Below are 144,179 nucleotides of genomic sequence, written 5' to 3' on the forward strand. Positions count from 1 at the left end.
TGGGTTAGGTTGCTGCTGCGGCACTGTTGGCCCTGAATCTGCTTCACCCGCACCCCAGACCCAGAGATCAGTTTTGGCCCGATCCCCGCAGGCCAGGCCGAGGGACCGCCAGTTAAAGATATTTAAGAAGGTACAAAACAAAACAAAATAAAAATATAAAATAAAAGGTTACCGGTTCAATTCCCAGTCAGGACACATGCTGGGGTTGGTTCAGGTCCCTGGTCAGGGTGCATACAGGAGGCAAATGAACGACGTGTCTCTCTCTCTCTCTCTCTCTCTCTCTCTCTCTCTCTGCATACAGGAGGCAAATGAATGATGTTTCTCTCCCCCTCTCTCTCTCCCTCTCCCTTTATCTCTCTCTAAAATAAATAAAAACATATTTTTTAAAAAAGGCAATGATGATGAAGGTAACTGAATATGAACTGATGTGGGTGCAACCTAAGAGGCAGAGAGATTAAAAGGCTGTTGCTGCTGTTTAGAGAAAATAAGAGATTTCAAACGAACACTAGTAGTGGTATTAAGAGAGAAGTATGTTTAAGGTTTGAGCTACCAGAGAAAGAAGTAAGTAAAAACATTCCCTGTGGAAATGATGTGAATAAATATTTGGAAAAGTGGAGGATAAGCATACCTGTTTACCTGAAGTATACAGTATTTGACAGTAGAATGAGTAGCTTTGGCCGTAGGGAATGAATGGCCAGAGCTATGGAACAGTGAAGTGATGAGGTTGAAACATTGGTGGAGTCCGCCAACGACAAGGCTATCACACAAATAGGATATTACTTTTTCCCTAATAACATTAAATGTATAAATTATTTTTATTGCAGTAAAATATTCATATAAAATGTGTCATTTTAACTATTTCTGAGTGTGCAGTTCAACGGCATTAAGTACATTCACATTGTTGTGAACCGTCAACACAGCCTATCTCCAGATCTTTCTCACTAACCCAAACGAAACTTTTTACCAATTAAAAAACAACTCCCCGATTCTTCCCCCCACCCCCCACCCCTAGCAACTACTCTTCTTGTTGTCTCTAGGAGTCTGGCTACTCTCGGTGGCGCCTCGCAGAAGTGGAGTCCTACACTGTCCTTCGGTGCTTGGCTTACTTCACCGAGCTAAACTGCTTTACTCAACACCCTGGTTATTCCGTAGCTGGGTTTTAATGTGTATCCCACACTATATGCTGTATTTGAAAACAAATATCCAGCTTTTCTTACTTGATAATTTTTCCCACTTACTGCTTTGGGGCACTTCACTGCAGGAAATTACAAACTTAGCATTCTTAACGCCAACTTAGGGTCTGTCATAAATAACTTTTTACTGGTCTACTTACTCCAAGTGTCTATATTGTGGATTGTTTTCATTGTTTACGGGCACCTGACCTTTTGTAGAATCCCACCCAGCACATTAATGGTAATATGCAATAGCACAGAACAACTCGGGCAGAAATGAAACTTATTTAAACTCAGGAGAAGGGGCGTTTATTCGGGATGCTGACATGAAGGCTCTGTCTCCTGAAGCTATGTAATTTCCCTATCTGGGACTGAATCGCGCTCCAAGAAAAGAATTAAAGACGCACACACTTTTCTTATCGTCAGCTAGGGATAAGCCCCGACGTTTCGGATGGCGGGAAACTACTTGCGAACTGTCAGGGTTGTCTCACCTTTCCTTTGAAGCATCCCTAGGTTATCAGTGCTCTGCCAACGAGTCGAGTAATTTTGGTCAAGACACTAATCCTCTGGAGGTCTCAGTGGGTGAGATCAGACCAGCCTGTGCTTCCCAAACCACAGCACAGCACACAGAGAACGTGGTCGTGCAGGGAACAGGTGCCCCGAGGAGCCACCCGCGCAGCACAGGGGGAACCCCGCACACACCGGCGGGGAGGCTCCCGCGGAGCGCTCCAGGCCCCGCGTTAGTTCCAGCGGACGCGCCACGGCCGTTTCAGAAGACGAGCTGTCCCGCTCCTGCTGTTTCTGAAATCATCGATCTTTCCCTCCCAGTAAAAAAATAAGATAAAATCTTTATTCCTTAAGAGGGCCGAAGTGTAAAAAGGCACAAAAGCCGCAAACACGCAAAAGCTCGAACTATGGCACTCCCTACAGTTCGCTCTCCGCGAATCCTACGTGTCTTCCCAGCAGGCTCCGGGTCATCGCGAGACTTTCTTAGTTCTCGCGAGAGTTGCCGGCAGCCATCTTCTTGGGGGTGCTGGGAGCCGGGAAGACCCCCCGAATCGTTCCCATTGAGCTGCTCTTCGTCTTCGCTTTCTTCATTTTGCCTCTCCTGCGTTACCGACAAGCAACTGGTCCCGCGGCCGAGAGAAAGCCCGGGTCTAGGCGCGTGTCGCGTTCCCGGTTCCGAACGATTGGCTGGGGTGGAGGGAAGGGGGAGGGCTCAGGCAAGCCGTTGCTGCCTCAGCCCGGGCCGGGGTCCGCGGAGGGGGAAGCTCCTGGCACCCCGTGGACTCGCGGCCTGCGGCGGTCCCCGCGGAGCTGTTCACCGAGCCGGCTCGCGGGAACCTGCCACCGGCGCCTCCCACCGCGGCCCACGCGGGCGGCGCGCGGAGGAGGGGGCGGGGGCAGCGGCGGCTGTAGCGGCCGCGACCTGGGCGGGCGGAGGAGAGTGACGGGCCTGGGGGCCGCGGTGGATGGTTTCTAAAATGATCATTGAAAACTTCGAGGCACTGAAGTCCTGGCTCAGCAAGACTCTCGAGCCCATGTGAGTACCCGGGGCTGTCTCCTTTCAGGGAGGGAGGTGGGCGATTGGCGGGCGCCGATCAGTGCAGTTGCCCCAGATGCATGCGGTGGAGGCCGAAGCGGTGGACGGAGGTCTCGGGGCTCTTGTGTTTTCTCCTCCGCTTCTGCCCTCGTCCCCAGGTTCTGCATATCCCGGAGGGCCTTCATCTTACCGCTGAGTTGGTCCTTGAACCGCTGTCTCCTGTTCTTGTCTTCACGTTATAGGTAGACTGATCCCCAACCTACACACATACACACACTTTGTGTGTTTCCTGAAGGTCCCCAAATCGGCTTCTTTCTCTTTTCTTTTTCTTTCTTTCTTTTCTTTTTTCTTTCTTTCTTTCTTTTTCTTTTTTTTTTAGCGAATCTGAGCATAATCTTCTGCCTACAGACTATCATGCTTATTTAAACGAACTGAATGGTCCTTATTAAAGATTTGGATAGTTCTAAGCCACTCAGGTTTTACCTAAATGCTATCCCTGCAGGAAAAGCCACGTCTCCCATGTGCCGGCTAGCTCAGCGGCCCCTCTCTTAGCTGGTTGAAGATGTAACAGGTGCTGAGATGCTCAGTAAAATTCCCCTTTTGCCACCTACACGGTCGTTGGCTTGTAGAGGAGGAAGAAATGCAGTCCATCCATATGGAATTTTTAGCAGTTTTAAGTGGGGTGTTGTAGATGGGCTGTGTGTTTTGGGGGAGGGGATTCAGAGTGCTGAAACGCTTTGGATTGGAAAAAATGAGTGTTTTAAGGATTTATCTCTGACTACATAAAAATATATAACGCGCCAAGTGCTTTATAAAGTTGGTTGATTTACAATAAACTTAAAGTGCATTGGGGAAAATTCACTCATTCAATAAGTTTATTAAGCACCTACTTGGTACTGTGGGAAGTGTTGGGGATGGAGCTTTCAAATTCCAAAATTGACAAGGCATAGTAAGCAAATATGATACCTTCAGGCAATAATAAGAATAGTGACGGTTGTAATAATAGATGTAAAAGACTGATTAGAAGGCCTCTCAGAGGAGGTGGCATTTGAGCAACATCATGGGGGAAGAAGGAACCATCTGTGTGAAAGTCTGAAAAAGAATGTTTCTTGTGGCAGGAACAGCAAGTGCAATGGCTCTTAGCAGAAGTGATCATAGTGTGTTCTAGGGAGAGAAAGAAGATAGTTACGGCTCCAAGGAACGCAAGGAACCTTGTGGTGGGGGAGAGAATGGAAGGACATGAAGTTGTAGAAATAGGGGCCAAGTCGTGGAGCATCTTTGAGGACATGTTCAAGAGCTAGGATTTTATTTAAATTATAATGGAATATGTTAGATGATTTAAAGCAAGCAAAGACTGATTTGATTTTGTTTTTAACTTAGGCTGCTTTGTAGAGATTAAGGGGGCAAAAATGGAAGCAAGGAGACCATTGTGAAGGGCATTGTAGGCAGAGATGTAGGTAATTTGCATTAGAGTGATAATGGAGACAGAACTAAATATATTTTATAAGTTAGATTTGATAGGACTTGCTGATGGATTTTATGTGGGAGATGTGGGAAAGTCAAGTCAAGGATGATGACTAAGAAGTTAGCCTAAGCAACTGGATGGGTGATGGTAGAGAAGGATGGAAGAAAAAAGGTTGAGGGAAAGAGGGTAAGATGGTTGGTTACATCTAAGTGAGATGTCAAATAGGTAGTTGGGTCTGTGACTAGAGCTTAGGCCAGGACTAGAGAAATTTGGAGTCACGTAGATGATATTTAAAGCCATGGAACTGTGAGAGATTTCCTAGAAAAATGGGTAGATATGCAAGAGAAGAGAGCCCCGGTCTGTGGTAGGAAGAAAATGGGATATATGTCACTAAGGGGATATATGACAAGAGGCAAGTTGTGAACTTAATGGGATGCTGCAGAATGGGTGAAAAAGATGGCAGTAGATATGTGACCCTTTGATTTGGCAAGGTAGATGTCATTGGTGACCTTAGCAAAAATAGTTTTACTGGAGAGGGATGGTACAGATTGAAGCCCTATTTCAGGGATTTGGGAAGACAGTGAGCATCAGTGTTGTATCGTGGTTGAGAGGGAGAACTCGGGAGCTAGAATGGCTGGATTTGAGTTCTGCCTCTGGCACTTACCAGCTGTATAATATTGAGCAAGTTGCTTAATTCAGTGCCTCTTTCTTCATCTCTAAATTGGAGAAAATAATGAATATGTGTTAAGCAAATCATTGAATGCTGCCTGGTTTATAATGAACACTGTTTTAGATGAACAGAAAACTTTAAAAAATGTTATGAGTCAAAATAGTATTCTTTTTTTTAAGCCTCCAATTTTTGAATTACTTATCAACTTTACTGCCATTTCTCTTTTTTCCCACTAAGCTAAAATTATATATAGTTACTTAGTGTTTATGCTTATAATTTTTCTTTTTAAAAAATATTTTTTATTGATTTCAGAGAGTAAGGGAGAGGGAGAGAGAGAAATAACAATGATGAAAGAATTGATCGGCTGCCTCCTGCACGCCCCCCTACTGGGCATGTGCCCTTGCCCGGAATTGAACCTGGGACCCTTCAGTCCACAGGCCGACGCTCTGTCCATTGAGCCAAACCAGCCAAGGCTATACTTTTTCTTTAGTTTTAACAAAGCATATTCCAGGTATCATGTAGCCTACTCAGATAACTAGCCCTGCAGTCATTACTTTTGGGATAAATAAGGCACTACATTAGTAGTAGGAATTGGGATTGGTCCTTCTATAATGTACATTGGTGTGGTAAAATTAATGGGATGCTGCAGAATGGGTGAGACTTATCCAAGTTTCTGCTCCTTTAATTGCATTTCAGGTGAATTCTTTTATTTAGATGATGAGTTTTAAAGCTCCAATTATTTAAGACCTGTGGTTTCTAACCTTGGTTTTGTGAAACTTTAGAATGGGCTCATTATCTGGAGGGATTTTTTTTGCTTTACTTTAAAGTTGTATAATTGCCAAATAGCACCTGTTTGAGAGAGGAACATCTGAAGAAGAGCTAAGAGTAAGATATAACTCAAATTTGTATAGAACTTTTTAGGTACTTGTACTAGTAAGGCATCTCATGGTTTTGGACTTTGCCCCACATTTTGAATGTCTTCATCCAGGAAACATTTATTGATTATTTAATCTCCTCTGTGCTAAACAGTGTGTTAGATATTGGGAAAATAGTAGGAAACAAGACATGAAATGACCATCTTCATATTGTTTACCAGTTAGCAGAGAAGACAAGTGTTAAACAAGTAATTACAAGTGTTGTGAAGTCCAGATTGTTGTCAAAATATATGTCTGGGAGGTCAGGAAAGGCTTTCCTGGCATAACATTTGATCTCAGTCTGCAAGAATGAAAGGCAGTTTGCTGGGGCAAAAGGATGGGAATGGAGATGTATGAGAGCATTCTAGGTTTTGGAGAGCAGATTGGATGAGGCCCTAAAGCAGTGGTTGTCCACCTTCCTAATGCCGCGACCCTTTAATACAGTTTCTCATGTTGTGGTGACCCCCAATTTCATTGTTACAAATTGAACATAATTAAAGCATAGTGATTAATCACAAAAGCAATATGTGATTATATATGTGTTTCCTGATGGTCTTAGGCGACCCCTGTGACAGGGTCATTCGACACCACCCACGCCCAAAGGGGTCGAGACCCACAGGTTGAGAACCGCTTCCCTAAAGTGAAAGAAAATGTGTCTTGCAGGAAATTGAAAAAAGAGCAAGGAGAAGAATAGCATTGGATAGCATCAGAGAGAGGAGCCAGATCACATGACTTTGTTGAGTCATGTTAAGGATTTTGGATATCACTAAAGGATAATAGGAAACCAGTGGCGGGTTTTAGGGCAGGAGAGTTTTCAGATTGATATTTAAAACAAAAATAGCCTAGTTGCAGTTTCAGCATGAAATAAAATTCAGTAAAGCTGTATTTTATTTGATTATAGTTCTGTAGGTATATCAGAAATCTGAGTTAATTTTTCATTATTGAAAGTGTAGGTGTTAAAATTGACCTTGAAATACTTAAAATTGATGTTTTGTTCTCTCAAACATTTGCTTAATTATACTTGCTAATAACATAAAATTAGATATTGGTCTTTCCTTTGATAATGTGAAGAAAAATCTGTGTTCTTTTTTTCAAGTTTTCTCTTTTAGTTTTTAAACAGAAAAGGTTTTCTGCTGTTTTAAAACTTTTGTGAGTTTACATATCACTAAATGTGGCACTTTTATAAAATCATGAACTTTTTTAGCTGAAGGGAAACCTCAAGATCTAATCAAACTCAGTTTTTCAGAAAATAAAATTGAAAGGCATTTAATGATGTACCCAGATTTTGCGAGTTTAGTAGTAAAGAACAGAATGCCTAAATTTGTGCTCCTGCTGCTAATGCTAAGTACTCCTCTGAAGATAGTGTGTTGTGTGGTGAAAAGAAAATAAGTTTTGAGTCCACATACACCAGTGTTCAAATCTTAGTTCTGCCACTTACTAACTGATTTCCTTATTAGTATAATAGGGAGAATTGTACTTGTTTCCTTCTGTAGTTGAAAGGATTGAAGGAGGCACATTTTTTTAGAGCCTACTCCTTTCTTCCTTCCTTAAAGTACTGGTTGATTAAACACAAATAGGTTACATTTCTCTTGTTACTGTTACTATTATCACTATCATTGCTACTGCCACTACCACCTAACATTTGTATTCATTGGTATGTTTTCTATTACTACCCAGTTCTATGAGGTAAGCATTGTTACCTCCATTTTGCAAGTGATGGCACTCAGGCCCTGAAGCACAAAGTCAAGATAACTTGCCTAGAGTCACAGAGTTAGCTATAGCTTGTAACTAAACAATGATTTAAACAAAAGCTTTTAGACTTGGGAGTCGTGTGTGTGTGTGTGTGTGTGTGTGTGTGTGTGTGTGTGTGTGTGTTTGAGTCATGTTTTTAAATTACTACTATACTGTACTTTCCTATTACTGTTTTCTCTTTTTTATTATAACATTTTCATAGTGATAGCTGCTATTGTAAGGAAACAAGTTCTGAGGCATCATGGTTATCAGTGCTTTACAGTTTTAAGAAATAAACCTTTTAGGAATTTTTGTAATCTTTCCACCTTCACCCACACTTGTTACGGTACCTTTCTCACCACATTAAAATACATTTTTGTTCCTGTTTTACAGGAAGAACTGAAAGGTGATAATTTTACTCCTGAACTTTACCTCTGTTTCCTTCCTTTGATCTTTTCCTTTCTACAGACTCTTCTGGGCATAGAAAATCTAATCTTTCATGGAAGAAAAACTCAGCAACAATAGCAGCAAAAACAAAACAAAATATAAATCATATTTTTCCTCTAGTCACTTGCATCCTCGCTTTCTTTTCTTTTTAGAGGTGAATCTTGAGAAATAGTAGTCTTTAATTTTTCACTCATTTGCCTCCAACCATTTATTTCTTAATGCTTTACAAAATAGCTTCTTTCTGCTTATGTTCAACCAGAATTGCTTACTTCAGTGTTACCAATGATTTATGTTTACTAAATATAGAGATCTTATATAAACTTTATGTTCTTTGACCTGTATTTATAACATTAGACAATGTTGATGCTGCCCTTTTTTTTTTTTTTTTTTTAACTTTTGAGGTATTGATTCCCTAATACTTTGGTTCTCTTTTTTCTCAAATCCATTCTAGTCCCTTTAGTTCTTTTCTTGCCTTTTAATTGTATTTTGTAAGTTCTGTTTTCATGACTTTTTTTCCCTCAACCATTTCTCCTGCTACCTCATTCACATTCATTTCCATGGATGGTTTCTGTTATAATTTGTGCCGGTGGTTCTTAAAGTTTTTTTGTGTGTATTGTACATTCTTTGAAAGTTAAAGAGTTCCTTCTTAGGATGTTGCATATCTTTCATACACATTTACTTTGAATTTCAGAGCTTTTCAAAGAGAGCCTCTATGCAATTATTTCTCATATTTATGTTTTACTTAACCACTGACCACTCTTCAAAGCCTTAAGCTCTTATTTCCAATTTTAGCTGCTTATCTACCTAGTTCTCTTATCTGAACTTCAGACTATATTTCTTAAAATAAATGTTATCTGAATTCAATTATTTTCATTTCATTTTTCCAAATTATTCAAGTGTTAACATAAGGAACATCCAAACCTCTGGATAATTTTTATTTTTAAAAGAGTTTGAGTCAAACCAATGACATTGCCAGGAAGCAAGATCTGAAATGCTCTGAGGATAACAGTTTTGCAGTTTCTTTTATACATTAGTAATAAGAGAGAGAATGGAAGGACCATCACATAAAAGTGGGTAAAAGCAAGGTGTGAGGTAGTCAAGATTCTGTGCTCCCTTGAGGGTGGTTTTTCAGGAGCCTGGAAAAGAGGACTAAGGTGTGTTAACCTAGATCAGTGGTTCTCAACCTTCCTAATGCCTTGATCCTTTAATACAGTTCCTCATGTTGTGGTGACCCCAATTTCATTGTTACAAATTGAACATAATTAAAGCATAGTGATTAATCACAAAAACAATATGTAATTATATATGTGTTTTCCGATGGTCTTAGGCAACCCCTGTGAAAGGGTCGTTCAACCCCCAAAGGGGTTGTGACCCATAGGTTGAGAACCGCTGACCTAAATGAACAGGGCTTGCTTAAAAACTTCTTACTAATGAAGTTCTATGGACAGATGTGACTACCCACCATGACCTGCCCAGTTAGGAATTTATGATTAGATAAATCTGTGAATTTACTTTTCATCACTGAACTTGCCCGTTTTATTTTAGAACCCCCCTTTTGTCCATAGTTTCCCAATTTGGTTATCAATCCAAAGGATGCATTGATGACCAGCCTTTTGGTCAGATTGTGTACTAGGAAGGCTCATTCCTAAGGAAGTCTCAGTACCTATGTCATCTTGTTGAAATGGTGAATTGTTGGGGATGGGACAATATTCTAAGCATGGGATGTGAGCTGAGGCTGTGTTTTCTCAAAAGAGAAGAGTAGGTAAATGGAAGGCAGTCAGGTCTTATGGCCTTTGTTGTGAAAAACACCCTGCAATATTTTTGTCCTGTGTAATAACATGATCTGAATTTTTGCCATCTGTCTCATTTTTCTGTATTTTGCATCTAGTATAACATTTACGTAAGCCATAAAAAGACTATTAAAAATTATCTTCTACATCTTTGGTAATCATGAACAGTTGGAGTATATAGAAAAACCCAAAGGACAACTATAACTATTATTATGATTAATGTTATTAGCAGACAGGTAAAGGCAGTCAAACAAAATGGTTTCAGAGTTCAATATCAGTCTGTAGGTATAAATGCCTGTTGATATCTTGGGATAGCTGTCTACCTCTAATGTCAGTGACTTGCATCTTAGAGGAGTTTTTGATATTCATTGTAGGCAGAGATGAGTGTTAGAGACAGGGATAGATGTACATTCATGATTAGGTACCTGATAAGGTCCCATTCAAAGGTCAGAGAGTCTTTGATGTCCTTTCCAATAAATAAAATCTCCAGGTGGTAGAAAATGACTTTTTGTGTGTATATGTGTGTGTTAATTCTATCTATTGATTTTTAGAAGGAGTGGGGGAGAGACAGAGAGAGAAACATTAATGTGAGAGAGACACATCAATTGGTTGCTTCTCACATATGCCCTTGACCAAGGCCGGGGATCGAACCTGCAACTGAGGTATGTGCCGTTTACTAAAATCAAACCTGCGATCCTTTGGTTCGTGGGCTGACACTCTAACCACTGAGCGAAATTGGCCAGAGCTCCAATAAGTTTTTGATTTCTTCCTCTCTTCTCCTTCGAGCACTCCCATGATGCCAATGTTGGTACCCTTGAAATTGGTACCCAGAAGCTCCTTACACTACCTTCATTTTTTAAAAAAATATATTTTATTGATTTTTTTACAGAGAGGGATAGAAAGTTAGAAACATCAATGAGAGAGAAACAGATCAGCTGCCTCCTGCACACCCCTAGTTGGGATGTGCCAGCAACCAAGGTACATGCCCTTGACCAGAATCGAACCTGGGACCCTTCACTCCCCAGGCCAACACTCTTTCCACTGAGCCAAACCGGTTAGGGCTACCTTCATATTTTTATATTCTTTTTTTTTGCTGCTGTTATGATTGGATGTTTTTTGCTTCCTTATATTCCAAATTCTTGATTTGGTTCTTCACATCCTCTATTCTACTGTTAATCCCCTGTAATTATTTATTTCAGTTAGTATATGTTTCATTTCTGACCGGTCCTTTTTTATGTTAATGTTATCACTATAGGAAGTTCTCATTAAGTTCCTTGAGCATCCTTATAACCATTGCTTTGAACTCCTGTATCTGGTAGTTTTCTTGCGTCTATTTCATTTAGTTCTTTTTTCTGGAGATTTCTCCTCTTCTTTGATTTGTGACATGTGTCTTTGTCTCTGCATTTTGGCTACTTCCCTGTATTTGTTTCTATGTATTAGGTAGATTTGCTATGTCTCCTGGACTTGGTAGAGTTGCCTTGTGTATGTAGTAGGTGTCCTGTAGGGCCCACTGGCTCAGCCTCCCCAGCCACCTGAGCTGGGCATTCCCGTTGTGTCCTTGTGTGAGCTGTGTGTGCTGTCCTATTGTAGTTGAGCTTTGATTTATGCTGGCGTCTTTGGGAGGGCTTAACCCCCAAGTCAATTGGTTGCTAGGATCAGCTGCAGCTATAACTGAAGAGCAGGAGCCCACCCTATAGAGCTCCTTGGTACCCTTGAAATTGGTACCCAGAGGCTCCTTACACTTACTTCAGTGGCGCTTTGGGGCTCAACGAATCCTCCTCGTGAGTGTGTCACTCATGGAGGTGGTAGTATTGTAATCCAACGTGATTGAAGTTGACCACTTGGTACACTGGCTCTGAGGCCTCCAGGGTGGTGCAAAGTCAGCTTTTACCTGTGCCCTTGCCTGGGACTACCCAGCATGAGCTACAAGCAATCTGCACATGGCTGCTACTTGTGTTGAGCTTGAAGGTACTGAGGAGAGGCCAACCTGTGAACCAAGGCTGCCTGCTGCTAGTGCTGGGCCTGGGGCCACCTATTGAGAGGTATGGGGTATGTAGATACTAGCTGTTGCTTGAGAGATTGCAGTGTTTTTATCTGCTATTGGAATCAGGATAATGCTGGCTTCATAAAGTGAACTTGGGAGTGTTTTCTGCTCTTGGGTTTTTTGGAATAGTTTAGAATAGGTGTTCTTCTTTGAATGTTTGGTAAAATTCACCTCTGAAGCCATCCAGGCCAGGACTTCTGGTTTTGGGGAAGTTTTTTGTGTTTTTTTTTTAAATACAGCTTTAATTTTATTAGTTGTAATCTGTCTATTCAGATTTTCTGATCCTTCCTGATTCATTTCTGGAAGATTGTATGGTTTCTGGGAATTTGTTTAATCCATATTGTCTAATTTGTTGGCATTAGTTGTTTGTAATATTTTTAATCCTCACCTGAGGATATTTTTCCATTGATTTTATTTTTAGAGAGAGTGGAAGAGAGGGAGAGACAGAGAGAAATGTCAATGTGAAAGAAACACATAGATTGGTTGCCTCCTGCACGTGCCCTGACCAGGGTCCAGGCTGGGAGGAGCCTACAACCGAGGTAAGTGCCCTTAAGTGAATGGGACCCAGAGCCCTTTGGTCTGCAGGCCAATGCTCTATCCACTGAGCCAGACCAAATAGGGCTATACTCTGTTTCAATTATTTCTGCTCTGATCTTTATTTCCTTTCTTCTATTCACTTTGAGCTTGGTTTTTAGTTCTTTTTCTTGTTTTAAGTGTAAAGTTAGATTGTTTTAGTTTTTTCTAGTTTTTTAGAAATGCTATGAATTTCCCTCTTAGGACTGCTTTTGCCATGTCCCATAGATTTTGGGTGGTTGTGTTCTTATTTTTATTAGTTTCATGGTACCTTTTTATTTCTTCCTTAATCTCATTGTTAACTCTTTCAGCGTTTACTAACATTTATTTACTTCCATGCCTTGTGTGTTTTTCAGTTTTTTTCTCATGATTGATTTTTAGTTTCATACAATTATGGTCAGAGAAGATGTATGCTTGATGTGATTTCATTCTTGTTTTTGTTGAGAAATCAGCTGTTGGGATTGTGGTAGTTACCCTTGTAGGTAACTGTCTCTCTCTTGTTGCTTTTACGATTCTCTGTCTTTAACTTGTGCCATTTTAATTATGGTGTGGCCCTCTTTGCGTTCTTCTTCTTTGGGGCTCTCTATGGTTCCTGAACTTGTGTGACTTTTTCCTTCACTAGGTTAGGGAAGTTTTCAGTCATTATTTCTTCAAATGGGTGGTTGATCCCTTGTTTTTGCTCTTCCCCTATGTTGAGGATGTTGTTATGCTGTATGTTGTCCCAAAGGTCCCTTAAACTATCCTCATTTATTTAAATACTTTTTAATTTTTGTTGCTCTGAATAGGTGTTTTCTGCTTCCATTTCTTCTAAAGAGCTGGTATGATTTTCTTCTTCATCCAACCTACTGTTTAGTTCTTCTAGTCTATTGTTCATTTCAGATATTGTATTCTTGATTTCTCACTGGTTCTTTTTTATTATTTCCATGTGTGTTTTTTTTTTTTTTTCATTCTGTTGTTCTCACTAAGTTCCTTGAGCATCCTTAGAACCATATTTTTGAACTCTATATCTCATAAATTGCTTGCCTTCATTTCATTTCTTTTTCTAGAGATTTCTCCTGTTTTTCACTAGGCATGTTACTTTGTCTTCCCATTTTGGCTGCCTCTTTGTGTTTTATTCTGTGTATTAGGTGGATCTGCTGTGACTCCCAGTTTTGATAGGGTGTCCTTATGTAGTAGGGATGCAGTGGCACAGTCTCTTTGATCACCTGAATTAAGTGCTCTTCCCCTTTCATATTTTTGATGTGACAAAATACTGTGATTTTGTTACTAAGTTGTAGTAGCTGTAGCTATGTTTTTGTGTGTGTGTGTGTGTTGTTGATCCTCACCTGAGGATATTTTTCCATTGATTTTTAGAGAGTGGGAGAGGGAGAGACAGAAACTTTGATGTGAGAGAGACAACACGGATTGGTTGCCTCCCGCATGCACCCTGACCAGGGCCAGGGATAGTGCCTATACCGAGGTATGTGCCCTTGACTGGAGTCAAACCTGGGACCCTTCAGTCCACAGGCCAATGTTTTTTATCCACTGAGCCAAACTGGCTAGGGCAACTGTAACTGTTTTTACTACTCTTTAACATTTATGCTATAGTTAATAGATTAATATGCTATTTTAAAACAATTACCATATTCTTATTCGGTTAATCAGAGTTATGTGTACTTTTGTCTTTTTATTTCAGCTTGAAGATCTCCTTTTTATCATTTTTTTTTGTAAGGCAGTTCTAGTGGTGGTGAACTCCTTCAGCTCTTGTTTGTCTAGGAAAGCCTTTATTTCTCCTTCAAATCTAAAGGATAACTTTGCGAGATAGCATATTGGAGGCTGGAAGTTTTACCTTTCAATAATTTCTGTACAGTCATGTGTTGCTTAATAATGGAGATATGTTCTAGAAATGCATCATTAAGAGATTTTGTCATCAAGTGAACATCATGAGAGTACATTTATACAAACCTAGATGGTATAGCCTTCTATACAACTTGACTCATGGTAGCCTATCACTCTGGCTACAGCTTGTTATTGTACTGAATACTTAGGCAATTATAACAGTGATATTTGTGTATCTACACATATCCAAATAAATATTAAAAAGGTACAATAAAAATACACAGTAAAAGGTAAAAAATGGTAAACTTTATAGGGCCCGTATGAATAGAGCTTGCAGGACTGGAAGTTGCCTTGCATGAGTCAGTGAATGAGTGGTGAAGTGAATGCGAAGGCCTAGGATAATACTATACATTACTGTAGACTTTATAAACATTGTACACTTAAGTTACATTAAACTTCTAAAAAATACATTTTTTTCTATGATAAATCTTACCTTACTGTATCTTTTTCACTATATAAACTTCAATTTTTTTTAACTTATTGGCTTCTATCTAATAATACTTAGCATAATACACTAATACAATTTATAGAATTCTTTCTTTATATCTATGTTTTATTATTATTATTGCATTTTAAGCTTTTTTGTTAAAAACTAAGACACGGATACACATATTAGTCTAGGCCAGGGGTGGGTAACCCCTGGCATGCATGCCAAACATGGCACACCAGTAACTTTTGCTGGCATGCAAAACCTTCTCTTATAATCTTCCATTTACAATTTTTTTCTTAATACTGACTTTTTTATTTTTCAAATAAATTCAGTGTAGGTGCATCTTAGGTAAATAAATAATTTTACATAACAAGTTATCTTAAAGACCATAGACAGGGATTGACGAGAGAGGGGAAGAGCAATTTCTATGCCTCTGCCTTAACTCTCCCTGCCTTCCTAGATCCAACCAGTGTTTTGGTTTCGTCCACATACACTTGGGAATCTTTGTTCTCAGTGATGAATTTTGTTAAGTGTCGCAATAGGAGTAGCCTGACGGATGAAAGTAGTAGCTAGTGCATATCTCTGAAGGTCACGAAATATAAACCTGATGTAAAATCTCTGTCATCAGTGATGCAGCAGCAAAAGTCCCACTGATAATATCAAACAGAGTCATAAAGTTTTCTGTTGGAGTATCAGTGTACATGTATACATTAAAAAATAAATGTATTTTTCATCATCATATACTGTGTTTTTGTCGCTCGAATGAATTTTCTTATTTCTTCAAGGTTCTTCACATACGTACACCTTTAGAGATATCAAGTAGGCATAACATGGTCTCAAAAAATTAGGGTTGGCACGCAGAAGAATTTTGAGTCAGAGATTTTGCTGGTTTTGGCATGCACTCACAAAAAGGTTGCCCACCCCTGGCCTAGGCCTACACATGGTTTGGATCATCAGTACCACTGTCTTCCACCTCTACTTATTATCCTACTAAAAGGTCTTCAGGGGAAGTAATCATGGAGCTGTCATCTCTATTATAGCAATGCCTTCTTTTGGAATACCTCCTGAAGATCCTGCCTGAATCTTGTTGAGGAGGTCTTACTGTTTTCAGAAATGTTTGTGATGGTTTGCTTGCTTTTTGTTGTTTTCCATCATAGATTTGCTTGTAAGCAAATAATGTGCCATGAACATTCCTTTCTATTAATGATAACCTTTCACTGTTGGGGCTCCATAAGGAGCTTGCAGGGGTCTGGAAAAACTTATGCTAAACCCTTCACTGAATTTTCTTGAGGGTTCATCTTTTTGTTTTTGAAGTTTTTCTATTCTCTTGCCTCTTTATGCATTCCTGTTCAATTTCCAATAATTCCTCTTTAGTCAGTTCTTCAGGAACCACTTCTAGGAGCGCCTTAATGCCATCCTCTTTCACATCCAAGTTAAAGTTGTTTGCCATCTCAAAAACAGCCTTGTTGAATTTTGCAAACTTTTTTTTTTTTTTAAACTAGAGGGCTGATGCACGAAATTCGTGCAAGGGGCTTGGCCCTCATAGCCCCTTGCAGCCCCAGCCGGCCCTTGTAGCCCCTTGCAGGCCCAACTTCGTCCGGAAGGTCATCCGGCTGTTTGGGCTAATTAGCATATTAGCTTTTTATTATATAGGAAGGATTATATAGGATAATAGGAAGCTTATTTAGAAAGTTACAGAAGTAGAAATGAGCTGTTGAAGAAATGGGCTCCAGAAACAAGTGACAGAGGCAAAAGGAGGAGCCCTTGGAATTTAACAGAAAGATGGGGATGGGGGGTGTGGAGAAGGAGATGGCATGCTTCCAAGAGGGAGAGCTGAATTTTGCAACCTTTGTCCTTTGATGTTATAGCTACAATGTCACTAGGCAATAGACATTTTTCAGCTCTGTTACAATCTTATGGGGCTACCATTGTATATGTAGTTCATCACTGACCAAACATTATTGTGGTGGCTGACTGTGTGTCATTCTACCCTCTCCTGGCCTGTAGAGTTTCTGCTGAGAAATCTGCTAATAGCCTAGTTGCAGTGCCTTTGTAGGTTATTATCTTTTTTTCCCCTGACTGCTTTTAAAATTCATCTGTATCATTGGCTTTTGACAGTTTTAATATGATGTGTCTTGCAGAAGTTCTTTTTGTGTTGAGATAATAAGGTGTTCTTTTACCTTCCTCAGGTTTGGAAGTTCTCAATTATTATTTCTTTATTTTCTTTTCATTATTATTTCTTTAAGTATACTATCTGCTCCCTTCTCCTTCTGGGGTACCTATTAGTCTTATGTTGGCTTTTCTAATGGAGTGATATTTCTCAAAGTTTCTTCACTTAAAAAATGTTCTCTCTCCTCTTTCACATGAATCATTCCTATATTTCTATCCTCCAGCTTACCAATTCTCTTTTCCATATGATATGTCCTATTTCTAATGCATTCTAATGTATTTTTAAATCTCATTCATTTTAGTTCTTCAGCTCCAGAAACAAATTTCTGTTTGTTTCTCAGAATTTCAATCTCTTTGTTAAAGTACTTCTTCTGTGCATTACTTTTATTCCTGAGATCATTGTATTGCCTTTTGGAGTTTTCTTTTAGCTAGTTGAATTTCTTCAAACAGCTCATGTCTTTCTTTTTATTTTTTTGTAACAGCTTTCTTTTATCAGTTAGATTGCAGTATTTCATGTCTTTGGGTTTGCTTGCTGGAAAAATATTTTCTTTATGTGAATACTGTATTACCGTGACTTAAGGTGTTTGATGGGAAGCGCCTTTGTTGCTGCATTTGAACTAGTGAACACTTTTCTTGTTTAGGCATGACGTGTGTAGTTGGATTCTAACAGTTCAAACAGGTTGGTGCTTAGGAGCCTTCCTTTTGTTTTCTAGAGAGTGGCGCTATAAGAAGTTAATATTTTTTTTTCTCACTGGAGCTGACTTGCTTCTAAGTTTGGGAGTGGGTACATTTAAAAAAAAAAAAGGGTGGTGGCAAACCCCAGGGGAGGAGTGTCTTTAGCACTTGGGGCTTCTAATGTGCCTACACCTCAGTAGGGGGATCATCAAGTGGAGGGGCCCCAGAGGTCCGTGAATAGTCTTCTTGCTTCTTGGGGCAGATAATGGGGAGACAGTTTCCTTCAGTTCTCTTTGTCTGCCTACTTTCCTTTCCCTTCCCCTGACACTGCAGTCTTCCTTCAGGGAGAGCAACTGGTCCCTCCAGCCGTAGTGCTCATGGCCATGCAGACCCCTACTCACAGCTTTTACCCTCCACTTCTCTGCCAGAAAGGTTATTGTGGCTCACAGCTGTACTGGCCAGCACCTTCCCTGCTATCAGTGACGGGTTGGGCCTGAGCTGGCAGTCAGACATCTGTCTTGCAGTCTGGGGCTCTCGCAGTCCCGCACCACTTGATCCTTATCGCTGTCCTGCAGTGGAGGAGGGAGAGGCTCCCACCACTGCCACTGCGCTTGCCAGCTGTGAGCCTGGCTTCTGGCTGAGCAGTGCTCCCTCTCTGGGAGTGCACTGACCACAGGGGGCAGCTCCTGCATTGAGTGTCTGCCCATAGTGGTCAGCACGCGTCATAGCTAGCGGTTGTTCTGCCATTTGGTCAATTTGCATGTTAGGGTTTTATTATATAGGATAGGATTATGGTTAGGAAGAGGTTTTTAAATCCAGCTAGCTTTTGTTGGATTATGACGTTAAAAGAGGTTTTATTGTCATGCCGAAGTATTTGGACATTTTGTGGAGTAAGTTATGGACAGCGGGAAAGATCATTAAAGCAAGGAAGCAACTTGATCAGATCTCTAAGAATGATACTATGGTATGCAGAGGTTTGGTTAGATAGCATTTTGGAGACAAGGAAGATTAGTGGTGTTTATTTGTTTGTTTTAACCCTCAATTTGTTTCCTAGATCATATGGGGTTCTGTGTTCCTTATCCATTCTGATCCTTTTCAAAGCTAGACAGGCAGGCAGGCCTCTATGGTCACCATTTTTGCTTCTGTTTGCATGTCTCAGAGTAGAAGCACCTTTCTCTGCACCATCTTGACTTATATTGCATATGTGCTTACCTCCCCTTTCTTGTTCTCTCTCTTCTCCCAGTAATTTGTGGCAAAGGACTGGTGATTCCCTGGGGAGTTTGTGAAGCTGTAGCTTTCTAGTGAAGTAAGCAGGCTTATTAGATTCAGCTCCCTGGTTTATTAGGCTTAACAATATCAGATTCCCTTTGCTCCCTTCCTTTATTAATATCTTACTACCTATGCTAATGTGTTTCTCCCCTACAGAACTTTGGGCTTTATAATCTTACAAGGGTAAATGAATGAAGGTCTCATCTTCTGTAGCTTCTTGCTATCAAGTGGCATAGTCCTTCCTATGCCCAGGCCAAGAAATTCTTCCTATCTGCCAAAGGAATAAAGGAGTTAAAGGGAAGGGGGAATCTTCTCTCAGGGAAAAGGGATTTTGCAAAGTCCAGGTCAAGTGAGGCTGTCCTAGGGAGGTGGCATGTGCGATGACAAATTCATGGTGATGCTGGACAAACTGGCATTCTTGTATAGGTGACAAATTTGACAATAAAGTTAAAAAGACATGGTCCAAAAATGAGAATTATAGCAACTAAAGGTCTGGTGAGAGGCAAAAATAAAGTGATAGAGCGAGGACTAACTTTACAGTGTCCCAGATTAGATTGAGGGGGGCTTCTGTGGGGTAAGGTATGTCACACCTATCTGAAGCCCTCTTGTTTACTGTACTTAATTCAAATTAAACTGAGGGGAACATGCTAAGATTTCTCTCCTGAATATCCTTGGGCATTTTATGTCTGAATTACTTGGGCAGAAAAGGGAAAGCAGTTTTAGGTGAAGCCTATAGATCGCTCCATACTTCACCAACTCAACCATTTAGTTCTGACAACAATTCAATCCAGCCAGACTGCTGAATCTCATTTTCGGAGGGGGTGATGCAGATGGGCTTCTAATGTAAGGTCTATACTGTATAAACAAACAATCTATACTAATAAAAGGGCCATATGCTAATTAGACTGGGTCGACTGGACATCTTCCGGATGTCCGACTTCCTTTTGGAAAGTTAGGGGGTGACCAGGCCGGTAGGGGGGCAGTTAGGCAACCAGGCTGGCAGGGATCAGTTAGGGGGCTATCAGGCTGGCAAGCAGAGGCAGTTAGGGGTTATCAGGCAGGCAGGCAAGTGGTTAGGGGCAATCAAAGCAGGCAGGCGAGCAGTTAGGAGCCAGCGGTCCCAGTTGGAGAGGGTGCAGGCCAGGCTGAGGGATCAGCTCCCCCCCCCCCCCCCCCCCCACACACACACACACGAATTTCATGCACTGGGCCTCTAGTCAGGTAAATATATACCCTATGAAAACCAAAGGAAAAATCCCCACAAAGGTTAATGAACACAGCAGATCATAAACCAGTTTCTGAGTCCATAAGACTGTCAGTTGGGAAGACTTCCAAATGCATGGCGTTTGCTGGAATGAAAGTAAAGCAGTTACAGTCTGATAGATCCTCTTTGTCTGCAGTTTCAACGTTTCTGGTGATGCCATCAGGTGTTCAGGTAAATTCTATGTGGCATAATCATACACAGCCTTAGGAAAAAAGTTTAGTTCTCAATAATTCTTAGAGGATATATGGTTGGGGAAAAAAGATGAACATAGCCTTAGAGGGTTGAAGAAAACTATAATAGTTCCGGAACCAGTTCAGTTTATAGGTAAACAAAATTTTGAAGACAGTTAATTGCACTAGAGTCAAAGTATCCACAACTGGGCATTGTAATTTCTACTGAAACAAATTTTTTTAAAAAATTATTTTTATTGATTCCAGAGAGGAAGGGAGAGGGAGAGAGAGATAGAAACATCGATGATGAGAGAGAATCATCGATCGGCTGCCTCCTGCATGCTCCACACTGGGGATCTAGCTCATAACTGGGCATGTGCCCTGACCGAGAATTGAACCCCGACCTCCTGGTTCATAGGTTGCTGCTCAACCACTGGGCTATGCTTGCCGCTGTTGAAGGCCACTATTGAAACACATTTTTTCTCCTAAAGTTTTCCTCACTTTTATTAAAGAGACTGCATTAAGTCTAGTCTTAATTTGGCTTGATTATTTGCATAAATACAAGAATAGCAATTGGTCACACAGGCTTTTTAAATCTGCTTTATTGAAATTTGGTAAGGAATGTTTAGACTGAGCTTTAATCAGCCCCTCAGGGCAAAGTAGTCAATCCACACAGTTTCCATCAAGCTTTGCCTGCCATACCTATAGGTTTGGGTAAATTCCTCAAAAATATCTTGAGGTTCCTTTCCTGCCATCTTCTCAGGAAAGCAACCTTCCTTCCTTACCTGGAAGGACTGCCATGAACCATGTGAATAAGCAAGGTACTGGGCTATTTCTCTAATGCAGTGGTTCTCAACCTTCCTAATGCCGCGACCCTTTAATACAGTTCCTCATGTTGTGGTGACCCCCAACCATAAAATTATTTTCGTTACTACTTCATAACTGTAGTTTTGCTACTGTTATGAATCGTAATATAAATATCTGCTATGCAGGATGTATTTTCATTATTACAAATTGAACATAATTAAAGCATAGTGATTAATCACAAAAACAATATGTAATTATATGTTTTTTCCAATGGTATTAGGCAACCCCAAAGGGGTCGCGACCCACAGGTTGAGAACTACTGCTCTAATGGGTTTGTATTAGCTTCAAAAGTCAAATCTTGATTCCTTAAGGCTTTCTGGTGACATCCAGAGTCCAGGCATGTCTCTCAGACGTGACATTCCAGTCAAAGTCTTGGTTAATAAAACCACAACTAGAAACTGGTCTTATTGGATCCATGCAAAAAAGTGTATTGCCTTAACTCATTCATTTAGAATTGCCAAATTCTGGAGGGATTAGGTTGAGAAAAATATAAAGCAAAAGAAAAAGTTCTTGTCCTCTTAATGTATTGAAAAGGACCCAACTTTAACTGTATTAGACATTTTAAAAGTAAGCAATTAGCATTCTTAGATTGGAAAATACATTTTATAGCTTCTAGAAATATAGGCTCCTTTATTGGCAAACACACACTTTTTAAAAAATATATATTTTATTGATTTTTTACAGAGAGGAAGGGAGAGGGATAGAGAGTCAGAAACATTGATGAGAGAGAAACATCGACCAGCTGCCTCCTGCACACCCCCTACTGGGGATGTGCCCGCAACCAAGGTACATGTCCTTGACCGGAATCGAACCTGGGACCTTTCAGTCCGCAGGCCGATGCTCTATCCACTGAGCCAAACCAGTTAGGGAGGCAAACACACACTTTTAAGATACATACTTTTCTGAGACAGATATTATAAAGCAAAACTCACTGATCTAGAAAGGAACAGTTGAAATTAAATTGATTTGCTGAAATGTCTAAGGTTTTTCTCTCCTTAAGATTTACCTCCCAGGAATTTGCATTTTAAAAAATGGTGCAGATAAGAGTTCTTAGAGATCAGATATTTGCATCTCAAAGGTACAGACTTCAGTTTTATAATGCCAACTATACTCCCTTTCCTTGAGGGACCCAGATTTAAATTTCTGCTAGTTGGCGAGTATGCATCCTGAAAGTGGTCTTTTGGGGGCACTGTGGATGGAAGTGATACATCCTATTTTCTTTGTGGAGAGACAATTTTCTTCCTTGTAAGAGGGAGAAATTGGTTATCCAAGTGAGGCATGAGTGACCTCCATGCTTCCTAGCCCCATGTCTCATGACCAAGGCCCTTGCCTCACTTCTCACCTGAAGAGGAGGAGATCTCGAAGATTTCAGGTGTAGAGCATTAACAACACTCAGAGTGGTGACCTGGCACTGTTGGTTTTATTTAACTCCACAAGGTGTTTTTGATGGCCTCTGGCCTTAACTAGCCTTACTGGAGATCCTCACCCTCAAGGAATCTCTATATATAAAAGGCTAATATGCAAAGTGTCCCCTTGGGAGTTTGATTGCTTGCTGTGATGTGCGCTGACCACCAGGGTACCACCAGGGTGGTGGTGTGCTGGTGGCGAAGGAAGGGGGAGGCGGGGAACCTGATCATCCCTGAGTGCTGGCCAGGCCTAGGGACCCTACCGTGCACAAATTTTGCGCACCGGGCCTCTAGTGTTTAATTAACTTACACTGCCTTGGGCTTACCACTCTGAGAATAGTGGGGCCAGCTAGGCAGAGATAGCAGTTGTCCTTCTTTAAGGAAGATCATAAATTGCTGGGCCCCCCGGGGTATGAGAAGGCCAAAAGTTTTGGGAGAGATTAACAAACATTCAGTCAATCTTCAGATTATTTTAATATAAAATTTCCCATTTTTATATTTGCATCTGAGGCTTTTTACTTGTATACCTGTGGGAGATTTAATGAGGACTGAGATTTGGGAATTTTCAGCTTTGGAGTCATGATTTCCCATGTTTACCCGGGGCTGTGGACATGAACACAGCATCCTGTGCCCACAATCGAATAGAAAGCTCTGGCTGGCAGCTTCTGCACCCAGGCTGTGATTGCTTGGCTGGCCTGGGCCTCCCTGTATGGGGTGATCGCTGGCCGGTTCTGCACACCCACCACAGCGTTACTGGCTGTTGGCCTGGCCCTCGCTCTGTGGGGCAGTTGACCTCAGAGTGGCCCCCAGATAGATCTCCCTGCAGAGGGAAGCCCCACCCACCTGCCGCAGCGCTGCCAGCCAGGTGGCCTGGGCCTCCCTTTGTGGCCGCTGGCTGGCTGGCTGGCTGGGTGGCTGGCTGGGTGGCTTGGGCCTCCCTCTGTGGGGTGATCGATTGCTGCGCAGAAGGAGTCCCCGCCCACCTGCTGCAGTGCTGCTGGCCAGGTAGCCTGAGTCTCCCTCTTTGGGGTGATTGTGACAACCCACCCCCACTCTGATTGATCGCCCTGCCAGCCGGTGGCCTGGGCCTTCCTCTGTGGGATGATCATGGGGCGATGCGGGGCCCCCTGACCAATCTCATCGTATTGCACTTGCCTTGTCTGGCTTGACGCCAGTGTGTGTCATAGCATGGTCATCCGGAAGGTCATTCAGATGGTTGTTCTGTGTTGTTTGGTTGTTCAATCGAGTTGCCTACTACGCTTTTATTATTATAGATGTATTGTGATAATTTTTTCAGTGATAAGAACTGGTTTGTGTGATTCTCATGGGTTGATATGCTTATTTTGTGGTGGTGATTTTATTTTGTGAAATTAAGTGGGTGTGATTATTCTCAATGAGTAACCTCTGCTGTAACTAACTGCTACATACAAATAATATATTTTTGCCTTAATTTGAATTGAATGAAGTTATAATAAACTATGGCAAGCATTTTTTAATGTATATGTTATATTTGTCGCAAAGGAATTCGAATTTTTGAAAGAGTAGTCTAAGTACAGAATAATAGAACCATGGCTGATGCAAATGAGATATTTTTCCTGAATATAAAGTGGAAATTTTGTTGGAACAGACGTGGGTGTATACATGTTCTGAAGTTACTGAGTTAACATATTTGAATTTAATTTTAAATTCCCACTGCCACCTCTAGCTCCTTCTCTCAAGATTACTGAAAATAGAACCTTGGGTTAAATTTTAACAGTTATCTTCCTCTGAATTTCTAAAGCCTCTAAGAAACTTGAGCAAAACAAAATAGTTTTTTAAAACATTGTACTGGAATGTTAGCTTTTTAATTTTTAATTTTTTACTTTACTGTTGTGTTACTATTTTGAAAGTTCTAAATTAAAAAGTAAAAATTAATATGATGAGTGTATTAAGAATAATTTTAACATTTATATTAGGGCTTATTTGATTTGTGTTATTTAGAGTATTAAGAAAATTTATTTTGGGGGAGAGACTTAACACTTGATTTTTGCATTGCTTTGGCTTCTCCAACTTATTTAGTGTGTGTACTAACAGTTGGAAGAGAATGACCCTCTTAGATTGTCACCCCTATGCATTTCAAGGCCATTATTATTAGTTGTATCCTTAACACAGTATATTCAGAGATTGATAAAATTTTATATTTATGCCTTCAAAATCATTGATTTGAATGACTTCATAGCAATCTGGACATTACATTTGTCAAAGCTCATTGAAGCCATTAATTTTTAATCCTAACAGAGAAGAGAAATTAGAAATTCAAATGTTTTTGAATGCCCACTTTGCCCAATCCCACTGAACTGTTGTTCCTCATGTATCAAGTAGGCACCCACGTCAAGCCTTTTCTGTAGGGTGCCTTGGCCTAAGTTACCCTTGCATTCCATTTTGATCCCTGTTTAAATGTCATTTCATCAGGGACCTTTATTGATGATCTTACCTAAGATATATTCATTCATTTATTCTCTTTTCTTTTCTTCCTCCTTCCTTCCCTTCATTCTTTTTCTTCTATACTCTGTCCCTTTACATTGTATTATTTTTCTTTAGAGCACTTGTCTACATGACATTACATTATTTATATGTATGTATACATTGTCTGTCTCCTCCTTATACTTACCCCCTAAATTCCTTGAGGACAGGAACTTTATTTTTTTTAAAGTTGTATCCTTAAGATGTAGAACAGAGTCTGACATAGTAGGTGCTTATTAAATACTTTTGAAAGATAAATGTGGTATTTAGATGATAATAAATGTATTTACTTATTCTGTCTCAGGTACTGTGTTAGGCCCAGAGGCTACACTCATGAGTAAAAAGTTCTATTTTTAGATTTTGATATTTTTGATAAAACTGCCTTACATAAGGTAAACTTTATAGTGTTGTATAACTTTAAACATTTTACTAATATTTATAGATTAGTAATTAAAAAGAATACTGCATTATCTTATATTTTATATAGCTGCACAATATCCCGGGAACAAAATTAACCTAGGGATTATGCTCTCTCAGATTTGTGAGGGATTTACTATCCAATCTAGTACTTATCTGCCAGGGGCTATTCAGCCTATGTTTGAAACCATTCTAATGCTGGAGAACTCACTTTCTCTCAGACAGTTTATTCTGCCTGTGGGAGGCCTCTGATTATTGTTTTTTAAAGTCTGTCTCTATTTTAAGCCAAAAATGGTTGCTTTCATTTACTAGTTCTAATTATATCCCATGGAGGATATAGTGAATAAATGTAATCCTTTCTTGTGATAGCCCCTCAATTATTTGAAAGCCTACAAAACTCTCTCTGACATTTCAATTTTCCTGAGAATCCCTAAGTAAGCTATCTGACCATTTACCATTCTGGTCTTTTTCTATGAATCTGTTTGAATTTGTTATATATTTATAAAAGTTGGCACCGGTAAGTGAAAGCACTCCCTACTGCAAAAGAGAACTGCACTGCACTGTTTCCTTGGAAGTTCTCAGTGTTCTGTTTTATTGCATATTGATTTAAGTTTTCTCCCAACCATTTCACACCTTGTCTCACTTGACTTACTATTAACTAAAATACTTAGTTGCTCCCCCCTGCACCTCACCTGCCACAAATGCTATTGGTATGTCATGTCTCATGCCTGCCTTATTTTGCAGTTTCTGGTTTTCTTTATGTTTTCCCCACCTCCCCTCACCTCCAATTCCCCTCCCCCCCCCCCCAAATACACACACACACACACACTACTCTGAGTTAGACTCATGCTTTATTGGCATATTATGTTTTTGCTGGGCTAAGTGCTTATGAAATACTAGGGGCCCGGTGCACGAAATTCGTGCACTGGGGAGGCGGGGAGTGTCGTTCAGCCCAGCCTGCCCCCTCTCACATACTGGGAGCCCACAGGCGATGATCCCCATCACCCTCCAATCGCCTGATCGGCCCCTTGCCCAGGCCTGACGCCTCCGCCAGAGGTGTCAGGCTTGGACAGGGGACCCCCATCTCCCCCCGATCACTGGCTCCCGCCCAGGCCTGAGGCCTCTGGCCCAGGAATCATGCCTGGGCAAGGGACCCCCATCTCCCTCTGATCGCTTGCTCCACCCCCCGCTCAAGCCTGACGCCTCTGACCCAGGCTTCAGGCCTGGGCAAGGGGACCATCATATCCCCCCAATCCCCGGCTCCGTCCCCCACCCAGGCCTGATGCCTCAGCCAGAGGAGTTGACCCTCATCACCCTCCGGTCACCAATCACCGGATCGGCCCCTTGACCAGGCCTGAGGCCTCCAGCAGAGGTGTCAGGCCTGGGCAGGGGACCCCCAGCTCCCCGCGGTTGCAGGCTCCGCCCCTGCCCAGGCCTAACGCCTCTGGCCTAGGCGTCCGGCCCAGGCAGCGGGGACCTGCAGTGGCAGCAGGGGGCGCCGCGTTCGTGGGCTTCGCTTTAGGCCCAGGCAAGGGACCCCTAGCTCCTGGGACTGCCAGCTTCGACCATGTGCAGCTCCCATCGCTGGCTCCACCCCTACTTCCTGCTATCACTGGCCAGGGCGGCAAAGGCACCTGATCATGGCTGGGGGGCAGGGCAAAGGCGGCCCCAGGGCTGCCTTTGCCCTGCCCCCCAGCTTTTAGCTGCCCCCTGGGTTTCTGATCACTGTCAGTGGCAGGGGGCTTCTTCCTGCTTTCCCTTTCGCCTCCCTGCATTGTGCCTACATATGCAAATTAGCCGCCATCTTGTTGGCAGTTAACTGCCAATCTTAGTTGGCAGTTAATTTGCATATAGCCCTGATTAGCCAATGAAAAAGGTATCGCCGTATGCCAATTACCATTTTTCTCTTTTATTAGTGTAGATAGAATCAGTGGGAATTTGGCATGCTTTCTGAGGTGGGAATGCAGTTTGCCACTCTTTCAGTATTCCTTTGTCCTTAAGCATTTTCAAATCTGATTTTTTTTGGTCTCTTTCTCTGATCTGAAAGAAGATTTCAGCCCCCCCCCTCCCCTTTTTTCTTTCACATGTTTCCAGAATGCTAGCAGTGTAGAAGAGGGTAAAGTGTAGCTCTGACAAGATATGTATCATTCACACCACAAACCTATTATCAGTAGCAGCTAGTTTAGTAAAGTACTTAATGAACAATCAATCTTGCCATGGAGACAATTTTAAAAAGTAACTAACCCCTTATTATGTGAATGTGATTCTTTTGATTAGGTTATTTAGACTTTCGTTTTACATCATTTATTTTGCATTGTAGGTTATCATTGCTAGATGTTGATTTGATGCAGCATTGGCACTTTTAATTAAGACAAATAGAAAAGAGAACACATTTTGCATGTTCCTGATACATACCATTTTGGTGTATTATTAAATGTTCATAGTTCAGATTATTTTTTACTAAGCTATAATTTGCAAGCACATACCTTTTTTTGTCAACAATAAAGATAGAAAACACACAAAAAAACCCAAAATAATTGAAATACAAATAAAATGCTTTCTTAAAAGACTTAAGAAAAATTGCCTATCAAATACAGATTTACCTGTTTTGCTGTTAAGTGTGAAATTACAAATCTTCTAGTTTATAATTTGCAATCTAACAAATTTTAAAAGGTAGTCTGCCTTTCAGGCTATCTCAGGTACTTAAATTTTTTTGTGTATAATAGTTGATTTGGTGTGGTTGTGACTTTTATTCTAAATTTTATTCAAAGTTGTTGAGCAAAGATTGTTTGGGAATTTTGTCTTACTATTTTATAAAACTGTAGTCTATAGACCATAACAATTATAAAAATCACAAAGGTCTTTCTCCAGATTTTTAGATGCTGACATATTAATCCTTTGAAAACAGGGTGGGAATAGAATAGATTTGGTGTTCAGTTTAGAGAAATGTAAACTGACAGTTACATTATTAGAAAGGCATTATTAAATTGAAAATTCACAACAAACCAGTTTTGAATCAAATTATAGCATTTAGATTCAATGTAGAAACTGAATTTTTTATTAACAGTAACTGCAATAAAACAATATAACACTGTGATATAGTATTAGTGATTTCTAGTAAACTGAAGCATGTTTAGCTTGATGTCTAGTTAGGTTAATGCTTAGTTGATTGTGTTTATTCAAGTTACCTAACATGCATAAGTATTGTTTCATGGTTTCTCATGCAGTAATACCAGATTGCCAGATATAAGTATATCTATAAATACTTAATGAGGTGGTTGTCACATTTCTTCATGCTTATTGTATCACAGATCTAAATATTTCTGTGCTCATTATAATTAAATGGGAAAATATTAATTTATCATAAATTATTTTGTCTGCATTTAAAAAACGTTGGTATAAGTAACTATATTGAAGTAAATTATGAAGAAAAAGTTTTTTAAAATCTCTCATGTAACATTGAAATAATATTTTTCCCCCTTGTTTTTTGTTTAGGTTATAACTTACTTCAAGTCTTTGCAAATAAATAGTAGTAGATCTATGAGAAGGTGACTTATGATAAGTAACAAATTACCCTGAAAATGAACTTAGTAGCACAGCAGACATTTATCATCTCACTAGAGGCATGGTGCACGAAATTTGTGCACAGAGGGGGAGGGGGTCCCCTCAACCCAGCCTGCACCCTCTGCAATCTCAGACTCCTCGGGGGCTGTCCGAATACTGGGATCAAGTCTAAAACGGCAGTCAGACATCCTTCTCGCAATCCAGGACCACTGGCTCCTAACCACTCACCTGCCTGCCTGTCTAATGCCCCCAGCTGCCCTCCCCTGCTGGCCTGGTCACCCCAGCTGCCCTCCTTTGCCAGCCTGATCTCACCCCTAACCCCCTGCCAGCCTGATCTTGCCCCTAACTGCCTTTGCCTTGGCCCCCACCACCATGGTTTTGTCCGGAAGGAAGTCGGACATCCGGAAGATGGCTGGTTGACCTAGTCTAATTAGCGTATTACTCTTTCATTATCATAGATAACATTTATCATTCCTTTAGGTCAGGCATTTAGGTACAGGTAGCTTAGTTCATCTCATCTTTATTGATTTTAATGCCACCATTATAAAATCTAAAATACTGTATATGTTTGGGTCTGTTTCCAGACTTTCTTGTCTGTTGTTAAAACAATATATCGAGTAACATATATTTAAGTTTCTCTTTATTGTGCTCTTCCAGTATTCTCTTAGCTATTATTTATCTACTTCTGAGAGGAAAAAGCCTTTTGATATTTTTATCATACCATACTAATTCTGGTAGTTTTTAATGTTTTGCAATTGTTTTTACGTTGTTTTAATTTATCTTTTTTGATAATAATAAAGACTACTGAGTTTTCAATACATAAATTAGTATATATTTGGAAGGATACTAAATAATGACTATACAAATTATGTAAAGTATAATAATGTAAAGCAGAACTTATATGTCTTTATTGCCTTCCATGAGCCAGGTTCTTTTTATGTTAATTCATGTCACTATTGATTATGCCGACTAAGTCCACTTGTAACTGGAATTTGTAGAATATGCAATTATTTATGGCTAAATTTCCTTCAACACTGTTTTTTTTCTTCAGCTGTGATGCAGATCCATCAGCCCTAGCAAAATATGTTCTTGCTTTGGTAAAAAAAGACAAAAGTGAAAAAGAATTAAAGGCATTATGTATTGATCAACTGGATGTATTTCTTCAAAAAGGTAAGACCTTTGGTTTAAGAATACTATTTTATTTTAATGTTATTTAAATAAGATTATCTAGCTGTTCTTGAAAGAAGTCTGAGGTGACCTCTGAAAATGGTTCGCTATTCACTTGACCAGAAGACCTCACAAAATCATGCAAATCAAGAGGTTCAGATCTTCATGTTCACTTTAAGAAGACTTGTGAAACTGTCCAGGCCATCAAGGGTATGCATATCTGAAAAGCCACCAGGTATCTGAAGGGAGTCACTTTACAGAAGCAGTGTGTGCCATTCCGTTGTTATAGTATTATAATTGGTAGGTGTGCCCAGGCCAAACAGTGTGCTGGACACAGGGTCGGTTGCCCGAAGAGTGCTGAATTTTGCTGCATATGCTTACAAATGCAGAGTAATGCTGAACTTAAGGGTTTAGATGTAGATTCTCTGGTCATTGAGCACATCCAAGTGAACAAAGCTCTCAAGATGTGGTGCAGAATTTACAGAGCTTATGGGTAGATTAACCAATACATTAGCTTTCCCTGCCACATTGAGATGATCCTTACTGAAAAAGAGCAGATTATTCCATCCCAGTCAGTGTGATTGAGCATCGATCCATGAACCAAGAGGTCACCAGTTTGATTCCATATTAGAGCACATGTCTGGTTGCTGGCTAGCTCCCCAGAAGGGTGTGTGCATGAGGCAGCTGATTGATGTCTCTCTGTCATTGATGTTTCTCTCTCTCTATCCCTCTCCCTTCCTTTCTCTCTAAGAAATCAATAAAAACATATTTAAAAAATTTTAAAAAAAAGCAGATTATTCCTAAACCAGAAGAACCAGAAGAGGAGGTTGCACAAAAGAAAACTATCCCAGAAGAAACTGAAGAAACAAAAACTTATGGTGTAGGAGTAAAATCAACATAAAGTAAACACTAATAAAAGTTTAAAAAAGAAAGTATCTGTAGTAGTAAGGGAACTCAGTAAGAGACAGGCTCTAATTGTAACGAAGATGAACAATCAATATTATTGCTGATTTATATCCACAGCTTATTACTGATTATATCCATAGCTTATTTATAAAGACTTTTTTTCTTATTACCATTCTTAAGCTTTTTCTTAAATCATGCTGACATTTTTTCTTTGAAGATTAAGAAAATGACTGTATGCTTGTTTATTTAAAGATAGTACTCCTTAGGGATCTACTTTGAATGTTGTCTAGCATAGTGCTGTTTAGCTTTTTCACTTGCCAACATCTAGATCAGTGGTTCTCAATCTTCCTAATGCAGTGACCCTTTAATACAGTTCCTCATGTTGTGGTGACCCCCAACCATAAAATTATTTTCGTTGCTACTTCATAACTGTATTTTGCTACTGTTATGAATCGTAATATAAATATCTGATATGCAGGATGTATTTTCATTGTTACAAATTGAACATAATTAAAGCATAGTGATTAATCACAAAACAATATGTAATTATATGTGTTTTCCGATGGATTAGGCGAACCCTGTGAAAGGGTCATTCGACCCCCAAAGTGGTCGCGACCCATAGGTTGAGAACCGGTGATCTAGATGATGGTAGTATTTGTGTTTGCGCACTGGTAGGGTACATGGAGACTGGTCATGGCTGGAAGTGACTGGCCCAGAAACTGGCTGTTCCAGCCCTCATCACCCTGAAAACTGAATATATTGGTGTTACCATGGGACTGTGCCATGGCACACTGGTTAGGAAGGTTTTAAGTGGAGAATAATATCTTAGCAAATGGCTTTTAATATGTGGGATTTTTTGGTTTGTTTTATTTTTAGAGACACAGATATTTGTGGAAAAACTTTTTGATGCTGTGAATACAAAGAGTTACCTACCTCCCCCAGAGCAGCCATCATCAGGAAACTTAAAGGTGGAATTTTTTCAGCACCAAGAAAAAGATATAAAAAAAGACGAGGTAAGAATTTGTGTTAAACCTTACATTTTCTTTGAAAACATATAAGGGATAATTAAATTGAGTTGTATTTTCTGTATCTGTGTCAGGAGCCTGCAAGACCACCCCCCGAGTTCAATGATTTCACTAGGAGCACTCACAGGACTTCGCATAAAATCATTCTCACAGTTATGATTTCTTACAGTGAAAGGATACAAAGCAAAATCAGCGAAGGGAAAACAGTGTATGGTACAAAGTCTAGGGGGATGCAGGCGCAAGCTTTCAGAGTTCTCTCCCAGTGGAGTCACCTAAGATGTGCTTAAGGAGTAGTGACAGTATGTGTGAACCAGGGAAGCTTGTTAAAGACTCAGTGTCCAGGACTCTTACTTAGGTTTGGCCACCTGGGTACCTTCTGCCTAGTATGTTCTAGATTCCTAGGAGGAAAGCAGGTGTTCGCCATGAACCATATTGCATACCCAGACAATTTAGGCATAACTGAGCTGTTATTATCAGGCAATGATGGGAACCCTCCAGAAATCAAAGTTCACAGATGCCAGCCAAGGATCTACCTTACATGCAGGCCTTTAACTTTTCTGCATAGCATCTTATAGCTATGGACTCTTATTACCTATGTTCTGTGAAAATAATTAGATTGACAGTAAATCTGTTTGTTTCTGTCCCACAAGCATTTTGTAAGGAACTATTTTTAAGGTAGTTAAATAAAATGACCTTCACAGGGCAATAGAAATGACCTCATAATTTAAGAGTTTTTATGGGGAAACTCCAGAGCAGCCATATTTTATACAAGATTACCATTTTTGTTTAATAATCATATAATAATTAAGATCTCTGCCGAAACCGGTTTGGCTCAGTGGATAGAGCGTCGGCCTGCGGACTGGGGGGTCCTGGGTTCGATTCCGGTCAAGGGCATGTACCTGGGTTGCCGACACATCCCCAGTAGGAGATGTGCAGGAGGCAGCTGATCGATGTTTCTCTCTCATCGATGTTTCCAGCTCTCTATCTCTCTCCCTTGCTCTCTGTAAAAAATCAATAAAATATATTTAAAAAAAAAAAAGATCTTCTCAATTTGATATATAAGGATTGTAATTCCAGCAAAAATAATTGACAATTAAAAGTTGGCTTTAACAGTCACTGCTTTGTGACCTTGAAAACATGACTTTTTCCAGCCATAGTTTACACAGCTGTGAAATGGAAATATTATGGGGTTATTGTGAGGTAGTTAAATAATATCTAGAAAGCACTCAGTATATATGTGGTACATAGTAGGTTTTTTAATAAATGGTAATTACTATTAGTATTGAGAGATTGTTGTGTGAAAGATGTGGTTGTGACTTTTGGGTTTTTTACCCCTCATAAACCTTTTTTCTTCTTCTTCAGATTATATAACTAAGACATGTTTATTATGCAATTACAAATATATATATATATATATATATATATATATATATACACACACACACATATATATACACACACACACATAATGTTACATAATAATTCTTAAATATATGTTTATGCCTCTATACCTAAACATATTTATACACATGTATTTGTACATAATTACGCAGACAGACACACATAAAACACCCTTGTTAAAGATATTTATCCCTTTAAGAACTGTCAGAATGTCAGATGGCAATCTAGATAAAAAATGCTATGGGTGTAGTAAAAGTTCACTGTTGATTATGTACTATGGGGTATGATGATCTGTCAATACAAATTACTCCCAAGTGTGCATTGAGGCAAATAGAAAGGAAAAAGTGTCTTAGAGTTTTATTTGTACCCAGTATTTTTGGTGGGGGAGGGTTGATATGGGTGGCAAGAGAATAAAAGTATTAATAAGGGGGGGGGGGAAGGGCAGACTGTTATAAAATTTTTAAGCAGTGTCAGAGTTTGGTCTGTTGATAGAATATCCATATTTAACTTATCATACAACTTGAGGCCTGGTGCACGAAATTGTGCACTCGTGACGGGGAAGGGGTCCCTCAGCCCAGCCTGCACCCTCTCACAGTCCGGGAGCCCCCAGGTGATGCCCAACTGACGCTTCCTGCAGGGAGCGGGCCTAAGCCAGCAGTCGAACATCCTTAGTGCTGCTGCAGAGGAGGGAGGCTCCCGCCACTTCCGCTGCATTCACCAGCCATGAGCCCGACTTCTCGCTCAGTGGCGCTCCCCCTGTGGGAGTGCACTGACCACCAGGGAGCAGCTCCTGCATTGAGCGTCTGCCCCATGGTGGTCAGTGCGTGTCATACTGACAGGTCATTCTGCTGTTGGGTCAATTTGCACATTATCCTTTTATTATATAGGATGGGGACACACTTGACAGTGAGAGGCTTTCACCCAAAGGGATGCTGGAGCAACTGGCATAAACTAGAACATGTTTATATTATCTGTAGACTACCTACATCAGAATATCTTAGGGTTCTTATAAAAATGCAAATCTTAATGCCTATCATATTTCTAGAAGCCACATGTTCAATATTTTCTGAATTTATCTTCTAAATCCTTTTCTTTCTAGTAACATCTATTAATGTGCTATGGAAACAGTGTTCTGGGCAGTACAGCATGGAAAATTCTGGCCTAAACAAAGTAGCATTGAACAAGGGAATGTTTTTCAGGGCTGCTTTCTATTAATTATATAATGTGAATGGAGGCCTTTTGTAGGAAAGAGGAATATATAGCTGCCATACTACCATGAGAAACTGAAGAACTATTTTATCTTGTATGTTATTTTCTCAAATGTTCTATTTTTTTATGACTTGGTTAGTTCTAATGTATGCTCATATATTCCCTAATGTGTTCAGTACCAGACCAATTCCACGAACCAAAACATGAGTGTATGTTGGACTTTTGAAAGAGGAATAAAGTTGGGTTTTTCAACTAATAATTTTTAAATGAGGACACTTGCTTAAAATTTTTTTTTGCTCCACTAATTATTATCTAAGATAAGCATTTATGAGTTTCTCTGGGTTCACTGTAACTTTCAGCATGCCGGTCTTTTGTGATTAAACTAAATGTATTTTGTTTAAATGGCAATTTTGCTTTTATATTTTATTATCAGTTAAGTCATTGAAATAGTAACATGGTAAGGAATGACTGTTGCTAAATCTTCTACACCTTTTATTTTTGGTATGTCAGATCATAAAAGAGGAAGAACGAGAGAAGAAGTTTTCCAGAAGGCTAAATCACAGTCCTCCCCAGTCAAGCTCCCGATACAGAGAAAATAGGTGATTAATTAATTGAACCATGTTTGGTGATTAGACATTGGTTATCTTTTACATAAAAGATACACAAAGCTGTAAAATCTTTTACACGGGGGCAAGTAATATCTATTTTGTTACTGGTTTAAGAAAGTGTAACTCAGTCCTTTTTTACCATTTATTAGTTATTCTTATTTTTATTCTTCAAATTCCAGTGAAATCTTGAGACCTTTTCTTGCCTGAAGTTTTGCTTTAATAAGAATTTGATTTTTTTAAATTAAATCTTTATTGTTCAGATTATTATATTGTTCCTCTTTTTTCCCTTCATAGCTACCCTCCACCCAGTTCCCACCCCACCTTCTGCACTGTCCTCATCCATAGGTGTATGATTTTTGTCCAGTCTCTTCCCGCACTCCCCACACCCCTTACCTCCTGAGAATTGTCAGTCCACTCCCTTTCTATGTCCCTGATTCTATTATATTCACCAGTTTATTCTGTTTATCTAATTATTTATCTTCTTAAAGGATACCTTTCAACATTTCATATAATACTGGTTTGGTGGTGATGAACTCCTTTAGCTTTTTCTTATCTGTGAAGCTCTTTATCTGACCTTCAATTCTGAATGATAGCTTTGCTGGATAAAGTAATCTTGGTTGTAGGTTCTTGCTATTCATCATTTTGAATATTTCTTGCCACTCCCTTCTGGCTTGCATAGTTTCTGTTGAGAAATCAGCTGACAGTCGTATGGGTACTCCCGTGTAGGTAACTAACTGTTTTTCTCTTGCTGCTTTTAAGATTCTCTCTTTGTCTTTTGCTCTTGGCATTTTAATTATGATGTGTCTTGGTGTGGTCCTCTTTGGATTCCTTTTGTTTGTGGTTCTCTGCGCATTCTGGACTTGTAAGTCTACTTCTTTCACCAGGTAGGGGAAGTTTTCTGTCATTATTTCTTCAAATAGGTTTTCAATATCTTGCTCTCTCTTCTTCTGGCACCCCCATAATTCAGATGTTGGTATGTTTGAAGTTGTCCCATAGGCTCCTTACACTATCTTCATATTTTTGGATTCTTTTTTCTTTTTGTTTTTCTGGTTGGGCGTTTTTTGTTTCTTCGTATTTCAAATCTTTGACTTGATTCTTGGGATCCTCTAGTCTGCTCTTGGGTCTCTGTATAATATTTTTTATTTCAGTCAGTGTATGCTTAATTTCTAGTTGGTCCTTTTTCATATTCTTGAGGGTCTTACTAAATTTATTAGCGGTTTCTAGAAAATTCTTGAAAAACCTTATAACCGTGGTTTTGAACTCTATATCCAGTAGTTTGCTTTCCTCCATTTCTGTTATTTGTGACCTGTTTCTTTGTCTCCACATTTTGGCTGCTTCCCTGTGTTGGTAGAGTGGCTTTCTGTGCTGTGTGTCCTATAGGGCCCAGTGGCTCAGCCTTCCCAATTACCTGAGGTGGACACTCTGGGTACACCCCTTTGTGGGCTTTGTGCACAGTCTTGTTGTAGTTAAGCCTTGATTGTTGTAGGTATCACTGGGAGGAATTGACCTCCAGGCCAATTGGCTGTGAGAATCAGCTGTGTCTCCAGTGGGAGAACTTCTGTGCTGGAGACACCCTTCTGGGGCAAGACTTGCTTCAGTGGGGCTTTGGTGCTCACTGAGTCTGCCCCCTGAGTGTGTCCCTTATGGACCTGAGGAGTTGTAATCTGGATGGTCCACTCTGACCACTGGGTACACTGGCTCTTGGATGTCTAAGGAGGTGCTAATTTAGCCTCTGCCTGAGGCTACCCAGCAGGAGCTATGGAGAGATCTGCAGATTCCTTTTCTTTGCAGTTTGGAGGTGCCCAGATGAGGCCCAGCTGTGAAGCAATGCAAGCTGCTGTGGGGCCTTGGGCCTTCTTTTTGGATGATCTGGGTCTCTGACCCAGCTGCAGTTTGTTAGGTAATTTTAGATTGCAAAGGGCCAGGTCATTCATATGCAAAAGCCTCTGCGCACAGCTTGGGTGGTGCGGGGTCTCAGGGAATCAACAGGGCAGAGCAAACAGCTATGGCTGATCCTCAGCCCTGCCCTAAGAAGCCCTAGGTCTCAGTGTTCCGCGGTAATCGCTGCAAGCACCTCTGAGAGAAAGCCGCCCTCGAGTTCTGCCCGATGCCAGACAGTCCAGTTTCTCCCCGTATGAGTCTGGGTCCCCAGAGACTCGCCCGGAACAGGAGTTCAGAGCCATGGGAGCTTGAGACTCCCTCCTGATTGAAAAAGACAGCCGTGTCCTCAGTTGCGAGCCCTTTCTGCGTGCGCCTCCGTACCTCTGCACTTTACTTCTGCACCTCCTCTGAGTCTCAGTGTGCTTTTCTCTTTCCTTCTAGTTGTAGAATTTCCACTCAGCCAGCCTTCCTGTGGTTCTGGGTGATGTCCATTTTGTCTTTTAGTTGTTTTTTTGAAGTAGTTGTGTGAGGCAGCAATTTCTGGTGTTTACCTATGCTGCCATCTTGGTTTTCCCTCAAGAATTTATGATTTTTTTTTCATTAAGGTTTCAAAGGCATTTAGAATGCAGTGCATGTGATACATGCCTATGAGATATGTGTTCATATGCATAAGTACATTTATGTATAGATATTATTTACTATAAGACATATGTATAGATAACCTAAATGTATATATGCCTTTTTGTGTAAGACTAAGAATTAAGACTTTTAGAGATTTTTCCTTAAAGGAACTTTAGAGTACTTGTTCTGCAGAACATGTTCAGTTTTGTATTGTTCGATTTATTTATTGTTTCATTTTCCTATGTTTGTATTCTGATGGTACAAAAATTATCATGATATTATTAGAATTAAATATAACTTTTGCATTTAGAGTTTTCCCTGTATCTACTTAAAAGTTATTTACATGAAAGTAAAGTGACCATATATTTCTTTAGAAGTCGTGATGAGAGGAAAAAAGATGATCGTTCTCGCAAAAGAGATTATGATCGAAACCCTCCTAGAAGAGATTCATACAGAGACCGGTACAATAGAAGACGAGGGCGGAGTCGCAGTTACAGCAGGAGTCGGAGTCGAAGTTGGAGTAAAGAGAGGCTTCGTGACAGGGATAGGGATAGAAGCAGGACCAGAAGCAGGAGCAGAACACGAAGCAGGGGTAAATCATATATGTGTATATTTTTGTTGGCATTCTCTTATTGGGAAAATACTTCTTAACTTAAGGACCATAAAGCTTGTTTTAATTATATATCAGTTATACTTCAGAACTATGAAAACATTTAAAAGTTTTCATTTCAGATGTGTGTAATTGCAAGACCATGTCATTTCCAACATGTATAATATTTCTTGCAATGTGCATTATTAAAAGGGAGATATTATGACCAATAAAACAAACATCTTTGAGTAAAACACCTTTACTTAAGCTTTGATATTAGCTACCCTTACAAACTTTATTGTACAGCCATCTTTATTTAGTGTAGGAAGTTATTTTGTAGCCTTTGTATAAGCCCTGCACTTCTCTGTTATTCTTCTTTTAGAGTTTTTCCCCTTTGATCTACGTATACTAGGCCTCTCTGCACATTGCTTCACTTAACGAATCTCCTTAATACCTATTCTTTTCCTTGGGACCGTATACAGCCCAGTTAATTTCTTTGTTTATGTTTAATATGAACTCCTTTTCCTCTGTTCATCCATTCTCATCGTCAAATGGTGTTCACTGTAAAAAGGCATGCTAAGATTTTTAGAAGGATGACAAATATTCATCGCAGAAAAAATAACCATAGTTTTATTATAATACATATTATGCTTTTTGGGGGGTAAGATTACAGTGAAGAAAAATTAAAAATCTCTTTTCTGTAAATAGAACTTCAAGAAATTTTAAACTCCTAAGTACAGCAAATTTATGTGTGGTTTTATAGTTTAGGTCAGCCGTGGGCAAACTATGGCCGCGGGCTGGATCTGGCCCGTTTGAAATGAATAAAACTAAAAAAAAAAAAAGAAAAAGACTGTACCCTTTTATATAATGATGTTTACTTTGAATTTATATTAGTTCACACAAACACTCCATCCATGCTTTTGTTCCGGCCCTCCGGTCCAGTTTAAGAACCCATTGTGGCCCTCGAGTCAAAAAGTTTGCCCACCCCTGGTTTAGGTCATATTGAAAAGAAATAGCTTTTCTTGGGCCATTGTGTATTCATTGTTTTCAAAAGAAAAAGAGGGTGTCTAAAATGTGGACAGTTTCTGTTTAGTGAAAATAGTACTATTTCTGCATCTGGGGCATAGTTTTTAAAACAAATAGTTTTATAAGTCATTTATATTTTGTTGCAGAAAGAGATCTGGTAAAACCCAAATATGACCTGGATAGAACAGATCCACTAGAAAACAATTATACTCCAGTTTCTTCGGTACCTAACATTTCATCTGGTCACTACCCTGTACCTACTTTGAGCAGCACCATAACAGTAATTGCTCCTACACATCATGGTAATAACACTACCGAAAGTTGGTCTGAGTTTCATGAAGACCAAGTGGACCATAACTCATATGTCAGACCACCAATGCCAAAAAAACGGTGTAGAGACTATGATGGTAAGTAGGCCTTTCAACTGTTTCATTACTTATTGAATTAATATATCCAACTGACTAAATTCTGTAAGTTTAGGTTACACACAGTTATTCAAAGACTTAACCTATTGGAAATAGTGGGAAATTAATATTAACCCTTTGTGGTCGTTTGTCTACTCTCAGCCACCACAGAAAGGAACCGTACGAATCTTAACTCTATTCATTCATGTATCAGTTTATAATTTCTCTGAAAGCTCTTAAGTGTCTAAGCGACCTTGTCACAAACCAAAACATTGCCCTGACAAATCGGAGATATCGAAACTCAATATAAACAAACGCGGTCGTTCACACTCGCCATGCAAAACACCGTGGCGAGTCAGTCGCCTTTTGAGAGTGAAGAAATCGACAAGCTTCGGAGATATTTTGCAGAATTTCAAATAAAGCTTTACAAATTGCGTTTAACTGTAATTAGGCATTCTCGCTTGTTAAGATATTTCAGAATAATACTCCAAAATGGCAAAAAGAAAGTTACCGAAAGAAGTGTACTGCGAATCTGAAAGTAACGATGAAGAGTTTTATTTTGGCACCTTGAATACTGACTCTGACGTAGAAAGTGATAACGTTTGTAGTGATTCTACTAGTAGTGACGTAGTTCCAAAAAAGAATTAATAAATCTTGTTTATCCTTCATAATCTTGCATGTTATGTATCACTGCTCTTTCAATGGAAATTAATTCCAACCAGTACGACACCCATGTCCAAATTTAATACGACCACAAAAGGTTAAGCACTCATGAATTTCTCAATATTATTGAAAACTTCATTAATCACTACTAACGATTGAATATCAATTTAAATATATTATTTGCATGTAAGTCTTAAGATACATTTGGAATTTATCCAACAAGACTAATATTTATAGAGTTACTTGTGAGGGAATCTGCTACTGAAACATTTTCTTCAAAGTTTATGTTTTTAAAAATGAACGGTTTATTGTCATGTTAAGTGGAACCAGAAATGTGAATATCACCTATTTAAGAATTTATAAATGAAGACTCTTAAGCTTTTATTGTAAAAGTTTTACAAACTTATGAAAGCTATAGTTGCAGTGTTTATAAAATTATATGTGAGATTTAAATATAGGAAGTGTTTCTAATAACAAATATATATATATGTGTGTGTGTATATATACACATACACACACACTAATAAAAGAGAAAAATGCTAATTGGCGTACGGCGATACCGTTTTCATTGGCTAATCAGGGCTATATGCAAATTAACTGCCAACTAAGATTGGCAGGCAGTTAACTGCCAACTAAGATTGGCAGTTAACTGCCAACAAGATGGCGGCTAATTTGCATATGTAGGCACAATGCAGGGAGGCAAAAGGGAAAGCAGGAAGAAGCCCCCTGCCACGGACAGTGATCGGAAACCCAGGGGGGAGCTAAGAGCTGGGGGCCATAATCGGAGAATCAGGCGCCTTTGCCGCCCTGGCCAGTGATAGCAGGAAGTAGGGGTGGAGCCAGCGATGGGAGCTGCACATGGTCGAAGCTGGCAGTCCCAGGAGCTAGGGGTCCCTTGCCTGGGCCTAAAGCGAAGCCCACGATCGCCGCGCCCCCCGCTGCCACTGCAGGTCCCCGCTGCCTGGGCCGGACGCCTAGGCCAGAGGCGTTAGGCCTGGGCAGGGGCAGAGCCTGCAACCGCGGGGAGCTGGGGGTCCCCTGCCCAGGCCTGACACCTCTGCCGGAGGCCTCAGGCCTGGTCAAGGGGCCGATCTGGTGATTGGTGATCGGAGGGTGATGAGGGTCAACTCCTCTGGCCGAGGCATCAGGCCTGGGTGGGGGGCGGAGCCGGGGATTGGGGGGATATGATGGTCCCCTTGCCCAGGCCTGAAGCCTGGGTCAGAGGCGTCAGGCTTGGGCGGGGGGTGGAGCAAGCGATCAGAGGGAGATGGGGGTCCCCTGCCCAGGCATGATTCCTGGGCCAGAGGCCTCAGGCCTGGGCGGGGGCCAGAGCCAGTGATCGGGGGGAGATGGGGTCCCCTGTCCAAGCCTGACACCTCTGGCAGAGGCGTCAGGCCTGGGCAAGGGGCCGATCAGGCAATCGGAGGGTGATGGGGGTCAACGCCTGAGGGCTCCCAGTATGTGAGAGGGGGCAGGCTGGGCTGAGGGACACCCCCCCCCCCCACACACACACACCCAGTGCACGAATTTCGTGCACTGGGCCCCTAGTGTATATATATATGTTTTATACCATCTTACTAGTTAGGTATACTCTAATTTGGTGATGTATTTTCTAGTGTATGGGTTATCTTTATTATGACTTATATTTAAATTACTGGAATTAGTAAGGTAGCTCTTGTGATATGGTTAATTACAATTGCCCTATATTAAAAAATATTTCTGTTTTTAAATATCTTACTTTTGTTAACTCAGAGAAAATTTTAATGTCCAGCACTTTTCATATTTCTCTTTTTCCTCACAGAAAAGGGTTTCTGCATGAGAGGAGACATGTGCCCTTTTGATCATGGAAGTGACCCCGTAGTTGTAGAAGATGTGAATCTTCCTGGTATGCTGCCTTTCCCAGCACAGCCTCCTGTTGTTGAAGGACCACCTCCTCCTGGACTCCCCCCACCCCCACCAATTCTTACACCCCCACCTGTGAATCTGAGACCCCCAGTGCCACCACCAGGCCCATTACCACCCAGTCTACCACCTGTCACAGGTAAGTAAATATGTTTGTTTGCCTCTACTTATTATCTGTCCATTTGGAGTCTTTTTAAAAAGTTAATAGTTTGATGCTTGCTTTTATTAAAAGTATCTAAAGTAATTTTGTAGATGCTGGAAACTAAGAGCAAGATATCCCCATTTAGACTATACCCCTACTTTACTTGACTATGCCAAACCTATGATTTACTATGGTTTGGAGTAGCTCTGAATTATGCACAATCTCTGATAATTTCCAGCTGCCTGTAATATTTTATAGCTTAAGAGAAACCTGTTTTAGAAACATTGAAAGGCTATTTACCCTAGAAAACTAAAATAGTTATAAAAGCTTGATGTTTGTTGATATTATAGTTTGATGAATGAGAATATCATGTTTGGATATACAAATAACTTATTTTATTTGTTTGCTTTCAGATGATATTTCTTATTCTTTGGTTTTGACAGGACCACCACCACCACTTCCTCCTCTGCAGCCATCTGGCATGGATGCTCCCCCAAACTCTGCAACCAGTTCTGTTCCTACTGTAGTAACAACAGGCATTCATCACCAGCCTCCTCCTGCTCCACCTTCTCTTTTTACTGCAGGTGCAGTTTTGGCCCTCTCTATATTTATGAATATAGCTTTAGATGAGGAATTTTAAAATGTTTATAAAGTGAATTACTCTAGCAGGTCTATTTTTCTCACTACAATTATATAGAATAAAAATGTAGACATGGTGAATGTACATTAAATGTAAGTCTTCAGTTATGTTTTTTAAAACGGTTACATTTTCTTTTAAATAACTTATTTTTATAAAACTAAATTTTCTTTTTAATGCATATAAAATATGTTAGCTTTGTATTAGTAACATATTATAGTTTACTTTTTCTATTACCAATATAGAAAATTATAAAATGGAGTTTTACAATTGTTTTTTAATTACAGTTTTTGTATTACCAGATACATATGACACAGATGGCTATAATCCTGAGGCCCCAAGCATAACAAACACTTCCAGACCTATGTATAGACACAGAGTGCATGCACAAAGGCCTAACTTGATAGGATTGACATCAGGGGATATGGATTTGCCACCCAGAGGTACTATGATTAATCTTTTCTTATAGTTTTTATAATATCAAGCGTGACAAACATTTATAAAGAACAGTTGGTCCTGTATTTATAGGTTGAGTAAAGGATAGTGTTTATGTTTGTTTCTTCAATCCTTTGGTCTCTCATGAGAGAAAAGGTAATAATGTATTTCTCTATTTATGGTGTTTCCAAGAGGAAAGAAATTTTAGAAAAGTACATGTTTTCTTATGTAGCTTTTGTTGGGTATTTTCTATCATTTGCAGTCTTAATAGATTTATTTACACTCTTTAGAGTAATGCTTTAATTCCTAAAGATAGATTCTGTCATAGTTAATGAAATTAGCTGTACAAATTATGCTTGATGTGTATTTTACTTTTGATGTTAGAATTTGAAATTCGTTTGCTTATAGTATTTTAAAAATATATTTTATTGATTTTTTACAGAGAGGAAGGGAGAGAGATAGAGAGTTAGAAACATCGATGAGAGAGAAACATCGGTCAGCTGCCTCCTGCACATGTCCCACCGGGGATGTGCTCGCAAACCAGGTACATGCCCTTGACCGGAATCGAACCTGGGACCTTTCAGTCCGCAGGCCGACGCTCTATCCACTGAGCCAAACCGGTTTCGGCAGCTTATAATATTTTAAGCAAAAGGAATTATGTTTCAGGAAGCGACTAATTAGCTTTTACATTTTTCTTAGAGGTGACAGATTTTTTGATAAAAGTTCGAAATGGGAGAAGATAGAGTTTAGACTGATACAGTCACAAACTGAGGCAGCAAGACTCCTATTCTAGAGGTACAACTGGATATGGAGAGTCAGAGGAGGTGTAGAGCTTACATTAATTTGAAAGATTTGCTACAGATAATTGATATAGGGAAGTGAGGGATTGTTAGACATAATAAAAAATATTGTGTACGCCAAGAAGTGTCTTTTTCCCTATTTCAACTAGTTTTTAGATGCCATTTTCTTTCCAGTTTTTCCCCAATGTCTTTTTTTCTAGTATGTCATGTCTCATCAAGCGTGAATAAAACTCGAACTTAATTAACAGTCAGTAACTATTGTGGTTTAGTAAAGTTGTGATTACTTATACTTTGATTTATTTTGTTGTTGTTATTTATTGAAAACTCTCAGATCCTGAGCATCTAGATACCTTGAGTATTCAAAGACCTTTTTGTGATGAAGATGTGAAGATCATTTTAATTTATACCCAATTTAATTTGCGATCACAGGACATTTCATGTGGATGCCCACCTTTTAAATTCTTCTTGCAGCATTCTAATAACTCTCATTAACAACAACAGCAGTAAAAAAGATTATTTTCTTATGAAAAAAAATTTTTTTTAACAGTTTCTTATAACTGAAAAGTAGCCACTTGTGGCTGTTTATCCTCCAAGTCTCTTCTACCTAGCCAGTTCAGAGAAAACTTCTTTAGGTCACTATTTAGTACTTATTTTCTTTTTATCATGTACATATTCCTTGCTCTTGCTAGACCTCCAACATCAGGTCATCTCTTATCTTGCTCTTTTGGAGTGGCATAACTATACGCTGCTACAGATCAGTATTTATTAGACCCATTCCAGTGCCAGGTCAATTTTTTGTTGGTGATGAGAGAAGGAAGAGGAATCAAACCTCTTACATATAAATCTTAATCATATAGAAGTAGGAGTGGTGGTAATTTCAGCTCCACATGCATGTAAGTTACATGAATGGACCTATTGCGAGACAAGTGTCTGGTGTGCCTAGGAATTTGAACGCCTTTTCTCATGGAATCATACGTAGTAACTGCTTTAATACTGTTCTTTAGAAACATTATGTGCTATTTCTGTGAGCTGGTTTAGGAATATACTCTTTATTAATAACACTTTTTTTATGCGTCAAAACTGATTTACCAACCCATTTATATTGAGTGTTACCTATACTTCTGTTTCCTTTTTTGGTCCCCGTCCCCCAAAATGTTTTCATCTGTTGCCTGTTTGGTTTGAAACTTAATGTCCTGGATTGTGATAGATACTTAAAAGCCTATGATACTGTTAATTATATAATTATTATATATTTCTAATAGCCTATAGATGGCCTTAATTTAAATTTGTCTTAGACTATTATGTGATAATCATATTTTAATGCTTCATACTTTAAATTTACAAATGAAAATAATGTAGGTCCTTTGATGCCTTGGAATTCCGAATATTAATGTAACTTGGAGGCTTTGATAATTGTCCTTCCCATATTTCTAAGGAGGTGGGAAATTTGATAGATGCTACTTGATTGAATATATGTAGGACTTGATTGAATATAGGTAGGAAGAAGGACTAAGTTTCCATTTGCTGTCAACAAAACCAGTGCTGAAAATTTTAAGCAAAAAAATAATTTATTAAAATGGATATTGGGGGGAAACCACAATACATTTAGGTAATACGCACATTTGGTAATTGTATACCCAGAGGAACTTGCTTCTTTTTTTAACTCTCTTTTTAAAATAAATAACAAAAATATGAGTGAGAGAATACAGATGAATTAGAGCAAACACATCACAAATACTGAGGAAAAACACATTACTGCCTCTTAGTGAACCTTTAGGTAAATAACATATTAAAGAAAAAAGGATATTGGATAGCTCAAAGACCTCTCCAAAAGAGCCAGTGAACCAGGCTTGTGAGGCAGGAATAAGGCCAAAAATCCCATTGCAGAACTGATCCTGCAAAGATAAACTGGGCAAAGAAATTGCGGCTTGCACTGTGAACATCACCCATGCTAAATACTGGATATTTCTACCTAATCTGCTGTAGACATGTAGGCTAAGTCAAAGGTAGCCAGTGAAAGGATCTAGATAAAGTGTATACACTCTAAAATACTTTTTAGAACCTGGAAAAATTTTGCGACTGGGAGAGAAGGGAGTAAGGGATGTGGAGGGATATAAGAGGCCAATTAAAGGGATTTGAAGAATTCTAGAGAAGAGATGATAGTTGCTGGACTATGGTAGTAACAGTGGGAAGTGAAAGATTTAAGGTTAGTGGAAAGGGTTGACGACACATGTAACTTATTGGACTTAGAATGGGATTAATGGAGAAGGTGAAAAAGACACCAGGTTTCTGCTCTGGAAATTGGGCAGATGAAAAAAGCATGTAGAACAATCTTCTGTGTCTTTAGTAATAGAAGCAAAGAAAGATGGAAGGAGGCATGCCCAAGTCTGCGAGCCTGACTGACATACTAGTAGGTTCCAAATACACTCCCCTTCCTTCTTGAGAATCACTACATTGATGAATGAAGCCATGGCCGTAGATAAGATGTTTTAGGGAGGTTGTGTAGAGTGAGATTTGAAAGTCCTAGTAAATAACCTGGAGGATGCCTACACTGAAACAGTGGACAAAGAAAGAGGAGCTTACATAAGGCACTGAGAAAATGAATCCAAAAAGGCAGAGAAGAAAGCAGAAAGTGTGGAGACATGAAAATCAAGGGAGAAGAATAAGAAGGAGGGGAAGATGATGAGAAGAATTAAATGCTCTCAAGAGGTCAAGTAAGAGAAAGATTGGAATGAATTCATAAGCTTAAGCAACAAGTGAGGACAGCGATTTTAGCAAGAGCAAGTTAAGTGCAATAATGGAAGCAGCTGCCAGTTTTCAGAGAATTAGTGAATGCCTGGGTTGTAAGGAAGCAAACTTAGCTAGTGTAGACAGCTCCTCGGAAATAGCTGTTAGGATAAGGAGTGAGAGAATGCTGGAGCTGGAGGGGAAAGTGGTCTCAAGAGGTTTCTTTTTAAAATGGAATAATGTTGATGGGAGACATCAATATGGAGTTTCCTCAAAAGATTAAATATGGACCTGCCTTCTGACACAGTGATTGTACTTCTGGGGATTTATTTGAAGAAATCCCAAAACACTGATTCTCTAGGGATTTATCTGGAGAAATCCCAACACACTAATTCAAAAGAATATATGCACCCTTATGTTCATTGCAGTATTTATAATGGCCAAACTATGGAAGAAACCCAAGTGCCCATCAGTAGACAACTGGATAAAAAAAGCTGTGGTTCATATATACAATGAAATATTAAAAAAGAATGAAATCTGCCGAAACCGGTTTGGCTCAGTGGATAGAGCGTCGGCCTGCGGACTGAGGGGTCCCAGGTTCGATTCCGGTCAAAGGGCATGTACCTGGGCTGCGGGCACATCCCCAGTGGGAGATGTGCAGGAGGCGGCTGATCGATGTTTCTCTCCCATCGATGTTTCTAACTCTCTATCTCTCTCCCTTCCTCTCTGTAAAAAATCAATAAAATATATTTAAAAAAAAAAAAAAAGAATGAAATCTTAAACAATTTGCGACAGCATGGATGGACCTAGCTGTTCTGCTGCTCAGTAAAATAAGTCAGTCAGAGAAAGGCAAATACCATATTATTTCACTTATACGTGAAATTGGGAAGAACAAAATAAATGAACAAACAAAACTGAAACAGACTCAGATAGAACTGGTGGTTTCAGAGGGGAGGGCAGGTTGTGGCACTGGTCGAAAGAGGTGAAGGGACTAAAGCACGAATTAGTGGCTACAAAATAGTCACAGGAAGTAAGTAAATCATAGGAAATATAGTCAATAATATTGTGATAACAATGTATGGTGCCAGTTGGGGTACTGGAAATATCGAGGGAACACTATGTAAAGAATATGGTTGTCTAACTAAGCTAAACACCCAAAATCACTATGTATATAAAAAAATGTCGATGGGAAGTGTCAGTTTAGAGGGAGAGGTTGGAGATGGAAGAAAGCAGCAGAGTTCTGGGCACTTATATTGGTAGTTCTCTATATAGGATAAATCAGTGGTAGGAGAATCTAGAAGCATAAGCTCAGGACAGTAGACTAGGTGAAAAGTAATGCAAGTTTGTATCAAGGTTTTCTCAGTGGGAATTGAGAGGAAATACATGCAAGGTGAATTGATGTGGGCAGAGTTAGAAATCAAATATGATTTGGGATATGGTAGTTTCATTAATTTAAATGTTTAATATTTAAAAAGTACATTGATATGAAGGTAATTTATGTTTTGTACATAGTTTTAGGATACCCATGGGATTTCCAGAAGAAGATGGCCAGAGAAAACCCAGAAGTTAGAAATTTAGGACTGGTCCTCAGAGCAGAGTTCACAAGTGATAAATTGATATGATCTACTGCATAGAGATTAGAGAGAGTTGTAGCCCTGAGAGAGATTGTGCTGAAACAGATCCCAAGTTCTTTTGGTTAGTTATGTGTTTAGAAATACTAAGAATAGGATTTATACAACAATTTTTAAATCTCTCTTTAAAAAAGGGAATTTTAAAATTATATATTTTATATGGTTTAAGGTTTGCATGTCATTTGGGAATAATAGGTTAAAAAAACTGTATCAAACCCTAAGTAAATGTAAAGTGTTGATAGTAGATATTCAATAGATCTTTGGCACTGCATTTCAATCTTGAATATTTATTTACCTTTTAAAATCATGTATGTTCTAATTATATTAATATGTTGGTGTTTAAATAAGCAACTCACTTCAATCACAACTCTTTAAGTTATCAATTCTTAAAGGTCATATTTGTGGTGAGGGTGATGGTAAAGGGGAACAGTGACATAGATTTCCACCCCCCACCTATAGAAGTTGTCCACAGAGTAATATTTATTTATTTACTTTATTTCAATAAAGCCCCCCCCCCCCTTTTTTTAAATTGTCATCTAAGGATATATTTATTGATTTTTAGAGAGGAAGAGAGATAGACAAAGACAGAGACAGAGAAACACTGATTGGTTGCCTCTCGTATGCACCCTGACTGGGGATTGAATCTGCAACTTATGTATGTGCCCTGACCAGGAATCAACCTGAAACCTTTTGGTCTACTGGATGATGCTCCAACCAACTGAACCACTTGGCCAGGGCCAGAGTCATATTTTAATTTGACATGTGAGAATTACTAATTCTTTAGTTAGGTTGAAGTGAATTAGAAATAAATTAAAATCTCTTAGATTACTACTATAATTGAAAGTACATTTATTTCTATTTCCTCTAAAATATATACTTGGACAAAGTGCCAGAACTTTGTTTTCAATATGAATTAAAGGAAGTGTAGCAATGATAAACAAAATATTAATCTATTTTCTTTTATTTTCTTTTCAAACAGAAAAGCCTCCTAATAAAAGCAGTATGAGGATAGTAGTGGATTCAGAGTCAAGGAAAAGAACGATTGGTTCTGGGGAGCCTGGAGTTACTACAAAGAAGACTTGGTTTGATAAGTAAGCTGTCAGGGGAAATTGAGGAATTTTTGTACACAGTAATTTTTAGGGTAGTTGGAGTATTATTATGACAGTATGGTACTATTTTTCAAAATAAAATTTATATAATTTTGTTCTGTAGGCATTACCCCACTAAAATGTAAATTTTCTAAAAATTTGTTATTCAGTTGTCTGGTACATGGAAGGCATTTTTATATAGAAATGGTATAGTGGTTGAGAACACAATTTTTCCACCTCCCCCACCTACAACATACTCCTTATGTTGGAGATATCATTGAATACTACCCATATAAAGGATAGTCATGAGCTTATTATTAGGGAAGAAAGTGTGGGTCAGATCTGAGAAGAGGCATTAGCCTGGAAGCAGTTCCTGTTAAGAGCTAGAAAGGGATTTTTGGGGAGTTGGGGGAGGGACTGAAGTTGTCAAGGAAGGGCTTCAGTGAAAGAGGTAAGGAATCAGAATGTTAGGGTGTTTATGATGATTCAGTTATAAACTTTCATGTTTGAGGCGAGATTAGGAACACACATTTTTAGAGCTTTATAACATCATTTAAAGGTGAATAATTTCTAGTTATGGCTCTGCCTTTAATTCTGTGATTTAAGGCAAGCATTGTAACCTCTCAGGGCCATAGTTTTATCCTTTTTTCCCAAGTGTCAAATGTGCGGTCTACAGTTCTGAGTGTTGTTTTTTTTTAGGTTGAGAAGCAGTTGAGATAGTCATCCCTACCTTTTGATCAAGGTTTTAAAATAGGATACATTTCATTAAGCTAGCTTTTGCAGAAATGGAACAAAGGTTATAGATGCAAATTGACTGAAATAGGGTGCTAGGACCTTTCAAGAATTTTAAGTAGGAGTAGATTGAAAGTGCCAAGTACAAGTGATATTGAAGAGCCCTTCTCAGTTGGCTTCCTTGAAACATGCGAACATTTACTAATTTGGAGACTTTATTTTTTTTAAAAGAAAATTTAAATTTCCATAATCAACCAGTAATTTCAATTTTAAAAAATAGAACTTAAATAATAAAATTTTATTTCTTTGTACTTAATAAGGGGATTTATATATTAATTAATATATAAATGAATGTATTAATTAACTTGATTTTTGTTACAGACCAAATTTTAATAGAACAAACAGCCCAGGCTTCCAGAAAAAGGTTCAGTTTGGAAATGAAAACACCAAACTTGAACTTAGAAAAGTTCCACCAGAATTAAATAATATCAGCAAACTTAATGAGCATTTTAGTCGATTTGGAACTTTGGTTAACTTACAGGTAAGAGCTGTGAAGTGATTCTGTTGTCTTTGCTTAATTATTTAGGGAGATAACAATATAATAAGAAAAATATTTTATAAGGAATTATGAAAAATTTGGTAACCTAAATTTGAAAAATTGGATATGAAATGAAATTTTTTATATATTAGATATATGATTTTTAATAACTTTTGTGCTCTGAAAAGGCAGGAGTTTTGATCATATTACATACATTCTACCTAGAAGAGGTTATCATAAAATTATAGCAAAGTTAAATAATCACACTGGTAAACTCTAATCTTGTAGTTTTCATTTCCCCAGTTTCTTAAAGTCATTACAATAAGATGCTTTAGTCAGATTATTTTTGCTGCCTCTGTGATGGGATACATTTAACAGATGGGGCCCAGAGACCATGTAATCCATAATTAGCTGAAACATTTGCTTTTTCCTGTACCATTTTTTGAATATTTTTCAAGATAAATATCAGTGTAGTTTGTATTTGACTTCACCCTAAGTTAGACCTTGGCTTTGGATATAACTTGTAAGGTTATTTAGTATTGAACTTACATTGTGTAATATGTAAAAGTGTTGAAATAATATTGGGCTTTCTTTTTTTCAGTTTTTTTCAATCAGAATTATTTGTCATCACCTGATAAAAATAATAAATTTTAGAGAGTACAGTTTAAGTTGATTAATTTGGAAAATTTTGTTTTATTCCCATTTAAAAATAATGTAAAGGAAATAGATGAAAATCGCATGCTTGGTTGTGGCAGGACAATAGAAATTGATATAGAATTAAAACAAATGTTTCTATGTTAACTCTTTGTGTCCCTTACATTTCTCTTCCCATATATCCCCATGATACAGTTACATCGTTGTTAACAATTTACCATGTATTATTCTAGATTTTTTTGTTTTGTATTTCTTTATCTATATCTGCTTATCAGTCAGTCAACACACACACTTAAAAATGTATATATTTGAAAATTATGGACCCATCTTATACACATTACCCTGTAGTTATTTGTGAATATCTTTTTATGGCTATTTAATTGATCTGTCACATTTAGATTTAGACAAAAAAGCTTCTGGAATATTTTTTCTCACACAATTAACTACACTGGTAATATTAAATTTAAAAGAATTTTCAAAACCAAAAGATCAAAAAATTTGAAGTGAAAAGCCTTGTATCTGCTACTTACTAATATGAGTCTGCAGAATCATATACTCTTTGAATTCAGTTTACTTATGTGTAAAATTTATTTATTTCTTAAATTTTCTTGCACTCTTTTGTTTGTTTTGTCAATCCTCACCTGAGGATATTTTTCCATTGATTTCTAGAGAGAGTGGAAGAGAAGGGGAAAGACAGAGAGAGAGAGAAACATCATTTTAAGAGAGACACATCGATTGGTTGCCTCCTGCATTCTTCTGGAGTGAAAGTAGGTTATGGTAATAGTCTATATTTAAGGAAGTATAAAGATAGAATCTTACATAGGAGGACCAATATTTTATTTGTTGAGGAATTTTACTATATTCATTTGGAAATTCACTGTTCTTAATATTTGACACCTTAGGTTGCCTATAATGGTGATCCTGAAGGTGCCCTTATCCAATTTGCAACATATGAAGAAGCAAAGAAAGCAATATCAAGTACAGAAGCAGTGCTAAACAATCGCTTTATTAAGGTTTATTGGCACAGAGAAGGAGGCACCCAGCAATTACAAACTACTTCTCCAAAGGTAAGAGAAATTTATGTGAAATTAAATGCTCACAGAACACGCTTAGAAAGCATAGTATTTAAGAGCAGAGGCATTGCAGTCAGGTAGACTTTTGAGTTTAGATCCTGCCTCAACCACTTTTGAATATATAGACTTGAGGAAGTTACTTAATCTCTCTCCTTTTATTTTATTGTGAAGTTAAGCCCTAGTTTATTAGATAATTATAGGTATGTGTAAAGCATATAGAAAAAATTCCCAGGTAGATCAGAGACACTCAGTACATGATAGCTTTACATATTCCACAAAGTCAGACTATGGGTTCATTTTGGAAATCCTCTCCCTTCCTCACTTCTTTCCCTCCCTCCCTCCCTCCCTCCCTCCCTCCCTCCCTCCCTCCCTCCCTCTCTCCTTTTCTCCCTCTCATTTTCAATCTGTGAATCAGTCAATATGTAATGTTAGATTAATTGCTCGTAGAGGTGTCTTACAGCAGTTTGTTTCTTTAACTTTCTACCGTTCATTAAAATAAAGAAAGAAGGTAGTGAAGTGTAGATTTTAATTTTTTTCTCTACTTTATAAATAAGTTCTTATATGCAGAGGAAAACGTGAAGAAATTTGGAAGGTGGCTAGGTTTTGATTATAAGCTGCACTTTTAAGACTTTCTCTGCATGAGCAATTTAGTAACAAAATAACAAAGGTTATTTTCGATGCTTGTGAATGTTTAACATTTTTTTCTTATTCTGAGGTAATGCAGCCTTTAGTCCAGCAGCCCATTTTGCCTGTTGTGAAGCAGTCTGTCAAAGAGCGGTTGGGTCCAGTACCTACAAGTACTATTGAACCAGCAGAAGCCCAGAGTGCCAGTTCAGACCTTCCTCAGGTGAATGAAAAGTCTTATTATTGTGTCTGTCACATAGTAGGTTCTGAGTAAATTAGTTTCCCTTGGTGATTTGAATTATAGTTAATTGTATGTATTTTATACAGAAATAGGATAGTTTATACATATTTTTGTTACTATTATAACATTTTCACATTCTATTTTTTCTATACTATTTGAATATTAAATTCTTCTCTCTAGTTAATACCTATTTAAAAGAAAGAACTCTCTTTCACTTTGTGGAGGAGGTATTTTTCAGCAAATCTGCCTGAAAAGTGAAGTTCAGTATACTAAATCTTATTTTTTCCCATCATCTTTGACTTAACTAGAATTATATTTCAGAAATAATTATGCAGTAGCCCGAACTGAAAGCTGTTGGGACAGGAAGGCTTAAACCATCCAGTTGTAACATGCTTAATATACTGATTCAAGTTACTTATTACACTCTCAGAACTTTGCATCACTTATTCCTGACTCTTGGATTTTCTTTTCCATATGTCATTCCCTTCCCACTCCCTTCCATACTTGAGTGGCAATTTCTTATTTCTATACCTTCAGTCTCTAAAACTTAGCTTTTCTTTGTCTCCAGATGTTTCAGCATTTGTATAAAATAATGATATACTATCCTACTTAGCTAATGGATGACACCTTATTCCAGTAGTCTTCCTGAAAAATAATATATTGAGATTCTATTTAAAAAGTAATAGATTGAGATTCTGTTAAAATAAACATGCAGAAGGTAAATTGGTAAATTATTATTTACTTAAAAAACCCCCACCTCATCCTATTATTCCAAATCATCAGCAAATGCAATGTATTTGGCTATAAAATAAAACATACTTTAGGAAAGAATGACTTTTATTTTTAAGCTCAAGAAGCAGGCACATCCTTTATTTACTCAAACCTAATATTTACAGTGTTCAAACTTTCTATAGGATTCTAAGAATTTATGGTTCTAGGTGGCTCCGTGGCGCAATGGATAGCGCATTGGACTTCTAAGAATTTATGGTTCTGTATCAATGGAGGGGACTTTAGCAACCACCTGGCTTAGACATCTTATTTTACATCATAGTTTTTCATGATTAATATTACATACTGTTTGTTTTTCCATACACATTTTCTTTCTGTCTCTCTTTGAAAAAAAGATCCAGGTTTTGTGATTAACATCAGTATACCTAAAAGTCAGTATATGTTAGTAGAATCAGAATGTTCATAATCCCTTCAGACATATATGTTTAGGGAAACACTGAATATGTCCATTTTAATTTTTTTAGAATGTAACTAAATTATCTGTGAAGGACAGGTTGGGTTTTGTATCAAAGCCATCTGTTTCAGCAACTGAAAAGGTAAGAAGAAGCATGATGTGTTTGTCTTGGCTTCATGTTTTCAGATGGCATCTTAATTTTTTAATTTTTTCATAGTTTCAAACTTTTGCTTCTTAATAGTATCTATATCTCTAATTCCTACCATTTTGCTTTCCATTTGCTGAAAAGAAAAATATTTGCTTCCCTTTTTTTACTTTTTGCATCAGCATTTTAATACTTGCTGCTCACTATAATTTCCATGTGCTTCATTTATTCTTTTTCTTTGTATTTACTATGTTTTCTTTAGAGATATTTTTTACATTTTATTTTGAAAACTCTGGCAGCCTAAAAGAAAGGGCCATGAACTAGGAATTGTACTTGAGTTTGAGCTTTGACTATTTACTAACTGCATGATATTGGGCAGTGCTGTTAATCTTTATGAAACTTTCTTCATCATAATATGGTGATGGTAATATTTATATTGCTCATAAAGTTTTTGAGGGATTAAGTAAAAGTTATTTAAAAATATTTTGTAAACTGGAAAAGATGATGTAAATGTAGTATTTTTATTTATAATTAATAACTTTTATATAGCCTGACAATACAGCTAGTCTTTTTTTTTTTTTTTTTTAAATAAAGAGACAAATACTGATTAAATTAAAATAATTTATGGACCTATCTTCTAGTTTTGTGTAGATGGGGCTTTTTTTTTTCTTCCTGGTTAGGTATGAGTGAATGTCCTGATCTTTAGTCTTATTTGAGGTATATGGAAACACAGTATATTAGGATTAGATAATCTTTCCCATTTTTATACCCTCACCATAAAGGAAGATAAGGCCCAGATAGTGTTTTGGTTGATCAATACACTTGAGTTACTTGAATCTGGATCTCCTATTTTAGTCCATTATGAAGGTTACATGGGTAATTAATTTCATGAACACCCCATGAGATAGCTGATCTGCTTTTCTGTACTGCTTCTTCAGTATATTGTTTTCCTTACTTCCTCTGTAAAACTTTGGCAGTTCTAGATATTTGAATATGAATTTCATTCGCTAAATCAGATTTCCCTCTTGGACACCTCAGCATTACTTCAGGCATAACATGCCTAACATGATTCATTATTTCCCACAGAAATTAATTTCTCCTAGCCTTACCTTTGGAAGTTATACCACCAGTTTCCAGTTTGTATAGTCTAAAAGCCTTTAGAGTCATTGCTTGTGTTTGCATTCCAAGTCTCTTTCTCTATCATCTTCAGGCTCCTGGCCTATGGACGCAGTTCAGAGCTGCCATACCTTCATCTAGTGTACTCTGCCACCATCCTACTTTCAGACTTATTTTAATGTTAGTTGCTTAAAGAAACCTTCATTTCCTCAGCTAAATGACTTAGCTTGGTTCACAGGTTATCATACCTCAGTTATTCTGGTTCTGTTAGTACGTCTGCGTTACACCTTTCTTTTCTAAGGAGTCTTTTTCTGCTATTGCCTGCCTCTTTATTTTTTTGATGGTGATTTTTCTGAAGTACATTTCCCTCTGCCTAACTGAATTCTAGTCATTCTTTTAAAGATTGAAAAAATCACTAACTTCTTCTATGAAACCTCTATATTTTTTCATATGATATCCCCCCATTCTCTAAATTTATGTCCCTTAGTCTGTGCTACTAAATTTAGCAATATGTAAATATTTACTTTGATTAGATTTATTTTTCTTGATAAGTAGCTGAGGAATAAATGAACAATATAAGTCTTTTATTCTTAGCAGTTCTGGGGATGAACACAAAGCTGATGGATGATGTTTAGGATCTGTTTATGTCGACATTTGGATTTGTACAAATTTGAAGTGTACTAATTATAGCTTTTACAAAATCTTTATTATTTTTTTGCTACTGTTTTCATTTTTTTTTAGCATGTTTTATATAGCTTTAGGCTAAAAGGGGGACATTCTTGGAAATGATAGTATAATTTATTAATATAGTTACCACTAATTTAATTTATGAAAAATCACTAATGGCAGTGAGCTATTTACTTGTAAAGAATGTTTTCTGGAAAGCAATTATTTCTAAAATATAACTTTCAGTCAACTTCAGTGAACCTGTTTAAAGAATAGCATTTTAGTTTTGTTCTCTCTCCCTAGTCCATAGTGATTTTTGCTGCAGAATCCTTAGAGGTCAGTGATTCAGAGAAGTCTTAGGAAAAATAGAAGATTGTTCATCATCAAATATTACTAAAAAAAAATATTTTTTTTATTGAAGGCAGGGAAAATCTCAATACTAATATCCATCCAGTATCTTCTGTCATTTTTAAAGCAAATAAATACACAAATGTAAAATTTTTATCCCTTTCTTGTAAATAACATTGAGTAAACCCTTTAGTGATTCTTCTTCTAAGTTTCCATTTTTGTGAGAGGACTAATAGAGAGGAAACTTAAAACCTGATTCATATAGCTAAATATTAAGATATTGCAATAGCTATTAAATAGGTATTATTTGAGTAGAGTGATCAGTCAGATGATGTTTGAGTGCTTCTGCTTACCTTAGGGAGATTTGTGAAGAATAAAGGCATCTGTGTACACCATCCTGGTTAGTTTTTTAAAAAGATTTAGGCTGTTCACATTATCTCCTTAAAACTCTTGTAAATTCTTTGTATGTATTATATAAGTTATAGCATTCTGGGGTTTTATTTTATTTAGAAGCTAGCATTCTTGAATAATAGGCATAGTGATGAGTTACCTAAACTTTGTGATGTTCCCTAATCTATTCCATGATAAAAGATTATAATGCAGTGTCCAGATTGCTACTTCTCTGGTATCCAGATATTTACATTTTAGTAGCTAGAGAGCAAGGTTTTTTTTTCTCATTGATACTCTCCTATTAATGTCTTTTTAGATCATGAACTCCTTTAAGACTTGGGAAGCTATGTTTTTTCCTCTGGAAAGTTACATTCTTCATATATATGGTTTAATGTTTTGTTTTTATATAGTAGTCACAGATTTCTCTGAAGGAATTCCTAGACTCCTTTCCAAGACGCAGTAACGAATCACCCCATGGAACTTGAAACTTTTTGCTTTTGAAGGATAAAGTAGCCCATACAGTTCTCTTAACTTGACCTTTGTGTAGAAAAGGTTGTCCACTTGGATTTATCATCATTTCAGTTTAATTTAGTGCAAAGTGTTTATTGAGTATTTAGAATGTGTGCTGGAACTGTTCTTGGCACTGAAGATAGAGCAATGAAGCAAGCCAAAAAATCTCTACTCTCCTGGGTTGGTTAAGGACATTAGATATCATCAAGATGAACTTCCTCATTTTATAGAAAAACAAACTGAAGCCTGAAAAGTACTTGAACTTACCCAGGGTCTTATAATTAACTAGAGGCCCGATGCACGAATTTGTGCATGGGTGGGGTTCAGCCAGCCCGCCCCAGTTGGGCCAGCCAGAGGGAGGGGCCATGGGCGTTTCACCAGCCGGCCCTGCCCCCTGGTTGAACTCCCGGTTGAACCCCTGGTTGAGGGGACAATTTGCATATTTGCCTTTTATTATAAGGATCAGTAGCAAGGATTGGGTATTTGGAGAAAGAGCAAAGAGGAGAAAGGCACGCTTTTTGTTTCAAGGACCTTACAGTGTAGACAGGGAGAGAAACAATAAATCATCAGACCATTTTTACTAAATAATTTAATAGCTGTAGGAATAAAATTTCATAGAAGGACCTGGGTAAAAAAAAAAAAAAAAAAAATGATTAGGACTTTGTGGAAGTCTTGGCTGCTTGTGTTGAACTTGAGCTGGGTTTAAAGGTAAAGGTCACTTGTAGCAGAAGGAGCAATGCTAGCAAAAGGATGGAGAAAGAAAGCAACAAAGTTAATTTCCAAACTATAAATTGCAAATGATCTTAAGAGACAAACAATTGCAAATTGCTTGAGGAACAACATCCAGTGTTTTTCCTGTGCCATGCTCTTAAGTACAGATTTTGTTTTAGTTAGTAGGAATACTAGCGCAGGTATTCAGCAACTAATATTTTCTCAGTGATATAGTAATGACTGCTTTTTCTTGAAGTTTTTATGTTTGTTTTTACTTTTTTTCCTATAAATATATTAATTAAATTTTTTTATTTCATAGTTTATTCATTTTTCATAGTCTTCTTTTTAAATCAATACATTTAGTTCACTGTACTAAATTTTAACAGAAGTGCTTTAATGTTATTTCATAAGAAAACAGGACTCAGAAAATCATGAATGCCTGGTACATTTTTTTTTACAAAATTGAATTTTTATTGGTAGGTGTTATCTACATCTACTGGCCTAACAAAAACAGTGTATAATCCAGCTGCTTTGAAGGCTGCACAAAAAACCTTACTTGTTTCCCCCTCTGCAGTTGATAATAATGAAGCACAGAAAAAAAAACAGGTAAGTCCAACTATTATTATACAAAATTTGCATGTAGAAAAGCTCCTCTGCATGTATCTGTTTTTTCAGTGCTCATAACAAAATGAAATTTAAAAGGAGTATGTTGGCTGCCTCTGAACTTTTATTTTCCATAGTGTAGCAGTAACTATTAATATTTTTCTTGGAATGAAAGATTCTCCTGATCTTTTAAAACTTGCATATATATTTCAGTGTCACATAGGAAACGTTTGCATTTAATTTTTATTGCCAAGCTTCTGCAGTTATAGCCATTTCTGTCCTCTTAAATCACTTCGTTTATTGGAATAATAAACGGTCAATATTCTAATGATATTTTTGGTCCTTTCCCCTAGGAGGCACTGAAACTTCAGCAGGATGTAAGGAAAAGAAAACAAGAAATTCTAGAAAAGCACATTGAAACACAGAAGGTAAAATATTAATTAGATTTGGCAAAATATATTTATAAATGTTACAGCTTTGAGTGAACTTAATCTTACATTATATAGATATTACTGAGAAACATTTACTGTAACTGATATGGTAAAACTAAGATATTACCAATGATAAAGTATATTATCAGTTGATAAATATTGGACATCAAGAGCATACATTGAATGGTGGACTGGGAATTGGAGTAGTTTAAATGGAACTATGGTTTTCAAATTTGAAATGAAAATAAGAAGTATTTATCCAAGTATATTGCTGTGTAGTCCTTTATTCAACAGATAGTGAAATGGAACCTTTTTCTTAATATTGAGATGGACCTTTATTTAATTGCCATATCTGACTATTATTTACTTAAAATGTGTCTAGTCCAAGTTGAGATGTGCTGTCAGTGTAAAAAATATTTCTCCAGATTTCAAAGATGTAGTATAAATAAAAAAAGCAAAAACCTCTCAATTTTTGTTGAAATGTAACATTTTGAATACTTTTTGTTAAATAGAATATATTATTAAATTAGTTTTACTGTATCTCTTATCTTTTTAAAGTGACTGCTAGAAAATTAAAAATTACCTATGTAGCTTACAGTATTTCTTTATGTCTCTTGTTTATGACATTAATTAGTGTAAGTTCTTGAATCATATCTACACTAATTAAAGAGAAAAATGGTAATTGGCGTACGGCGATACCGTTTTCATTGGCTAATCAGGGCTATATGCAAATTAACTGCCAACTAAGATTGGCAGTTAACTGCCAACAAGATGGCGGCTAATTTGCATATGTAGGCACAATGCAGGGAGGCGAAAGGGAAAGCAGGAAGAAGCCCCCTGCCACTGACAGTGCTCAGAAACCCAGGGGGGAGCTAAGAGCTGGGGGGCAGGGCAAAGGCGGCCCTGGGGCCGCCTTTGCCCTGCCCCCCAGCCATGATCGGAGAATCAGGCGCCTTTGCCGCCCTGGCCAGTGATAGCAGGAAGTAGGGGTGGAGCCAGCGATGGGAGCTGCACATGGTCGAAGCTGGCAGTCCCAGGAGCTAGGGGTCCCTTGCCTGGGCCTAAAGCGAAGCCCACGATCGCGGCGCCCCCCGCTGCCACTGCAGGTCCCCGCTGCCTGGGCCGGACGCCTAGGCCAGAGGCGTTAGGCCTGGGCAGGGGCGGAGCCTGCAACCGCGGGGAGCTGGGGTTCCCCTGCCCAGGCCTGACACCTCTGCCGGAGGCCTCAGGCCTGGTCAAGGGGCCGATCTGGTGATTGGTGACCGGAGGGTGATGAGGGTCAACTCCTCTGGCCGAGGCATCAGGCCTGGGCGGGGGGCGGAGCCGGGGATTGGGGGGATATGATGGTCCCCTTGCCCAGGCCTGAAGCCTGGGTCAGAGGCATCAGGCTTGGGCGGGGGGTGGAGCAAGCGATCAGAGGGAGATGGGGGTCCCCTGCCCAGGCATGATTTCTGGGCCAGAGGCCTCAGGCCTGGGCGGGGCCAGAGCCAGTTTTCGGGGGGAGATGGGGGTCCCATGTCCAAGCCTGACACCTCTGGCGGAGGCGTCAGGCCTGGGCAAGGGGCCGATCAGGTGATCGGAGGGTGATGGGGGTCAACGCCTGAGGGCTCCCAGTATGTGAGAGGGGGCAGGCTGGGCTGAGGGACACCACCCCTCTCCCCCCCCCCCCCACACCCAGTGCACGAATTTCGTGCACCAGGCCCCTAGTCTGGTAATAAAGGTTATGACATTTCCAAATACTGAAAATACAAAAAGTATAGAAAAAGTATACAAAATGTATGTCATTTATAATTTAAAGTTGGATATGCTTGATAAAGAGAAATCATAGTGCTTTATACCAAAAACTGAAACCATCATGACTCAGAGAACCTATAATGTGTGGTATCTTATATCCCATAATACCCTGTTTCTCTTCTTGTTCCCTGTCCATGGTGGGAATATCATTCCTAGGCTAGCCAGGTAGTTTCCTTATGACAAAGAAAGTAATTAAACTTTTCATTTCCTAAACCTCATTATATGAAGGGAAAGCAGAATTTCTCCTGTGATTCATTCTCGGTTATAGATTCCATTTGGATCAGGAGTACTTAGAGGCAGTAATATCAACAAATGATTAGAAAGTAAAATTGTTAATACTACTTCAAATTGACAGCTTTTCAGGGATTGAATTGAATTTCTTGTGTTCTAAGAGACAGACCCAAAGAGTAATACTATAGTTCTTTATAAAGTAAACCAAGATTAAGGCTTGAATTGAGATAGTTAGCATCACCAATCTGGTATTTTAGTGGTTATAAGCCTTGTTATGAATATACAAACTAAAAGTAGTACTTATTTTTATACTTAGTTTGTTATGTTTGTTTTATTAATAATAGTAGGAATAAGTATCTTCTATTTTTCTCTTTTAAAAAATCTGGCAGATGTTAATTTCGAAACTGGAGAAAAACAAAGCAATGAAGTCTGAAGATAAAGCAGAAATAATGAAAACTTTAGAGGTTTTGACAAAAAATATTGCCAAGTTGAAAGATGAGGTCAAAGCTACTTCTCCTGGACGCTGTCTTCCAAAAAGTATAAAAACCAAGACTCAGGTATTTTTATTTGTGTTGTTTTTCATATTACTTCTTTAAAAAAAACACATTAAAAACACTACATTGTTTAAAGTTCTTTTCCTTTTAGATTATATCCTTTGCTTAAAATCTGACCATTGTATGCTACGATTTCATCTCTTCCTTCATTAATTAATAAGTAAATAAACACAAACAAGTAAACTCTATTAATATTTTGAATTCTGTGGATTACAGTGGGAAAGTTAGTAATTAGGAAAATAGTTATGGATAATCCTGAAAAGGTAACTTGAAGACAGAATGATAATAGTTACTTAAATGCTTGACTGAGGATTTTGAGCTTTATTTTATAAGGTGTTTGTGGTATAAAACATTAACAAACAGAGAGAAGTAACATTCTGACCACACTTTACAGAATGTATTTATTGAACCAGGGGAAAATTTATTAGATAACAAATAAGTGAGCAAGTTAATTTCAGTTGATAATAAGTGCTTAAGAAACAAACAAACCAGTGTTATATACAATATTTATACTTGGTGTGTGTGTACATGTATAAAATCATTAGTTTCTATTGAAATTTCTGATTCTAATCCAACATAATGGGGTTCTTCCTTTCTTCATTTCCTTATTTTATCTCCCTGTTCCCATATGATAACTTGGTTTCCACTATCGTCAACACAGCATTCATTTATTTGCTCAGTCCTGTAATACATTCCAAATAGTCTCATAATTGTTACAACAATACCACTTCCAACAACTAACTATACAATTTAGAATTTATTTTCATTCTTTATAACCTCACAATATATTCCCTAAAGGTATTGAATCAGAACTGTGGCGTAGGATTACTTTTTGCGTGGTTATATTATTAATTTGAAAAAGTTGGGTGTATTTCTGTATGTATTATTCAGTTTTGGATCCCCCTCATTCTTGTTGATTTAATTTTATTTTTTGAATATGTGAAACATTAACATGACTCAAAGTTAAACTATGAAAAGGTATATATAGAAGACCTTTCCCCTTTGATTCCTGACACTATTCCCAACTCTTCCCTCCTTGGTGTGTGTGTGCATGGATTCTTTTCTACATAAAAGCATACTATATATTGCTTGTTAATACTGTGGTATTTTGCTTTTCTTTCAGTTATTTCCTGAAAATTACTTAATATCAGTCCATTAAAATCCCAGGGTTTTTTAAATAGAAAGTGAATTATAGGGAAATCAGTAGGAATAAGAACAAGTTAGGCAGCTAGCAATATTGTAGACTATAGGTGATTGCTGGCTTGGACTAGGATGGTAGGACTAATGATAGAAAAGAAATGTACAGATTAAATGGGAATGTGTAAAAGTTTTTTGTAAAATGTTTTGTTTAAATGCAGGATATTAATTGTCACCAAAAATATTAATTACTATTTTCTAGATGCAGAAAGAATTACTTGACACAGAGCTGGATTTATATAAGAAGATGCAAGCTGGAGAAGAAGTCACTGAACTTAGGAGAAAATATACAGAATTACAGCTGGAAGTATGTTTCATCATAGCTACACAGTGTGCTAAAGAGGAGTGAATGTAGTTATGGTGGTTAATTTGAAAACACAATCCCCTCATTCTAGTCAACAATTGTGGGCAGTCTCTGGCATACATATTGGGAGTTGATATAGGAAAGAGGGAAGAAGTTAACAAAGTTTTCAGAGCTAGTAGAGAAATCTGTTATATAATAAGTGAGGGGTGGCAACAGTTCTACCTATGTACCTGAGTCCTTCCACTTCTATTGAATTTTATTACTTTTCTAGTTTTGGTTTTCAGGCATTCTTTCAGAGATACCCTATGCACAAATAGGTTTATAATATTAAGTTCTACAGATTAGACTTCTAGTGGTAGAACTATATCAAAGAACATGCTTAAGTTTTGCCTATAGGTGGTGCTGTGGATGTTTATAAAAGAGAAAATAAACTATTTTCTTAATAGTCATATGATTATATAAGAAAAATAAAGTGAAATTGATTTCTGTGTATGAGAATTTTTAACATTTAGCAAAATGATGTTTAAAAATCAGAATTACATTTTAAGTATGGAGATGTTAATGTCATTAATTGGTACTTGTCTATATTTATTGTTTAATGTCACAATTTAATTTTATGTTTTTGATCATTACTTTTGCTTAATCTGATAATAATACTTTTTTCCAAATTTGTTAGCAACTTGATCATCTTTTTCTGACACAGTACAAATCTGTGTTGGGTACTGGCATCCAGGTATCAAAGAATTAATATTTAGCAGTCACTGTGTTTGTCTTAAGGTGCTGTCTTATCTAGCAGTCATAGGAAGCCATAAGATGATGTCCTAAACTTGCACACTTTTCATTCTCTGGAAACTTGATATGGTCACCTGTGTGTCCTGCCCAAAATAACAGGTTTTAGAGAAGATAGATTTCTTTATGTTAATATAGAAATTGTGTTTTCTCCATTCTAGAGATGTGATGCCTGTGTTGGTGGGATTTTAAAAACCAAATTATCATTTCAAAAGTTTTGCTCATAATTTTAGTAAATAAACAGTAGTAGTATCAGTATTTTTCTAGGTATGTTTTTATTGATTTCAGAGAGAGGAAGGGAGAGGGAGAGCTAGAAACATCAATGATGAGAGATGTGCCTCTTGCACACCCCCTACTGGGGATTGAGCCCAAAACCCAGGCATGTGCCCTGACTGGGCATTGAACCTTGACCTCATTGAACCTCCACCTCCTGGTTCATGGGTTGATGCTCAACCACTGAGCCATACCAGCCAGTATATTATCAGTATTTTTATTTATTTATTCATTCATTCATTCATTCATTCATTCATTCATTCATTCATTCATTTATTTATTTTTATGGGCAACTCTTAAGTCTTTTATTTATTTATTTATTTATTTATTTATTTATTTTAATTAAATCTTTATTGTTCAGATTATTACATTTGTTCCTCTTTTTTCCCCCCCATAACTCCCCTCCTCCCAGTTCCCGCCCCACCCTCCGCCCTCACTCCCCACCCACTGTCCTCATCCATAGGTGCACGATTTTTGTCCAGTCTCTTCCCGCATCTCCCACACCCCTTCCCCCCCCAAGAATAGTCAGTCCATTCCCTTTCTATGTCCCTGATTCTATTATAATCACCAGTTCATTCTGTTCATCAGATTATTTATTCACTTGATTCTTAGATTCACTTGTTGATAGATGCATATTTGTTGTTCATAGTTTGTATCTTTACCTTTTTCTTCCTCTTCCTCTTCTTAAAGGATACCTTTCAGCATTTCATATAATACTGGTTTGGTGGTGATGAACTCCTTTAGCTTTTATGTTGAAAGTATTACATATGTTCCCTTTCTTCCACTGCTGGTCCCTTCTAGGCCCCTCCACCCCCCCTGCCCAGGCCTTCACCACTATTGTTTGTGTCCGTGGGTTATGCATGTATATGCATACAAATTCTTTGGTTAATCTCTTCCTACCCACCCCTGCCTTTCCTCTGAGATTTTACAGTCTGTTCGATGCTTCCGTGTCTCTGTATCTATTTTTTTTATTAGTTTATTTTCTTCATTAGATTTCAAATATGAGTGAGATCATGTGATACTTGTATCAGTATTTTTATTAGTGTGTGTCAGGGGTCCTCAAACTTTTTAAACAGGTGGCCAGTTCACTGTCCCTCAGACCGTTGGAGGGCTGGACTATAGTTAAAAAAAAAACAACTATGAACAAATTCCTATGCACACTGCACATATCTTATTTTGAAGTAAAAAAACAAAACAGGAACAAATACAATATTTGTATTTGCATGTCGCCCGCGGACCATAGTTTGAGGACCCCTGGTCTATGTTTTAGTTCATATGCTGACATAGCTAAACACTGAATAGTATTTTCTGTGTTTTTAAAAAAATATATTTTATTGATTTTTTTACAGAGAGGAAGAGAGGGTAGAGAGAAACATCGATCAGCTGCCTCCTGCACACCCCGTACTGGGGATGTGCCCGCAATCAAGGTACATGCCCTTGACTGGAATTGAACCTGGGACCCTTCAGTCCACAGGCCAACGCTCTATCCTCTGAGCCAAACCAGTTAGGGCTGTTTTGTTTCATATAATGGCTAAACTAGTTTGCAGTTAGTATATGCGGTAATTCAGTGTTTCCGAGAGTGTGGTCATTCACTGCATCAATTCCATTTTTTGTTAAAAGATATTAGTGAAAAAAACTCCAAGGCCAAATAAATTTGGAAAAGGTTATATTAAACATGATTTTTAGCTGTTGGGTTTTTTAGAGGCTATTTTAATTTGTAAATCTCCAAAAAGACATTAAATATTCAGTATTGCTTAAACTTATTTGTCCAAGGACTCACTTTTTCATGGAGCACTTTGTTCTTCAGAATACACTTTTGTATATGCTGCTCTATTATTAACATTAATCCTTGATCTTTGAAGATTATTTGGATTTTGGATTATTTTAGCTAATGTTAAGATTTACTGTCTTAAGGTGAAAAACTGAAATATTTATACGTGCAGAGATTTGGCAATGGTCCGTTCTTGACATTTCCATTTGAATCCTCAGACTCAACAAGTTCAAAATTGTGCTTACTTTGCCCCTAAACTCCATCTGTACAATTACCCAAACCAAAAATCTGAGCATCTTCATTGACTCCTTCCTTTCCTTCAGTATTCATATCCAATTAATTACCATGTTTTCTATGTTACTTCCAAATATGTTTTAAATCTGTTTGCTTCTTTATCTCCATTGCCACCACTGTACACCAGCTGTCTTCAGTAGCTGGGATTACTATAGTAGACTACTGCCTGGTATCCAGGCTTGTTCTCTTCTTCTTTCTCCTCTGTTCTTAAGACTCTAGCCAGAATAACATTTTACACCCTGATTTGATTATATCACTCTACCACTCTGCTTTAAATACATATTTTTAAAGATAATTCTTGTGTTGTAAAAACATGTTTTCATTGATATTTAGACAGAGGGGAGGGTGAAGAGGGGGAGGGAGGGAGGGAGGGAGGGAGGGAGGGAGAGAGAGAGAGAGAGAGAGAGAGAGAGAGAGAGAGAGAGAGAAAAGCATAGAGAAAGAGAGAGAGAAAGAAAAGCATAGACAGAGAAAGAGAGAGAGAGAAAGAAAAGCATAGACAGAGAGAGAGAGAGAGAGAGAGAGAGAGAGAGAGAGAGAAAAGCATAGAGAAAGAGAAAGAAAAGCATAGACAAAGAGAGAGAGAGAAAGAAAAGCATAGACAGAGAGAGAGAGAGAGAGAGAGAGAGAGAGAGAGAGAGAGAGAGAAAGAAACATTGATCGGCTGCCTTCTGCCTTCTGCGTGCTCCCTACTGGGGATCAAGCCCCCCAGCCTGGGCATTTGCCCCAAGTGGGAATTGAACCAGCAACCTCTTGGTTCATAGGATGATGCTCATCCAACTAAGCCACACCTACCAGGACTCTGCTTTAAATATTTTATTTTATTTTCATGGCTCTTGGGATAAAATTAAAATCCCTAATGTGGTCCTTTAAAGTTATTCGAGTTGGCTCTGCCTAGTTCCCCAGCTTCATCTCCATCTCATGTGGTCCAGCTGCACTAGATTTTATTTGTTCTTTGAAGTACTATGTTCCTTTCAGCGTTGGTTTCTTTGTTCAAGCTATAACTCCCACCCCTTACTTGTGTCTTGCTTGTTCTTTGTTCTTTCTTTGATTCATTGAACAAATATTAAGTATCTACAATCTGCCAGCTACTAATATACATGCAGGGGATAAAGTAGAGAATGAAACTTGGGGAGGGGAGATACTCATGAAACTTTGTTTTTTTTTTTTTTTTTAGTCACTTCATTAATATATAATATAAACTTAGTTGCTTAATATCTTTTTACCCCTCTATGATTTGAGTTTCATGAGAGTAAGGACTTGTACATAGGAAGTATTCATTAAATATTTGTGGAATGAAAGAATGGTGTGCTCTTCATATAGACTGATGTGGTGAAATATAAGTTACTATGCAACATTGGTTGTATAATGTTACTGTAAGTGATTAAAGTGATGAATTTGAGATAACTACCTACTGAAGTGAACAGGGAAACAAATAGAAACACTGTATTTGAAAGTCACAAATGAGAAAATACATTTATTGTATATGTAGGTATTTTATATCTATTTATTAAACTGACTTCTAAATTAACACTTTACACTGTATTATTTGGAAATCAAGAATTACTAGCCTTTTTCTGATGTCTTGGAGAGTAAGAACTTAGAAAAAAGCACATTTGATAATTTCAAAACATTGCTTAAATTAATGTTATTTTGTTTTTTAAATTTATTAGCTACATAAATTTGCTTACACTTTAAAAACTAAAATTTCAACTTAAAATTTTGAGATTTTTTTCTTAGGGCATTATTTGAATATGATGTCAAATTATATAAAAGTTTGACTCACCTGACCAAGTATAACACTTGGCTTGTGTTAGTTATTGTGGTCTTTAACTTGTGTCTAATTTCCTCTAGGCTGCCAAACGAGGGATTCTTTCATCTGGTCGGGGCAGAGGAATTCATTCAAGAGGTCGAGGTGCAGCTCATGGCAGAGGCAGGGGTCGTGGCCGAGGTCGAGGTCGAGGTCGAGGTGTACCTGGTCATGCTGTGGTAGATCACCGTCCAAGGGCATTGGAGATTTCTGCATTTACAGAGAGTGATAGAGAAGATCTTCTTCCTCATTTTGCGGTACTTTCTTACTGAGCAACAAAGCAAATATAATCATTGTTGGGGATAATAGATATATTAAAGGGGAAATTATGAAAATGACATGAGTAATTTAAACCCATTAATTTGACCAAAGAGTTTGATTACTTTATAAATCTTATTAATTATTTAAAAAATAAGCTGTAGAGGTTTTTTTGTTTGTTTAATTATCTGGAAGATATGTTGCAATTCTTACACCTAGTGAGCCTTGAGGTATTGTGAAATGAGTGATTTAAACTATTGCTGTAGAGAGGGAAATCCTGTAGTTTACTTTCATTTGATACTTTTAAGGAAAAATTTAACATGTTGCTCGAGCCATCCAGATTTTTAAAATTAAGATGGAATTTTATGTGTTAATATTGTATTTTAGGTCTAGCCAACCTAGAAAGGAAACTGCTACTGGTCCCAGTAGATAAAAATTATAGCTTAAAACTTATAAGCACTTCTTTTTTTGGGAAGTGTTATTCTGAGTGCCTTATATAACTCACTATGTTTTGAATTATCTTGACAGCTCTAAGAGATAGGTACCTTTATTGTGCTTCGTTTTAGAGATGAGGAAAATGAAGCATGAAGAGATTAAGTAACTTACTCATATTTACACAGCTTTTAACTGACAGAACTTGGATGTGACTGATTCTAAAGTTCATTCTCTTTACAGAATTTTTCTGTATAGGTGCATGTGCATTTAATGAAATTGTGTTTATAATTTTATTTTTGTGTAAGAAAGAAGGAAGGTATTAGTAATGATATATAAAGGACTAGAATTTTTTTTAAAAACCTTACCTAAGGATATTTTTTCCATTGATTTTTAAAGAGAGTAGAAGGGAGATAGAGTAAGGAGGGAGAGAGAAAGAGAGAGAGTGAGGGAGACAGAAATATCAATGTGTAAGTGGGAAACATACCAATCGGTTGCCTCCTGCACATGCCCCAGTTGGGGCTGGGGATCGAACCTGCAACCCAGGTATGTGCCCTTGACCATGAGGTAAACCCCCAACCTTCAGTGCGTGGGCCAACACTTTAATCATGAGCAACACCGGCTGGGCCGTGGACTAGAATTTTATATGATAAAAGTTGCTGTTTGTAAGAAAGTCTTCCTTCACTTGTAAAAAATCCAACATACGAAACAAGCATAATTTCATATGTTTAGCTTTCAAATGTCTGAAAAGGTAGTGTGTGTGGTCTACAGGAGTCTGTAGTAAGAGTGAAATCAGGATCAAAAGATATGGACTCTTATCCTTGTAATTTACTTAATTACTTGGGGGGGGGGGATTACTTAAATTCTCTTAATCTTTTTCACCCCCATCTTTAAATTGGGCATGATACTAAAAAAAAAAAAAACAAAAAAAAAAACCCCAAACACTAAGAATATTCTGAGGATTAAATATTCTGCTTTAGAAAGAATTTAACATATTCTGGAATGAAAATAATGAGTATAAAAGGAAAGACAATAAGGAAGCTCAATTTTGGTCATTGTTTCCTTTATTTAAAGAATAGTTCAATGAAGTATAAGTTTCCTTAATTTTAGAAAGTGTAAAATTATAAATTGTTATTTGGAAGATAGGACCACCCTCTATCTTACAATATTAAGTACTAAAATGAATTATTCACCATTTTTTTTCTGTTAATAACCATGAATTGTTATGTATTTTGGGTTATATGATATTTTAACATTTTACAAAACCACTAGGATTTTGGATATTTCAAAATATTTATTTGGAGGAAATACTTGTTTTTAATTTAAAGCAATATGGTGAAATTGAAGATTGTCAGATTGATGACTCTTCACTTCATGCAGTAATTACATTCAAGACAAGAGCAGAAGCTGAAGCAGTAAGTATTATAAATAATCTGATTTACTGAAAATTCAGATTTAAATATTTTATAAATCTTGCTTTTAAGTTTTAATATAAATGAATTTTTTAAACTTACTACATAACTACACTTTGAGAATAGATAGAACATATCAGTAGAATTCATGGCCACAAAAAAATGTCATCGATATATATAAAAGGCACATATGAAAAGTGTCTCCTCGGGTGTTCAATCGGGAGACCCGGAGTTTGATCACTTGCTATAATGTGTGCTGACCACAATGGGGCGGAGCAGAACGAAGGAAGGGCCCCAGCTGGTAGCCAGAAGGCGCTCATCACCCCTGATTGCCGGCCAGGCCTAGGGACCCTACTGGTGCATGAATTTTGTGCACCAGTCCTCTAGTATGTAACGATATAATTAGAATACATAGTCACCAAGTTGAATGTCAAGTTATATTGTTTCAAGACGTCAGGAATTGTTTCTTTTCTTTCACTCCACTTTCCATTATCCTTTTTCTGAGATGGCCTAGAATGAAGTCTTCTTTGGCAGACTGCCCTTCTTAATCATCCTTCATCTGCTGCGTCTTAATACCTTTTGACTGAACCCTAAAGAAGTTTCCATAATCAGTATATGCCCAACTAAACCTCTACAACTTTTTGCCCAAGACATGATACCAAGTTCTAGCTTTTAGGGTCCTTTAGTACAGTTGTCTTAAACTATTTTGAATTGTCTTTCCAATGAAAGACCAGAAGTATATGCAACCTTGTCTTTCTTGTCTTTAAAAGATTAAAAGAGAAAAATGGGTATGAGATGTGGGGGATTTATAGGAACCTTATGTGTTTTTTGTTCAGACTTGTAGAGAAATAGATGCACCATTTTGTCCTTAAAAAAAATGCATTAAATGTTCTAAACAGTTAATTTAATGTGAATGAATTATTGGATGGTTTTCAGAAGTTTTAAGTTGATTGTGGTCTAAATAAGTTTTAAAATACCTTCTAAATATTGATTCATCCTTTTTGTAGTAAATATTCCCTGCCAGCAAAATGATACATTGTTGGGGCTTACTAGATGGGGGTTGCTCTTGGGGCATTGTACTCAATAAAAGATTGTGGGTCTCATAAGTAGCAGAAAAGTGTTCAGCTGAGCCTGTAATAACCTAGTTTCTAGGTACTGGGGTGGGGATTCCTTATCATAGAGTTCTATTTTTATAAATCTAGTTCTTTTTTTTTTTTTAATTAAATCTTTATTGTTTAGATTATTACAATTGTCCCTCTTTTTTCCCCATAGCTTTCCTCCACCCGGTTCTCACCCCACCCTCTGCCCTTAACCCTCTCCCCCCACTGTCCTCATCCATAGGTGTACGATTTTTGTCCACTCTCTTCCTGCACCCCCCCACACCTCTTTCCCCCCGAGAATTGTCCACTCCCTTTCTATGCCCCTTATTCTGTTATATTCACAGGTTTATTCTGTTCATCAGATTTTTTATTCACTTGATTTTTAGGTTCATTTGTTGATAGATATGTGCTTGTTGTTCATAATTTTTATCTTTACCTTTTTCTTCTTCCTCTTCTTAAAGAATATCTTTCAGCATTTCATATATTACTGGTTTGGTGGTGATGAACTCCTTTAGCTTTTTCTTATCTGTGAAGCTCTTTAACTGACCTTTAATTCTACATGATAGCTTTTCTGGGTAGAGTAATCTTGGTTGTAGGTTCTTGCTATTCATCTCTTTGAATATTTCTTGCCACTCCCTTCTGGCCTGCATAGTTTCTGTTGAGAAATCAGCTGACAATCTCATGTGTACTCCCTTGTAGGTAACTAACTGTTTTTCTCTTGCTGCTTTTAAGATTCTCTCTTTGTCTTTAGCCCTTGGTATTTTAATTATGATGTGTCTTGTGTGTTCCTCTTTGGATTCCTTTTGTTTGGGGTTCTCTGCGCTTCCTGGACTTGTAAGTCTATTTCTTTCACCACGTAGGGGAAGTTTTCTGTCATTATTTCTTCAAATAAGTTTTCAATATCTTGCTCTCTCTCTTCTTCTGGCACCCCTATAATTTGGATGTTGGTTTGCTTGAAGTTGTCCCAGAGGCTTCTTACACTATCTTCGTATTTTTGTATGCTTTTTTCTTTTTGCTTTTCCGGTTGGGTGTTTTTTACTTCTTCATATTTCAAGTCTTTGACTTGATTCTTTGGATCCTCTAGTCTGCTGTTGGGAGTTTGTATAATATTCTTTATTTCAGTCAGTGTATGCTTAATTTCTATTTGGTCCCTTTTCATATCCTCGAAGGTCTCATTAGATTTTTTGAGGGTCTCACTAGATTTATTGAGGGTCTCACTAAATTTATTGGCAATTTCTAGAATAGTCTTGAAAACCTTATAACCGTGGTTTTGAACTCTATATCCAGTAGTTTGCTTTCCTCCATTTCTGTTATTTGTGACCTGTTTCTTTGTCTCTGCATTTTGGCTGCTTCCCTGTGTTGATGGGGTGACTTTCTGTGCTGTGTGTCCTATAGGGCCCAGTGGCTCAGCCCTCCCAATCACCTGAGTTGGACACTCTTGGTGCACCCCTTTGTGGGCTGTGTGCACAATCTTGTTGTAGTTAAGCCTTGATTGTAGTTGGTATCACTGGGAGGAATTGACCTCCAGGCCAGTTGGCTGTGAGAATCAGCTGTGTCTATGGTGGGAGAACTTCTGTGCTGAAGACACCCTTCTGGGGCAAGACTTGCTTCAGTGGGGCTTTGGTGCTCACTGAGTCTGCCCCCTGAGTGTGTCCCTTATGGACCTGAGGAGTTGTAATCTGGATGGTCCCACTCTGAACAATGGGTACACTGGCACTTGGATCTCTAAGGAGGTGCTAATTTAGCCTCTGCCTGAGGCTACCCAGCAGGAGCTCTGGAGAGATCTGCTGATTCTTCTTCTTTGTTTGGGGTTTTGAGGTGCCCAGATGAGGCCCAGCTGTGAAGCAATGCAAGCTGCTTGGGGCTTTGGGACTTCTTTTGGGTTCTGGGTCTCTCTGATCCAGCTGCAGTTTGTTAGGTAATTTTAGATTGCAAAGGGCCAGGTCATTCATATGCAAAAGCCTCTGTGCACAGCTTGGGTGGGGGCGTGGGGTTTCAGGGAATCAACAGGGCTGGGAAAACAGCTATGGCTGATCCTCAGTCTTGCCCTAAGAGGCCCCAGTAATCACTGCAAGCACCTGTGAGAGGAAGCCGCCCTTGAGTTCCACCCGCTTCCAGACAGCCCAGTTTTTCCCCGTATGAGTCTAGGTCCCCAGAGCTCGCCTGGAACTGGAGTTCAGAGCCGTCAGGAGCTCTGACTCCCTGCTGATTGAAAAAGACAGCCGCGTCCTCAGTTGCAAGCCCTTTCCGCGTGTGCCTCCGTACCTCTGCACTTTACTTCCGCACCTCCTCTGAGTCTCAGTGTGCTTTTCTCTTTCCTTCTAGTTGTAGAATTTCCACTCGGCCAGCCTTCCTGTGGTTCTGGATGATGTCCGTTTTGTCTTTTAGTTGTATTTTTGAAGTGATTGTGCGAGGCAGCAATTTCCGGTGTTTACCTATGCCGCCATCTTGGTGTCTCCTCTATAAATCTAGTTTTGAGCAATCTTTTATTTAATGATCTTCCATTAAATAATGGCTTCAGTTATAATTTTCAATGTAATATTAGATAAGTAGCTGAGTTCTATTTGCTTCTAGGAAGTAGTCACAGATAGTTATTGTACAGATGGTTGCAATAATGTATTACCAAGTTTGTGGATTTAGTAATAGTTTAAAAAATACATACTACTTTTTTCTGCTTATGTGGCTGAGGGCAGTTGGGGGGAAAGACCTAATTTTGGGAAGTTTTGCCCTTGCTAAGACTTTTGACATCTGCCTTTTTTCTTTTCTTTTCTTTTTTTTTTAATTAAATCTTTATTGTTCAGATTATTACATTTGTTCCTCTTTTTTCCCCCCATAACTCCCCTCCTCCCAGTTCCCACCCCACCCTCCGCCCTCACTCCCCACCCACTGTCCTCATCCATAGGTGCACGATTTTTGTCCAGTCTCTTCCCGCATCTCCCACACCCCTTCCCCCCCAAGAATAGTCAGTCCATTCCCTTTCTATGTCCCTGATTCTATTATAATCACCAGTTCATTCTGTTCATCGGATTATTTATTCACTTGATTCTTAGATTCACTTGTTGATAGATGCATATTTGTTGTTCATAATTTGTATCTTTACCTTTTTCTTCCTCTTCCTCTTCTTAAAGGATACCTTTCAGCATTTCATATAATCCTGGTTTGGTGGTGATGAACTCCTTTAGCTTTTCCTTATCTGTGAAGCTCTTTATCTGACCTTCAATTCTGAATGATAGCTTTGCTGGATAAAGTAATCTTGGTTGTAGGTTCTTGGTATTCATCACTTTGAATATTTCTTGCCACTCCCTTCTGGCCTGCAAAGTTTCTGTTGAGAAATCAGCTGACAGTCGTATGGGTATTCCCTTGTAGGTAACTGGGTTTCTTTCTCTTGCTGTTTTTAAGATTCTCTCTTTATCTTTTGCTCTTGGCATTTTAATTATGATGTGTCTTGGTGTGGTCCTCTTTGGATTCCTTTTGTTTGGCGTTCTCCGCGCTTCTTGGACCTGTAAGTCCATTTCTTTCACCAGGTGAGGGAAGTTTTCTGTCATTATTTCTTCAAATAGGTTTTCAATATCTTGCTCTCTCTCATCTTCTGGCACCCCTATAATTATGATGTTGGTACGCCTGAAGCTGTCCCAGAGGCTCCTTACACTATCCTCGCATTTTTGGATTCTTTTTTCATTTTGCTTTTCCGTTTGGGTGTTTTTTGCTTCCTCGCATTTCAAATCATTGACTTGATTCTTGCGCTCCTCTGTTCTGCTGTCGGGAGTCTGTATAATATTCTTTATTTCAGTCAGTGTATGCTTAATTTCTAGTTGGTTCCCCAATATAAGATCGAGGGTCTCATTAGTTTTCTTGTAGATCTCATTAAGTTTATCGGCGGCTTCTAAACAGTTCTTGAGAGACCTTAAAAGTGTGGTTCTGAACTCTAGATCTTCCATTGACAATTTTGTCCTGTTTCTTTGTCTCCGCATTTTGTTATGCTTCCTTGGTGCACCCCGTGGTCTTTGTTCGTGGTCTTATAGTTAAATCTTGATTGTTGTAGCTAATTCCAGGGAGGGTTTGACCTCCAGGCCAAGTGGCTATGAGAATCAACTGTGTCAGCAGTGAGAGAACTTCTGTCCTCTAGGGAGGTGCTAATCTGGCGTTTGCCTGAGGCTATCCAGCAAATGCCTGTGTGCAGGGCTTGGGCGGGGCGGGTCGCAGTGGATCAACAGGGTGGGCCGGAGAGAGCAGTTATGGTGGCTCTCAGTCCTGTCCCCAGGGGCTCTGCCTCTCTGAGTCCCAGCACCCGCTGCAAAGCTCGGAGAGAAAGCTGTACTCGCTCTGACAGAAGCCAGGCAGTCCCGCTTCTCCCGTTTGAGTCTGCGTCCCTAAAGACTCGCCCGGATCTGGAGCTCAGAGTCTGTGACTCCCTCCCGATTGAAAATGCCAACCATGCCCTCCGCCACCAGCCCGCTCTGCGCACTCCGCACCTCAGAATTTGACTTCAGCACTGCGCCTCCTCTGAGTGTCCGTATGCGTTTCTCTTTCCTCCTAGTTGTAGGACTTCCCCTCAGCCAGCGTTCCAGTGGTTCTGGGTGATGTCTGTTCCGTCTTTTAGTTTCACTTTTGAAGTAGTTGTTCAAAGCAGCAAACTTTGGGGTTAACCTATGCCGCCATCTTGGTTCTCCTGCCTTTTTTCTTGAGTCTTGATTTTTCCATCTTGGATATCTGTGTGTGTGTGTGTGTGTGTGTGTGTGTGTGTGTGTGTGTCCCCTAGTGAATTGAAAAGATCAGGGATTAATGTATAAGAAAGACTTTAGCACTGAATAAGTGACAAAATAACCTAGGTTAAGTTAGATCTAATGAGAGTTACCTTTTCAGGGTAAATACTATTGCTGTGAAAAACATTTAGAATTAAGATATAGAAGTTGTTAAACCATAAACTATTCCTTAAGCCAGCGGTTCTCAACCTGTGGGTTGCGACCCTTTTGGGGGTCGAATGACCCTTTCACAGGGGTCGCCTAAGACCATCGGAAAACACATATAGAATTACATACTGTTTTTGTGATTAATCACTATGCTTTAATTATGTTCAATTTGTAACAATGAAATTGGGGGTCACCACAACATGAGGAACTATATTAAAGGATCCTGGCATTAGGGAGGTTGAGAACCACTGCCTTAAGCCATAAAATTTCTTTAAATTTTGTAACATTCTATTTTAAAAGAGACTAGAAAATTAAGTTGAAGTTTTATCTAATACAGGCAGAGTATAGGCTAAAGAAGTGGTTTTTTAAAGATCTGGATTTCAGTAAACATTAGGCTTAGTAATTTAAAAATTAGTGAGTTTGACATAAGGATGCTAATTTTTAATTTTGTCAAGGAAGAATGCTTACAAAGTACAAAAGATTGCATTTATCATCACCATCATTGTGTAAAATAAGGAAATTTAATACCAAAATGTAGATAAAGTCAAGATAAAGGATAGGCTTTCTCAAGAAACTTGTCAACCTTTGCTAATATTTATTCATTTTTCTTATTTTCTGAACTCTTATTGTAGATTTATGAATGAATGTCTCTTTACATTCTATAATCAATAGATGCATAGTATTTCAAAGTGAAAGTACAAGAATAAGGTAATTGAGACATCTATATATATAAAAGCCTAAGCGACCGGAACGACCGTCACTATGACATGCAATGACCACCAGGGGCCAGATGCTCAATGCAGAAGCTGCCTCCGGGTGGTCAGTGCGTGCCCACAGCCAACTTCCGCTGGCCGGCCAACCTCCCATGGTCCCTCCCCCAGGCCCTGATCACTTGATCGGGGCCGGCCCTCGGGTTGGGACGGGGAACCGGGGATGGGTGGTGGCAGATGTGGCCCCTTTCCCAGGGAGGCCGAGGGCCGGCTCCCTCCTTGGGGCTGGCGCCCAACCTCCTGTGTCCCATCCCTGCGCCTTGCTGGTAGGCCTTGATCAGCCTTCTGCCCGCCCGCCCTCCCGCTTTAGTGGTAGCGCGGCAGCAAGGGAAGGGGGGGGAGGCGGGGACCCATGTGGTGGCAGGGCGCCTGTGATGGCAGTGTTGGCATCTGGTGTCCATTCCTTCCGCACCTGGTCTGGCGACAGTCGCCTCCTCTCCAGCCTGCCCCTGATCGGCCTGTCCCCAATCGGCCCTGATCGCTAACCAGGCCCAGGGACCCCACCCATGCACAAATTTCATGCACTGGGCCTCTAGTTCAAATATAACAACTTGAAAAGGAAGAAATTTTCCCTAGGAAAAAAGATAAAAATATTTTAAGGAATAATAATATAAACAGAACACTTTTAGCTTTAGTCTAAGATAGTTATAATTTGATTTAGTTAGTTAGAAGATGGTTCCTGCTATTGTATTTTCTATTTTCCTATCACCACCCTATGTACTAAAGTTGGATAAGTACCCAAACAGGATAGAAAAATCTAGTTTCTTCTCATGACTGATTAGAATGTTATTTTTCCTACTTTGAATTATTCCTATACCTCTGTAAGATACAAGGATCCAATTTTAGTAAAGGAACAGTTAAGTTCCTATTTTATAAGAATCAGTTCTAAACACAAAGAGGTGTATAACTTTTTATATCAAAAGGAAAGTGAATCTTGTTCTATGAGTGCATTTTTTCACACCCATGCCTCAAACTGTTTTCAACAGATTATCTTGTGTTTCTCTCCTTAAAGTTACTGTTTTACTCTTTATTTAATCATACAGTTTGGCATTGTGTGGTGTGGTAAGGTAGCTTCAAAGAAATTTTTCTCTAGAGAATGGTGAGGATTTACTAATTCAAAACTTACTAAGTTACCTAGAACAATGCCTGGGGACATAGTAAACCTTCTTAATTCTGGCTATAATGTTAGCTATTATTAATATCACTATGGGTTTCTTTTCAGAATGAGAAATGATTGGAAACTGAATAGAGACAAGAAAGAGTAAATTACTTCAAAATTCTCATTCTTTAGACCTGAAGGTAGAAATATAAAATTGTGTTCATAAAAGATAGTGCAACATAAGCAGTTAGCAGTTGATTGGGCTGACTGAATAAATACTAAATTAATAGCAGGAACAATATATGTAAGTGGATTCAATTAAGAGAAATCAAATCATGTGTATAGAAGAACCTTTTGTGTATGTTTTACTGATTTACTTAACAGTTACTAAGTACTGCCATATGATGGGCAGTGTGCTACCAGAATTAGTAAATCTGTCTAAAACTTGTTGGAAAGTGGCCATGGGTTTGAACTCAGGAGTTAAAGGAATGAAAGAATTCCTTCCCTGTAAGTTCTAAAAAATTAGAATTTACTTTCTTTGTAAATTTGTGGTCCTTTAATGTAACTCCTGCATAAACATTGTATACTGTGGTTATTACAAACATTCATAAACTTGGTTTTAGCCTTCTTTTAAAAATTAGCTTTAATCATATGGTACGTAAGGTACGCTAGGATAGGATTGCAGCTTTAACTCTTATGACCTTAGGTCAGTTTTCCCACACTGTTTTTACAGAACACTGATTCTACAAGAGCTTCCCTAACAAAGAATTCTTTTGTCAGATAAGTTTGTGAAAAGCTGCATTTTGTATATTTTATTTAGATTCACAACCTAAGTTGACTTGTAAAGGCAGAAGGTAAACACTTCTGTTTAATTTTGTTTAACCCCATTTTTTCAAAATGTTAATTATTTCCAGAACCATTTTCCAGGTAAGATATTGAATCCATCACATACTGGTAACTACTTTCCATACTTTTTTCTTCCTCCATCATTTGTCAGATTTTAAGGCTTTTTTTCCTTCTGTGCTGTGTATGACTGCAAACTTTGACGATGTGCAAGAATAAATAGGCAAAGGGCTAGAGCAAGCCTATGAATAAAATGCTTGAGCTTTTAAATATAGTTTTTCTTTACATTTCATAATGTGAAAATTAGAGAGACTTGTGAAATGAACCCCCATATTACTCATCATAAACCTTTAGTGAGTACCTACTTGCAGCCCATCTTATTTTGTCTATATCTCACCCACTGTAATCCTCCTTGTCTTTATTTTAGAGCCACTGTCAGTCATCATATCATTTCACCTGTAAACATTTTAGTGTGTCTCTCAATGTTAGAATCTTAAAAAAATAAAACACAATACTCTTACTAGACCTAAAAAATGATTGATATTTCCTAGGCATTATTAAATACCCAGTTAAGGTTTACATTTCCCTGGTTTTCTTAAAATTTTTTTACTCATTTAAGGATCCAAAATAAGATTTATATTTTGAGATAGCTTGATTGGTATTATACCATCATAACTTATAGCTTGAAACATATTATGGATATTGGTCCATTGTTCTCAGTTATTTATGTACTAGAGGCCCAGTGCACAAAATTCGTGCACTTGGGCTGGGGGTTCCCCAGCCTGGCCTGTGCCCTCTCACAGTGCGGGAGCCCCGCGATGGATCTCCCCGTCCTGCCCACCCATCTGGGGCTCCTCGATGGATTGCCCCAAAAAGGTAGGCCGGAGCCGGTGGTCCTGCCTCTGCACCACACAGAGCCGCTTGACCCTGCTTCCGCGGCTCTGCATGGAGCCGCAGGAACCCGCCTCCGGGCCACACACACAGCGTCAAGTCCCCACCCACCCATGCACCTCGCTGCCCACGCAGCCCCGCACATCCTTGCGCACCCACTGCACACGCTGCCTCCTGGTGATGGATTGTTATGGCGTGAGGGCATCATGGTGTGAGGGTGTGATGACCACATAGTCTTTTATTAGTATAGATTATCCCATTTTTGTGGCCAGTATACAAGTTTGTTAACAGTCCTTTTGACTGGATCCTGATGGGTTATGATAGTGTTTTTGCTTTCTGGTATGAAAAGTGTTTTGAGTTCATCTTATACATTTTCTCTTCAAGACCTGAAAGCTGGCCATTCCTCTGAGGAGCTCTGATTGTTTTTACAGAGCAAAGGTTTTTTGAAACCACAGTATAAGTACTACAGATGCTTATTACTACTGCGTACATTACAGTCACTAATTCTTTTCAGTGATCATAGCTGGGAGTGAACAAAATATACGTACATTCATACACACATGTACTCATATACTTATACACATATTCACATATACCCTGTACAAATAAAATAAATTCAAAGCAACTACTGATATGTTGCATTCTGAACGTTAGGAGTTTTATGTACACATGCATATACACACATATATGTATACATAGAGAGGTAGGTAGGTAGGAAGAAAGAAAGCCTTTACTAATACTTGTAAATTAATTCTGGATTATAAGGGTTTTACTTAATCTCAGGGGTCTTCGTAGCTCTATCTTCTTTTTTCATGCTGAAAACTCAACATTTCACTGACACCAACATAATTAGTTATGTGCTCTATATGTAAGTCTGAAAATAAAAATGCCACCTTTACCACAAATAATATAATTTCTGGGAATAAAAGTTTAATATTCTGAGTTCCTTTTTCCTTATAGTATACTAGAGGCCCAGTGCATGAAATTTGTGCATTCGGGGGGTCCCTCAGCCCGCTCTGCACCCTCTCACAGTCCGGGAGTCCTTGGGGGATGTCTGACTGAGTGGGCCTAAGCTGGCAGTTGAACATCCTTAGCCCTGCCACAAAGGTGGGAGAGGCTCCTGCTACCACCGCTGAGCTCGCCAGCCTTGAGCCCAGTTTCTGGCTGAGCAATGCTCCCCCTGTGGGAATGCACTGACCACCAGGGGGCAGCTCCTGCGTTGAGCATCTGCCCCCTGGTGGTCAGTGCGTGTTATAGTGACTGGTTGTTCTGCCATTTGGTTGATTTGCATATTAGCCTTTTTTATATACAATGTAATAGCTACAGCTTGAAAAATTACAAATTGTTTCTGGACTTAAATCTCATATATAAGTACTTTAAAAATTTTTAGTTATATGACATTGTGAGGAGGCCATGGACTAAAAACTCCTGAGCTGCATTTTATCAGACATGGAATCCTATAGATTTGTCACAAATTTATATGTGCAGATTTAAAATTTATACCCGGGGACTTTAATGTCACACAACTCATGGTCAGATATCATTGAACGTGTAATTGTTTCTACATTTCACATTGTACTGTACTTTGAGATTGTGCTATAAATCTTTTGTGACTATGAGTTATTTTGGTATGTTGCTTACATTGATTTATGTTAGTTCATGTTACTTTAATTTGAATCCACTATTTCCAAAGCAGCCAGTTAATGCAGCAAGTATTTAGACTTTACTATTTACTAATAAGTTTTATATGCAATTCTGGAAGCTTTGTAGAAACTACTTTATAGAAAAGTTACATATTTTTCCTTCATTGAGATATTTATATTTTATAATAGTGATATATCAATTTGTGATTCTGTGATATAATATAAAAATAATGTGATAATTTATGCATGCAAAATTATTTTAATTCTATTAAAAATTTCTAGTTTATAGTTACTATATATGTCATTTATAAGAATTAAATGCAGAAAAATACATTTAGCCTGTTGATTCTAACTTAGACTTTGATTCAGGATCTTGAAGTACTTTGAGACTATTGCCTTAAATGGCAATTATTATATTGTAAACATGTAGACATAGTTTTTCTAGTCAAATAATGGCGAGTACTGAATTAGCTCTGATCAATTGTGAGAAATTGTTCTTGTTTTCTTTTTAAAGGAATTTCTAATTCCTAGGCTAATTTTAGAAATAACCATATAAAGCAAATTATTATAAGTAGTAAATAGTTATTCAGTAAATAACCACAGATCAAATTAATAGACAGCTGTCTTCACTGTGTTTAGGTGAGTTAATTTAAATATTAGGTGCTATAATATTTTTTTTCTTCAGAAATTATTAATGTTCTATATTCCAATGTTCTTAATTATTTTAGGCTGCAGTTCATGGAGCTCGTTTCAAAGGGCAGGATCTAAAACTGGCATGGAATAAACCAATAACTAATATTTCAGCTGTTGAAACAGAAGAAGTTGAACCTGATGAAGAGGAAGTATGTTTGTTTTTTTCACTTGGTTTTGCCCTTAAATGTTCACATTTTTATATAAATTGTGATTTTATGGCTGTGATTTTTAACATAAAACTTTTATTCCTGAGCCATATTTTAGGCAGGGGATATCAGATAAATGCAGACAGCTTTAAATTTTCTGGATTAATGAAATCTGTGGATTGCTAATCCAAAAAGAATATATGCAAATCACACTCACACACACACACACGCACACACACACGCACACTCAGTTTTCATTTATTCTTAAAAGAATAATTATTTGTTAGATTTTTTATCCATAGGAAATCTTGTAATATTTCAAGTTTTAAAGTATATATTCTCAATTGCTTTATTAACATTTCAGGTACTTTTTATTTTAATTCATATTGTTTTAGTTCATTAGAATGAATGCCTGGTATATGGTAGATACTGTGATAGGCATAAAAATGAATAAGACACGGTCCCTATCATCAAGGAGCTTATAAACTGGAAAGGGGGGTGGTGCTGACAGACACATAAGAAACAAATTATAATAAAAGGCAAACTGATATGCTGAATAAAGATTTGAACAATATGTTGTTGGAATCCAAAGGAAAGAGTGATTATTTCTATCCATAAGAATCTTGAAGGAGTTGGTGACCTTTGAACTGAACCCTAAGTGATAATAAAACTTTCCATAAACCAAGAGCTTGAACGGGGAATATAGTTGAGAGGCATATTTGAGCAGAGGGATAATTGTAGAGACTACATTTTTCTTGGGTAACAGCAGTTAGTCTGAGACTTGTGAGCATAAAGACCAGTGAGCCCTTTGAACAACCCCAGAGTTAAAAATAAGCAACTCTATTTGTTTAATCATGAAATAGGCTGTAGGAGAAAGTTGAGGAAGTTAAAAAATAAAGATAAGGTAGGGACACTAAACAAACACATGTTTTATCTCTGTTAGCTTATCAGTGTCACTTCATTTTGTTTGAAGAGCATCCAAGGCTGTTAACACATATCCATAGTCAAATGCAAGAATAAATTGTGTGTTTTGAAACTCATATACATGATTTGTCATTTTATATTTTAGATTATACCTTTGTCCTTCCATGAGTTTGAATTGAATGGGGAGAAAAGCAGGAGAGCTCCTGGTATTAGGTATTTTGAAAAGCAGTCTGAGAAGCTTTTATGAAAGGAATGGAGAAAAGGAATGCTATAAAGAAAATGTTTGTTTACGTACAGTAGAAAATCTGGATAGACTTTTATACAACTTATTGGTTGATTTAGTGTCCAGCATTAGGGTAAGTCAGAGAAGACTTACTGATGTTTTCTTTAAAAAAAAAGATAATAAACAATGTTTTGTAGGTATAGAGAAGATAGCATTATTTGGTAAAGAGAGGCAGGAGAAACAGCATGTACAAAGGCTTACTTTGATAATTCTTTAGTGCCTGTTTGATGCAAGCAATAGAATAGATACTGTAGAGAAAGCATTGAGTCAGTAAAGGTTGCTTTTTATTTCTTGAATGTCCTAGCTATAGCAATACCTTTTGTATTCGACTCTGTTGAGAGAAATCAGTATTTAAAAGTGTCACCTTTTTTCTTTTCTTTTTTTTGGGTAAATTCCTAAATGCATTTTAACCTAAAGTTTCAGGAAGAGTCTATGGTGGATGACTCATTACTTCAAGATGATGATGAAGAAGAAGAGGACAATGAATCTCGTTCTTGGAGAAGATGATTTGACTGATCATTGATCTGCACATGCTAGAACTCTACCTGTGTTTCATTAGTATTATCTAATGTACTTTTACATATTTGTAAAAACAATTTTTGGTAAATGTGATGAAGATGGATTTCACAAATAGAAGAAAAGAAAACTACCTTCTGATCCTGTATTTTGAAAGATTGATGTTTGCATTTTATTTCAGTAAACAATTGCTAAAGACATCACACTAGAAACATGCAATGTTTTTATTACATACTTCTACTGAACAATACAGAATTCTTCGGGTTCTTTGTAATTTAATGAATAGGTCTGAAAACTTATGACCAATACTTGTAATAATTTAGAGAAATTTGTTTTACTCCAAATAAGGAATGAATTTGCATTTAAAATCTTAATGAATGTTTTCAAAAATGAATAGATAACATAGTACTCTAACTAAAGTCTCCAAGTATGTATTCATAATATTACATAGTAGTATGCTTAGGCTTTACTATGTATTAGCCTTTTGTTGGACTTGTGTATGTATTTTACCATATGGGTTTCAATGATAATGGTGTATGACTGCTTTGCATATGACTCTCCTTATGCATTCAGATGTTTAAAATAAAGTGGAATGGTCTTTTAAAAAGAAAAGAAAAGGAAAAAAAAAAGCAATGACAAAAAAAAAACAACAACACACAACCAAGACGATGTTCTTTGATTTAAAAAAAAAAAAAAAAAGATAAAAAGAAAGAAAAAAAAAGTTAAAATAGACCATTCCTGATGGTGATCTACCCTTTCCCCCAATTATCACAAAAGGAGCTATAATCACTAACTTATTTTTAGTAATAATGGTTACTGATACCTTTATAATAATGTACAATCCAATGTTTAAAATTTATACCACTTCAGTTTGGTTTGATCCTATAAATTTTCAACAGATGTCTTAAAATTTAAAAGCAGGCTGATTAGTTTGGAACCAGACTTCAAGTAGAGCTAACATTTGGTGAATAAGAAAACCATCACATTACATTTTGGATGTATGAAAGAAAACTTGACCATTTGAAGATGTATGAATAAAGAAATGTACTATAGATACTACTTTAGGAAAACAGTTTGGTAAGTGTTTCAGTCTGATATTTTAAGTGTGTGTTTCCTATATTTGTATAAAAATACTTGACATTTACAACATTGTGATTTTTAAGTGGATTTCTCTGGCAAGTGAACATGATCACTTAAAGTTGATACAGGATATAAATGCATTCTTTGTAGAATGAAGGGGTGGGAGGATACATATTTATATTTTTAAATTCATTTTGTTTACAAGTATTTCTGCCCCTCCTGAGATTATAGTGATTATATTAAAAGTCACATCAAAAACATCACTTTCTTTTCATACTGTGGTCCTCAAAATCACAAACTGTAATTCCACCACCCACACTCTTCTACCAGTGGAGTGACTAGTGGATTTTTTCCACACTTAGGGTTAAAGTTATATAATGTTCTTGATGGTAGTACTATTTCATAGGAATGTTTTGACTTGCAATTAGTGCATATGTTTATATTTAAAATTTCAAAGTCAGATTTCTTTTGTCCAAATAGTGACTTTACTCAAAAACTTCTTCTTAGAACTATACTTCTAAAGTATACTTCTTCAAAAACTATACTTAGATCTAAGATAGATTTTTGTGTAGTCTCTTCTATGTTGACTATATACTATTCTGATTTGTTAGGTAAGTTTGTTTTCTTTTCTTTTTAGTAGTCGTGAAAGGTGCCAAATTGGCAGAGGCTCACGTTTCTTCTTTTTACACCAAACAGGTATTATAAAGAAAAAAAAATATTTCAAAGGCCAGTTAAATCTCCATGCTGATTTTTGGCTTTATAATTTGATTAGTAAATTTTAGCCTGATATTTTAAAAATTACTGTAAAATCCCTTATTATGTAACTGAAATTACCTATTATTTAAATTCACAAATAGGTAATTACTCTTCCTAGTTTTACATTCTCTAGTAACCTAAAATTAAAATGTTTTAAGCCATTTTGCTGTGAATGAATCAGAAGACAAGTATATATCAGTTTGGTCCAGAAGTATGGGGATTAAATATTAGCAACATTCATTAGATTCACAATTATATTTTTAGCAATGATTTTAATTGTAAATATTACTTAGATTTTCATTGCTATTGAGTTTTTAAAATTAATATGTTTATAAGTACTAGTAGTCTACATCTACATCTAAGTACTTTCATCTATTCTCATTCAAAACTTAAGCTATCCCTTTAAATCGGCTGTTAAATTTCCATTTTACAGATAAGGAAATTTGGAATAATAGAGATGGAATGACTTCTCCAAAGTCACTGCTAGTCATGGAAAGTCACTGCTAGAATTGAATGCACTCATTCTGATTTCAGTGCCAGCTATAGTTTTTTAAAAACTATATTGCTACCTCCTTTCTAATTGATTGAGCATGAAATCGTGTGCAATAAATGTGTAGTTCTTGCACATTGTTAGTGGACTTCTTGGTCATTAGCCAGTTCATAACTTTACCCTCCCTTTTAATACAGCGCTTTGTTCATATCTCTGTTACAAGTACTTACATTGCAATATAATTTATCTGGTTTATATGTCTGTCTTCCCCATTAGATTACAAGCTCCTCTAGGAAGGGGACCATGTCTTATTCATCTTTTTATCTCTAGTGATTATCACAAAGCTTGGCTCATAGTGGGCACTAAGATGTTTGTTGGATGAATTAATGAATGAATGCACATTTGAATCTCCAATAATGGAGTGACAATTACCTCCCTTGTCAATTCTTATCAATTTTTTAAAATATCTCCTGAAGCTCTTCTCAGTCATTGGGACCGTTTTGCTAAAAAATTGCTGCAGTTAGGTATTGCACCACTGGGGTTACAAATGCTGATGGAGGAATACACAGGTAGTCTGTGGAATTTCCATAAACTAAGCCATTAATATTTTTAGAGAGTTAAGTGTTGTAGTCAGTTTCAGAAGTAAAATGGCCTTTTGGTTTCTATTAGTATGTAAGAACAGAAATGGCAAGGGTCACTAATCTAGTCCATCCCACTGTTTTTTATATCTAGTTCATTCCCTAGTTTAGAGTACTGGAAAAGGGTTAAGAGATTTAGCTTTTGGTCCCAGCTCTATAACTCACTCTGTGGCCTTAGATAAGTCTCTTAACTTATCCAGGGCAGTTTCCTTGTCTGTAAAATGAAAGTGGTTGGACTAGATGATCTCTAAGTTTCCTTTCACATTTATAGCTTCCCTGGTGTATTATTAGCGTTTAATCTAAAACAATTTAATATATCTATACCAACTCTACATACTTGTTGCTACTGTTTCTGTCTTATCAATTGAAACAATTTCAATTTGGTTATGATAATTCATATTATGTGTCTTAGCACAGTTTTATATAAGTATTCTCAAATGCTTGCCTTTGCTGGTACAAATTTCATTTAGCCTATGAAGTATGGATTAACTTCTGTATTCACTAGCACTTTTCCTTTCTGCTTATAACTCTTCCATTCACTTCTGAATTCAAAGTTAAAACTTCCCTATTCCAATATGCTACCTAAAACTTGAAACACATTTTTAAATACAGTTCTCTTATTAAGTATAGATCTGGGCCTAATTGGGAGTGAAAAAAGGATTGAGAATAACGTAGTTAACTACTGCTTACAGGAAAAAAATTAAGGAAAATTATGTATTATTGGATAAAAGATTGATTAGGATTACTTCAAGGGATGGTTGAATTGTCATTTTACATATTTCAGTATTTTATGTCTCTACCTAAGCAGAGTTGTTTTAAATGTTATTGGATAATTGTAACATTTTAAAATTTAATTTTAGTATTTAACCAATGCCCAAGCATTTATTGAAATCATGTTGTAGGAATGGGAGAGTATTGCATAGTGCTTGTTTTATTGCAATATGATCAAATGTATCAATTAGTAGTTTACTATGAAGACAAGACTTCACTGTGTTAGCTGATTATCTAGAAAAAAATGGCTGAGTTTAATTGAAGGACATTTCCTGTTACTAGAACTGTTTTATGAAGAGTGTATTTCCAATCTTAATTGGAACACTAATCATTGACTCTAAAGGTTATATTGAAAGGAAGCAAACAGTTGCTTGTTTGGTTATGTTAAAATATCAATGGTTATCTTACAGTATTATCAAACCTTATCATCTATATTTTCATTTTCCCCTTACCTACAGTGTGAACTAGTTATTAGAATTTTTTTTTACTTCTTCTAGAATTTATATAAAAATTTAAACTTTTTTTTTAAAATCCTTTATAAAAATATTTTAGCCTTTTAAAACAAAAAATATCCTGCATGAAATTCTGGGTAATTAAGTAATTTCACTTTTTGGTCTTTCAGGGTTTTTCTTACTCTTCTAAAACCCTATAAATTAAAAGTGGAAATTTAACCTAGTATTAAATCATGAGTGTATAACATTTGTCAGGCAGAAAGAAAAATGTCCTTTTCCCAGACTCAGGAACTACCTTGTTCTTGTTAACTTCTTGAACTGGCTAGTTGCTCTAAGGTATGTACGCAGGCTTTTAGAGAAGAGTAGTTTTCTCTCTCTCTCTGATTATCAGATGACAGCAGATAATTTCCAAAATAGCTACCCAAAAAATTCTCAGAAACAAATTTTGGTGAACATGACTGCCATGCTCAGTAATTTCTAATGAAAACATTGTTTAGTTGAAAAATGTCTAATTTGGTAAATAATTTTCTTTCAGTTTATAAGTATTATGTTATTCATTACTTAGTGTAATTGAAAGCATTTTTTTACTTTTCTGGAATCAGTTTATTATAGTTGTTCCTATCCCTGTTTCCTTGTTACTTCATTTCCTCTACCTACTCCTCTCCCCATCATACAAATTAGCCTTCTTGTGTATACCAAGCACTGCCTCATTTTGATGTGTTCCTTTTATTTATTTTTGTTAATCATTGTGCTTAGCATAGAATTTTCTGTCATATAGTGTGACTAAAGAATGACATGATTATCATGTGGAGTTTAAGGTAATTAGATGTACCCTGCAACTGCTTTGAAATTTTGGGGAAACTTAAGATAATTGTTTTTGCTTTCATTTTTATATGTAATACCTTGGAATTTGCTCATGATTTTTTCAAATTACTTTGCCTACCTATACCTCTATAAAATTTGCTCTCTGGCCAGTTACTACATTTCCTAACCATAATTTTTAGATGGTAGACATGTTGTAGAGCTGTGATCTTTGCAGCTTAATGTTTTAACGAAGCATAATGCACCTCAGAGGTTTCATTAAAAAATCAAGCTGATTTTTAAAATAGATCTGTCTACAACTTTGATTTTGATCCTTTCTCAAGTAGATTTTTTTTTAAGCTTAGAAAAATTGGAGATCAATTTATGGTGTGATTCAATGTTTAGATCATTTATGATTTTCAGAGTTTTTTTTAATAGTCTTCTCTTTTTCCAGCAGAGAGAGATCATCATTGCCTGAATTTAGCTTTGTGACTACAACAGCAAGATCTGTTCCTGTCTGGAGACGACTGTTATAATAACTCTATTATTTTATGTTTGCCTTTTATCAATTTGAATAGATGTTTACATGTACTATAATTAGCATTTTTATCTTTACAGTTCTCTAAGGGTACATTTGAGTCCAGAAGTATATCTGAGTGTGTGCTTTGTCTGACCTTATTCTTAAATGTTTTCTCCCCTTTACTTCCTTTTTTTTTTTTTTTCACCATAAGAAGACAAAAGACCTCTTGGTTTCCTAATATGACATAAGTTCAGTCTCAGTCAACTTCAGAATTGTGTCTAGGAAATCTATAAAGCCATGATGCTGTGTTAACACAAACAATTTAGAAGAAAATGATTGAAAAGTTAAGCATGGGTATACTTTTAAATTTTCTGGGTTTTAAAAGGTTATATTTCTGGGGTTAGAATAGTCAGTTAAATATTTTGGACAGATGGTAAAATATTTTTTTTAACACATACTTGCCTATTTCTTCTAAATATATTTACTCAAGTTGTTCCCAAGACCACTTATCTGAATAATTTTAAAGTCCTTAGCTCTTTAAAACCAACAAGGAGACTATTTTTCTTTCTTTTCAAGTATTGCAGGATGATGACCTGTGGAGTATAAATATTGAAAAATATCTATTAAATGTCTAGTTTACAAGTTTTTCCATATTTTCCTCTCAGTCAAGACATCAAAGACAATCTTGAAAGCAAGGGGAAAGAATTTTGTGTGTCTTACATTGTTAAAGACACTAATTTTCCTATTTTAAAAGGCATATGCCCATATTATTTATTAGTAAGCAATTATTAATATGACTAGTGTTAATATGGCATAGAGTTATTTATAGAACATGATTTAATTTAACCCAGGTACTTACCAAAAACACTCCTTTTATAATGGGTGCCATTAAAAAAGCTTTCAACATCAGTTTTTGAATATTCAAATTCTCATGAGACATTTGAGAAGTTATTCTTGGTACAAACTCTTTATTAGGAAAGTCCAAACTACACTTGATCCTGTTCACCCTTGTCCATGCTATATTTTCACTTTTTTTTACGTGCAAAGTTGACTATTCTGTAAACACTTTATTGAGTGTGCATTGCCTCTGTCTTCATGAAAAATAAAAAGAATGAACACATCTATCAATGTAAATGATCTATTTTGATCCACATTAGTTGGAGACAGCATGATTAATAATATTAGGCTTGGTTTGAAGGAAAAGTACAGACTTTGGAAGGTATTCAAACATAATTATGACCTGCTAGTATACAAGGCCTTTTTAAAATTAAAAACTTTAGTTTTAATTTGCAAACTATCATATAGCGAGTTTGTAAATATTTTTTTCAGATTCATTCAGTATTTTTTCAAGGAAAGATGCTCTGCCCATCTAATAGTGGTTTCCGTGCTAGGTGAAACCTAAAGAACGTTTTCTGAGACCATATTTGCTGTGAACAGTTCTAGTTGGTTAATGGATGTGAACCACATACTACTGCCCTCAACTTTATTCTGTCATCTTCCTGTTTTCCCCTTGCCTTTAAATTAAAAACAAAATAAAGCAAAACAAAATGAACTACCATTTGAATCAGAGTCAAGGTGATTTGATTCTCATTAAGATCATTGCGCTTTTTGGAAATTGCTGTGAGATCCAGTAGATTAGTTAAGTAGTTAAATTCCCATATGTTGATTAATTAAAGAAGGATTTTTATTTCATTTTCCTGAATAAGATTCTCATGAAGCTATGTGTAGGTAACTGTACAGAGTCACTTGTGTAATTGAATGATGCAGTTTACCGCTGCATGATTGCATTATGGAAACCTTTTTATATATCTATATTTTTAATATACTTGGATTTTACACTATTAGCTGTTCTAGTCATGCTATATTTGTTTTTTAAAATAGAGTTTATAAATATTTATCTCAAAATACAAATTGATTGAATATTTTGGTCTTGTTTACAAGATAAGTGATGCAGCCCCAAAGTGTCTTAGGAAAAAGTCATTGGTGCTATAAAACCTTTCAATATCATTTTTGAATCTGTTGTTTGGACTGCTAGGCTTTCATCTATGATTGCTTTTGACTTATTTTCTTCTAACAGCATAAGTAGAAAAGTGGTCTGTGGTGAGTAAAGAGCCCAGTCCATTAGAAAATACCCCATAATTTAAAGATAAGCAGAATGACGTACTTATTTTTGCCCAGCTTCCCCAAAAGAAATTGCTTCTTCAGCTTATCATTGGCTCTTTTGATGGGAGGAACTGTGTTAACCTGGCTAGAATTAAAAAATGAAACATTCAGCATGGCTCAGTTTTCCTATATTTCAAATAGAAAACTTTTCTAGTCTGAAAATATGGTGTAATCCTGCTCTGCTTTAAATTCCCATTTGTCTTTTACTCAACAGGAGGCAGGGTAATTCTTAAATATTTATAGAACATTTGATGAGTTGGAAAGGGATGTATTATTTACATTGTACAAGTTTTGTGTTAATGCGTAGATTGTTTTCTCCATCTACAAAACTTTATTCCAGCACCTTAGTGAATGTTCTTAAGATACAATTTTTTAAGTATCAGCAAAGCATTCGTAGGTGTTTATTTTTTATTCTTAGAATCCTGAACCTGTTCTGGGTGTGATAGAACATGTCTGGCACAAGATTTCCTTTAATAAGTGGTTTAATTTAACGCAACTTCTGTGGATTGTTGAACTTAAAACACCAAAGGAACCTTTTCTTGTCTGGAGACTGGATTGTTCTAGTTTTTAATACCTGTGCCCATAAGTATCCATTTCATGAATGCGTGTTGGCATGGGGAAAAATTCCCTGCTCTTTGAGTGGAGCGAAAGAAATTGGTTAAGCTGTAGCAGCTTTTTTTTAATTTAAGTATGAAAACTTGAACTTGAAAAAAGTAAAACTTGAACTAGAAAACTCTTGTATGCTTAGAATGTTTATAGTATTACATGTTTATGTGGGGTTGTCAACATTTTTATTTATAGTTGAATTATGTTTTGTTAAATATCCATAATGTTTATTATTTTTATATTTTGAAAAAATTTTAAATAAAATAGTCTTACTTAAAAGCAGTTGTTAACTTTTTAAAATTGTTCTTCATGTTGCATCATTAGAAAGAAAAATGTGCAGCCCTCAGGCATTGCACAGTTGAGAATTCTGGAAATGTTTAAATAAAGAAATGGCTTCACATTGCCTCTTTCCCTCTTTGCCCTCCATTCTCACTTTAAATTGTTCTAAGTCACCTTTGGTACCAATCTGTTTTTTGGCCTAATGGCTTTTTTTTCTCATACATATACAAATCTTATATACTCTTATTCTCCCTAATTCCTGCCTCTGCTGCCAGAAATTAGCTCTTTATTCCATTTGGGGACCAAAATAAGCATGAAAATATGTCAAAGAAGGACTGCCATAGATTCTAAAGTGGAATTTGATGTAAAGTACTTACATTGTCAACCTTTGCAAGTTCGTAGAACTTACATAATTATCAGTTTTCATTTGAAACATTTCTCCTCATTTAATTTACTTTTCCAGCATTCAGCATATTCATTTTATATTTTATTCTATCAAGTGATAAAATATTTTTTCATTACAGATATACCTTCTATCATCTATAATCTGGGTTAAAAAAGCTTGATAATAAACTTTTCCACTAGTGGCACTGCTTTTATGAGAATACATTGTCTCCAAGTGCATATGTCTTGATAAAAATCTAGTTAGATCTAGTTGTGAAGTAGGAGAGGACTTTGGGTAATAATGACACACTTGATAAAGTTAAATAATTATATATTTTACATTTAAATAATTATATATAGCCAGCCCCCTGGAATATTTGCAGATTGAGCATGTTGTCAGCTTTCACTTAACCTGAAAAATGTTTCTGTATAATGTATGAATGCATTTGGTCTTTTTAAATCCTTTTTCAAAATCACACATATGTTACAACTAGACATTGAAAATAAAAAGACAAAGGTAGGATGATAGAAAGCCTCATCTATAAATGATCACTAGACATTTTTAAGTGGGGTTATATAATATATATTATTCTGTTGTCTTTTCATTTGTAACAGATTCATACCATTTTCAAAACTCCTCCATTTGTAGATGAATCAATGTATTGGATCAATCCTCATTTTGGGCACTTAGGGCCTTCCCATTTTTTAATTTTAATATAAATGGTGCTATATCCCTGAACATCTTTGATTATTCTTTCAAGATATATTCTCAGAACTGCTGGGTCAAAGTACACTTGTTTTTAAAATCTGTGATGCATTTTGAATTTGATCTTTTACAAAGCACATTAAGTATAAACACCTAGCTTTGGAGAACAGCATAAATTATTTGCACACGTGTTAGTACTTACTGGATTTATTCTATATTCATATAACAGGAACAAAACTATGTCTAAAATAGTAGTTCTGGTGCAGTAGTTATATTGATATTTTCCACAATATATAGTTGCCAGGATTTTATATACTAGTTTCTTAAATAGCTAAGTTTGCAAACCTTTTTCTTGGAATTACAGATTTTTATAACTTTTAATAGCATTTTTAAATTTTTAAGAACTATAATCTCAATTAGTCTGTTGAAAGGTAAGGCAGATTATCTTTGTAAAATGAAAATGGCAGGATCGGGGTATGAATGTTCATTTCTTAATACCATATCTACTACAAGAATACACAAAGTTACCAAATAATTTATAGCAACAACATACTCCCCCATATTTTGTTTCTCAACTCTTCAAACTGCTTTTCTTCAGCAAAATATACTTTCCCCATGAAGTTCATGAGCATTTGTTACTGAAATTTATGAAGCATGAAATGAACTATGAAAGAAGAATATAAGTATGGGAAGATAGTGAATTCCATGTATTTTGCTCCTATGTCATAAATAGAAAAGTCCACTTTTGAAAAGATAATCCATTTTGTTGGGAAGAATAAAGTTGCAAACTGAACATTCTCCTGACCTATCCATGGAATGATCATGTTTTATCTACACAATAGTATATTACATTAATTCCAGTATTTGAGGGTTTGCAGTGTTATGTCCATTTTCTTTCATTGTCAACCTTTCATTCACTTTATAGATTTAAAATAGGTATTGAAGTGTGCAAGAATACATTTTGTGTTCAGTGATATGAGGATCATGATTATGATTGAAATATAGTACTCAGTGTGATTTTGAATTTAGGACTTGGAGTTAATGAAAAGACCAAATTCCTCCTTCTGATTTCAAGGATGATAGAATATAAATTACATACAAAAGTATTTAACATTCTTGAGACATTCATGTTAAAATGTTATTTATCCCAAAGCTCTCATTTAAATAAAAATTTTCTGTGATATTACCAACCTATTTTTAAAAAAAGGAATATCTATGACAAGACTTCAAGACTTTAGAAGTCAGTGTTAGGAAGAAATATGTAGAAGTCATAGATGTTTGCAGTTTTGGAGTTAGAAATGGATAGCGGTCAAATCTGTACTAAGTTTATTGCAGTATTTAGGTGGTGGTGTTTTTGTTTTTTTTAACTCTAGTAGGTAATATCCCAGTTTTACTTTTTTATATTTTTGTCAAGTCAGTATTCACAGAAAATTAATGAATGATAAAAGGCTCTCTGGCATTTAGCAGTTGCCATGTATGAATGAGCTGAGAATATAAAAACTAAACAGGTACCTTGACAAAAATATTCTTTGAGCACTGCTCAGATTATTAGTCATGATAACCCTCATACATTTCATACTTGTAATACTACATAGATGAAAACTACATATGTTAAAAATATAATCCTAACCACCATTCTTTGGTTAACCTGAAGGAGTGAATTTTTAAATTTTGTTAAGATCTGCAGTGAAAAAAGGGAGAATCTCCAAATAAGAGTGCTCACAAAAGAAGACCCATCTAAGATGACAAGGCTGGAAAGAGATGGATTACAGACTTAGTCCCGCACTTGTTCACAATGAAAGCAGTCTCAAAGCAAGAACATCCCCCCGCCCCCCATCCCTGCCCCAAAAGCATCAAAGGACATGAAAATTTTATAGAAATGCTTACAGCCAAGAGCACATTTACTCAGGGAGTCCCTTGTGTTCCTCATGAGAAACACTCAAGGTAGAGATGATGACAGCAACCTGAATGGGTTCTCCCCCAAAGAACACCCATTTGTCACAAGGGCACCTCAGCACAATTTACTAGTATCGCATGAAGCCACCACATCATTGAGACTTCAATGCCCAGGTTCATTGTTTCAAGATAATTACTTTGTTAAACTTAGGAAACTGCCTCTGACTTCTCTTGCCCAGTGGGACTTGAGAATTTTCCAGATGTGAACACGTAGGCCTCCCGTGTGCATTTCTGGCTATGGCTTACCACAAACATACAATAATCATATTTCTATATACTATCATTGAACACTTGGAGACTGAAATTAAAGACAATGTCAATTAGAAGCACTGATGGAAAAAAGACAGGTGTAAATCTAACAAATAATGTACAGGACTTGTCTGCTGAAAACTACAAAGTGCTATTAAAGGAAATTAAGGAAGCCTTAAATAATTGGAGAGAGATGTTCATGGGCTGGAAAATCCAACAAAGTATATGTATTAAAATCAGACTTTTTTGTAGATACAAAATTATCCTAAAATTATTATGGAAAGGCAAAATAACTAGAATAAAATAATTTTGAAGAAAGACTAAAGTGAGAAAAACCAGTCTCTCCAATTTCAAGACATTTTATAGCTACTGTTCTTGATGAAGGGATTTTAAGAGGGACTGACACATAGATCAGTGGAACAGATACAGATCTCACACAAATATGCCCAACCGATTTTTGATAAGAGCAAAAGCAATTGAATGAAGGAAATACAAACTTTTCCACAAGTGATCTTAGAATAATTGGACATTATTTAAAGACAAAAAAGACAAAAGAACCAAACTCAAAACAATGAACTAAAACATGAATTACAGACAGATGTAGGACTATAACACTTTTAGAAAAAAGTGGGCTCTAGGGCTAGGCAAAAAGTTCTTAGATTTAACACCAAAAGCATGATCCATAACAGCTTGATATATTGGACTTATCAAAATTTAAAATTTTTGAATCAGAGGATGAAAAGATAAGCTAGAAAAGAATGGTAAAGCACACTACTATGTGTCAGCACTGGTATCTAGAATATATACATAACTCAAACCTCAACGATATAAAAGCAATCTAATTAGAACATGGGCGAGAGACAAGAATTTCATCAAAGATAATATTTGGATGGCAAATAAGCACATGAAAATATTCAACCTCCTTCACCACTAGGGAAATGAAAATTAAAACCACAATGCCTATCAGAAATGGCCAAAGAACAAACAGGGACACTAAATGCTGGCAAGGATGCAGAGAAAGGATCACTCAGACACGCTGGTGAAACTGTTCTTCTGGAAAACTGATAGTTGTATAGTCACTCTAGAAACCAGTGTGGTAGTTTCTTAAATAGCTAAGTTTGCAAATGTCATATGAACCAGCAATTATACTCCAGGTATTTAAATTCTTTTCACACAAATACTGTACACAAAAATGTTTACAGAAGCTTTATTCATAATAGTCAAAATCTGGAAATAACCTGTATGTTTTTCAATGGGTTGAATGGTTAAACATTCATTTCATGGAAGATTAGCAGTAAAAAAATAAACGATGGATACATACCACCCCTGATGAATTACCAGAAATTATAATAAGTGAAAAAAGCCAACCCTAAAAGGCATCTGTGGTTCCACTTATAGAACATTCTTGAAATAACAAAATTATAAAGATGAGGAAGAGCACAGTTGTTGACAGAGGTTTTTGGAGGAGGTGGGGTGAGTGTAACGGTAAAAGGGCAGTGTGAGGAATTCTTATGGTGATGGAAATGTGTATCTTGACTGTCAATATCAGTAAGCTGGTTGTGATATTGTATTACAGTTTTGCAAAGTATTATCATTGGGGAAAATTTGGTAAAAGGTACATGGAGTCCTTCTCATCTTACAACTGCATATGAATTTAAATGATCTCAAAATAAAAAGTTTAATGTAAGAAGTAAAGGCAGAGTAACAGTTGCCTAATTCCATTCTAGGGTCCAGTCTCGAGAAATGTCTCAGAAGAATGTGTGCTCACCAAAAACAGTGAGGTCTTGAGAGCAAGTATGTGATGTACATAAAAGGAGTAAATTGAGTTTGCATGCTTGAGAATTTCTGGAAGTACTGCAGACTTATTTCTTCCACTGGTTCCACCACAACCAGTGCGAGTAGTCCTACATACATGGTGACTCTCATTTTCCCCATCAGCATTGCTGCCTGAAAGGGACTTCAGACTGAGAAATGGCAGAATTTACCTATCTATGGAAAGGTAGGTGAGGGTTAAAACAACTGATGCTTACCTTGGTCTCCCTGCCCAGGGTTGAAGTCATGCAAAAGGGGAAGGAATCATAGGACAAAAACAGAAGTATAAATTAAATGCTCTGAAGGAAAGGAACAGTTACACTGAGTGGCCAGATTATTATGACCACCTGACGTTTGTAGGCAAATTAGCTATAATTTCGTGCTGAAGTTGCTAGAGGGCCAGACCATTATAAACGTCTGAGTAGCACAACATACCTAAGTATCGTTGCTGATCAAGTTCATCCTATCATGTTGATGGCATATCCTAATAGAGATGGCTTCTTCCAACAAGACAGTGCACCATGCCACAGTGCTCGTATTGTGCAGGAGTGGTTTCAAGAACATGAGGGAGACTTTACCTTGCTTAGGTGGTCCCCACAATCACCAGATCTCAATCCAATTGAGCATTTGTGGGACGAAGTTAAAAGAGCCTTCAGGCAGCTGGTTCCACAGCCATCAAATCTCACAGAACTGGACAGTGCTATTCATCAGACATGGTGTCAGATGCCTTGCATCACCTTTCAATATCTCGTGGAGTCAATGCCAAGAAGAATCGCTGCAGTATTGAAGGCAAAAGACGGCCCAATGAAGTACTGATGGGGTGGTCATAATAATCTGGCCAGTCATAATAATCTGGCCACACAGTGTATATGTAAAAGCTATGATGTCAGGAAAGGCTCCCTTTAAAAAGTGATCTTCAGTTGAGCTCTGAAAGCTGAGCAAGAGTTTGCTAATGAGGAGCATTTTCTTTTTTTCTAAAAAATATATTATTATTGATTTCAGAGAGAGAGAGAAATTTCAATGATAAGAGAGAATCATTGATCAGCTGACTCCTGCATGACCCCTATTGGGGCATGTGCCCTGACCTGGAATCGAACTGTGAGCTCCTGGTTCATAGGCCAATGCTCAACCACTGAGCACACCAGTCAGGTGGGGAGCATTTTCTTGAGGGAACTGACAGTTTTATGCAAAACTTACTATAGAGGTACTCAATATGGCACATGTGAAGAATAGAAAGAAGCTCAGTGTGGTTGCAATGGTAACTAATTTTAGAATTAGTACAGAAGTTTTCATCAATGTGTGAGGATGAGATTCCTAGAAATCAAGTACAGAATGAGGAAATCTACATTGAATCCAGGTAATGTAGGCAGTTTCTGCAAAAGAGGATTAGAAGGGACTGTTGAAGGAAAAATGGGGATAAGAGTTATAAGTAGAGGCCAAAGTAAAAAAAAAAATGTTTTAGAAAGAAGGGAGTGATAAACAATATCAAATATTGCAAGGTACAGTAAAGATGAAATGTGAAAATGTCCACTGGATTTTAGGTTAAGGCAGTGGTTGGCAAACTCATTAGTCAACAGAGCCAAATATCAACAGTACAACTATTGAAATTTCTTTTGAGAGCCAAATTTTTTAAATTTAAACTATATAGGTAGGTACATTGTTGTTAACTTAATTAGGGTACTCCTAAGCTGGCCTTTGCTAAAAATGTCCTCAACCTGATTGAGGTACGTTCGCTGAGGTCGACCCCTTCCAACTCTCCCATCCACACTCGCCTTGTATACTTGTTTCAGATAGATGAGTGTGGATGGGAGAGTTGGAAGGGGTCGACCTCAGGGAACGTACCTCAAAACAATGTACCTCCCCTGCGCTGCGTATCCCGCGGCCCGCCTGCGCAGCGTCTCTCATCGCCCGACCCACACGCCCCACTTCTTCTAACGCCACTTCTTCAAAATAGACTCTCCCAGGCCGAAAACTGACTTCTGCGCATGGGCCACGAAATTTCAATCACACTGTACGTGCGGGCCTGCACATCGTATTTTGTGGAAGAACCACACTCAAGGAGCCAAAGAGCCGCATGTGGCTCGCGAGCCGTGGTTTTCCGACCACTGGGTTAAGGAAGTAATTGATGACCCTGGAATGTGTTTTTGTTTGGTTTCTTTTGTTTGTTTTAAAGAGGAACTTGGTGCCCTAACTGGTTTGGCTCAGTGGATAGAGTGTTGGCCTGCGGACTGAAAGGTCCCAGGTTCGAGTCTGGTCAAGGTCATGTACCTTGGTTGCGGGCACATCCCCAGTGGGAGATGTGTAAGAGGCAGCTGATCGATGTTTCTCTCTCATCGATATTTCTAACTCTCTATCCCTCTCTCTTCCTCTCTGTAAAAAATAAATAAAATATATTTTAAAAAAATAAAGAGGGACATGGGAACCAAATGAATAGGCTAAAGAGTAAAAGGAAGGTAAGGATATAGAGACAGAGTATAGGCTGCAGGTTTTGTTGAGAAGGTAGAATGGAGATACATTAGTAGTTTGCGAGGCAGGTGGGATAAAGGGAAGCCAGATGCTTAATCATGTTTAAATCGGTACAGAAAGGAGTTCTAACAAGAAGATGGTAATACTGACAGCTGCCTTTAGTTAGTAATAGAGACACCTCCTCCATTGTAACTGGAGGCAAGGAGAGTGAGAAAAGCTCATTATGCTTTTAGGTTTGGTAGTGGAATTCAAAGAATTCTCATCAAATGGCTTTAGTTTTCTCTGTAACTAGTAGGAAAATCATTTGCTGCATAGCCCCCACCTGTATAGCTGCTAAATAGCACCTCCTTCCTCAACTTTACCATCTTTCCCAGTTGTACCTGAGAATCCCTTAAATATCTAGTCTTAATTAGTCTTCTCACATTCTTCCATACCAGCTCACCTGGACTCTTCACCATAGTCTCTACTGCAGTGGTTCTCAACCTTATGGCCCTTTAAATACAGTTCCTCATGTTGTTTCCCAACCATAAAATGATTTTCGTTGCTACTTCATAACTGTAATGTTGCTACTGTTATGAATCGTAATGTAAATATCTGATATGGAGGATGGTCTTAGGCGACCCCTGTGAAAGGGTTGTTCAACCACCAAAGCGGTTGCGACCCACAGGTTGAGAACCGCTACTCTACTGCCAGCCATAGTAGCCTCTGTTAAAACATTGCTTCCCTCTCCCCTACCCACGCCACACCTTCAGGGCACCAAAACTGCACTGTGGTCTGAGCAATGCGTCTGTCAGTCATTGTACCTGGGATGCAGTGCATAGCATCTTCTCAGAGCCTGTCTTTTTGGAACACAACTCCCATTTCCTTCCCTAAACTTCTCAAGCCAGTAAATAAACAAACAAACAATCATCATGCCATTCCTTCCATAATTCTTTTCCGCTCTATCCATTCTCTTTCCTGATACCTAACTTGGAGGGTAAAAGGTTCCCATATAAATATCAATTAATGAAAACAGGTACTCAGAGAAGTGGCAAGGAACATGAAGTAATTAGAATGTAAAGAACTTTAAGAAAAATAGAAGTTAGATAGGAGTCTGGAAAGAAGGGTCAGAAAATGTTAAGAACTTTGAACTTCATTCTGAGGTGTTGGGAGGCCACTGAAAGTTTTGAAATTTGTAAGAAAAAAGGAGATGGAATGGAAGGAAGACAGTGATGAGGGTAGGGGAGTGTGAAATGATTATAATTTATTTTTGATTATAGATCATTTTTGCAATGGTGAGGATGATGAATTGGAGGCAGGGAGGACATCCTATCTAATAAAAGAGAAACATGGTAATTAGCGTACATCCGCTACCCTTCCCATTGGCTAATCAGGGCAATATGCAAATTAACTGCCAACCAAGATGGCGGCCGGCAGCCAGGCAGCTGGAAGCTAACATGAGGCTTGCTTGCTTCAGTGATGGAGGAAACCAATGTTCCCCGCCTGCCTTGCCAGCCTCTGAGCTTGCAATTTGAAACATTGTAACAAATATAGAAGCTAAACAAAACCCCAGAAACCTGCTTTCAGCCAGCCGGGATCTCAGAGCCAGAGTTGAAACAGTGTTTCGATTATAGAACCCAAACAAACCAGATACCTGCTTTCAGCTGGAGCTAAGCCTCAGAGCTAAAGCTGGCCCAGAATTTAAAAAAAAGAAAAAAAGGAGCAGTTGGGAGCTTCAGTCATCTGCCAGCCTGAAAACAGCCATCAGTCCCTCACCCAGGCTGGCCAGGCACCAAAGCGGGACCCCAACCCTGATCCAGGACACCCTTCAGGGCAAACCAGCCAGCCCCCACCCATGCACCAGGCCTCTATCCTATATAGTAAAAGGGTAATATGTCTCCCAGCACCGGGATCAGCATAGCCGCGAGGCCTCCCAGCACCAGGATCAGTGGAGCTGAGAGGCCTCCTGGCACTGGGATCAGTGTGACAGGGGGCAGCACCCAAACCCCCTGATCGCCCTGCGACTCTGTGTTGACAGGCCACAACCTCCCTATCCGCCCTGCTCTGTTCATGACAGGGGAAGGCGCGCTAACCCCCTGATCAGCCCTGCTCTGTGCCTGATAGGGGGGAGCTCCCCAACCCCCTGATCGCCCTGCGGCTCTGTGTGTGACAGGGTGCAGCACCCCAACCCCCTGATCGGCCCTGCTCTGTGTGTGACAGGGTGCGTCGCCCCCACACCCCCCACCCCCACGGGCCCTGCTCTGTGTGTGACGGGGTAGAGCCATAACCTCCCCATCGGCCCTGCCCTGAGTGTGAGAGTGGCGGCACCCCAACCCCCTGATCGGCCCTGCTCAGTGGGTGATAGAGGGCGGTGCCCCAACCCCCCCTCCACGGGCCCTGCTCTGTGTGTGATGGGGTAGAGCCATAACCTCCCCATCGGCCCTGCCCTGAGTGTGACAGGGTACGGAGCCCCAACCCGCCTGATGGGCCCTGCTCTGTGAGTGACAGGGGGTGGTGCTGCAACCTCCCCATCGACCCTGCCTTGAGTGTGACAGGGGGCGGTGCCCAACCCCCCAATCTGCCCTACCCTGAGTGTGACTGAGGGTGGCATCGCAATCTCCTGATCCATCCTGCTCTGTGCATGACAGGGGGCGACGCCCCAACTCCCCAATCGGCCCTGCTCTAAGCCCAACCAGGGGCTGCACCTAGGGATTGGGCCTGCCCTCTGCCACCCGGGAGCAGGCCTAAGCCAGCAAGTCATTATCTCCCGAGGGGTCCCAGACTGCGAGAGGGCACAGGCCGGGCTGAGGGACCCCCCCACCCCCCCGAGTACACAAATTTTTGTGCACTGGGCCTCTAGTCTACACTAATAAAAGACAAAGATGCTAATTGACCGTACCTTTGCTACACCCACCAGCCAATCAGAAGAGTATGCAAATTAACCCAACAAAGATGGCCGTTAAATTTGCATACTGTAGGTGGGGCGGGCAGTGCCAGATGCTGCCTGCAGGATCTGGGCTGCAGATCGTGGACTGGGGAGGCAGGGAGGGCAGTGCCAGACGCAACCTGGGGAGGCGGAGCTGGCGATCATCCTGGCCAGAAGCCTAAGGCCTGGACAGGGGCGGAGCCAGCTATTGCCTGTGGCTGGGGATCCCCTGCCCAGGCTTAACGCCCCGCCAGAAGCCTGAGGCCTGGGCAGGGGCATAGTGGGCCATCGGAGTGGGCTGGGGTCCCCTGCCCAGGCCTAATGCCTGGCCAGAGGCCTGAGGTCTGGGCAGGGGCAGAGTCAGCGATCGCCTGGGGCTGGGGGTCCCCTGCCTAGGCCTAAGGCCCCAGCCTGAGGACTTAGGCCTGGGCAGGTGATCAGAGTGAACTGGTCATCCCCTGCCCAGGCCTAACACTCCTCCAGCCTTGGCAGGGGCGGAGCCTGCTATCGGAGCAGGCTGGAGGTCCCCTGCCTGCCCAGGCCTAACACCCCAGCCAGAGGCCTGAGGCCTGGGCAGGGGTTGAGCCGGGGATTGGTGTCAACTACAGAGGAAACGCCTTTTCTGACCACTCATTGGCTAAGCTCCCTGTTTGCCACTGGTAATATTCTTAGTAACTTGGGTAATAAGAATCCAAGAAGGTGATGTAGGGTTTTTCTACCTCACTCCTGGAGAAAAAAACGAAGGTCTGCTGTTGGAGGGGCTAAGAAATATCATATCCTGCCCTAGCCGGTTTGGCTCAGTGGATAATGCCTTGGCCTGCCGACCGCAGGGTCTGGGTTCAATTCTGACCAAGGGCATGTACCTAGGTTGCAGGCTCCTCCCTGGCCTGGGCCCAGGTCAGGGCTCATGCAGGAGGCAACCAATCAAAGTGTTCCTCTCACTTTGATGTTTCTCTCTGTCTTTCCCTTCTCTTCCACATTCTCTAAAAATCAATGGAAACATATCCTCAGGTGAGGCTAAAAGAAAATAAAGAAATGTCACATCCTATGAAAGACACATCTTGAAAATGCCTAAAGAAAGTTGTCATTTTTTCATGGTGAAGGGACTAGAGTTCGTGTTGATGAAAACACCTTGGTGGCTGCGGTGACTGGCAGTGGCTGCAGCAGCGGGGTGATGGGGCTGGTGCCTTCCCCTGATCAGCCCAGTCGCCTCCCACAAAGGGAGGCCAGACTGCGGCTTAGGCCCGCTCCCTAAGGGGAGCAGGGAGCGGGCCTAAGCCATCAGTAGGACATCTCCTTAGGGCCCCCAGTATGTGAGAGGGGGCAGGCTGGGCTGAGGGACCCCCCCCCAAGTGCACGAATTTCATGCACCGAGCCCCTTGTCCTATATAATAAAAGGCTAATATGCAAATAGACTGAACAGTGGAACAACCGAACAACCAGTTGCTATGATGTGCACTGACCACCAGGGGGCATGTGTGGAATATGGCAGGTGTTGGCCATGGTGGGATGGTGCAGCAGGTGAGTGCGGGTGCCAGACCAGGGAAGGGCACCAGTCACTGTTATGGGGGCAAGCCTCTGGTGGTTACTGAAAATTCTTTGCTCCCACGTGCTGTGGTCCCACCCATTGCTCACACCTGCTGCCAGTGCCTGGCGGTGGTCCTGATCACTCGGTGCCATCAGCGGGTGCGAGTGGTGGCTGCCAGCCCTGATCGCCCCCGAGGGCTTCTCCACCTCCCGCTACTTCTAAGGGGCGATTGGGGCAGCAGTTGCCGCTCGCACCTGCTGATGGCTGTGGCTCTGCTTGCATCCGCTGCTGGCGCCGGCCCCAATTGCTCCATGCTGTCAGTGGGTGTGAGTGGGGCCGGTGCTGTCAATGTGTGGGAGCGGTGGCGGCAGGAGCAGCGCTGCCAGCAGACAGGGGATGGGGGTTGAGGGGTGGGGTGTGGTGGGAGGGGCTGGGCGGTGGCACGGAGGATGGGCTGAGACCCGCTCCTGTGCCTACCGCAGCCTTGCGGCCGATAGTTCCTTTCAAGGTGCATGAATTTGTGCACTGCGCCCCTAGTTGGATATAAGGGCAAAGAGACCCCAAGTTTCTGGGTTAAGCAACAAAGTTGATGGTCATGTCATAGTCTGAAATAGGATGTGTGAGATTGGGAGCACGGGCAAGAAAAGAAGTTGAATTCATTTCTGACATACTCTGTAGGCAGATGTCTGCTATCTGAAGCACATGAGAGAAGTCTGGGGTGCCAATATAGGCCTGGGAACCACATACATGAGTGAAATCCCTCAGCATGCAACGAGGGAAGACTAAAGATGGTGAGCCCTAATATTTGCAAAGGCTGGGGAAGAAGGTACCCATAATAATATAAATAACTCTAGGCAGTCATTGCTTTAGATTAGGGGTCCTCAAACTTTTTAAACAGGGGGCCAGTTCACTGTCCCTCTTACCGTTGGAGGGTCGGACTATAGTTTAAAAAAACTATGAACAAATTCCTATGCACACTGCACATATCTTATTTTGAAGTAAAAAAACAAAATGGGAACAAATACAATATTTGTATTTGCATGTGGCCCGTGGGCTGTAGTTTGAGGACCTCTGCTTTAGATCATTCTTATGTGCATGAATTTTAGTTATGACCGGTCCCCCAACACCATGATTCACAATCAATTGCCATGGTATATTAACTGTGATTTTTTTCAAATGCAAACTTCGCCACTAGCTATAAAGTCCACAAGTCACTCTGTAAATAAGAGATGTGCATGATTATTTCAAATTCTGTTGTGATTGGTCCTGTGCACCTTTTATTCAGTTTACACACACACAGCAATGTGTATAGTTGTATTGCCTTCTTGTCTCTCAGTGATAAATTCATCTAACATCTTATGAAAATAGATAATAAAGTGTTAGTTAACAACAGATTAAAAGAGATGGAGGTGGTCGCTGCTTTCTCCAGAGCAAAGACTAGAAGGGAACAGAGAGTTGTTATGGAAGAAGAAACAACTGACAGGGGCTATCTGGACTTCCAAGGGAATCACACAGCTAATTCTGAAAGTAATAGAAGATGCTGAAGGGATGCACAGAAGAGCTGGAAGTGATCTAGGAATATATCCCAAGAAACCAGAAACACCAATCAGAAAGGACATATGCACCCCTATGTTCATAGAAGCACAATTTACAATAGCTAAGATTTGGAAACAGCCCAAGTGCCCCAAAACAGATGAGTGGATAAAAAAACTGTGGTACATCTACACAATGGAATACTATGTTGCTGTGAAAAAGAAATAACTCTTACCATTTGCAACAGCATAGATCAGGGGTGGGCAAACTTTTTGACTCGAGGGCCACAATGGGTTCTTAAACTGGACCGGAGGGCCGGAACAAAAGCATGGATGGAGTGTTTGTGTGAACTAATACATGTTAACACTGCTGCTGGCGAAGGAGTGGAGGGGAGAGCAAGAGAACCCTCTGCTCTTTCGGCTCTGCGGGCCGGATAGAACAGCCGAACAGGCCGGATCCGGCCCGCAGGCCGTAGTTTGCCCACGGCTGGCATAGATGGACATGGAGAGCATTATGCTAAGTGAAATAAGCCAGCCGGAGAAAGATAAATATCACATGATCTCACTCATTTGTGGAATATCATGAACAACATAAACTGATGAAAAAAATAGATCCAGAAACAGAGAAGCATCGAATAGACTGTCAAACTTCAGAGGGAAGGCAGGGGAGGGTAGGAGTGGAGGGTAAGAGATCAACCAAAGGACTTGTATGCATGCATATAAGCATAACCAATGGACACAGACACTGGGGGAGGGGGGCGCTAAGGTCATGTGCTGGGCGTTTGGGGTGGCCGGGGAGAGGTCAATGGGGAAAAAAATAAGACATATGTTTAATTCTTTAAACAATAAAGAAATAAAAAAAAGAGCTGGAGCCGAAACCGGTTTGGCTCAGTGGATAGAGTGTCGGCCTGTGGACTGAAAGGTCCCAGGTTTGATTCCGGTCAAGGGCATGTACCTGGGTTGCGGGCATATCCCCAGTGGGAGATGTGCAGGAGGCAGCTGATCGATGTTTCTCTCTCATCGATGTTTCTAACTATCTATCTCTCTCCCTTCCTCTCTGTAAAATATCAATAAAATATATTAAAAAAAAAAAAAGAGCTGGAAGTGGGAGCATCTTTTCAACCTTTGTTTCCTCTTAATGCAGCGGTTCTCAACCTGTGGGTCGCTACCCCTTTGGGGGTCGAACGACCCTTTTACAGGGGTCACCTAAGACCATCAGAAAACACATATATAATTACATATTGTTTTTGTGATTAATAACTATGTTTTAATTATGTTCAATTTGTAACAATGAAATTGGGGGTCACCACAACATGAGGAACTGTAATAAAGGGTCGAAGCATTAGGATGGTCGAGAACCACTGCCTTATAGTCTCCCAACAGTGCCTCCCACTGGCAGTTATTCTGGGAAATGTAGTTTGCAGATACCCAGTGTTGCAGAACCAGATATAGAAGGGTTGGATTGGGTCTGAGAGGCAGTAGCTACCATCACCATTTCTCCCAGAATTGTCAGAAAAAGAGGATTGTTAATGCCTTGCTTTGATACCCCAAGTCTCCAAAGAGCCATGTCTACAGGATCACTGTCATAAATATGCTACTCATACACTGAAGTAAATGGACACATGTTGCTCAATATCAACCAGAGGTCAGTTACAACTACTTTTTCTTGGTCAACGAAAATCAGATATCTCCCCTCCCCCAAAGGCTATCATTGTTATTCGCTAACAGTTTATTTCATTTCTTATCCTCAAATGGCTAACCTTTGAGTGATTCCATGCCCAAGAACTTGGTTTGCCTTCTTTTATCTATTTTCAGGCTGTGGGTTTGCTTTTTCTTTCCCCCCTTTCTTATTTGCCTCCCTATTTCTGGTAATGAGGTATCTTGGGTGTTGATTCTTTGAGAATATTTTTCAGTTTGCTACTCAAAGAAAAAGAGGCTGAGGAATCTGAGATTTTAATTTATTTCAACTTTCTCTGTTTCTTTCTTCATCTGCTGGCCCACTGGGAAGAAACAAGCCCATCCTTTTGGAGAATTTTAAATTTATGCACTGAAAAACACTTTCTTGCACTGCTTAATATATTTCTTGTTTTCTTTTACATGCATTCTTTTACACATAAGCATTTGTGTGTAATAAAGATAGACACCTACAGCATTTGTACTATAAGACAATTCTGGGGTCCTCCCTGACACCCACTTGTACTGGTGGAAAATGGAAAAGGATAATGAGAATATACTGAAAAAGTTAATAAATATTACTAACTGAACACCCAATTGAAAATATAATATATATGATCAGTCTTGCTTATATTCTAATTTCCATAGCTATTTTTTAAAATATATTATTGATATGCTAAGAAACTAGCCATAAGATACCAAACAGTTAAACTGACCAGTACTTTTTTCTTCCATTGCATTTTTTTTTGTGTTTTACTACTTTTTATGGCAAACTTTTAGAGGCACCTCACTTTGATTTGACTTAATTTTTTAAAATATGTTTTTATGGATTTTTATAATGAGAGGAAGGGAGCGGGATAGAAAGGTAGAAAAACTGATGAGAGAGAAACATCATCAATTGGCTGCCTCCTGCATGCCCCCTACTGGGTATTGAGCCCACAACCTGGGCATGTGCCCTGACTGAGAATTGAACAGGTGACTTCTTGGTTCATGGGGTTGACACTCAACCACTGAGCAACACTGGCAGGGCTCACTTTGATTTAAAAAATATTGCTATGTTTGTTCCAGAATGCTGGGCCAAGTTGCAGTCAGTTTTGAAAAATTATGCCTCCATGGCTTTAAGGGAAAATTGGCTTGGAATGACAAAGCAATGAGGTCTTTATGGTACATTGGTCTGCTGACACCATTGGTTGAGACACAGTAAGTAAAGGTTCCAAATTATTATATATTTATTATATAACACATATACAGGGGTGGGCAAAAGTAGGTTAAATTACTAGCCATCTCTCTATGTATAAAAGCCTAAGTGACCGTCCGACCATCTGACTGGTAGCTATGACATGCAATGACCACCAGGGGGCAGATGCTCCAACTGGTAGCTATGATATGCACTGACCACCAGGAGGCAGATGCTCAATGCAGTAGCTGCTGAGCAATAGCAACTTTGCAGGGTGCCCTCTCACACTGTGGGACTCCTTGGGGGTTGTGGTACTGCCGGTTTTGGCCCTATCCCCGCAGGGTAGGCCGAGGGACCCCACCTGCTGGAGGGATCCCACTTACTCTGCAGACACCCATTGAGCCCCGGCGCCGCCTCTGGTGCGGCCAGCTGGGGAGGGACCACGAGTGGTTGGCTCCAGGGAATGTCCAGCCCTTCTTGTCCAGTCCTGCCCTGCCAGCCACCTTCTAATTAACTTCCTTTCAATGTCACAAATCCGTGCACTGGGCCTCTCGTCAGTATATAAAAGATAAAATAAGGCTATAGTAATAACTAATAATGATAAGACAAGTAATGCAAATAAATAAGATAATAATGAACAAATAAATAAGGCGATAATAAACTTTCAAGTACTCATAACTGTAAACCTACTTTTGATCACCCTGAACAAAACTAACATGTTCTATGATGTACTCATTTCTGTACATTAATAATCTATCAAAAAAAAGTGTATTCTAGAAGAAAGAGCCTTAGGTGACCAAGGTTCTAGTTCAGGTTCTACTACTAATTAGCTCTATGAACTAGCAAAACTATTCAATCTCTCTGGACCTCACTTTGTTTATCTGTAATAAGAGAAAGTAAACTAGACCAGGAGTGACAACAGGATTCATCTTGACCACCAACTCCAGAAAGCAGCCTGTTAAGTGCTGAGTTAAGATTTCTAAGGCTGAATCTGAGGAGGATTGCCATGATTGATTAGTGCTGTCTGCTATGGGTGTAGGAGGTGAAGATCAGCAACCAAGAGTGCTATATATTTGCTGTCTCCTTAGACTAGTAGATTACGTCCGAGGTCACTGTGCTATGCTATATAACTCAAGTTATTCATCATTTAAATTTAAATTTATAAATATAAAGCAAACTGGAAAAATAAACCTGGGGCTCCCTGATTTAAGTACGAATTTTGGGGAAACTCACTTTTTTTTTTTCTTTTGGACATAGGAGTGAAAAAAGAAATTTCTGCCTGAACTTTTTTGAAGGAGTTTTAAATTAATGTAGATTTAATCTCCTTTCACTCTTTCATTCGTTCATGAAATATTTATTAACTACCAACTTTGAAATGGACACAATTCTGGGTGTTGAATATTTGCTGATTTGAATTGAAATGGGGGGGGGATGCAAAGATGAAATAGTCACAGCCTTTGCTCATGTGGAGTTCATGGTCCAGTGGGGAAGGCAGGCATTCTCTCAGGTAATTCCAATACTACATGTTAAACACTAGAATGGTCTTGTGAAGCTTAAAAAATGAAATGAATAACTTTGTCTAAGGAGTTGCTGCAGGTACCACAGAGATGACATCGCAGCTGAGTGTTAAAGGATGAATAAAAATTTGTCTGGTGGAGAAAGATGGCTTAGGTATGTGTTCTACAAAACGATTCCTGGTACTGAATGTGACCAACACCATCCTTCTCAGCCAGCTGACCTCCAGTCATCACAGGAAAGGCTGCCCCTGTCACCTGTGGGGAATGTTTGTGTGTGGAAAAGTGGGCCCATTACGTTGTGTTGTGCTTGTGTTCTACAGCTCTTTACAAGCACATGCCATGTGGCCAGAAGTCACCTATGTTAGCACAGGCTGCTTAGCTACATATTTATGAGGCTTTTGTCTCTTTTCACTGGAGAGGTTGACTGTCCTGCTGCCTCTGAAGACTGTTTGTATATTCCCTTAATCAACTCTTTTTTTTAAATTAATCTTTATTGTTCAGATGATTACAGATGTTCCTCTCCCCCCCCCCATAGTTCCCCTCCACCTGGTTCCCACCCCCGCCCCCCCATGCCCTTAACCCCTGTCACTGTCCTCATCCATAGGTGTAAGATTTTTGTCCAGTCTCTTCCCGCACCCCCCACACCTCCTTCCCCCCAAGAATTGTCAGTCCACTCCCTTTCTATGCCCCTGCTTCTATTATATTCACCAGTTTATTCTGACTTAATTTTTAGGTTCACTTGTTGATAGATATTTATTTGTTGTCACTTTGTTGTTCATAATTTTTATCTTTACCTTTTTCTTCTTCTTCCTCTTCTTAAAGAATATCCTTCAGCATTTCATATAATCCTGGTTTGGTGGTGATGAACTCCTTTAGTTTTTTCTTGTCTGTGAAGCTCTTTATCTGACCTTCAATTCTACATGATAGCTTTGCTGGGTAGAGTAATCTTGGTTGTAGGTTCTTACTATTCATCTCTTTGAATATTTCTTGCCACTCCCTCTGGCCTGCATGGTTTCTGTTGAGAAATCAGCAGACAGTCATATGGGTACTCTCTTGTAGGTAACTAACTGTTTTTCTCTTGCTGCTTTTAAGATTCTCTCTTTGTCTTTACCCTTGGCATTTTAATTATGATGTGTCTTGGTGTGGTCCTCTTTGGATTTCTCTTATCTGGGGTTCTCTTTGCTTCCTGGACTTGTAAGTCTATTTCTTTCATCAGGTAGGGGAAGTTTTCTGTCATGATTTCTTCTAATAGGCTTTCAGTATCTTGCTCTCTCCCTTCTTCTGGCACCCCGATAATTTGGATGTTGGTATGTTTGAAGTTGTCCCAGAGGCTCCTTACACTATCTTCATATATTTGGATTCTTTTTTCATTTAGCTTTTCTGGATGGGTGTTTTTTGCTTCTTTGTATTTAAAATCTTTGGCTTGATTCTTGGGATCCTCTAGTCTGCTGTTATTATTATTTTTAATTTCAGTCAGTGTATGTTTAATTTCTGACTGGTCCTTTTCATTTTTTTGGCATTCTCATTAAGATCTTTGAAGGTCTCATTAAGATCCTCGAAGGTCTCACTAAGTTCCTCGGAGGTTCATAGAAGATTCTTGAGTAATCTTATTACTGTGGTTTTGAACTCTATGTCCTCCATTAGTTTGCTTTCCTCCTTTTCTTTCATTATTGACATGTTTTTTTGTCTCCGCATTTTTGGCTTACTGCGAGGACCCACCGTGTCTACAGTGGAAGAACTGCTGTGCTGGAGACACCCTTATGGGGTAGGACTTACTTCAGTGGGGCTTTGGTGCTCACTGAGTCTGCTTCTTGAGTGTGTCCCTTATGGATGTGAGGAGTGGAAATCTAGTATCTGACCAGGAGTACGCTGGCTCCTGGATCTCCAAGTCAACCACTGTGTGAGTCCATCCAGCAGGACCTACAGCAATATCAGCAGATTTCTCCTCTTTGTTTGGAGTTTGGAAGTTTTGGCGCTCTCTGACCCAGCTGCAGTTCGTGAGGCTGCAAAAGCACAGGTGATTGCTTTGTGCTGCTGTGCACCTCTTTGGTGGGGATGTAAATTGAGTGGGGCGGGGTCTCAGAGAATCACCAGGGAGGAGCAAACAGCAATGGCTGTCATCAGCCATCTCTGTAGACTCTGTGTTTCTGCGTCCCCGAGTCCTGCACTCCCACAGCAACAATGATCCCTGTGAGCAGCTCTGCGAGAAAGTCATCCTCGCTTTCCTACTTGCTGCAAGGCAGTCTAGTTTCTCCCTGTAGGAGTCTGGGACCCCAGAGTCTTGCCGTAAATGAGTTCAGTGCATTCGAGGGCTTGTATCCCCTTCGGATTGAAAAAAACCGCGCACCCAGGTGCAGCCGCCTCACGCAGGTGCCTCTGTACCTCTGTTCTTGGCACCTCTGCACCTCCTACTCGGTCTCAATGTGCTTTTTTCTTTCCTTCTCGTTGTAGAACTTCCACTCGGTCAGCTTTCCCATGGTTCTGGATGATAGCTGTTTTGTCTTATAGTTGTATTTTTAATGTTGTTGTGGGAGGCAGCACGTACAGGTTTGTACCTTATGCCGCCATCTTGGTTCCTCCTCATCTCCCTTAATCAACTCTTGATGTGATTCTTGAGTTATCAGCCTCTTTCCTTGGTCTCTAGACCCCAGGAAATTTCCCCAACAATTGGCAAGCCAGCCAGGAGACCAGAGAAATGGGAGAGGGAAAAGGAGTTTCTGTGGGGCAAATCCCGAGTTAGCCATCGACCTCTATGTGGGAAGGGGTGGTCCATCTGTTAGATGCTTGTGGCCTACTGTGTGAGCATTTGTTTGCCGAGTACTGTCTTGTCCATTAGGTGAGGAAGAGTGCGAATGGTCACTACAGTGGGCTGGCCACTTTTATGGGTAGTTTGGTTTGCCAATGACATTCCTTTGATGGCTGATGTGAAGGTTGGGAAACTAGGAGGGAAACCCCAAACAGAAAATGATGCTTATGTACGTCCCTCTTGGCTACTGACTTAGCCAAGAAGGTTGAAGAATAAGATACCAAAATATAAACCTTATCTTGCTGCTTTATAAAATTAGGAGGAAAAACATTACAGAGGCACAGGATATGGGCAATAGTCACGAAGCCAGAATGGGATGCAAACCTTGGAACCAATAGGACGAAGACAAGGAGAATGAAGACATAGAGGTTGTGAAGACCTGTCCTTGCCTTGGATGAACATTATGATACCCGGCCATTAATGCAGACCAAAGCTAAGGCACAGAACATGCAGGTGGGCCGACGGGGGTGGGGTAGTCAGGTGAACAAGGGGAGTCAGTTGTCAGAAGAAAGCTTATATGGAACCCAGGGAGGGACAAGCTGACTGTGTACTAGTGGGTGAAAACTTTGTTTTTAATATGTGACCCCCCCCCCAAAAAAAACCCACACAATAAAAAAAACCCCACTCTGTGGACCTTGATGGTTTCTGGGGGAATGGTGGGGGAAACTCTCAGACCAGGAGCCTTCTTAGAAGGAAAGATCCAGATCCAGCTCTCAACTCCTTCTCCCTATGAGATACTGAAAACTGCGGGTAGAAGTGAGCGTGGAGCTGGCTGCACATTTCCTGACAGACTCTGTGTAGTTTGGAGGTTTGGTTGCTGATGTCTGAGTTGTGTAGGCATGACTGGTAGATGGAGTTAGCAAATGGATGTACCTCTTCAGCTGCATGTAGCCATTGGGGCTGCAGATGAGCCTTATTGGTATGATGATGGGCTAATAGTGTTGTCCCGGCCCTCACCGACATGAGACTAGCTGTGAGGGTGAACAGTGAGGTCTCTCCATTTACCTACTGAAAAAGCACATTGAGAGCCTAAAAGTACAACAGGCCTTTTGTCGTTATAAAAGGATAAAATCGGATGTGTTAGATAAATAAAAACAGGGTTCATGTTCTGAGTGATATGGAACGGGTCCTGTGTCTGCCACATAGTGCTGGGATTTGTGGGCAGATGTATCTGGCTTTAGTCAGTCAGCACACTTTTGGAGAAGTCACTCAATGAACTGATCATTCTCCAGTACATTTAACAAACTCCTTAAGTGCTAGAGTTGGCAGGATTAGGAGAAATCAACATTCAGGTTTCAATTTAGGCGCATTATTTTGTGGCTGAGAATTGTATGTGTGGGGTGTGTATTTGATTTTGGTTAATTTTATTTTTGTAACCTAAAACAAAATTTCACAGGTATACTGAGATTTCCTTAATATATAAAAAGTGCTTTGTTGCCCTGGCCTGAGGCGCTCAGTAGTGAGAGTGTAAGCCCGCTTACCATAGGGTCACAGGTTCAATCTCTGGTCAAAGGCATGTTTCTCAGTTGCAGGTTCCATCCCTGGCCCCAGCTGAGGAGCATTGGGAGGCAACCAATCGATGTGTCTCTCTCACACTGTTTCTCTCTCAAACTCTCTCTCCCTCTCTTCTTCCCTCCCTCCTTTCCACTCTCTCTAAAAATCAGTGGGAAAAATACACTCGGGTGAGGATTAACAAAATAATAAAAAGTGCTTGGTTCCACTTTAGAAAACTATTAGGCAGAACCTACTAAAGGTATATATATCCATATTAAAATATATGTGTACATTCAATAATCCAGCAATCCCACCCCTAGGTATATACTTCATAGAAATGAAAATATATGCACCAGAGTGAATGTACAAGAATATTCGTGGCAGCAAAGCAAGTGTTCATAAATGGCAGAATATTCTATACATACAATGGAATATTATACAACAAAAAGCACAAACCACTGTTACACAGTACAAATAAATGTCATAAACAGAAAATTGAGTGAAGAAGCCAGACACTGCCACTTCCCCGCAAAGAAGTCAGACCACAAAAGAGTAGATTTTGAATGATTCAATTTATATGAATTTCAAAAATGGGCAAAATCAAGCTGTGCTGACAGAATTTCTAAAAGTGGTTACATTTGGCCTGGCTGCCATGGCTCAGTGAATGAGCGTTGACCTATGAACCAGGAGGCCTTAGATTCCCTGTCAGGGCACATGCCCGGGTTGGGGAATCAATCCCCAGTGGGCTGATTGATGATTCTCTCTCATCATTGACGTTTCTCTCTCTCTCCCTCTCCCTTCCTCTCTGAAATCAATAAAAGTATTTATTTTTTTAAAGTGGTTACATTTGAGGGGTTAATGACTGAAAAGAGGCACTCACGGGCTGCTGTGGCCTTGGGAGTACTCCATTTCTTGATCCAGATGGTGGTCACTTTTTAAAATGTCTTTGATATATGTACTTATGACTTGTGCACATCTATTTTTACTTCTAAAAAATTTAAGAAGGGGTTTGTCTAGTAACAGACATTTTATTTATGATGTTATTTATAGTCTTATGAAGGTGAGTTTAATTTTTCTTATAGCATAGTATCTTTTGCACAGAAATTGCTATTTTTATTTTAAATACATATGTGTACCATTAATATTTTCTGAATTTTATGACACTCTATAATAGTCAATCCTGTGATAAATGATAATGAATTTTAAGAGAAGGACTAAGGTAACAAATTATATCAAAGTTTACTATAGAGCAGGAAAATTTCTATTGGCTTATAGCACCAATTGATTGGAACAAATTATACCTTAACATTTATGTGCTTGCTTGCATATGAGTATTCTCTAGCTCATTTGAACATGGTTTGCCTTTGTTACCATCTGCATGCTCTGCATCTCTTTATATTGTATGTCACTGCTTGATATCCTCCCTTTTTATAAAAAGAATTTAAGATTACGTTCTCTCTTTATGTATATATATTCATCCATAAAATACACGTGTGGAATTTTCCCATCTTTTTGTCTAGAATCATTGATGTCTTCCCAGAAAGATGGGTGTGTGTGTAATGATAAAAGAGAAATTGTAGAGTCCGATGTTGAAAGGAACTGAGGACAATGGTTCATATCCCTGTTTTCAGACAGAAGACTTTACCCTCTGAAAAATTTAATGTAAAACATTCCATTAAGAACGTGTTAGAGACAATCTATACTAATAAAAGGGTAATGTGCTAATTAGACCGGATAGACAGGACATCTTCTGGTTGTCTGGTCCTCCTTCTGGACAATGCCACAGTGGTAGGGGCCGAGGCAGAGGCAGTTAGGGGCAATCAGGCAGGCAGGCAGAGGGGTTAGGGGTGGTCAGACAGGCAGGCAGGCAGACAAGCGGTTAGGAGCCAGCGGTCCTGGATTGTGAGAGGGATGTCTGACTGCCGGTTTAGGCTCTATCCCTCTGGGCAGTTGGACATCCCCTGAGGGGTCCTGGATTGGAGAGGGTGCAGGCTGGGCTGAGGGACCCCCCATCCATGCACGAATTTCATGCACCAGGCCTCTAGTAAAATTATAAGACCAGGTAGAGCAAGCCTGATAACAAGCCCTAGTGTTCTTTTGTCCTTTGGCTCCATAGAATCACAGACCATTAGTGCCAGTTGGGACAGAGTACAGACACCCCAACATTCATAGAAATGGTCTCTCAGTCTCCTAGATACTGGTGCTGGTGCTCCAATGCCCCAGAGGCATAGGAGGGGCCACCTGAACCCAAACCTCTTGGCAGAGATACATTTGAAGATGAACTGACTGCGCCAACTTTGCAGAGGGGCCTTTCCTTGCTGGGGATGGAAGCCCTTTAAGAAGAAAGCTGCGATGTCTCGGATTTCTAGCCATTGCGCTTCTCTTAAAAATGTTTAAACGTTGCTTCAGTCCCAAGGCGTCTGGTCTAAGAACACAGCTTTCCAATCTTATCTATTTTTCAATGTAGGATAAACATGTTGGGTTTCGTTAAATTATGAATGCTGATAATATTCATTTGGTACAATTTATATTCTTCTGTTATCTTTTTATTTTTGACAGTTTAGGCTGGGGCATAAAGCATAATTATGTTCTTGGCATCCTCCCTCAGAAGTTTTAAATCAGTTCATGAGGCTTTCAGCGCCACTCCTGTCATTTATCCATCAGCATTCAGTCCATTTAATCCCGGCCTCTCAGCCCAGCAGCCCTAGCCCCTGTTGTGAGTGATTGGCCTGCTCCAGTGCTCCCAGCTTCTCCTGTCACATCGCATTTGCATAAAAGAGGACAGATAACCAAATTTGAGCACACAAATGAAAATGCTAAGCGCTAAACCTGTCACAGTTGTTGTTCAACTAATTGTGAAAAATTTGATTTGCTCGCCTTTCACTGTTTGTCATGCGGACCCCCTTCTCAAATGTGCCGTGGCTTCTGCCTCTGTGTGGGGAGCTTTTAAACTCCTGAGCACAAGCAACCCACCCTGGGGATTACTTACCTCTCCGACCAGCTTTTAATGTTGGCTCATCTTCTTGACTAAATTAGGCCACCATGGCAAACAAACACATAATTAAAAACCCAGGAAAGACAACTGCAGTTGCACTTCTTAAATCGATTTTTACAATGCTGGTGTAAGCCTCTGTGTGCGCTTCCATTTGGTAATCGTATGGCTTTATATAACCTTTTTGGTAGGAGAAAATTAAAGATGGGCATAGTAGCAAGCTTTATGTTATTTTATTATTTTATTTTATTTTTTAAAAAATATATTTTATTGATTTTTTACAGAGAGGAAGGGAGAGGGATAGAGAGTTAGAAACATCGATGAGAGAGAAACATCGATGAGAGAGAAACATCGATCAGCTGCCTCCTGCACACCCCCTACTGGGGAAGTGCCCGCAACCAAGGTACATGCCCTTGACCAGAACTGAACCTGGGACCTTTCAGTCTGCAGGCCGATGCTCTATCCACTGAGCCAAAGCAGTTAGGGCGCTTTATGTTATTTTAAAACCTATGTGTTGCTTTGCTTCTTACTTTCTGTTTCTCAAATAATAAAAACTGTATAATGGGTTTTAAAGAGCACATTTCTATTTCCTAATACTTTACCTGGCATACCAGTATACATTTTTAATCAAGTTTTCAAAAAGAATCCATTTGAAATAGTATTAGAAACAATGGATAAAATTCCTCTGCTTATAATACTGAACCTCATGAGCTCTGTTTAACTGGTATATAATATGGGTGTTTTGAAAATTTGTATGTGTACGATGTACAACCTGGTTCAGTATTTGTTATAAAGAGGCTTTAACTGTTCTTTATTTTTACAGGGAGTAGGTTGGTAATTTCTTGATGCCTATTTAAACAATACATATGGTGTGTCTATAAAGTAAAAAAAAACACACCTTGTTTTCCAGGAGATGCACAAGAAAAATCTCTCTCTTGTTTATAACAATGCCTCTGCTTGCTTTACTGCATTAATTTGTCCCTAATAGTTGAGGTATGTAATGTTTAAACAACAAGGTTGGTGGCAACTAAAGTTGAAACCTTTAAGGTTGAATACAGCTTACATTACCTTAGAGATTTAGAGGGTTATACTCTTGAAACTGGGTTGAAATGGAACGTGACATTACAGTGACAGTTTGTGGTTTACAAAAGTTGGATGTAACGTCATTCATTGCAGTATTCTTTGGGGATTTAATTTTAGTAGATCATATGAAATGGATTAATTGAAGAAATAGTTGAATTTATATAATTTTATACAGTAATATTCTAAAGAAACAATCTCTTTCTCTTTGTCACAGATTGCTAAAATGCTGACAGATTAAATCTAACTTGAAAAATTGGGTGCACACTAATCTCTTTACAATGTTTAATAACATTTTAGTTCAAAGAAGTTAGATTGGGATATGAAGTGTTCGTTACTTTAAAAGTGTAATATATTTAAGAGTTGAACTTTTTTTTTGACAGTTAGAGGAATAATTTTCTTCCTATTATATTTTGTTTATACTTTACTATTTTTATGTTATTATAATTTCTTATTTTATGGATGAAAGTCTCTATGAGCCTGTATGTATAAATTTCAAATAGACATGGCTAGTTACATATGAACAATATTAATTATGAGATATTTTAATGTCTCTAAACTAAAAATCTGGAAAGAACCACAAAAAAATAATTTAACACTCCAGAAAGAATTGAATGAAGCCATTATCAGAGAAATCTTTTATTACAACAATTAGTACAGGGCCTAGATAGAGTAGGAACAAAATAAATTAATGTCTAATCTGATCTATTGGCTACTTTCAAGGAGTGCTAATTGCTCTGCAGTAATACTCTTTATCCATATAAACTGTTTCATTTTTGCAGTGGCTTAATTATGGATCATATAATTATGGAGGCACCATTAACACTGGTCAATAATTGGGGGCTCTAGGGCCAGACTACATTGGTTGGAATCCTGTCTCATGCTCTCAGTAGCTGTGTGATCTTGGGTGTAACTCATTGTTAACCTCAGATTTCTCTTCTATGTAATGGAGATGATGATAACACCTTCCTCACAGAGTAGTTATTAGGATAAGTGAATTAATACCTGTGATGCTTTTAGATCAGAATATAGTGAGTGCTCTAAAATAATAGCTATTATAGTGCATATAAGATTAATGCTTTACTTTGGCCTTTGACCTATTTTTAATACTTTTGTAAGGTCTCTAAGTAATCACTTAACATTTTAATGGGTTTATATGGTCTTCCATAGTTTACCCATTATTTCCCCAACTATTGAATATTTGTATTATTTATTTATTTTTTAAAAATATGTTTTTATTGATTTCAGAGAGAGGAAAGGAGAGGGAGAAAGTTAGAAACATCAATGATGACTGCTTCCTGCACGCTCCCTATTGGGGATCAGGCTGCAACCTAGGCATGTTCCCTGTCAGGGAATTAAACCAGGAACCTCTTGGTTCATGAGTTGATGCTCAGCCACTGAGCCACACTGGCAGGGTGGATATTCATATTTTTATAGTAGTTTTTTTCTTTTATAAATAAACACAGCTATCTGTATCTCTGTTCACTCAGCCTCCTCTTCCCGGTGCCCCTGCTTTTTGTATTATTTCAAGTTTCCAGAGGTGAGATTCCTGTTTCATGCGGTATAAACATTTTATGGGTATTGAACTGCATTGCAAAATTGTCATCCAAAAAGCCTGAACCCCTTCACAATGTCAACTGCAAGCTTTGCCCACAGCAGGGTTGGTCCTGCTCACATCTGCCTTTGAGTGTCCCTCACCTCAAGGTCACAGCCCAGGTCAAGTCTATTCCTAACTATTGTGATGGTCTTTTCTTGCAATCCTTGGCCTGGTGCCCCTTCTTCATTTCACATTAGAATAATTCTTCCTAACCCTTGTTTATCTTCTGGCACTATTAGAGTTATTCTTCTGTGGCTTCTTCTTTTTAAATAAAGTTAAAAGTTTTTATTAGTTAAAAATAAACTATTGAACCAATTGTCATCTATTTGGCCTACTATTTCTATTTCATTCTGTTAGTAGAATGTGCAGCCTAGTTCCACGAATGTACTAGTAGGCTTTAAGTCAGACAGATCCTGGTTTGTATCCTGATGCTAACCTCAGGTAAATCTTAAGAACTTTTAATTCCTTATTTAGGATAAAAAACACATTATCAACCTCATATGATATGGTTTCTGTGATATCAGGCCTGTGAAATCTTGGCTGGCACTATTAGGCATTCAATAAGTATTGACTCTTTACAATCACTACTATATTCCTGCTCTTGCTATTTTCTCAAAATAATTCCTGCAAATATTTTTCCTCTTCCATTTCCAAATTATTATAAACACTGAAATTTTGTTTTCCTCTTCTCTGGCGAATTTTGATATTCTTTTTCTTTGAAGTCATTTTTACTCATTTTTCCATATTGGACCTACCTGCTTCATGCTACTTCTTTAATTTGAAATTTGAAGGGCTCTCAAATGTATGCTTTAATTTTTTTTCTTTTTTAACAGTTCTTACTGAAAGTTGTATATAAGATTTCTTTATTTCTGCATCTTCTCAATTGTTTCTTTCTTGTCTTTGCCCTTTTCCTTTGCTACTTGGAGAGATTTGCTTTACGCTCAGATCTTTTTGCAGTCTTTGTCCGGCTTTATTCTAATGATAGCACCTTGCTGGGGTGAGTGCCCCCATGGACAGTTGTACCATTAGCTTTCTCCCACTGCACCCATTCAGTGTGGATGGCACGTTTCTTCCTGTAAACCTGGACTGCGCTGCAATTTGCTGTCCTTTGTAACGTCCTCACACAACTTGAACTTCATCATCCTTTAGATGGGCATGGATGGAACACTGTACTTCTGTTTCAGCTCTTTGGAAAGAGGAGAAGACAAAACTTTCCCAGCAAATGTGGGAAGGTGCATCGAAATGCCTCTTACGGTTCTTGCTCCTATCAGAAGTCACAAAGGGCCAGACCTTCATTTTGACCATCTACGTTTCAGTGATGGCTGCCAAAGGGCAGAGTCCAAAAAGATGCTTTTTACATAGTTAATGAGTTCTTTCTTAAATATTAACTTAAATTGGGATAAAATGTGGAAGAAGAAATCCATGAATTAATAAGAAAATAAAAGTTGTCAGTTGGGTAGGGAAGAAGGAAAAGAGGAGAAAAACTTTTTATGAAATCATTTATCTTCCCCACTAAGTAAAGCCATTTTGGTTCCGGAATGGCTCAAGATATCCTCTTGGTCTTGCTACTGCAGGACTTATGATAAAAGAGATATAGCACTCAATAACATTTTGGCTAATTATGTTTACAAAGTGCTTTTTACTCATCTTGCCCTATTTAAATTTCTAATTGTATAAAAGCATTTCCCTAACCTTATGAAACATACACATTAGTTGGAAAAATAAGGCATATGTTTTTAAAATCACATGTTAAGATTATGAAATAAATAATGGCACCAGCATGAAAAGTCATGGACCCAGGGGTTTCAAACTCAAGCGCTAAGGCAATTGAAGAGTGTATGTGGTCCCTAAAGGCATTAAAATCTAGTTTAACAATAGCAACAACACCATGTTGGCCAAACAAAATTCATCTGAGTGGCACTTTGTGACAGGCTGCTTTCTGATTTGTTCACAAATTATGTTGCATTTACAGAGCCAACCATGGTTCAAAAGAGTTTATGAAGGCATTTATTTCAGGTTGTAAATGTCAAGGGGGATTTGGAGATGGGAGGCCACATGCTAGGTAGAAGAGATGGATGGAAAAAGGCAGAGAAAGAAAGTAGATGATCTTTCCTAAGGTCAGTGAGTGTTTTTTATTTTATTTGGTAGAAAATTTTTGCTTAAGACAAAAGCTCCAATCAGGAAAAGGAGTTGGTGTTTAATACTGTATGCAGTGGCAAATTATAGAAGGGTCCTCTCCCTCTCCCTCTGGAGATTAACCTAAAAGAGGTAATGTTTTAGGATGACTGTGCAGGCTGACGCTTAAGTCAGGAGATGGAAAAGCCTGGAGAAAGGGGGAGGAGTTAGAAGATGATTTCAATGGTCCAGGTGTGAGGTACCAAGTCCTGGTGGTGAAAACTGGAAAGGGAAACAAAGATTTCATAAAAAGAATTAATAGGCCTTGAGACCAGATAAAATTGGGGGCTGAGAAAGATAAAGAAATCAGAGTTCATTGACATCCCAAACTTGGGCAGAAAATTAACTAAAATAATGCAACAGAGATGGCTGGCTTTGGGGGAGATATTCTGAGTGTGTTTCTAGATTTGTGAAGTAAGATATTCAAGTGATCTAGTTTGTATGTAGCTGGGGTGATCAAGATTATGGGTGCAGATTTGGTGATGAAGTCTGGCAGTTCCATGGAAGGAGGAAATGGAAAATAATGAACAAAAACTTGGGATATAATTTGATATAATTTGTTTCAGTAGTTGGACAGTGAGAGAAAAAAAGGGAGCTAGTTTGAGCAAATAGAATAACAGAAGTTTTTATTTTACAAGAAAAGGAAGGGAAATTGGAAGGAGTTGATAAGGTGGAGACACCCCTTTCCTATGGGGAAGTGATTTTCCGTAAATTGTTCTCCTGCCTAAAACAAGCAATATGATCATATTGATCAAAGTCCAAACCCCATGTTGGATTGCTCATGGGACAGCAAAGAAAGGGAGTTCCCTTTCTTCTAGCATAAAATAAGATCAGAGTTTAGAGTGGGAAAAGAAGCTAAAATTGTGTGTGAATTAAAAATGTTTTATTAGGATTCTTCTCTCATGACCCTTAATATCTGCTTAGGAATTTGTTGTGTTGCAACAATAGCTTTTTATTAAGAGTTTTGAGGATTGTAATTGCCAGGACCCAGTCCCTGGGTGAGTGAATATTAGGATCATTCACAATCCTGGCAGGCATTACCACTCCTCTTCAGTGTGTGGTTCTTCTTCATCTTCAGGCAGGTGGGTGGGTGGCCTTTCCCCACCGGCTGCCTTAAGGGTGGGTATGCTATGCAATTTGCTTTGGTGAAAGCATGTGCGTGGAAGTACTTAGAGTGACTGAGTTTGCAGCCTGCTTGCTCCTCCCACTGAGATTGATCATGGACATGCATGTTGATATAGAGATGCCCTAAAACTCAAGCTCCTGGGGATGAACTGCCCTGGAGTGTTGTCTGCAATGGGGAGAGTGAGAGAAAAACTTTTGTTGGACTTTTAAACAAACAAATAAACAAACAAAAACAGCTAATTTATCTTGGTTAATGAAACAACTGAATTGAAAAAATAAAATAAAAAGGCATTATAGGATGCCTAAAGTCTCTCTTCAGTTACCTGAAATGTTTATAGTGATTCAGAGCTTAAATCTTTATACTTAGAATGTAAAGTTTTATTATCACAATAATCAAGTGTACAAAGGAGAATAATAACAGCTAACTTTTTAAAAAATATTTTTAAAATTGATTTTTAGAGGGAGAGGGAGAGAGAGAAACACTGATGTCTCCTGCATGCCCCCTACAGGGAATCAAGCCCACAACCCAGGCATGAGCCCTGATTGGGAATTGAACTAGTGATCTCTTGGTGTACGAGACGACACTCAACCAATTGAGCCACACTGGCCAGGGCATCATAGCTAACACTTAATAAGCTCTTACTGTGTATCAGGAACTATTCTAACCCCATCTAAGCTCTGTGCATTCTCTCGATTAACCCTTTTGACAATTCTAAGAGGAGATTGCTGTTAATAGGGCCATAATACAGATGAGGACACTAAGAGCAGAGAGGTTTAGTAACTTGTCTACAGTGGATTCAAGGTTCAAACCCATGTGTCTCTAATTTTTAGATTCTGTATGCTTAACCACTACAAAATGGCTTCCTAGCATGTCCATGAAAAGTGAACAGTAATTAACATTCCAAATGTCTGAATGTCCTGGGTCTTGTGCTTTTGGATTTGTAAAAGCCAGCTTTTGCTTCTATTATAATTATATGCCCCTAACTTTCAAACCTCAGATCCTTTCTGCTACTAATTAATAAATTTTCTAACTAAAAGACACATACAGATTATTTTGAAGAATGATAGTTTGTAAAGATAAGAACCCTCAATTAGCCTATGGGTGGGAATTAGGCAAAGCCTGACCAAAATGATTTATAGTCACATCCTGATAAGTAATTCAACTGATTGGTTAATTCTATACATGAAGGGATGGAAAACGGATATCACAGATAAGGTGAAAAACCTTTGGTTATTCAGGTCACCTGATGTATTTAGTACCTCTGATGTGCATAAAACACCAGTATCTGTTATGAGGATTCAGAGATGAATGAACATGATACCTTAAGGAACTCATAATCTAGAAATTATGTGACATCAAAAATAATAATAACATTTAATATTTCTGAGCATGAAAAATGTGCCTGTATACTAAAAACGATTGAATTGAATACTGAAAATACGTGCCAGGCATTTCACCTACATTTCTTATTTTATCTTCAAATTAATCTTATGTAATAGTTCTCTATCTTATAACATATGAGGCTTAGAGAGATCAGGTAACTTACCTCAGGACACACAGGTGGTGGTGGAGCTGGGATTCAAATATGATTTTGTTGGACGCTAAGACTATGCCTTTCTTTTCTTTACTAGTGTTTCTAAAGGGGCATTAGGTTTACACTGGTGGTACATCAGAGGTTTTAATGTGGTACGTAAATACACACCTTCTTTAGAGAGGCATCGTTTTTGCAGTTCTACTTACTAGAAGTGATACTGGTTTTCTACTTACAATAGTGACAATATGGTTTTATTTATTTATTTTTTATTGATTTTAGAGAGAGGAAGGGAGGGGAGAGATAGAAACATCAATGATGAGAGAGAATCATTGATTGGCTGCCTTCTACACGCCCCCTACTGGGGATGGAACCATGATCTCCTGGTTCATGGGTTGACACTCAACTACTTTGCCATACCTGCCAGTCTGCAGTTTTATTTTCAAACTAGAAGTTTTAGGTAGATAAAATTAAATTGGTTTAAATAAACATAGTATTTAGATATGTAAAAAAATATGAAGATAGCACGAGTGCTTAAATGTGGAAAACATTGCTCTAGGCCACACTGGACTGTGGCTGTCGGAGGGCTAAGGGCAAGGAGGGGCTATGCTGCTGTAACAAGCTCCCTGAATTCAGGAGCTTAAGAAAAATGTTTTATTTATTTATTTATGGCTCACATTGTATATCCAACATGACTGGAGGGAACAGTGGTGAGGGTGGAAGTGTCTCTGTTCCATGTAGTCACTCAGGAAGGAACCCAGGCTGTCAGGGGTCCCACTATTTTATGTCACTCAGTGGGAGGCTGGAGGATTAAGCAGAGACCAGATCCATGAAAGGTTAAAGAGTTTGGACCTTATTCTGAGGGCAGGTGGGATTAGTGCTTCTAATGCCTTTCGTTCTGTTCATTGCAAGCGCAGTATAAAGGCCTAAAGAAGACAATACAATGGGTTGCCTGGGGATCTATCACTAAGATTTTTGAGATTCAAACCTAATATATGAAAATCCAGGCTTATACTGCAAATAAACAGGGGATTGTTTAAATCGAAACGGGGTCTTTTACTTAAATAAAGGATTAATTGCAGGGAGCTCTTTAAGAGTAAGTGTCCTCCAGTATGGGCTATGTAAAATGATTATTTAATTCTGTGTAAACTCAACTTTTTAGAAGTTCTTCTGGGATGTGGAGTTTCACCTGGTTCACAATGAAGGTAACAAGTGTAACTATTTAAAATGTGAAGATTGCTTCCATTAATATAAAAAGCAACATGGAATATTTTCCCCATGTGAATGCAATGAAAGCAAGTGTAATTTAGATTCTAAGCATCTCAACAGACAGAATTTTGAGAGGCAGGAATATTTCTTCAGTGATTATTTGGGCTCCCAAACTAGCAGTGTGTTTCTGTCACAGCCCTTGTGGGCTCTCACGGCTGTCTTCTTCACCGGCTCCTTGAGGGCAGGAGCTGTCCATTTGTCTTTCCAGCACCTGACACAGGTCCCGGCTCCAAGTAGGTGCTCAATAAATATTCTCTGAGTGACTAAATAAACACCTTCTTTCATTTATCAAGTCAAGTTCTAATGCAGAAGGCTTTCCCAGTCAGTCTCACCTCTGCCAACCATGACTCTCTTTTTAATCCATCAGTCCTTACCTTGCTTCAGAGTGTGCTCTTGTTGGAGATAACAGCTCAGTCTTTAAGCAATCCAAGATAAATAAGAAATACACTTCAAGAGAGCCAGTGCTTTTTTAAAACTGTTGATTCCTGTGACTGAGTGAGAAAAATGAGTGCATCTGCGTAGTTAAGAAATAAATTCTAGGCACCTTAGTGTAGTTGTGTAATGTTGAAACATTAAGGCCAATTTATCAGCCATTTCACTCTCGTTAAGTGCTAATCAAGTTTATGTTTCCCCTCCAGGCTAAGTAATAGAGGAGAACTCTGATTGCAGGGGAACACTAAAACCAACTATTATGCAGCCTTGAAATGCTTGTGACTTTAATTTCTGTGAAGAGAATATGTTTCTTGTGCTTAAATGTCACTTTCACAAAGGCCATGCATCTCAGGTGGGACAGTCAAGTCACTGAGACATGATTTGCAAAAAATTGAGTTCTTGCTTTGTCACTTCCCACTTTGCAAGCATTTACTTCCCTCTTTTAGGCAAATTTCTAATCCACCTCATGTTCCTTGAAGCGGATTCCAAATTCCATACCACTTGTGCCTTCGAGAGCTCTAGTGCTCAGATGATCTCCATTCGCTCTCTCAAGCTGAAGCATCATTTGTTATCCTTGAAATTCATGTGACAGGCCAGAACCGTGGCCACGTATGCATGTGCTGCTGAGAGCGCCCAACTGACAAAGAGTAGAGGTAGAAAGCAGATGCGCTCAAGGCTCAGATTAGCACTTGAGCGCAGTAATAAAGGACCTGCCAGTAATGAAACCACCTCGGAATAATGAAATGATTGTACACAGGACTGAGGGAGGCCTGCCATCCAAATGCCCGCCATAGCTGAAGGGAAGAAAGGAGGACCTGGGCTTAAAGGATGAAGCATTGACCTGCCAGATGCTCTCTTTTGCTATTTGTGAAACATGACGCTGTTCAGAGGCCTTAAATCTGCATCTCTGTTTAGAAGAAATACAATGCGGGGCTCACCATATAGTTGTACTTTCTTTATGTCTTAGAGCTTCTATGTCTGGGGACCAAAAATTTTGGAGTCGTTAATCAGAGAGGCAATATGTGTGTAAACGGGAACACATTTCCTAGGGGTGGGGACCAGCCATTGTCTACAGCAGGCAGCATGAGTCCCCTCGCTCACATCATTGTAGTTTCAGTTCAGAAGGCAACACTTACAGCTATTTAGATGGAGGAGAGTGAATAGGGATGAAGAGACCAATTAACCAATTTTTCTTGGCCTTTTCTCACACATAGACCCATTCTGTACAACACCCCAGTTTTGATGTATTATTTTAATTAATCCCAGCCTTTTGATTCCTGCGGAAAGAAGGTTAGCAAATGTAACAATGCTCGGGAGTTTCTTTATCGTAAAAGACACATAATTTCAAGCATTTAATAAGGTAGATTTATTCTGGGTAGTTTAGCTTGCACATTCACTCAAACAGCCCTCCCCAAAGACAACATTAAAAATGTGATTAGTTAGCTGCCATCAATAACACAAAATAGGAAAATGCTCTCTGAAGGGACAGCTTTGTGGAGGGCACTGCACAGTGTGTAGTAAAAATATATGGCCTAATAAGTTTACATTTGCAGGCTCATTTGTTAAAACTCTTGAATTTCTAATTTGTGTCGGAAAGATAAATGGATGGAGCCACAGTAAAGTGTGAGATTAATACTGATGGATGGGGATTCAGTTTTTTGCTAGCCTCTTACTTCCTCACAACCCAGTAGGCAGTTTATAGGAAAACCAAATGTAAATAAAAAGAAAAATGTTACTGACTCTGGTTGAGACCACTTTACCAGTTTTTTTGTTCCTTTCAACCCTACAGTTAAGGAAATTTCTGTATAATTTAATTATTATATTTCAGTAATCAAAAGGCCTACAATTTATAATTTGATGTTTCTAAGATTGGCCCCTAGAAGATCTACGATGTGAGGAGCAGTTAGGGATAATCTTTCCCATTGCATTGCACAAAGTATTTCCTCGGTCAGATTGTCCCTAAAAAAATTTCTAGGTACAACATGGGAACAAGATGTGGGTTCTGAGGAAAAGCAGGAAAATAGTGGGAAAAGCAGAAAAATCTTCCCAGTTGAAGATTTAGTAAAACAAAAGGTGACTAGTAGCACAGGAAATTGGTAGCAGAAGGTAAATTTAATGCCTCTTTTTGCCATCTTAACCTCCCTCCCCCAGGACACATCACCCGAAGCCCTACGCAGCTCCTGGCATGGAGTTTCCTAAAGCCTCAGGAATTCCCCGCCTCTCTGTCACTGATGGCCATCAGATCAGAAATGGCAGTGGTCGATGGCAGACAGAAAGATAATTAGTGCCCAAAACACGTAGTTTGTCAAAAGTCACTCTAAAATCATGAACGAGTGCTCAACACATTTGTAACTCTTGCTGTTTTGACTTAAGCTAGACATATTTCTAATTAAGAAACATGCTTTAAATTTTGTGCCAATATGTCATAAGGTCTTTGGAGGGGTGGAAATCAGCAAGTTAAATTTCCCTCCCCTCCCTCCTCTTCTCTCTCTCCCTCCTTCCCTCCTCAGTGTCTTACCCTCCCTCCACCAGGGAGTCCCATCTCTGAAAGCAGTCTCCATGCTCCCCGAGCTTCTCACTGCATCCACGGGTCTCAGCGAGCAAGAGGCAGTGCGGCGCAGGGGAGAGAGCTTTGGCCGAGGAAACAGAAAAGTCTGGGGGGCGGCACTGGCTCCACTACTGAAAATCTATATGATGGGCCAGTTACTTACCTTCTCAGAGCCTCATTTTCCTCATCTCTAGAATGGGGACAGTATTATTATTTGAAGGGCTATGTGTGAGCTAAACATATAATAGTGTCTTAGGAAGCAGTTCAGTGCTCTCTCATTAATTAAGATGAAAAATAACCCTGAGATATTAAAAACTGTAAAGGAGAATTAAAGAAAAATCAATGTAGAGTAGTTGTGTGGTCATACCTGTAGATACTGATGTTATCCATAGAGCCTCCATCAACGTGATGCCTGGGGTCATTGTTAACAGGTGTTGGCAGAGGAGGTGCTTCCGGGTTGACACCTGGGGTAGGAGCCGGCCTCTGCTTCTACTGCTTCCCTACAACAGAAACAGCCCAAGCTGCAACTGTGACGTGCGCTGGCCTCAGGCCAGTGACCTTCATGCTTGGACTGGACTCTCCTGAGCAATTGTTCGCCTGGAGAGATTTCTGAATAAACTACATCTGTCTATCCAGCACGGTGCACTTGCTCTTCAAGGAGCCATTCCTCACCGGCAGTTTAGGGAAGGCTGATTCCAGTGCTGATTGGCTGTGTGTGCTCTGGTTAGATCAGTCCTGGGAAATGTGGGCTTGTCTGGAGATCTGCTGCTCCTCTAATCTGCTTAGAAATTAGGAGGAGGCGCTCACAAGTCCAGCAGTCAGCATTTACTGAGCACTTACTATGTTTTCATAGGAATACAAGAAAATGGCCTTCGCCCATGTGTAAGAGGTGACCCAGAGTCATGTCTTTGCACCTGACATTGAGTGCGATGGACTGGGGTCATTGTCAGGACACAGAACCACAAATTGTATTGGTGAAAGGGCAAAAAAATCCAGCTGTATTGAAATTTTTTATTGGGAAACTCTGGTCCTAAAAAACGAAGCAATATATCGAACAAAAATGAGAGGCTTCTGAGTTTTCTTCAGTGAATATTATTTGTAGAAGACCCGAAGCTGCAGATTACTTTAGGAAATTCTAGGAATAGATTTAGCATGCACTTAAGGCCCCCTTTGCTTCAGGCTAAGCGGAATTAGAGGGGGTATAAAACACACAGAAAAGATGTATTCTCTCCTTTTATGGGCTCTTGATCTAAGGCCACTAGGGGAATTTGAGTTGGTGAGTGAATCCTCCTATCAACTCTAAAATGGAGATAAGAGCATTTTCAGTCTTCTAAGGTGAATTTGTGGTAAAAGATGGAGAGGCAGATTAATTTTGAAACTTCTAGGACTATATTCTCTTAAAAATTCTGAATGGTTCCCTATTCACTACAAGACAAAAATCCAAGCTCCTTTGCTCAGCGTACAGGACCCTTTGTAAATTACTCCTAAAACTTGTCTTTGCAGCCTCATCTCCTTACATTCTCTACCAGTGCATTCCGGCCTCAGTTAAATGGAACCCATTTATAAGGTCCCTGAGAGCACTCTGCTTGTTGGCAATGCTGTGCTATTTAAATGCTGTTCCCTACACTGGAATACTGCCCTTGGCCCCTGTTGGTACCCCTGCTTCATGAGCCTTCAAGCTCACACACATATGCTGCCTCAAATGGAGCGGAGTGAGAGCCTTCCCTCCCTCTTCCCTCATGCTTACTTCTCTCTTAGTGCTCAGCTTTTATCTGGCAATTTCTGCTTGGCTGCTGTTTCTGCACATAAACTATGAGCCCTCCACAGGGAGAAACCTGTGCTATTGTCCTCACCATGTGGTGTAAGGACATAGGCGCCAAGAGTCTGAAGGGGAGCCGTTGTTCCCAATGAGCAAGGGCCTTGGTGCTTTGTACCTGGGAGCAAGACAAGATGGGTTGGCAGGGTGGTGGCTGGAAGCAGTCAGTCATGTGTGTCGTGGCTTAACACCTTTACAGATACCTTTTATAGTGTGTGTGTTGGGGTGACAAAGGTTGGCTAAGCCAAGAAAGCAAGGGCACATTAAAGTGCTTGGCAGGAGTGACCGGTATGGAGGTCTGGGATAACATTTCCCGTCATTATTCTAAAAGGCTTATGTGTTTTCAAGGGCTTTTTGGACTCATGACTGAGCATGTTTGTGGCCTTTGCTCTTTAATGTGATAACAGGAATACAGCTCTGCAGGTGATAGCTCTCAGTCTGTTCCAGGTTGGAGGAGACTATATCATGTTAATATGAATAAAGCACACTGTAGATGTCCCTTATAGGGAGGTCACACACGTTCAAATCTGAAATTTCATTCTTTCAAACAATAAAGAACACCAGTGACTATGTCTATAATCAATAACTTGAATCCCCCCAAATCAAGTCCTTTGCTAAATCAGAATTTTAGGAAGGATTAGTTCTGTACTGAATCCTGTAAGTTTGCTTTCAATCTTCTCTGTGTTGATGATATCCTTGCATATGCGTATCCACATTTGGATCTCAGTGGGAAAGCATATTTGACATTTCAAAGACAAAGAAATGTGATCTAGAAAATAAACACTGCTGTAGTAATTTTGAGGGTTGATCATCTGTTTAATGTAATGTCAGTTAACTGTGACACTGTAAATTAGCTGGTTTGATTTGTTATCAATTTTCAGTGTTGTTTAGCATCTTGAACAAAAAACAACAATAACAACAAAAACAAAATCCTATAAGATCTAGGGAGAATGAGGGTACGGGTAGGTTTTTATCTCTATGGGAAGGACTGCAGCTATTTTCCAGCATCTGAATTTAGGTTGCTTTGATTAGTTCTAAGACACAAAAGACATTTTATGGACTCACAGTTTAGGAAATTATATTCTAGGCAATGGACCTATTGCTTTATTCTTTATTTTATTTCACGATATTGGTGAACTCCCTTCCATGGAGAGAACCAAGGCCTCTCTTTTAGGTTGTATTGATTCATAAAAATAATATTTTATGGAATTCTGTAAATAAATGTTTGCTGAGTTTTCTGCTTGTATGACATTATGGCTTTTGTTAAAATGTTCCATTAAAAAAATATATTACAATGCTTTTATGTCATACAGACCTTGATTTAGAATTGAAGTTGTCAGATCCTGTTTTTGAGGAAAACTTACTTGGAATATAGAAACTTTTATATCTAACTTTTATGTCTCTTGAAAATAAAGATAGAAATTTAAGAATCTCAAATGTAAAATAAATCTAACCCAGCTCAACAAACATTTGGTGTGTGCTACTGAAATAACCAATGTGAGTATTGCCTTTCTGCCCTGTGTTATTCATTATAAGGGTACTAGAGGCTTGGTGCATGAAATTCATGCAGGAGGCGGGGAGTCCTCTCAGCCCAGCCTGCACCCTCTCCAATCCAGGATCCCTCTCACAATCCCGGACTGCTGGCTCCTAACTGCTCAAATGCCTGCCTGCCTGATCACCCCTAACTGCCCCCCTCGCTTGCCTTGTCTCCCCCAACGCCCCACCCTTCCGGCCTGGTTGCTCCAACTGCCCCCACCCCCGCCGACCTGGTCGCCCCTAACTGACCCCCCCACCAGCCTGGTTGCCCCTTACTACCCCCCCCGCCAGCCTGGTCACCCCCAACTGCCTCCCCTGCCGGCCTGGTCGCCCCACGCAGCCTAGTGCTCAGTCGCTTGGTTGTCCCTCACTAACCCCCCTGCTGGTCTGGTCGCCTCACTCATCCTGTTCAGTCATCCATTCCGTTGTTTCGGTTGTGACGGCCCCTGTTTCTTTATATATATGGATGTGTCAATGGGTGTTTAGAATTTAAGAGAAGGAATGAAGGAAAGAATGAAATCTAAAAAAAACCATAATCTCAAAAACTTATTTTCTAGTTTTATCAAAATAGCACACATACTAGTATAATTTAAAAGCCAAGACTCTTAATGAAGGCTAAGTGAAACCCACAGCCCTCTGCCCTGTTCTTTCCAGCCCCTCAGACTTGCTCCCCAGAGACAACTACCTCCAAGCCTTTAGTTGCTCCTTATGGCCTTTGCCTCTGTATTTCTAGATAATATGCTTACACTGCTATTTACTTAAATTGATTTAATCAACTTTAAACTAATTTATCAAATTTAGAAACATCTGTTGACTTGCTGTTGTGGTAGACAAAGATATAGACCCTTTCCCCATATAATGTAAATTTTAAAAAATTTTTTGAGCAAAGTAATGCACTATGACAATTTTTTCCCAAGGAAAGACATTTTCCTAGTGTTAATAATTGCCAGTTTGTTCCTTGCAAATTTTTCTGTTATTTTCATGAATTCTTCTAATCCGATCAACACCCTCTCAATACTATTTAAAAAACACACCACATATTTTTATTGATTTCAGAGAAGAAGAGAGAGGGAGAGAGAGAGATAGAAACATCAATGATGAGAGAATATCATTGAATGGCTGCCTCCTGCACGCCCCCTACTCGGGATGGAGCCGGAAACCTGGGCATGTGCCCTTGACCAGAATTGAACCTGGGACATTTCAATCCACAGGTTATTGCTCTGTGCACTGAGCCAAACCAGCTAGGGCTCAATTCAATTTTGAAAGTGATCAAATGTATTAGATCATCTAGCAAGTCCTTCACCCCCTTGCCTCAGTTCTGACATTCATCCTGCATTCCTTCCTTCACTTAACTCCAATTTAGAAATTCTCTAATTCTGATAAATGCTGTCACCTTGGGTCCTCCCTTTTCACCTTGAAATTAAAATAAAAAATTGTCCTATGTTTGATCCTCTGATTCTTGGACCCCAGGTCTTCTTTCTTGATTTACTCTCTTTCACTTTAGTAAAAAGTATATCAGTAACTTATGAGAAAAGGTACATGGGCAATAAATTATTGGGAAGTTGTATGGCTGAAGTAGTTCCATCTACTCACACACTTGTTTGATAGTTTGCCTGGGTATGTAATTTGAGGTTGCAAGCAATTGTTCCTTAGAATTTTAAAGCTATTACTCCATTATTTATAGTTTCTAACTTTATGATTCAGAACCCTAGTGCATTTTGATGCTTGTTTCTTTGTATGTAAGTGGTCTTTGTGGAAGCTTTTAGAATGCACTGCTTTCTCAGGTATAGACCCAACTATGCCTTCCTCCTCCATGGACCTCCTAATTTGTGAGAGGTCTTTTTCATTTATTGTGCTAGGTTCTTGTTGGCCTCTTACATCTAAAGATTTATGTTTTTAGTTCTGAGAAATGAACCTTAATTATTTCTTTGATAATTTCATTCTCTTTATCGACTTTGTTTTCTCTCTTCAGAATTTCATTGTATGGTTTGAGTGGCTTCCTAGACTGATCTTACAGTTTTAAAAATATTTAATTTCTTCTGTCTCACTACCTATCCCTTTGATTTTTCTTAGTTTTTTTTTTTAAAAAATATTACTTCAATGTTGTCTCCCAATTATTTTATTTATGTACTTACAGCTCAATTTAGTAGGGTGCTTTCATGTTACCCGAGTGTCTCCTCCTTATCTGTATAAAAAAATAGTATCTTGTTCTTGTTTTATAGGTGCAACCTCCTCTTTCTATGCCTCTAAGCCAGTGGTTCTCAACCTGTGGGTCGCGACCCCTTTGGCGGTCAAACGACCCTTTCCCAAGGGTCGCCTAAGACCATCCTGCATATCAGATATTTACATTACGATTCATAACAGTATCAACATTACAGTTATAAAGTAGCAACGAAAATAATTTTATGGTTGGGTCACAACAGGAGGAACTGTATTTAAAGGGCCAGAAGGTTGAGAACCACTGCTCTAAGAGAACTGAGTGGTTCTTTCTTGGATTCTTGTCCAGGTGGATTTGAAGAATGAAGCCACGGATAAAAGGTAGTAGATGAAAAGGGTGGAAATTTATTGGAAGCAAATACAGACTCCCACGCAGGGAGGGGTCCCCAAGGAGGTGACCCCTAAGCCCCCTTTTCTGAGGTTTATAAAGGCTGCAGTTCTTTGTTTCCTCATATTCCCTTCTGATTGGTCACTGTATCAGCTTCAAAGCCCAAACCCCCCCTCCTCGTGGTGCCCCCATTTTCCTCTCCCCCTTCAGTGGTAGAATTCCCTATCCCCTGTGAAAATCTGTTTTCCTCTTTCTCCCATTTGTCAGCATTTCTCTATCCCCTGTGAAAGTTTGTTTCCTCTTTCTCCCCCTACCCTGTGGCTTTTCTCTATCTCCTGTGAATGGATGTCTTTCTCTCCCCTTATCCTGTGGCACCTTTTGTTCTTGAATGTATAGTTTTGTCAGCTCCAAACCCCTGACCAACTATGCCTTCCTCCTCCATGGACCCCCTAATTCGTAAAACTCCCTAAACCTGCCTATTTTACCCCTAAGAATTCCTTTCATAAGGATGTTCGTTTCCCTCCCTCTCACCTTCTCTCCTTCCCTCCCTTCCTTCCCTTCTTTAAATTCTTCTGTTCCCAGGAAGGCCTCTGCTTCTACAACCCCACATCCCTTTTTTTTGTTTATATTTCAGGTTTAACTTTGAATGACTTTCTAAAATTAATGATAATCTTTTGATATATGTTTTTATTTTGGAGTTAATAAGTTCTGAGTATGAGCAGGGCTTGTCAAATAGTGAACTTTTCTTAGAGTGAGTTCGTGGCTAGCCTATGTATTTTTCAGCAATGTTGTTAAATATCAGCATCTATGGGTCTTTTCTTTGGAGCATTTAATTTTCTCAGAAAAAAAAATTCTTGAATTTCTTATATTGGAGCAGAGTATGGAGTAGAAACTTGGTTACCAGAGATCTGGAAGCTGAGGGATTGAAGGTTTGTTGAAGGACTGGGTCTCCTTACTTTCAGTTTGATATCTCACCTCTACTTGTCCCTAGTGCTTGTAGCCTCTCTGACTAAATTTCCCCAGATCTCAAATTCTCTAATAAACTGTCCTGAGGGACTGGCCATTTGGTATCACATAGTAGAGATAGATTATTTGGGCATTTCAACCATTGCATTTTTTTTAAACAATGACTCTGTTTCTTATATAGGCACAGTGTTAAACACAGAAGGGATACTCAATGTGTGCTTTAAAAAGATATGGAATCATGTTCCAGTAAAGAAAAACATAACTAGGCATCTCCAATGCAATGGGTACATATGGTACACTAGTAATACAAAGTCTAACAAGTGTTACACTAGTCATATACAGTAATATGAAATAGTGAAAAGATAGAAAACAAAGAAGTTTCATCTGGTGATAAAAATAACTAGCAGGGTCTGATGGACAGATATTTATTTACGTAGAGAAAGGAGAAAGGGTGGATTACTCTCTAAAATAAAGTAACAGCCTAAAAGAAAGCAATTGAAAAGATAATGACAAATATTTTTACAACGTTTTAGAATTTACAGTGTTTTTCGTACATATTAGTTCATGCATTCTTCCTAAAAACCCTACAGGTGTAACGTGTGTGTTTTGGTGCTGTTTTAAGCATATTTTACTTAGAGAATACTTGGAGCTCTCTTGGTTTGCAAAACTGAAATTATAGATTCAAAAGCCTGTTTTTACTTAATTTGTAATATTCAATTTAAAATTATACTGTTCTATTTATAAATATAGCAAGGTTTTTACAATCATTATTAAGTTATCCATTGCATCTTTTATCAGCCCCATGTCTAACCACCAGTTTATGTATATTACTAAGGGGGTGGTTCCACAGCCCAGCCTGCACCCTCTTGCAACCCAGGACCCCTCGGGGGATGTCCGACTGCCGGTTTAGGCCTGATCCCTGAATCGGGCCTAAACAGGCAGTCGGACATCCCCCTTGCAATCTGGGACCATGGGCTCCTAACTGCTCACCTGCCTGCCTGCTTGATCACCCCTAACCACTCTGCCTGTCTGCCTCATTGCCCCTAACCATTTGCCTGCCTGCCTAATTGCCCCTAACTGCTTGTCTGCCTGACTGATCACCCCTAACTACTTGCCTACCTGCCTAATCACCCCTAACCACTCTGTTTGCCTGCCTGATGCCCCTAACTCCTCTGCCTGCCTGCCTGCCTGATCGCCCCTAACTGCTCACCTGCCTGCCTAATCAACCCTAACCACCTCTGCCTTGGCCCCCGCTGTGGCAGCTTTGTCTGGAAGGATGTCCAGAAGGATGTTCGGAAGGTCATTTGGCTGCCTGGTCTAATTAGCATATGACGCTCTTATTATTATTGATCAGTGATAGCGAACCTTTTGAGCTCGATGTGTCAGCATTTTGAAAAACCCTAACTTAACTCTGGTGCCGTGTCACATATAGAAATTTTTTGATATTTGCAACCATAGTAAAACAAAGACTTATATTTTTGATATTTATTTTATATATTTAAATGCCATTTAACAAAGAAAAATCAACCAAAAAAATGAGTTTGCATGTCACCTCTGACACGCGTGTCATAGGTTCGCCATCACTGTTATAGATACTTGATATCTTCAGTTATCAACCTTCTGGGGCTCTATGACTGGCAGAGCTTGCTTCTTGTTGGAAAACATGCAGGTTTCAACTCCGACGAATCAGATAGAGCACCTTCAAAAGCTCTTTATTTTCTGTGCTCTTGTCTCTGTGTGTTCATGATTTTCTTTTTAGTCTTTATTGTTATTTTAGTGTGCTTTTTGGAGGAAGTAGATATAAAATACATGTGTTTAAACTGACTTGTTTAAAGAGATGTCCAAATATTTAACTGATTAGTAGTTCTAATTACATTTTATAAGATACTTTATAGGTATCTCATTTACCATCACAACAAGCTTCAAAAGGAAATATTAGCATTTTTACTTTGTAAACGAGGACTCTGAGTTTTATATGCTGGGAAAGTTAGGTTTAACCCTTTGCATCTGACTCCTGAGAGTCATCATTTTCTGTGGTGCTAGAGTACCTCTTCTTCACGTAAAAGACATTGTGTTAAATCTTAAACTTAGCATATCCATGGAACGCTATGGTGATTTTCTGCTTTTCCTATTTTTCTTGCAGAGAGCAGAGCTAAAGCTCAATTCTCAGACAGGCAGCCTCTTAATGGGCCTGCGTACTAGAACATCCCCTCGTCTAGTTCTGGTCCTCAGGGAGCCTCTCTGTGCCTCACTCATCTTCTCAGTGGGGCTCTCCCTTTGGTGAATACAGTCTATGTGCCACTCCCACTCCCAGTCACCTCTGTATCCAAATGTAACTCTGGTTCCTGATTTCCATTCTCCCAGATGAATATTTTGCACTCACCCTCCAACTTTAACATCCTTTTTTCCATTCTCATGTCCACGTAATGACTTGGATTCTTTAATCACTGAGAAATTGGAAGCTATCAGAAAAGAACTTCCATGTCCTCCTTCTACTAGATTACTAAACTGTATCCATGCCAAGTATTCTATATTCTCTCTTGTTGCACTGGATAAACTGTCCTTTATGCTTATTTAGGCCAACTCCACCTCAGGGTACTGCAACCCTGCCCGCTTAGCCTATATGAAGTCTCTGGCATCATCATTTTTTCCTTCTCCATTGGAGCACTTCCATAAACATACATCAAGCTATAGTATTCTTTTTTTTTGATATATTTTATTGATTTTTTACAGAGAGGAAGGGAGAGAGACAGAGAGCTAGAAACATCGATGAGAGAGAAACATCGACCAGCTGCCTCCTGCACATCTCCCACTGGGGATGTGCCCGCAACCCAGGTACATGCCCCTGACCGGAATCGAACCTGGGACCTTTCAGTCCACAGGCTGACGCTCTATCCACTGAGCCAAACCGGTTTCGGCGAGTATTCTTTATTAAAAAAAAATTCTCCTTCATCTAGTTACCCTTTCATCTCTCACTTCCCTTTTACAGAAAACTTCCTTGAGTTGCCTGTATTTGCTTTCTTCACTTTTCTTCTTACATTATTTCTTGAATCTTCTCAAATCAGACTTTTGCATTTAGTACTCTATTAACATTACTTTCATCAAGAACATCAAGGACTGCCCCACAGCCAAGTCTACTGGATGATTCTCAGTCTCATTTCCAAGATCATCCCCCATTTCCAACCTCCACATACTGGAATGCTCCAGAACTCAGTCCCTGGATCTCTTCTCCTTCCTTTGAGTTTTCATTTCCTAGATGACACATCCATTCCTGAGGCTTTAATACCATCAGTATACTGATGCCAACATTTGTTTTTTCACTTTGAACCTCAGACTTGTATATTCTCAACATCTTCACACAAATGTTTAATAGGCTTCTAAAATTTAATATAGCCAATAAAATTCTTGATTCCCCCCTTCATACCTATTCTTCCCTTAGTCATTTTTGTCAATGATTCCTCTTACATCCAATATTTCTCAATCTCCTAACCTTGAAATCATCCTTGACACCTCTCTTGTTCTCCCACTCTAAATTAGAAAATCCTGTTTTCTCTACCTTCAAAGTGGGTTCCACATGTGACCCCTTCTTATCACTTTTATCAGTAGCACTCTAATTCGCGTTGTCCTTATTTCATATTTTGTTTAAGACTATAGCATCCTGACTCGTCCCCGTGCTTCCATAATTGTCTTATTATAGTTTATTATTCTTTTTTAAAAAGTATATTTTTATTGATTTCAGAGAGGAAGGGAGAAAGGAGAGAGAGATAGATAAGCTGCCTCCTACATACCTCCTACTGGGGATTGAGCCCTCAACCTGAGCATGTGCCCTTGACTGGAATGGAACCTGGGACCTTTTAGTCCACAGGCTGACGCTCTATCCACTGAGCCAAACCAGCTAGGACTGTAGTTTATTCTTTACCTAGTAGTCAGGATGATACTTTGAGAGTCTAAATGAGATAATGCTTAAAAGCATCACATTGCTCTGTTCTGTTTTTTTCATAGCATCCGCCAGTATGAAACACTATATAACTACATTCAAATTTGATTATTTACTTTCATTACCACCATAATGTAAATTCAATGAGGGCTGGGACATTGTTGGTCTTTTTCACCTCTGTCTTAGTTTGTTTGGACTGTTAAAACAAAAATACCGTAGACTGGGTGGCTTAAACAACAGAAATTTATTTTTCACAGTTTTGGAGGCTGGAAAGTTCAAGATCAAGGTGACAGGCAGACTGAGTGTCTTGTGAGAACCTGGTTCATGGAGATTCATAGATGGCCATCTTCTCACTGTGTCCTCACATAGGGAAAGGGGTGAGGGAGCTCTATGGGGCCACTTTTATTAAGAGCATTAATCCCATGCATTAGGGCTCCACTCTCATGACCTAATCACTTCCTACCTCCTAATACCATCACACTGAGGATTAGGTTTTAACATGGATTTATTGAGGAGGGGGACAAAATCATTCTGTCTATAGCAACCTCCATATCTCCACTGTCTAGAAGAGGGCCTGGTATTTAGGAGGTGCTTGTAAATATTTAATAAATAAATAAATAAATGATTTTGGAAGCAGCACACTCCTGGGATCTTGTAATTGTTTCTTCAAATACCATTGCTACTTCATCCTCCTGCCTCATTTAAATAGCCACTCTCCCACAGATCTCTTAAATATATAAAAATTTAATGTTATGCAATTTGTTCTATTGCCCTATTCAATCTATTTAAATGTAGTTTAGAATGCTGTATAATGGAATAAAGTATAATAAATAGATGATTAAATGACTTAAAATATAGTTATTGTGGATTTTTCTGTAAAACAGTTGTTTATGAACAAAACTCTTATGACAGTTTTGGGGAGCGGATACATTTGAGCTAAATTATTTTATTTCACAGAAAATTTTCTTTGAACATGACCTATGGTAAATATATAGGTGTCTTTTCATGCCAGCACCTTGAGGGCACATGTGTGTGAATGTGTGCATGTGTTTTAGAAGCTGGGATGGTTATAGAGTGGAAGATATGTCTATTCCCAACCCATATAGTATGTGCTTAATCTCTAAATTTTAATTTTCTGATAAAAAATAATGTTTAATTACCTGATGCCCTTCATTTAAAACAGAAGACATGGTCCTTGTTATAACATAACTAAAGCCGAGCACAGAATATTATTCATGAATTCAGTTGAACTGGGCACAAAGTTTGTTTGCTTCTTTTATGCGACATACTCTCTCTTTTTCTTGGAACTGTTTGTGCAATGGGTTTTTACTAGTAGACATAGTTACAGCAAAATGATGAGGCCTTCACAGATAGGTTCTATGAGTTTAACTTAAGAGCATGTGGCAATTTACATATAAACTGGTTTCTGGTTGGAATAATAAAAATGCCAGGACAAACAGGAAATGCTAATCATGGTGATATTTTTATGCCATGCAAATTGATTGCCCCATTTAAAAATTAAACTTATAAAGGAATGTGATTGATATTGCACAGTGTAGTTGCCACAGAGACCACACAGCACCACTGAATTGTGTGTTCAGTTTCAGGCCGAGTGAGTTTACTGGTAAGTAATTTGACTGCTGCAATACTCTCATCTTGTAATCCCGTAGACGCCTACCTAGAAAGCGTAAGGAACGCTCTGTATGTATTGACTTATTTGTGAACAAGTTTCCTTCACAGTCTTCCTCAGAGGAATGGGAGTGAAACCTTCCAGTTGCTTCCCTCTGGAGTTCATTACGGTTTGGTGTTTCTGAGGTCCTGAAAGAGAGCTGGCTTTCGGATCCCTAGCCCTAATACATATAAGACTACAAGGTCTTTAGTGAGTGAAAACTGAAGAGCCATACAGTGGCCTCTTCAAATGGAATAAAATAGACCAGGCAAGGAGGGAAACATGAAAAGGAGACTTGTCTGAACAAAGGACGTGCCAGACAGACAGTAGATCTTGTGTGATTTACTCAGGGCTCGTGTTTTTATTCCTTCTAAATTTTGAAGGAGTTGAAAGATATGTGTGAACACCTATGAGTATATATAAAAACAAATGTGTGCATAAAATTTTCTATCTAAACCATCCAAGATAACTCAGGCCTGACAGCTGGATTCCCTTGAAAAATGAATTGGTGGAGAGAAATTCTTTAAAGTAGTTATAGGCTCTTTTGGGATCGTAGAATGAATTTTGACTTGTGTTTAGAGACTGCATTACCATGAACAGTACAAAGATCTAGATAACATATCTCAGCCATTAAAAAAGAAGATAAAACTAGAAAATGGAAATTTTGCATCAACTCAAAACTTGGACAGGGGTCAACAGGGAGTCGTTCTGTTGTGCTTTTCAAGTACAGAGGTGTCTGCTGCTCTTTCTTGATGAAATGCTGGGATGGGAGGTAAATTGTGTGCATTTCATGCCTTTGGAACAGACAGGTAGGTGTCTAGTCCTACTGGCACTAATTATAAAGCATGCTCTCCCGGAGTGGCCGAGTACTTAAGTTGTGGCAATCACTCAATCACATGTGTGTTGTCCTTCATCACCCAACTATGGGGATTTCATAGTCTGCGCCTCATTGCTGGGCCATCCTTCAGGAGAATTTCAATTGTACATTCCTGCCAGCAGCCCTTACTCTCGTTCACAGCCTTTTTTGCCAAAATAAGCTAAGAGGTTAAATGAGCTTAAACCAAAAGTTCTTCCTGTTTATGATTTAAATGTTTACTTAAACTTTTTTATTTTATTTTTGTTAATCCTCACCTGTGGATATTTTTTGAGATAGTGGAAGGGAGTGGATGAGACAGAGAGAGAAACATCAATGTGAGAGATACACATTGATTGGTTCCCTCCTGCCTGCAACCGAGGTTAAGTGCCTTTGACCAGAATCAAACACAGAACCTTTTAGCCTGCAGGCCAACACTCTATCCACTGAGTCAAACCGAGTTGGGCTACTTAAACCTTCTTTAAGGAAGTATGCAAGGTTGATCTGCAATCCCTTGCCTCAATAGATTCTATATTGTCATATAGCATGTTATATGTAGTAGTAGTAAAAACATCTAGTCTTCCTTTCCCCATATTTATACAAGGGAGGTATTGCTGCTGT

General features: G+C 38.7%; 1 protein-coding gene and 1 pseudogene across 2 annotated transcripts; both read left to right on the plus strand.

Moving 5' to 3' along the window:
• Positions 1–2,198: 2,198 nt before the first annotated feature.
• On the plus strand, positions 2,199–91,355 carry RBM26 (RNA binding motif protein 26). The gene is made up of 24 exons (XM_081083773.1): positions 2,199–2,715; positions 30,012–30,130; positions 31,910–32,046; positions 35,179–35,267; positions 38,153–38,370; positions 39,540–39,800; positions 42,262–42,501; positions 42,918–43,088; positions 43,429–43,584; positions 49,714–49,825; positions 50,936–51,095; positions 52,649–52,813; positions 53,535–53,666; positions 54,938–55,009; positions 59,234–59,359; positions 59,710–59,784; positions 62,202–62,369; positions 63,766–63,870; positions 68,849–69,061; positions 70,823–70,909; positions 82,891–83,004; positions 84,626–85,801; positions 86,442–86,500; positions 90,167–91,355. Exons 1-22 carry the CDS (start codon positions 2,645–2,647, stop codon positions 84,713–84,715), a joined length of 3,081 nt encoding a protein of 1,026 aa, XP_080939899.1. The 5' UTR covers positions 2,199–2,644; the 3' UTR covers positions 84,716–85,801; positions 86,442–86,500; positions 90,167–91,355.
• Positions 30,227–31,011, plus strand: LOC308511654 (large ribosomal subunit protein uL22-like; annotated as a pseudogene). The gene is made up of 2 exons: positions 30,227–30,702; positions 30,921–31,011. The product of its transcript is annotated as a large ribosomal subunit protein uL22-like (transcript).
• Positions 91,356–144,179: the final 52,824 nt, after the last annotated feature.

Source organism: Myotis nattereri, assembly GCF_964212035.1.
Source record: "Myotis nattereri genome assembly, chromosome: 2".
NCBI classification, from domain to species: Eukaryota; Metazoa; Chordata; class Mammalia; order Chiroptera; family Vespertilionidae; genus Myotis; species Myotis nattereri.

Excerpts from the sequence above, each read along its gene's own strand:
- RBM26 (XM_081083773.1), top strand. The coding sequence starts at position 2,645 with ATGGTTTCTAAAATGATCATTGAAAACTTCGAGGCACTGAAGTCCTGG. Across the intron at positions 49,826-50,935 it reads AAGAAGACTTGGTTTGATAA|ACCAAATTTTAATAGAACAA; the intron begins GTAAGCTGTCAG and ends TTTTTGTTACAG. Across the intron at positions 62,370-63,765 it reads GTATAAAAACCAAGACTCAG|ATGCAGAAAGAATTACTTGA; the intron begins GTATTTTTATTT and ends ACTATTTTCTAG.